The sequence below is a fragment of the Balaenoptera acutorostrata genome, chromosome 3, assembly GCF_949987535.1.
Source record: "Balaenoptera acutorostrata chromosome 3, mBalAcu1.1, whole genome shotgun sequence".
NCBI lineage: Eukaryota > Metazoa > Chordata > Mammalia > Artiodactyla > Balaenopteridae > Balaenoptera > Balaenoptera acutorostrata.
The window spans coordinates 63,970,916-64,088,000 of record NC_080066.1 but is presented as its reverse complement, the minus strand read 5'-3'; the positions used below and the strand labels follow the sequence as shown (position 1 = coordinate 64,088,000).

Here is a 117,085-nt window from a genome sequence, read left to right as displayed (position 1 = left end):
AATTTGCAATTGCGATGGTCACATGCAAGAAATGCTCATTTCTTTCACTTCTTTAAATCAAATTTAATCCATTCTGAGCACCTTTCAGCCAAGATGACAAGAAATTCAATTTTGGTCATTATGAGCCTCCCTCCCTACTTCCCAGAGCAATATGAAATTCCTAGGGTTTTATGCAGTCCAGGACATTACTGGTTTTTTGGTCTGGCCTTTTTTTTTTTTTTTTAAGTTCACTCTGGTTGCCACTGGTGTGTGCGTGGCCCAGACCACATGATCCCTTGAAGGTGAATGGTTTGGTGCTTCCCACCACTTCCCTCACCAGCCTCACCCTACACCCCACTCCCCTTCTGCTCTTTGTGATTGCTGTGCTGCTTCTCACCTTGGAGCCTTTGCACATTCTGTTCTCTTTGCCTAGAATGCTCAACCCCCATCCTCTTTACCTGGTCTACTTCTCATCCTTCAGGCGTCAGCTTCAAATCGTCCCTCCTTAATATGAAAATTAAAACCATAATGAGATACCACTTCACGAACACATTCAATTTAATAATTAAAAAAAAAACCTGACAATACCAAATGTTGGTGGGGATGTAAAGCAACTGCAACCCGCATACACTGCTGGTATGCGTATAAAAATGGCAGAACTACTTTGGAGAACTATTTGACAGCTTCTCATAAAGTATATGTATCTAATCTGTGACCAAGAATTCTACTCTTGTATCCCCACTGCCCAAGAGAAATGAAAACATATTTCCACAAAATAATTTATACAGGAATGTGCATAGCAGCTTTATTCACAATACCCAGAACAGGAAACAATCCAAATATTCATCAACAGGTGAATGGATAAACAAACTATGGTATATTCATACAATGGAGTACCACTCAGCAATTTAAAAAAATGAACTACTGATACATGCAATAATATGGATGAATTCAGAAGCATAATGCTGGGAGAAAGAAGTGAGACGCCCCCAAAGAAGTATGTACTGTATGATTCTATTTATATAAACTTGTACAATAGGCAAAACTAATATATGTTGATAGAAATCAGATCAGTTTCAGTGTTTTCCTGGGAGACTGACTAGAAAGGGTCATGTGGGAATTTTCTAGTTATGGAAACTTTCTATGTGTTGATCTGGGTGATGGTTAACATTGGGTGTACATTTGTCAAAATTCATTGAAATTATACCTCAATTAAAAATGTGCAAAACAGGGGCTTCCCTGGTGGCGCAGTGGTTGAGAATCTGCCTGCCAATGCAGGGGGCACGGGTTCGAGCCCTGGTCTGGGAAGATCCCACATGCCGCGGAGCAACTAGGCCCGTGAGCCACAATTACTGAGTCTGCGCGTCTGGAGCCTGTGTTCTGCAACAAGAGAGGCTGCGATGGTGAGAGGCCCGCACACCGCGATGAAGAGTGGCCCCCACTTGCCACAACTAGAGAAAGCCCTCGCACAGAAACGAAGACCCAACGCAGCCATAAATAAAATTAATTAATTAATTAATTAATTTTTTAAAAAATGTGCAAAACAAAACCGTCCCATTGTCAAGGAAGACTTTTCTGGGCTCCATAACTCAATTAAGCCTTGCTATTGTATACACTCATTGCTCCATTTCCCTTTTGTTGATATCACTTGTCACAGTTGGGATTTTACTTTTATTTATGTGGTTATCTGACTCACATCTGGCTCCTTTTCTAGACCAGGAGGAGGAAACCATGACCGACTTGTTCACCACTGAATCTCCAGTGCCTAACACAGTATTTGGCATGCAGGGGGTATTTAGTGAATAGCTCCTGAGGGAATAAATGAGTCACACAGCTGGACCCAGAATCTGAGACTCCTGACTCTCAGTCCAGTGCTCCTTCCACTCTACCATCCCAAGGAGACTCTAGCAATTGCCAATGATGGATGACCAGCCCTCAGTGCTTCCTTTCTCTGTGCCATTAAAAATTGTTATCAAGCCTTATATGATGGGTTAATTTAACATATCTCCATGTCCAGTCTCCCCATCTAGAATAACCTCATTGTAACAACCTCTCCTCATTATAACAACCTCTTATATTTCACAGCTTTTCACAACTTACAAAGCGTTTCCACATTAGATATCCCATTATTTCACTTGATCACCAAAACTCCATTTCATAAACAAGATAATGGCGGCTCAGAAAGGAGAATGACTTATTCAAGATCCTCACTTGGCAGGTAATAAAACCAAATAGAATTTGAACCCAAGTCCTTTGGACTGCAAAGGGAAAATGCTGAGGGTGGCTGTCATCATCTTGAGGAAGACAGTCTCCTAAGATGACCCTCTTCAAACAGCATGAATCGTATCTGAGGATGAAGCAATCTCCTTGGGCAAGGTCTGCTGAGGTTGGTATAAGACTGGCTCATCTCCTGGCCAGGAGTTTGGGGTGCGCATCATTTCTTCAGAAAGCGCTTTGGGTACCATCTCTACTATGACAGCCAGTGCAGGGATAGGACAGGGCAAGTTAACAGCCAAGTCAAGCTTGTGTTAGAGTCAGGCTTGTGGGCTTTTAGGGGCTAATATCAATATATAACTGCCTTTTAATCCCTGCTCAAGTATAGACACAACTGAGACAGACATAAGGGTCTGTATCCCTCTTTATTTTATGCATATAAAATATATGTGTACATATTTATATATAATTATGTATATAATATATATGTATATAAAATCTCTGGGGCTGTATAATAGTATATATATATCTCCAGGACTCATCTTCAGAGATTTCGACTTAATTGATCTGTGGAGAGGCCCAGCATGTGTAGCAGTATAATGCATTCTAATGTGCTGTAATGCCCTGCTTCTCAAACTTTGATGCACATTAGGTCACCTGGGAACTTAAAAAAAATCCCAATCCCTAGACTGCACCAATTAATTCAGAATCTCTGGAGGGGAGACCCAAGCATCAGTATAGTTTTAAGACTCCCCAGGTGATTACAATATGCAGCTAAAATTAAGAACAGGTGCTCAAATGCAATCAAAAAAATTTTTGAGTATGCAGCAGAATGATAAAGAAGACTGTTAAAACACAGATTTCTGGGCCCTACTGTGTTGGGGGGGGGTGCTGTAGCTGGCTTATTAAATTAAGAAATGCAGATTATGACCTATGACTGAGGAGGCACAAGCCACCCACACAGGGGCAGCAGGCAGCTCCCTCAGCACCCGAGCTCCCACTACCCCGGGTAGTTTTGATTGAAGGCACAGTTTCAACATACTGACGCAAAGGAAGTAAAGTTACAAGGTTTAATACTCACAAATTCCAGAAACAGGGGGTGGGGGATACGATGAGCTGGAGGAAGGGCAGTCCTCCATCTCAGGTCACAAGGGAGCAGGAGATAGAGAGCACGGCAGCAAGCACCTATTACATATAAGGTAATTGGGGTAGAGGTCGCCAACTTTTCTTGGGCTCAAATCCAAGTGGTTATTTTTTTTCTTATTAGTTATTTATTTTATACATATTAGTGTATATATGTCAGTCCCAATCTCCCAATTCATTCCACCACCACCACCTCCCCCCTGCCACTTTCCCCGCTTGGTGTCCATATGTTTGTTCTCTACATCTGTGTCTCTGTTTCTGCCTTGCAAACCAGTTCATCCATACCATTTCTCTAGATTCCACATACATGCTTTAATATACGATATTTGTTTTTCTCTTTGACTTACTTCACTCTGTATGACAGTCTCTAGGTCTATCCACATCTCTACAAATGACCCAATTTCATTCCTTTTTACAGCTGAGTAATATTCCATTGTATATATGTACCACATTATTTTAAAAGGTGCCCTCGGAAAAGCAAAGTGGAAACTTGTGGCGGGCATCCTAAACTCAAGTCCTTATCTAAATGTCCAGACTCTGGGTGTGAACACAGTTGTTATACTGTAAAATGCTTAGATGACAATTCAAAATAGCTGTTTTCTCATCACACCCACCCTCAGAGTCAGTAGTGGGGGTGGGGCGCTGACAATTTGCATTTCTAACAAACTCGCAGGTGATGATGATTGATGCTCTTGGTTTGGAGACCACACTTTGAGACCAGTCCCTCCACAAGGCAAGGCAAAGAAATATTTCCTCCATCAGTTGACACAGTGATAAGGAAGGCCTGATGTGATAACTTTCATCCCTAAGGGTCCATGGGAAAATAATTATGCCCAAATCAGCCCAATTAGCCTACATGGTGTTTTAAAGAGGGTTATTAGGGCTTCCCTGGTGGTGCAGTGGTTAAGAATCCGCCTACCAATGCAGGGGACACAGGTTCGTGCCCTGGTCCGGGAAGATCCCACATGCCATGGAGCAACTAAGCCCATGTGCCACAACTACTGAGCCTGTGCTCTAGAGCCCGTGAGCCACAACTACTGAGCCCACGTGCTACAACTACTGAAGCCCGTGTGCCTAGAGCCCGTGCTCTGCAACAAGAGATGCCACTGCAATGAGAAGCCCGCGCACCATAACGAAGAGTTGCCCCTGCTCGCCGCAACTAGAGAAAGCCCGCACGCAGCAACAAAGACCCAATGCAGCCAAAAATAATAAAATAAATAAATTTATTTAAAAATATAGAGGGTTAATAGGTTCTGATTTTAAAAGGGATAGAGTCTGCAACACTGTATGTAGCTAGCATCAGAATGCCCAAGTTGCTTCTAGGTCGGTGATCTTCCCACCATTGGGAATGAGTTGGGAAATTCATTTCTGGTGTTTCCATGTTAATGATTAATTATAGTTGTAACAGTGGTGTCTTCTTGGTATTGTCCCTTTCTCCTGAGAAATGTTCTGATCCGCATGGCTCTAATCAGACCACTTTATTCTTGCGAGACCCTTTTCCCCTGTTTTGTTCAAGAGATGTCACCAGACTCCAGCCAGGCCACTCAGAAGCCCTGGGAAATTTTTTGGATTAAAAGTTAGGAAGGTCAGTCTCTCTCTCTTCAGTGATCTAAACTATGAGATATGAGACTTGAGGTGTCAGTGGCCAGAAGTCCTGCCATGTGCAAGAAACCAGTCTGCAGAGAGAGGATGAAGCTGACAAACAAGAAACAACGATGTTACCTTTCCACTGTGAGCTCCTCAAGGAGGGGCATTATTTACTGTTTTATTTCCCAATGTCTGGCATAGTATAAATGGCACAAAGAAGTGTGTCAGTAAATGTTGTAGACAGTTTTATTAAGGTATAATTAACAGACAACAAACTGCACATATTTAAACTGTACAATTTGATAACTTTTGACATATTTATACACCGGTGAAATCACCACCATTCGTCACCCCCGGAAGTTTCCATGTGCCCCTTTATAGTCCCTCCTCCCACCTCTCCCCACCTGCCCCCTAGCAACCACTGACCTCCTCTCTGTCACTGTGAGTTTGCTTCTTCTAGAGTTTTATATAAATGGAACCATATAATATGTATTATTCTTTGACAGCTACATAATTATTTCGAGATTCACCCATGTTGTTGTGTGTCAGTACTTCATTTTTTATTGTGAATAGTATTTCATTGTATAGATAAATCACAATTGGTTTATCCATTCACCTGTTGATGAACTTTTGGGTTGTTACCAGGTAATGCCTATTACAAATAAAGCTGCATGAACATTCCATGCAAGACTTTGTATGGACATATGCTTTCATTTCTCTTGGGTAAATGCCTAGGTGTGGAATGATTGGGTCACATGGTAGGCATGCAATTAACTTTTAAGAAACTGCCAAACTGCTTTCCAAAGTTGGTTATACCTCTACGTTCCCTGTGGCATTTGGAACTTCTGGTTCTTTCACACTAACACGTGGCAAGGTCAGTCTTTTACATTTTAGTCATTCTAATAGGTATATGATAAACCATGTGGTTTTAATTTGCATTTCCCTCATGATTAATGATAATGAACATCTTTTTATGTACTTATTGACAACCCATACATCTTCTTTGGTGAAATGTCTATTAACATCTTTTACCCATTTTTTATTTTTTATTTTTGGCTGCATTGGGTCTTCATTGCGGTGTGCGGGCTTTCTCTGGTGCGGCGAGCCGGGGCTACTCTTCGTTGCGGTGCGCAGGCTTCTCCTTGCGGTGGCTTCTCTTGTTGTGGAGCACGGGCTCTAGGCACGTGGGCTTCAGTAGTTGTGGCTCGCGGGCTCTAGAGCACATGCTCAGTAGTTGTGGCTCACAGGCTTAGTTGCTCTGCGGCACGTGGATCTTCCTGGACCAGGGCTCGAACCCATGGCCCCTGCATTGGCAGGCAGATTCTTAACCACTGAGCCACCAGGGAAGCCCCTTTTGCCCATTTTTCATTGAGTTGTCTTATTATTGAGTGGTAAGAGTTCTTTATATATTCTAAATATAAATCTTTTTTTAAAAATTTATTTATTCATTTATTTAATTTTTGGCTGCATTGGGTCTTCGCTGCTGCACACGGGCTTTCTCTAGTTGCAGTGAGCAGGGTCTACTCTTTGTTGCAGGGCCCAGGCTTCTCATTGTGGTGGCTTCTCTTGTTGCAGAGCACAGGCTCTAGGCACACGGGCTTCAGTAGTTGTGGCACACGGCCTTCAGTAGTTGTGGCTCGCAGGCTCTAGAGCGCAGGCTCAGTAGTTGTGGCGCACGGGCTTAGTTGCTCTGCGGCATGTGGGATCTTCCTGGACCAGGGCTCGAACCCGTGTCCCCTGCATTGGCAGGCGGATTCTTAACCACTGCGCCACAAGGAAAGCCCTAAATATAAATCTTTATCAGATATATGTTTTACAAGTATTTTCTTCCATTCTGTGCCCTGCTTTTCATTTTCACAATTGTGCCTTTTAAAGAGTAAAAGTTTTAATTTTGATCAAATCCATTTATCAACTTATTCTTTTAATGTTTGTTTTTGTGCCCTATCTAAGAAATCTTTGCCTAACCCAAAGTCATAAAGATTTTCTCCTATGTTTTGTTCTGGAAGCTTTAAGTTTTAGCTCTTGCATTTATGTCTATGATCCATTCAGAGTTAATTTTTGTATATAGTAGGAGGTGAGGGTCAAGATTTCTTCTTTTTTTTTTTTATGCCAGTTGTTGAAAATACTGTTGTATCCCCATTGAATTACCTTGGCAATTTTGTTGTGAATCAGTTGTCCATATATGTGTTGTCTATTTCTGGATTCTATTCTGTTCCATTGATCTATATGTCTAGCCTTCTACCAAACCACGTCTCAACTACTATAAATGTATTCCCCAAGTCTTAAAATAAGATAGAGAAAGTCCTTTGGAAATAATAAATATGTGAGTAAAGATTTAAAAAAACCTTTTCTCATTTGTAACTATCTTTAAAATGTAATTGGACTTCCCTGGTGGTGCAGTGGTTAAGAATCCGTCTGCCAATGCAGGGGACATGGGTTCAAGCCCTGGTCGGGGAAGATCCCACATGCCGCAGAGCAACTAAGCCCATGTGCCATAACTACGGAGCCTGTGCTCTAGAACCCGTGAGCCACAGCTACTGAGCCCATGTGCCACAACTACGGAAGCCTGCGTGCCTAGAGCCCGTGCTCCACAACAAAGAAAGACAAGCCACCGCAATGAGAAGCCCGCGCACCACAACGAAGAGTAACCCCGCTCGCTGCAACTAGAGAAAGCCCACGTACAGCAATGAAGACCCAACACAGCCATAAATAAATAAATAAATAAGACATAATTGACTGTTTAAAGCAAAAATAATAATGTATTATGGGGTTTATTACCTATGAAGAAGTGAAATGTATGACAACAATAGTATAAAGGGCATGAGTTGGGAATGAGGAGTATACTGATTTAAGGTTTTTACACTTTATATGTGAAGTGATATAATATTGTTTGGAGGAAATATGTGGTCAACTAAAGATTTCATAGAGTAACTACTAAAAGCAAAGAGGTAGAGTTAATAAACGAGAGTGAAAATAAAATGGAATCTTAAAATATACTCAATTCAAAAGAAGTCAAGAAAGAGGGAAAATTAACAAAAAAAAAATGGGTCAAAGATAAAACAAATAGTAATATGATAGATTAAAACCCAATCAAATTAACAGTTATATTAAAGGTAAATAGGTTATGCACTCCAATTAGAAGACAGAGATTATCAGATCAGATAAAACAAAAAACAAGACCCAACTATATGCTGTCCATAAGAAAGCCACTTCAGATATAAAGACACAGATAGGTTTAAAGTAAAAGAATTGAAAAAGTATACAATGCAGACGTGAATTAAAGGAAAACTAGAATGGCTATATTAATATCAGACAAAATAGATTTCAGAAGAATAAATATTATCAGGGAATAATGGAAACATTGCATAATGATAATGGGATCAATTCACCAAGAGCACATAATTTGAAATGGTATGTACGTGAAAACAGAGCTTTATAATACATGAAACAAAATCTGATAAAACTGAAAAGTGAAAGTCCACAATTATAGTTAGAGATTTTAACACTTCTCTTTCAGTGATTGATAGAACAATAGACAGAAAAATCTGTAAGGATATAGAAGACTTGCATAACCCTATCCATCTACTGGACCTAATGGTTTTCGTAGGACACTATACCTAATAATAGCAGAATATGCATTCTTTCCAAGTACACATGGAACATTCACTAAGATAGCCTATGTTTTGGGCTCTAAAACACATCTCAACAAATTTAAAAGTATTGAAATCATACAAAGTATGTTCTCTGACCACAAAGGAATATACTACAAATCAATGAGAGAAAGATATCTGGAAAATTCTCCAAATAATTGCAAATTGAACACCATACTTCTAAAATAACACAAGAAGAAAGTAAAATGGAAGTTTAAAATATTATGTTTGGGCTTCCCTGGTGGCGCAGTGGTTGAGAATCCGCCTGCCAATGCAGGGGATACGGGTTCGAGCCCTGGTCTGGGAGGATCCCACATGCCGCGGAGCAGCTAGGCCCGTGAGTCACAGTTACTGAGCCTGCGTGTCTGGAGCCTGTGCTCTGCAACGGGAGAGGCCGTGGTAATGAGAGGCCCACGCACCGCGATGAAGAGTGGCCCCCACTTGCCGCAACTAGAGAAAGCCCTCGCACAGAAACGAAGACCCAACACAGCCATAAAAAAATAAATTAAATAAATTAAAAAAAAAAAAGAATGAATGAAGAAAATATTATGTTTGAGTAGTCTATTACATTTTTAAAAGGTTTAAAAATAAGAAAAAGTATTTATTATATTTATACTCACATATTTACCACTTCTAGAAATCTTCATTCTTACGTATAAATCCAAATTTCCATCTGGTATCATTTTCTTTCTGCCTAATAAATTTCTTTATCATTTGTTACAGTGCTGGTTTGCTGGTGATGAATTTTCTAGGCTTTTGTTTGTCTCCTTTGGAAGGTATTTTTGTCAGGTACAAAATTCCAAATTGACAGATTTTTTTCCAATTAATGAAAGATGTCATTGCATACGTTCTAGTTTGCATAGTTTCTGATGAGAAATCTGTAATTCTTGCTATTTTCCCTCTAAACATAATGTGTCTTTTTGTTTCTGGATACTATTAAATTTTCTCTTTATCACTGTTTTTTCCAGCAATTCAATTATAATCTGTGTTGCTGTTTGTGGCTTTGTTTCTTATACTTGGAGATCATTGAGCTTCTTGGATCTGTAGGTTTATAGTTTCATCAAATTTGGAAAATAAGCCATTATTTCTTCTAATAAGTTTCTGTCCCTCTCCTCTGTGCAGCTCAAATTATACCTATTTTAGATCACTTATAGTGTCTCATAGGATTACTAGGCTCTGTTTATTTTTTTTCCCAGTCTTTTCTTTTCTCTATATGCTTCATTTTGGATAGCTTTTGTTGATTTCTCTTCACATTTGCTGATCTCTTTTTTTTTTCTGCAGTGTTTAATCTGCTCTTAATCCAATCCTGGACAGATTTCATTTCAGATCATTGTGTTTTTCATCTCCAGAAGTTTCATTTGGATCTTTTTATATTTTTCATTTGTCTCTTTATTTTTGTATTTTCCTTTCCACGTTGAACATATTTATAAGATTTAGAATAGCTATTTTAAGGTCCTTGCCTGCTAATTCCATCATCTCTGTCTTTTCTGGGTTTGTTTCCACTGATCAATTTTTCTCCTGGCTTTGTGTCATGTTTTCCTGCTAATTTGCATGCCCGATCATTTTCATTGCATGCTTTACATGGTAACTTGTTGTATGTTGCATTTTGTTGTATTTCTTTAAAGAGCGTTGGGCTTTGTTTTGGCATGCAGTTAAATTATTGTGGATCAATTTGATCATTTCGAGGCTTGCTTTTCTGTGCTGTCATAGCATAAGAGCAGCTGATTTCTCAGGTTTATTTAAACCTTTTATTAAGGTGTTCTCCTTCTGAATATGCCCCTCATATTACAGTCTTTTCACTCTGGCTGGTGGGAACAAGAACTAGTCCCAGCTGTGTGTGAGCTCCAGGAACTATTCAGCCTACTGCTTTCCAGTGGTTCTTTCCCCAACCTCCTGGAGTTTCACCCCAATCATGTGCAGATTAGACTCAGCCAAAGACTAGATCCTTCTGCTGATCTCTAGAGCTTTCTGTTTGCACAGCTTCCTCCTTTCCGTATAGTGCCCCACAAATGCTATAGCCATGACAGCCTCTCCAAATTCCAATCTCTGTCTCCTCAACTTAGCAATACAAATTCTGGTTGAGTTCTCCCTCCCTGCACCCAGAAAACTTCCTCAAGGCAGTAAGCTGGGGCAATTTTAGAACTCACAATGTTTGTTTCCCTTCTCTCGGTCCTGTGCTGTGTGTTCAACTCACATTTCCTTCTTTACAAGATCAATGATATGACCCTGAGATGCTTGAAAGAGTCCAGGTCAAATAGATTATCTTTTGCTTCCTATTTGGACCATGGCTTTCTTATACAGATTCTTTCCTAGAATTTCTAACTACCTTCCTCTCTTGTTGAGAAAACAAATATGGCCATCTTGTTGAGAAAACAAATATGGCCATAGCACTGAGCTCTTCCAGCTTCTTACCTACCATTTTTGCTTGGAATCTATTCTACTTTTCTTGTGGAATACATTCTATCCTCTTGATCTGTTATTCTAGTATGCAGTGGTTGGCTTCTAGATCTGTTCACCATGTGGTCTTAGTAAGACTCCTCTACCCTGGTGAACACTATAGGAAGTATTGTAGTGAACACTGGTAGATGCCCCAAATCACATGCCACCCAGATAATCAGTCTAGGTCAACAATGATAATCCCATTCACTTTGCTAGTGATTGGCTCCGAAATGTGACTCAGTTCTGGGTAATGAGACACAAGATAAATTAGCAAAGGGCTTCTGGTAAAGGTTTTCTTGTTCGTAAGAGGGAAGAAACACAGAAAACACAGCCCTTTTTCTTCTTTTGGACATTGTCATATGTAGATATTACACCTAAAATTGTAGGAGCCATCTTGCTATCAGCTTGAGGCTGAAGCCAATACTAAGAGATGACAGAAGACAGATATGGAAAGAACCTGGGCTCCAGATGGTGTCACAGAGTTAATGAATCAACTAATTCTGGAACCCTTACATCTGGACTTTCCGTTTCCTTATTGCTTAAGCCAGTTTCTGTTTCTTAGAGACAAAATAATATTTTATATGGAAAACACTGTTGGATGCCTGTCCAATATTTTTTCTCCTTTTTTAATAAATGTCAATATTTGTTTTGTTCTCCTATTGCTACCTTTTCATAGCAGCATATTCTTACTTTATAGATGCAGTTTGCTTGATTATCTTCAGGAACACTAATTCACTTGAGATTTTTTAAGTCCTGTTTCCTGAATTAACTTTGTTTCCTCTAGGGTTGAATGTCCTATTTGTTCATCTTGGTTCTCCCATGCTGTTGGTTTTCCTAATGTCTGATGATTCTTAATTGCCCATTTATATTTTGTAATGCAAGACTAGGTTGATATATAGCTTATATTCATTCTCTTAATACTTAAAACTCCATTTCCACGACTGATTTCTTTATTGCAGGATTGATGAAAGGCTTTAGATCAGGAACAGTCAGAAAAGCTCATACAGTGGCTAAAAAAAGGAAGACTTTAAAGGTGAGTGCTTTATTTTACTCATGAGTGGGCTGCATTTTAAATTTTCTTTCTTCTTTTCCTGCATTTATGTTGTGAATTTAAAGAATTGTCTTTGACCTAACCTGATTCTCTGATCCCAAGACCTGACTGAGTGTCCCCCTCAGGCAGATTTTCCAATTCGATTAGAGTGGTAATCATGGCTTTATCCTGGGGCCAAACATTGCAGCCAGCTGCTCTATATATAGAGGAGATGATGACTGGCTCGGTCCTCCAGGGCAGACCTTTAATTAGTTATCCATGGTCCACTCATGCTCCCTGCCCTTGTTAACTCCTTGAAGCTCTTCGAGAAAAAGCATCTCTAATATATGTTTCAAATCTCTGCTATATTTGTTTAGGATGCAATTTGCTCTGCTGTGCTTTCTCCATCAGTTGCATGTCATCTTCATTAATTGATCTTTGCTTTTGTGGACCTCTGGTGCATTGGATTGAATTAATCCTCAGTTCACAGTAATCGGTTATCATCAGTCTACAATGCTCCATCGTCATTATCGTCATCATTATTGGTACTACTATTACTATTATTTATTTTGGTCTTCACGCACCATTTCAACTCATTCTTCTTTTTTTTTTTTTTTTTACATTCTTAGTTTTTTTTTTTTTCTCAAACATCTTTATTGAAGTATAATTGCCTTACAATAGTGTGTTAGCATCTGCTGTATAACAAAGTGAATCAGTTATACATATACAATATGTTCCCATTTCTCTTCCCTCTTGCATCTCCCTCCCTCCCACCCTCCCCATCCCACCCCTCTAGGTGGTCACAATGCATCTCCCTCCCTCCCACCCTCCCCATCCCACCCCTCTAGGTGGTCACAAAGCACCGAGCTGATCTCCCTGTGCTATGCCGCTGCTTCCCACTAGCTATCTATTTTACATTTGGTAGTGTATATATGTCCATGACACTCTCTTACCCTGTCACATCTCACCCCACCCCCTCCCCATATCCTCAAGTCCATTCTCTAGTAGGTCTGTGTCTTTATTCCTGTCTTGCCACTAGGTTCTTCATGGCCTTTTTTTTTTTTTTTTTTTCCCCTTAGATTCCATATATATGTGTTAGCATACTGTATTTGTTTTTCTCTTTCTGACTTACTTCACTCTGTATGACAGACTCTAACTCCATCCACCTCATTACAAATACCTCCATTTCATTTCTTTTTATGGCTGAGTAATATTCCATTGTATATATGGGCCACATCTTCTTTATCCATTCATCCGATGATGGACACTTAGGTTGCTTCCATGTCCTGGCTATTGTAAATAGAGCTGCAATGAACATTTTGGTACATGACTCTTTTTGACCTATGGTTTTCTCAGGGTATATGCCCAGTAGTGGGATTGCTGGGTCGTATGGTAGTTCTATTTTTAGTTTTTGAAGGAACCTCCATACTGTTCTCCATAGTGGCTGTATCAATTTACATTCCCACCAACAGTGCAAGAGGGTTCCCTTTCCTCCACACCCTCTCCAGCATTTACTGTTTCTAGATTTTTTGATGATGGCCATTCTGACCGGTGTGAGATGATATCTCATTGTAGTTTTGATTTGCATTTCTCTAATGATTAATGATGTTGAGCATTCTTTCATGTGTCTGTAGGCCATCTGTATATCTTCTTTGGAGAAATGTCTATTTAGATCTTCTGCCCATTTTTGGATTGGGTTGTTCGTTTTTTTGTTATTGAGCTGCATGAGCTGCTTGTAAATCTTGGAGATTAATCCTTTGTCAGTTGCTTCATTTGCAAATATTTTCTCCCATTCTGAGGGTTGTCTTTTGGTCTTGTTTATGGTTTCCTTTGCTGTGCAAAAGCTTTTCAGTTTCATTAGGTCCCATTTGTTTATTTGTGTTCTTATTTCCATTTCTCTGGGAGCTGGGTCAAAAAGAATCTTGCTGTGATGTATGTCATAGAGTGTTCTGCCTATGTTTTCCTCTAAGAGTTTGATAGTGTCTGCCCTTACACTTAGGTCTTTAATCCATTTTGAGTTTATTTTTGTGCATGGTGTCAGGGAGTGTTCTAATTTCATACTTTTACATGTTCCTGTCCAATTTTCCCAGCACCACTTATTGAAGAGGCTGTCTTTTCTCCACTGTATATGCTTGCCTCCTTTATCAAAGATAAGTTGACCATATGTGTGTGGGTTTATCTCTGGGCTTTCTATCCTGTTCCATTGATCTATATTTCTGTTTTTGTGCCAATACCAAACTGTCTTGATTACTGAAGCTTTGTAATATAGTCTGAAGTCAGGGAGCCTGATTCCCCCAGCTCCATTTTTCGTTCTCAAGATTGCTTTGGCTATTCGGGGTCTTTTGTGTTTCCATACAAATTGTGAAATTTTTTGTTCTAGTTCTGTGAAAAATGCCAGTGGTAGTTTGATAGGGATTGCATTGAATCTGTAGATTGCTTTGGGTAGTAGAGACATTTTCACAATGTTCATTCTTCCAATCCAGGAACATGGTATATCTCTCCATCTATTTGTATCATCTTTAATTTCTTTCATCAGTGTCTTATAATTTTCTGCATACAGGTCTTTTGTCTCCTTAGGTAGGTTTATTCCTAGATATTTTATTCTTTTTGTTGCAATGGTAAATGGGAGTGTTTTCTTAATTTCACTTTCAGATTTTTCGTCATTAGTGTATAGAAATGCAAGAGATTTCTGTGCATTAATTTTGTATCCTGCTACTTTACCAAATTCATTGATTAGCTCTAGGAGTTTTCTGGTAGCCTCTTTAGGATTCTCTATGTATAGTATCATGTCGTCTGCAAATAGTGACAGCTTTACTTCTTCTTTTCCGATTTGGATTCCTTTTATTTCTTTGTCTTCTCTGATTGCTGTGGCTAACACTTCCAAAACTATGTTGAATAATAGTGGTGAGAGTGGGCAACCTTGTCTTGTTCCTGATCTTAGTGGAAATGGTTTCAGTTTTTCACCATTGAGGACAATGTTGGCTGTGGGTTTGTCATATATGGCCTTTATTATGTTGAGGAAAGTTCCCTCTATGCCTACTTTCTGCAGGGCTTTTATCATAAATGGGTGTTGAATTTTGTCAAAAGCTTTCTCTGCATCTATTGAGATGATCATATGGTTTTTCTCCTTCAATTTGTTAATATGGTGTATCACATTGATTGATTTGCGTATATTGAAGAATCCTTGCATTCCTGGGATAAACCCCACTTGATCATGGTGTATGATCCTTTTAATGTGCTGTTGGATTCTGTTTGCTAGTATTTTGTTGAGGATTTTTGCATCTATGTTCATCAGTGATATTGGCCTGTAGTTTTCTTTCTTTGTGACATCTTTGTCTGGTTTTGGTATCAGGGTGATGGGGGCCTCGTAGAATGAGTTTGGGAGTGTTCCTCCCTCTGCAATATTTTGGAAGAGTTTGAGAAGGATAGGTGTTAGCTCTTCTCTAAATGTTTGATAGAATTCGCCTGTGAAGCCATCTGGTCCTGGGCTTTTGTTTGTTGGAAGGTTTTTAATCACAGTTTCAATTTCAGTGCTTGTGATTGGTCTGTTCATATTTTCTATTTCTTCCTGGTTCAGTCTCGGCAGTTTGTGCATTTCTAAGAATCTGTCCATTTCTTCCAGGTTGTCCATTTTATTGGCATAGAGTTGCTTGTAGTAATCTCTCATGATCTTTTGTATTTCTGCAGTGTCAGTGGTTACTTCTCCTTTTTCATTTCTAATTCTATTGATCTGAGTCTTCTCCCTTTTTCTCTTGATGAGTCTGGCTAATGGTTTATCAATTTTGTTTATCTTCTCAAAGAACCAGCTTTTAGTTTCATTGATTTTTGCTATTGTTTCCTTCATTTCTTTTTCATTTATTTCTGACCTGATCTTTATAATTTCTTTCCTTCTGCTGGCTTTGGGGTTTTTTTGTTCTTCTTTCTCTAATTGCTTTAGGTGCAAGGTTAGGTTGTTTCTTCGAGATGTTTCCTGTTTCTTGAGGTAGGCTTGTATTGCTATAAACTTCCCTCTTAGCACTGCTTTTGCTGTGTCCCATAGGTTTTGGGTCGTCGTGTCTCCATTGTCATTTGTTTCTAGGTATTTTTTGATTTCCCCTTTGATTTCTTCAGTAATCACTTCGTTATTAAGTAATGTATTGTGTAGCCTCCATGTGTTTGTATTTTTTACAGATCTTTTCCTGTAATTGATATCTAGTCTCATAGCGTTGTGGTCGGAAAAGATACTTGATACGATTTCAATTTTCTTAAATTGACCTAGGCTTGATTTGTGACCCAAGATATGATCTATCCTGGAGAATGTTCCATGAGCACTTGAGAAAAATGTGTATTCTGTTGTTTTTGGGTGGAATGTCCTATAAATATCAATTAAGTCCATATTGTTTAATGTATCATTTAAAGCTTGTGTTTCCTTATTTATCTTCGTTTTGGATGATCTGTCCATTGGTGAAAGTGGGGTGTTAAAGTCCCCTACTATGATTGTGTTGCTGTCAATTTCCCCTTTTATGGCTGTTAGTATTTGCCTTATGTATTGAGGTGCTCCTATGTTGGGTGCATAAATATTTACAATTGTTATACCTTCCTCTTGGATCGATCCCTTGATCATTATATAGTGTCCTTCTTTGTCTCTTGTAATAGTCTTTATTTTAAAGTCTATTTTGTCTGATATGAGAATTGCTACTCCAGCTTTCTTTTGATTTCCATTTGCATGGAATATCTTTTTCCATCCCCTCACTTTCAGTCTGTATGTGTCCCTAGGTCTGAAGTGGGTCTCTTGTAGACAGCATATGTATGGGTCTTGTTTTTGTATCCATTCAGCCAGCCTGTGTCTTTTGGTGGGAGCATTTAATCCATTTACATTCAAGGTAATTATCGATATGTATGTTCCTATTCCCATTTTCTTAAATGTATTGGGTTTGTTATTGTAGGTGTTTTCCTTCTCTTGTGTTTCTTGCCTAGAGAATTTCCTTTAGCATTTGTTGTAAAGCTGGTTTGGTGGTGCTGAACTCTCTCAGCTTTTGCTTGTCTGTAAAGGTTTTAATTTCTCCATCGAATCTGAATGAGATCCTTGCTGGGTAGAGTAATCTTGGTTGTAGGTTTTTCTCCTTCATGACTTTAAGTATATCCTGCCACTCCCTTCTGGCTTGCAGAGTTTCTGCTGAGAGATCAGATGTTAACCTTATGGGGATTCCCTTGTGTGTTATTTGTTTTTTTTCCCTTGCTGCCTTTAATATGTTTTCCTTATATTTAATTTTTGACAGTTTGATTAATATGTGTCTTGGCGTGTTCCTCCTTGGGTTTATCCTGTATGGGACTCTCTGTGCTTCCAGGACTTGATTAACTATTTCCTTTCCCATATTAGGGAAGTTTTCAACTATAATCTCTTCAAAAATTTTCTCAGTCCCTTTCTTTTTCTCTTCTTCTTCTGGTACCCCTATAATTCGAATGTTGGCGCGTTTAATGTTGTCCCAGAGGTCCCTGAGACTGTCCTCAGTTCTTTTCATTCTTTTTTCTTTATCCTGCTCTGTAGTAGTTATTTCCACCATTTTATCTTCCAGGTCACTTATCCTTTCTTCTGCCTCAGTTATTCTACTATTGATCCCATCTAGAGTATTTTTAATTTCATTTATTGTGTTTTTCATCATTGCTTGGTTCCTCTTTAGTTCTTCTACATCCTTGTTAAATGTTTCTTGCATTTTGTCTATTCTATTTCCAAGATTTTGGATCATCCTTACTATCATTATTCTGAATTCTTTTTCAGGTAGACTACCTATTTCCTCTTCATTTGTTAAGTCCAGTGTGTTTTGAGCCTGCTCCTTCATCTGCTGTGTGTTTTTCTGTCGTCTCATTTTGCCTATCTTACTGTGTTTGGGGTCTCCTTTTCACAGGCTGCAGGTTCGTAGTTCCCGTTGTTTTTGGTATCTGTCCCCAGTGGGTAAGGTTGGTTCAGTGGGTTGTGTAGGCTTCCTGGTGGAGGGAACTAGTGCCTGAGTTCTGGTGGATGAGGCTAGATCTTGTCTTTCTGGTGGGCACGTCCACGTCTGGTGGTGTATTTTGGGGTGTCTGTGGCCTTATTTTGATTTTAGGCAGCCTCTCTGCTAATGGATGGGGTTGTGTTCCTGTCTAGCTAGTTGTTTGGCATAGGGTGTCCAGCACTGTAGCTTGCTGGTCGTTGAGTGAAGCTGGGTCTTGATGTTGAGATGGAGATCTCTGGGAGATTTTTGCCGTTTGGTATTACGTGGAGCTGGGAGCTCTCTTGTGGACCAGTGTTCTGAAGTTGGCTCTCCCACCTCAGAGGCACGGCCCTGATGCCTGGCTGGAGCACCAAGAGCCTTTCGTCCACACGGCTCAGAGTAAAAGGGAGAAAAAATAGAAAGAAAGAAAGAAAGAGGCTATAATATAGTGAAGTAAAATAAAGCTATTGTAAAGCAAAGCTATACAGACAAAATCTCACCCAGAAGCATATACATATACACTCACTAAAAAAAGGAAAAGGGGAAAAATTAATATCTCCTGCTCCCAGAGTCCCCCTCCTGAATTTGGGCTGATTCGTTGTCTATTCAGGTCTTCAGCAGATGCAGGCACATCACGTTGTTTGTGGAGCTTTAATCCGCTGCTTCTGAGGCTGCTGGGAGAGATTTCCCCTTCTCTTCCCTGTTCGCACAGCTCCTGGGGTTCAGCTTTGGATTTGGACCCGCCTCTGCGTGTAGGTCGCCTGAGGGCGTCTGTTCCCCGCCCAGACAGGACGGGGTTAAAGGAGCAGCTGCTTCGGGGGCTCTGGCTCACCCAGGCCGCGGGGAGGGAGCGGTACGGATGAGGCGGAGCGAGCCTGCGGCGGCCGAGGCCGGCGTGACGTTGCACCAGCTCGAGGCGCGCAGTGCGTTCTCCCGGGGATGTTGTCCCCGGATCCCGGGACCCCGGCAGTGGCGGGCTGCACAGGCTCCCGGGAGGGGAGGTGTGGAGAGTGACCTGTGCTCACACACAGGCTTTTTGGAGGCGGCAGCAGCAGCCCCAGCGTCTCACGCCCGTCTCTGGGGTCCGCGCTGATCGCCGTGGCTCGCGCCCTTCTCTGGAGCTCGTTTAGGCGGCGCTCTGAATCCCCTCTCCTTGCGCGCAGCGAAACAAAGAGGCAAGAAAAAGTCTCTTGCCTCTTCGGCAGCTGCAGACCTTTTCCCGGTCTCCCTCCCGGCTAGCTGTGGTGCGCCAACCCCTTCAGGCTGTGTTCACACCGCCAGCCCCAGTCCTCTCCCTGCGATCCGACCGAAGCCGAGCCTCAGCTCCCAGCCCCGCCCGCCCCGGCGGGGGAGCAGACAAGCCTCTCGGGCTGGTGAGCGCCACTCGGCGCCGAGCCTCTGTGCGGGAGTCTCTCCGATTTTCCCTCTGCGCCCCTGTTGCTGTGGGATCCGCGCTGATAGCCGCGGCTCGCGCCCTTCTCTGGAGTTCGTTTAGGCGGCGCTCTGAATCCCCTCTCCTTGCCCGCTGCGAAACAAAGAGGCAAGAAAAAGTCTCTTGCCTCTTCGGCAGCCGCAGACTTTTTCCCGGACTCCCTCCCGGCTAGCTGTGGTGCGCTAACCCCTTCAGGCTGTGTTCACGCCGCCAGCCCCAGTCCTCTCCCTGCGATCCGACCGAAGCCCGAGCCTCAGCTCCCAGCCCCGCCCGCCCCGGCGGCTAAGCAGACAAGCCTCTCGGGCTGGTGAGTGCTGCTCGGCACCGAGCCTCTGTGCGGGAACCTCTCCGCTTTGCCCTCCGCACCTCTGTGGCTGCGCTCTCCTCCGTGGCTCTGAAGCTTCCCCCCTCTGCCCCCCGCAGTCTCCGCCCGCGAAAGGGCTCCTAGTGCGTGGAAACCTTTCCTCCTTCACGGCTCCCTCCCACTGGTGCAGGTGCCGTCCCTATTCTTTTGTCTCTGTTATTTCTTTGTTCTTTTGCCCTACCCAAGTACGGGGGGAGTTTCTTGCCTTTTTGGAGGTCGGACGTTTTCTGCCAGCGTTCAGTGGGTGTTCTGTAGGAGCAGTTCCACGTGTAGATGTATTTCTACTGTATCTGTGGGAAGGAATGTGATCTCCGCGTCTTACTCTTCCGCCATCTTCTCCAATCCCCAACTCATTCTTCTTTATAGGAAGAATGTATTTTTACTTCATGTATGTTTGTATTTTTAACTTATATAAATGGTACTAAAAGATTTGTTTCTTTTTTTCAGTCAACACTGTGTTTTAAATATATATCCACAATATTCTATAAATAATATACAATTAATACTTTAGAATGGAATCTGGTAGTCCATGACGATCCTCCACTACATTTATTTATTTATTTATTCTCTGGTGTTGGATACCTAGCTTACCTCCAACTCTATACTCCCACAAACACTTCATAGGGATTCTTATTTCCCCATATATTTCAACACTTGCTGTTTTTCTGCTTTCTAATTTTTGCCCATCTGAGGGACATGAAGTAGTATTTCATTGTTGTTTTAATTTATATTTCCTGAACATCTCTTCCTAGCTACATGTTAACCACTTGGATTTCCCCATCTGCAAATTGCCTGTTGGGATGTACTAGATTATGCTACTTTAACAACCAAAAAATTTTGTTGCCTTAAAAAAAGAAATGTTTACCTTTTGTTCTTGCTACATGTCCATAGTGGCTTGTCAGAGGGGCTCTAGTCTTTAGCCACTCAGGGACCCAGGATGATGAAGCAGCCATAATCTTGGACACTGCCAGTCATTATCCCAGAGGAAAAAAGAACATGCTGAATCATGCATTGGCTCTGGAGCTTCCACCCAGAAATGACACAAATCATTTCCACTCACATTTCATTGCCATAGCTAGTTACATGGCCACATTTAACTTCAAGAATATGGGAAAGTACAATCCTACTGTCCAGAAGGAGGAGAACTGAAAATATTTGGTGAACAACCATCATCTGTCCTTCTAGTCAATAAATATTCAGTTGGTTTTTTTCCCCTCATAAAAAAAATACACCCCAGGATTTCCCTGGTGGTCCAGTGGTAAAGAATCTGCCTTCCAATGCAGGGGATGCAGGTTCGATCCCTGGTAGGGAAACTAAGATCCCACATGCTGCAGGGCAACTAAACCCGTGAGCCATAACTGTTGAGCTTGTGCGCCACAACTACAGAGCCCACGCACCCTGAAGCCTGCATGCCACAACTAGAGAGAGAAAGCCCTCAGGCCACAGCTAGAGAGAAACCCAAGCAGACTGCATGCCTTAACAAAAATATCCCACATGCCTCAACAAAGGTCCCGTGTGCCACAACTAAGTCCCGATGCAGCCAAAAAAAAAAAGGAAAATAAATAAATATTATTTTTATTTATTTTTTTTAAATTTATTATTTATTTTATTATTTATTTTATTTATTTATTAAGACAACTTCCTACCTAAGGGAGTTGTCTAAACATTGTAGGGGAAGGAAATTTTTTCCTTTTACTCTTCTAGGTTCTCTGCTGGGGCCCCTATAACAAAAGACAGATTAACAAGAGAAAAAAAACAGAAGGTTATTCACATGAATATTTCATATATACCTGGAAGAAACTCAGGGAAGAGTAACTGAAGGAGGGTGCTTAGAACTCTGGTTTATATAGCATCTTCAACAAAGGACAATAAATTCATAGAGAAATGACAGGACAAAGGAAATATTTTTTTAGGCTTCCATGGGCAAACTGTGGGAAGGTAAATATATAGGGAACTAATGGTAGATAGAGGCTAGTTAGTAAATTTGTTATGTAGATTCCTCTGGTGTTTCCAGGCTGATAGGGTCTAAAGTTACCTCTGGTGATTAACTTTTGTCCTTTCTAGTAGAGAAGGGAAGGGGGACACCTTTGAAAATTTATGTCCTGCTTTAAGGCAAATAGGAAGAGAGCAGGGAGCTTTTCTTGTATTTGCTGCTTCTCAATTGACTTCAGCTCAATATAGTCCTTATGCCAAAGTGTCATATTTTGGGGTAACATATTTTGGTTTTCTGTATATTCCATATTGTCACCCCCACCTTCTATCCCAGGGATGCATATATTCCTTGCTTTGACCCTGATTTCCTTCCCTGGGAGTAGCTACCTTGTCCTTTATCCTTTGCAACCCCTGGCTCTACTTTCCGGAAGATTGTTTACTCTCCATCATCCTCTTTGGCCTTATCTGATGTAGGCATTACCATATTTCCTGCCCATTGATGGTTGGGGACCCTAGAGTCCTTTAAAAGCTCAAAGGGTCACAGACTTTTAAAGTTTACACTTAAAATTTCTTTGGCAACATAATGCTCTTCAAAAACTTACTAGTCTTCTTATTTATTTGATTCCAGTCAGTTCCATATGACAGAGCTCATCCATAGTTATTTTCTAAATGAACTTCTTGGATTTGCTACATTTCTTTCTCATCCTATTCCCCACCCCTTCCCTTTCACTTAGTTGCAGGTAAGGTATTCAGCTTTTGTGGAAGAGCAGCACATTTAGACTCTATCCCAAGATGTCTTTTGTCAAATTAAAAGGAATTACTGAATACCTCACCTTCAGCTGGACCCTCACTTTGAGACATCTTAATCCATTCAAAAGTTTTTATCACTGGATGAAATAGCCACAAACTTGACTTGATCCTTGAAAAAAGGCTGAGATTTTAATTGACCTTTGATCTTTCAAGTCCTTCTCATTTTCCCTTTCACTTGTTAGGGTCGAGAAGCAGTTATCACTTCCAACTGTGCAAGACCCCAGTTTTCTGGTCCCTCTCAATTTCCTTCCATTCCTGCTTGGAAATGTGCCAGTTATTTTCTGAACTTATTTCAAATGCAGTCAACAGAAACTAATGCTCGCTACTATCTTCTTCTCCCCTAGGGTTATTGCAGGTGGCAATTTTATCCAATATTTTGCCACTACATAACATGAATTGCTGTCCTTCCAACAACTGCTCACAGTTTTCTCACCACCTGATGACCAGCTCCTAATCACTGCCACAAATTTTAGATCATATTGTTTGGTAGGACTCCACTTCTCTATCAGTCAGGATAGACTAAATTATGCTAGAGTGACAGATGACCATGAAATCTTAACAGCTCAAACCTACAAAGGAGTATTTCTGGGTCACTGCGAGTCAGCAGGAGTCTCCACTTATCAGAGCCACTCAGAAACCCAGGCTAATGGAGTCACCACCATCACTAACATTGCTTGTCACTACACCAAAGGGAAAAAAATGTGGTAAGCTGCACAATGGCGCTGCTTCTGCAGAACCATTTAAGAACTTTAAGCTTCTGCTTAGAAGTGTCACTTGTCGCTTCCACTGAAATTTCACCGACTAAGCAAGTTATATGGCACTCTAACTTCATGGAGACAGGAAGGTGTAATCCTACCACATATCCAGGAGGAGAATCAGAGATATTGGGGGAATGGAACTAATGACTACCAGTCTCACATACTCTGTCCATTTTTATTGTGGCTCCTGTCATTTTCTTGTTACTTGTTAGAGTTCCTTGTAGGGTCTAGAAGGTATTGCTCCCTCAACAATTTTCAGTGTTGAAATTATCTTCTCTCTGCCACTGATCTGTTAACTTTGTCTATGGTGTCCTTCACTGAGCAGAAATCCTTTATGTTGATGTAGATTAGGTCATCAATTTTTTCCAGATGAAATTTTCTGCGTTGGGGGTCTTGTTTAAGAAATCCTTTCCCATCCCAAGGTCACAAGATGTGATCATATACTTTCTTCTGTTAACTCCATATTATACTTTTCACATTTAGATTTTATATATATCTAGAGTTCACATTTATTTATTTGTTTATTTATTTATTTATTTATGGCTGCATTGGGTCTTCGTCGCGGTGTGTGGGCTTTCTCTAGTTGCGGCGAGCGGGGGCTACTCTTTGTTGCGGTGCATGGGCTTCTCATTGCGGTGGCTTCTCTTGTTGCTAAGCACGGGCTCTAGGCACATGGGCTTCAGTAGCTGTGGCACGCGGGCTCAGTAGTTGTGGCTCATGGGCTCTATAGCGCAGGCTCAGTAATTGTGGTGCACGGGCTTAGTTGCTCTGCGGCATGTGGGATCTTCCTGGATCAGGGCTTGAACCCATGTCTCCTTCGTTGGCAGGCGGATTCTCAACCACTGCGCCACCAGGGAAGTCCAAGAGTTTACTTTTTAAAAGGTGTAGAGATCTTTTATTGTAGTCCTTACAATGAGCCAATATTCTCAATATCATCAACTATAAAATTCATTATTTTTCCACTGATTTCTGATTCCATGTTTATCATATTTCAAGTTCATTAACATCTGTTTCTGTTCCATTGACCTATTTATTTGTTTCAACTCCAGTTCTACACTAGTTTTAGCATTATGGTTTTGTAGAATGTGTTAATATATATTAGGGAGAATCTTTGTTTTTCTTCGAAGTTTTTTTAGTGATCAGTGATCTTCTATCCTTCCCTGTACATTTCAGAATCAATTTGTAAAGTTTCTAGATTATTTTTGATAGAAATTCTACTAAAAGTATCAGTTAATTTGAAGGATAATTTACATCTTTGTGATGTTAAAATTTCCCATTCTTTAACATGGTATATCTTTCCATATATCCTGGTCTTCATTTATGTCTTTTATTAGATATTTAAAGCTTTTCTAGTATATTCTTTGATAGGTTAATTTCTATATATTATATAGTTTTTTATTGCTACTGTGAATGGTATCTGAGTTTATATTACATTTTCTGGTTGTTAATAAATGATGTAGAGGAAGGCCATTGATTTTTAAATTTTGTTAATATTGCAACTGGGCTTACTAATCTAAAAAATTATCTGATATTCTCTTGAGTTTTCTATTCATATGATCACATTTATCATTTGAAAATAATTACATTTTCTTCTCTTCTTCTCCAAACCTTAAATCTCTTTCCTCACTTTTTAATTTGTATTATTATAATGCTAAGGTTGAATAGTGGTGGGGATATTATTTATCCTTGGCTTGTTCATAATTTTAATACCTTCATTAAGCATGATGTTTTTCGAGGTGTAAGTTATATTCAGTGAAAATCATAGATCTTCAATGAACTATTTAATCAGTTTTGGTGCACACAGACATTTGCTTCACCTCAGAATGCCCCCTTGTGCTCCTTTACAACCTCTCCCCTCTCCAGAAGCAACTACTATTCTACTTTTTATAATTATGTTAATTTTGCCTATTCTAGAATTTCATGTGAATGGAATTATAGCAGAATGTATTTTTTTTTTTAATTAATTAATTTATTTATTTTTGGCTGTGTTGGGTCTTCGTTTCTGTGCAAGGGCTTTCTCTAGTTGCGGCGAGCGGGGGCCACTCTTCATCGCGGTGCGCGGGCCTCTCACTGTCACGGCCTCTCCCGTTGCGGAGCACAGGCTCCAGACGCGCAGGCTCAGTAGCCGTGGCTCACGGGCTTAGTTACTCCGTGGCATGTGGGATCTTCCCAGACCAGGGCTCGAACCCGTGTCCCCTGCATTGGCAGGCAGATTCTTAACCACTGCACCACCAGGGAAGCCCAGAATGTATTTTTATATGCCTGGTTTCTTTCAATCAGGATAATATTTTAGAGATTCATCTATGTTGTCACTTGTATCGGTAGTGTGTTCCTTTTTACTGCTTAGTAGTATTTCATTGTATGACTATACCACATTTTGTTTATTCTCCTTTTGATGGGCATCTGGGTTATTTCCAGTTTGGAACTATTATGAATAAAACTGCTATGAACATTCTTACACAAGGCTCTTTGTGGACATATGTTTTTATTTCTCTAGGAGTGGAATTGTTGAGTCATAGTGTGGTTGCATATATAACTTTTTAAGAAACCACCAGTTTTCCAGTGTGATTGATTCATTTTATACTTCCACCAGCAACATGTGAGAGATCCAGTTGCTCCACATCTTATACAACATTTAGTATTGTAAATTGTTGTAAATCATTCCATTTTACTCGTTATGTCAGGTATGTATTGTCCTTATTGTCCTTACTGTAATGGTGCCTAATTGTTTTAATTAGCATTTCCATGATGACTAACCTTTTGAGCCCCTTTTTTTTCATCTATGTATTGACCATTTGTATATCTTCTATTGTGAAATGTTTGAGTTTTTTGCCCATTTAAAATTTTTTGTTGTTGTTTTTATTTTTATCATTGTGTTGCAAGAGTTTTTTATATATTGTGGATACAAGCCCTTCATCAGATAGATGTGTTGTGAATATTACTCTCAATCTGGCTTGCCTATTTTCTTGATGGTGTTTTCTGATGAATAGAAATTTTTAATTTTGATGAAGTCCAACTAATTAGTCTTTTTTTTATGGTTTATACCTTCTGAATCCTCCCTGAGAAATCTTTGCCTACTTAGAGGTCACAAAAATATTCTCCTAGTACTTCTAATAGCTTTATTATTTTAGCTCTTATGTTTCAGCCTGTGATCCTTCTCAAATTGGTTTTTGTGTATATTGTGAGGTAGGGGTTGAGGTCCTTTATTTCTCATATAGATATTCAATTTTTCCAACACCATTAATTGAGGATATTTTCCTTTCTCCATTGAATTTCTTTGACATTTTAATCAAAAAATCATTTGACTGTATATATGTGGGTCTATATCTGGACTCTCTATTTGATTTTGTTGGTTTATTTGACTATCCTTTCTCCAATAGTACATTATCTTGGCTGCAGTTTTGGTTTGGATTTTTTTGATCTGAAAAATGTCATTATTTTGCTTTCATATCTTGAAGAGATAGAATTGTGATAGAATTATTTTTGCTGGAGATAGAATTATGTTTGCGGTTTTTTTTTCTTTCAGCACCTTAAAATATCATTCAATTTCCACAGCTTCCAAAATTTTGATGCAAAATTATCAAATCTTATTGTTGCTCTTTTGAAAGTACATATGTGTCCCTATTCTCAGGCTGCTTTTTGCTTCTTAGCTTTGGTGTTCAGCTTTTTGCTTATTAAGTGTTTAGGCATTATTTTCTTCGTATCTATCCAATTTGTATGTATGCTTTCACCAAGCATCTTGAATTTGTACATTGATATCTTTGATCAGTTTTGGAAAGTTCTTAATCTTTCTCTCTTCCAACTTTGCTTCTATCTCATTCTCTCTGTCCTCTCTGCTTGGACTCCAATTGCACATAAACCTTTGATCGTGTCTCACATGTCTTTTGTGCTCTCTTCTTTCCATTCTTTTTTCTCTGTGGGCTTCAGCTTGGATAATTTACTCTTTTATTTTAAAAAAAATATATATATATTTATTTATTTATTTGGTTGGGCCAGGTCTTAGTTGCAGCATATGGGATCTTCACTGTGGCATGTGGGATCTTTAGTTGTGGCATGCGGGCTCTAGTTCCCTGACCAGGGATTGAACCTGGGCCCCCTGCATTGGGAGCACAGAGTCTTAACCACTGGACCACCAGGGAAGTCCCAGTTTGGATAATTTATATTGACCTTTGTGTTTACCAATTCTGTCTGTTGCTTTTAAACCCATCCAGTGAATTTGTAATTTCAGATATTGTACTTTGCAGTTCCAGAAAATCCATTTGATATTTTTATAGATTACAATTATCTGCTCAAGTATTCTTTTTAACAATATTGTCATATTTTCCACTTTCCTCTTTAACATACTTGTAATAGGTATTTAAAATGCCTTGTCTGAGGCAATAGAAATAAAAGCAAAAATAAAGAAATGAGACCTAATCAAACTTACAAGCTTTTGCACAGTAAAGGAAACCATAAAATAAAAAATAAAAAAAAAAACACAAAAAGCCTATGGAATGGGACAAAATATTTACAAATGACGTGACTGACAAGGGCTTAATCTCCAAAATATACAAACACCTCATACTACTCAATAACAAAAAAACAAACAACCCAATCAAAAGATGAGCAGAAGACCTAAATAGACATTTCTCCAACAGGCACCTGAAAAGATGCTCAACGTCGCTAATTATTAGAGAAATGGAAATCAAAACTACAGTGAAGTAACACCTCACACCGGTCAGAATGGCCATCATTAAAAAAGTTTACAAATAATAAATGCTGGAGAGGGTGTGGAGAAAAGGGAACCCTCCTACACTATTGGTGAGAATGTAAATTGGTACAGCCACTATGGAAAACAGTATAGAGGTTCTTAAAAAAACTAAAAATAGAGTTGCCATATGATCCAACAATCCCACTCCTGGGCATAAATCCAGACAAAACTATAATTCAAAAATATATATGCACCCTTATGTTCATAGCAGCACTATTCACAATAGCCAAGACATGGAAACAAGCTAAATGTCCATCAACAGATGAATGGATATATACAATAGAATACTACTCAGCCATAAAAAAGAATGAAATAATGCCATTTGCAGCAACATGGATGCAACTAGAGATTATTCTAAGTGAAGTAAGTCAGAAAGAGAAAGACAAATGCCATATATGATATCACTTATATGTAGAATTTGAAATATGACATAAATGAACTTATCTACAAAACAGACTTACAGACATACAGAACAGACTTGTGGTTGCCAAGAGGGAGAGAGGGTGGGGGAGGGATGGATTGGGAGTTTGGGATTAGCAGATGCAAACTATTACATATAGAATGGATAAACAACAAGGTCCTACTGTATAGCACAGGGAACTATATTCAATATCCTGTGAGAAACCATAATGGAAAAGAATATGAAAAAGAATACACATATGTATAACTGAACCACTTTGCTGTACAGCAGAAATTAACACATTGTAAATCTACTATATTTCAATAAAATAAACATTTTTTTTAATGTTAAAAAAAAAACACCTTGTCTGGCAAGATGGCAGCAGTGGTGACCTTCCTCCAGCTGTTGGCCCAGGGCGGCTTGGTGGTGTGGAGCCTGCCCAGGGGCGCCAGGTGCTTCGGGGTGCGGTCCTTGCCAACTAGTGAGAAGGTCACGCACACTGGCCAGGCCTATGACCATAAAGACTACAGGAAATTTCAATTTGTAGGTTGTCAGAAAGAGGTGAATGAAAACTTCACTGTCGATCTGATAGCAGAGTAGCCTGTGAGCAAAGTTGGGAGTCAAGTGATATCATGTGACAGGGGTGGCGGGGTCCAAGGCCACCTCAAAGTGTACATAAACTAGGACAAAGAAACAAAGATGGCGACATGTGGCTACTGTGGACTACAGTTCAGACAGCACCATCCCTAGGGGGATACATGGGAGCATTTCAGTGATGGAGTGAAAATCAGGAGACCCTGGTGCTGTATGTATTGCATCACTAGTGCTGAATAAAGGGTGTTCTCAAGGAAAAAAAGTAATAATAAAATAAAAACTCCTGTCTGCTAACTGGAAAATATGGGTCAACTGTGGGTCTTCTATTTTTTTCTGAGAATATATGATCACATTTTCCTCCCTTTTCACATGCCTTATAATTCTTTATTGTACACTGGAGATAGTATATACATGAACTGAGACTGAAGAATTTTCCCTAGATAGGTTTTACCCTTCCTATACTAGGCAGGTAAAATACAGGGCCAGTCACAACAATGTGATTAGAAAATGATCTAGATTGAGGTTGGGTTGTAGTTCTTTTTGACTCAGTCTCCCTCTGGTTTGGTTGAGAGCTAGTCAAGTCTCTACTTCCTTAACCATAAGGCACCGTGGGAAATTCATTTATGCCTTTCAGATGTTTGAACTTAGCTCTTTAGCCTCCCAACCAATACAGCTTCAAAATTAGGCAAATATCATGAGAGGGAGACCAGCTATGTGTTTGACACAAACCTTCCTCCCTCTAGCAGGACTTTGTCTCCTAAGTACTGAGTCTGTGGGAAATTTCACTTTGTTATTCTGCACCCTCCCTATTACACACACCTCCCCCCAGCCTCCTGTGCCACTCAAGCATATAACAAATGTTCTGTGAAAGAAGACTGCCTATGCTTGAGGGTTCTTTTCAATCAAAGGTCCCGTATCTTTAACTATGGAAAATAATTGGACATTGTATTTTAAAATACTTTATCTTCTGTTTCTTTTTCTTTTTCTGAGACTCCAGTTAAATTCAAATCATCCACTCCACTTTTATCATCCATACCTCTTAACTTTCGTTTATCTTTTCCATCTCTATATACTTCCTGATATTTTTTATGTTGGTTTTTGTCCTCTGCCTAATCTTCCAACTCTCTCATCTGTTCTTGGACTGAAATACATTCTGCTATTTACCCCCATCTACCGAGTTACTTGTTTCAATGATTATATTTGTCATTCCCAACATTTCTAGTATTTTTTTAATAATTGTCTTTCTTGCTTTATATTTACAATGTCCTCCCTTATGTCTTGAAGGGATACATGTATTGTCCTTAATGTAAATTCTTCTTCTACCCAGTCTGTTCACTTCACTTCTGCTATAGTCATTCTTTTGTTGGTTATTTTTGGCTCTGAGCTCATGTTCCCTTGGAAGTGTCAGCTCTCTTGGCCAATAATGTGTACTTTGGGAGGAGGAGTGAGATTAAAGACCGGGTTCCAGCCTTGGCTCTTCCTGGTGAAGTTATGAGGGGAGTGCCTCAGGGTGTAGAGCCTCTGAGCATCTGTTCCCTGTTTGTCAATGACCGCAGAGAAGCCAGATAACCCTGCCTTCCAGGGAACATCTCTGAGCTTTGCCCTAGTCGCTCCTCTTTTCTAAGAGCTGCCTCGCTCTGTGTGGTCATTTATCCCAATCAAGGTGTGGAAGAAGGAGAGACTGCTCAGTGGCTGGCTGCCTGCCTGCCTTTGTTTGTTGAATCTATTTCTCATCCTAGCTGGCTCCAAAACTGCCTTGAGGTTACCTTGCCATTTCCAGCTGGTGCTATGTTGATGTTTTCTGCCCACAGACGTGAAAGGGCAGGCTACCATATATCTGGAGAATTGTGGAGGAGAGAAAATCCACAACCAGAAAGCCTTCCCCCAGATTCTCATCCATCCATGATATCTGACTTTCTCCACCTCTGATCTGCAGTATTCTGCCAGACTGGGATCCGTCTGGCTTCTGTTTCTCCAGAGTTAGGTTCTGGGATACATCACCCGTCTCTCACTAATACAGTGTCTTCGGGGTTGAGTTTGGGGGAGGGAATCTTCAGTCTACTTAATTCAGCATCAAGATGGGACTCTGAAATCTCCATCTGCTTTCCATTATCTAGAAATTTCCCAGTATTTCTGGCCTGCCAATGGCTCTTCATCTTATTTCCTATTTCTGTTGTGTATTGGTTATTTTAAAAATTGATGATCTATCTGTTCTGTCATTTCAAATGCAAGACCATGTTCTGAAAGCCTTCCTCCTCTTCTTTTGAAGGATCTCCTACTTGGTAAGAAGCTGGGGTCTCATCTTCTTTCTCCCTAGCTTTCCCATCTGTAACACGGGAGCAAACGGACTAGATGGTGTTTGAGGGCCTTCCTCCTCTCATGTGCTGTGACTCCAGGGATCAGGCCCAGCTGTTGTTTGGCTCATTTTCTTCTTTGCATTCCACATTAGTTCAAACATGTGGGTGGAGGTGCCACATTCTCCCTGACCTCATTCTGGTCATGAGTAGTCAGAGAACAAAATGGAGAGCCGAGAAATGAATACAGTTTCCTGTTAGAAGAAAAACATAAACCATCTACAAAAACAATTCCCAAAATGAGCAGCTGAGCTAGGTGAACAGAGGACTATCCTGAGAAATGTAAACCTGGTGGCAGGGGCTGGGGTGTATGGAGCGGGGGATAATTTAAGGATTCCTTATCATTCCCAAATCAAAAGCAGACTTCCAAATTACTTTTATCTTGTCCTCTGCTCTTTCAAAGGCCCTGTCACCCCCAGGAGTTGCTAATGACTAATGTGAGATCATAACCCCCTAGGAGATAGGGGTGTCTCTGTGTGGCCTATGATGACAGAAAACAGGGTGGTAACCTGAATGACCTCCAAGTATCTCACCTATCAAATACTCTGTGGTGTCTCTTTGTAGGGGCAGAGACCATGAATACTTCTGGGAAGAGCTAAAATCCACTTTCACTCTGAGAAGGCTTGGGGGAGCTGGAAAGAGCACCAGGATGCTCACTGTCTCCTAAATCTAACCTTGGACTTGTATTTGATATTCAGCCTGTGGTCCCTGCCCATAAAGACCTGAGTCTGACAGCTCTAGAAGTGAGAGGGATAGGGTGGTGGTATGGCCTTTGAGGTCCAAGAATGAGGCATAGGCACTGTGCCATCCAAGGCACTCCTTGCCATCCATGATTTTAGGCATCATAAGGCCATAGACTATTGACCAAGGACCTCAGCTCAAGCCTCATATACATATGGGAAACTCAGGCTAAGAGAGGTCAGAGACTTGCCTGATGTCACATAGTGAGTCAACAGCTGACTTAGAATTAGAACCCAAGGCCTCGAGGTTTCCCTGGTGGTGCAGTGGTTGAGAGTCTGCCTGCCAATGCAGGGGACACGGGTTCGAGCCCTGGTCTGGGAAGATCCCACATGCCGCGGAGCAACTAGGCCTGTGAGCCACAATTACTGAGCCTGCGCGTCTGGAGCCTGTGCTCCGCAACGAGAGAGGCCGCGATAGTGAGAGGCCCGCGCACCGCAATGAAGAGTGGCCCCCACCTGCCGCAACTAGAGAAAGCCCTCGCACAGAAACGAAGACCCAACACAGCCATAAATAAATAAATAAATAAATAAATAAATAAATAAATAAATTAAAAAAAAAAAGAACCCAAGGCCTCTTATTTCCATTCAGGAGTCTAGTACCTGTACCCAGGTTCCTCAGGTAAGTTCCTGAAACTTCTCAGACCCCACTGAGTTTGAGGAATACCCTGGGTCAGGCATAGAGCAAGGGCTAATTAAACATGTATTACTACCAATAGTACGGTGGATGCTGTGGTGTGCTGCTAGGATCCCCCTTCGTGACTAAAGAACTTGTTCCCCCAGCTTCTAGCAGTACTGCAGGAAGATGGCTCTCAGCTGTAAGTCTTCTTTGGAAACTACTTCTGCCAAAGAAAGTAACCTGGATCAGGCCGTTCCCCCTTCCCAGGAGACCCACATCCAATGGTGGAACAGTGCTTGGGTACAAAAGGCCAGCCCTGACTCTAACACAGGACAATGCTAAAGTGGTCATCCCAGCTTCAGAGTGCCCCATGGGGTTGGCTCAGGCCATTCCTGCCACTGTATTGTGGCCCGAAGTCTCTCTCTGCCCAGTTCTTTTCTTCCTAAGTCGTTGAGCCCAAGAGTATCCCTAATAAACTTCCTGCATGCTAATCTCCATCTTCAAGTCTGCTTCCCAGTAACCTGTCCTGCCACACTTGGGTTGAATTACAGTCATGAGGAAGCTAGACCTTGGGAAGGAGCTGGAGTCAGGTAGCTTCATTCATGGAGGGGAAGCCCTGAAAAGAGATGGCTCAGGGGGTAGGGCACAGACTGAACCTGGAGACCTAGATTCCTGCCTCCACAGAGCAGCTATCTGCCCTATTGTGATCTTGCCTGCAACCCCCCAAACAGATGGGGGGAAGAGGACATGCGATTATTGCTGTTCCAAACTGTGATCTTTCATGACTACTTAAAAACCATGCTGTGTGTCCCAGAGGATCAATCTCTCTCATTCTCATTACCGCTAACCCAAATCTTTACCCTTTTCTCAGCCTCCATCCACTTACTTCCCTTGCTCTTAATAGATGATCCTGCCTTCTACTTCACAGGAAAAAAAATGAAGCCTTTGGTGGGGCCTCCATTGGTTTCCCATCTCTCATCCTTATCACCCCATCATCAGCTCCTTCCCTCCAGCCCAAGGAAGGAGAGGGTCTCCTAGGCTCCGAATCCTGTGTCTTTCTGCCTTCTCAGAGATCGTTATGTGCCAAGTATCATACCTCTTCTCCCTCATGGGACTTCTCTCTTGGTACCTTCCCACAGGCACATAAACATGCTCAGGTCTCTCATGTCTTGAAAAAACTGCAATCTTTTCTCATCCATGTGTTCTTCAACTACTGGTCCTTCCATTCACCCATCAATTCACTCAACAAACTTTATTTGAACACCTACTGTGTGCCTGGCACTATTCTGGGTGCAGGAATACAGCAGCGAACAAAAGAAAATCCTGATTCTCATGGAAATTATATTCTATGGGGGGAGATAGAAAATAAATGTGTAAATGAGTAATATTATAATATTGTCAGAAGGTAAATAAACGCTAAGTGGAAAAAAATCAAGCAGAGTAAAGGAATTAAAGAATGACTGGGGATGGGGGATTGGTGGGTATCATTTTATATAGGGTGGTCAAGGAAGGCCTCCCTGGTAAGGTAACATTTGAACAGAGACCTGGAGAAAGTAAGGGAATGAGTTATATGGACATCTGGGGGAAGAATGTCCCAGTCAGGGGGAATAGTAAATGCAAAGGTTCTGAGGCAAACATACCTTGTGTGTTCAAGGAACAGCAAGGAAATGATGATGGAGTAAAGGATGCAACAGGGAACATGGTAGGAAATGAGATCAGAAGGATAGCAGGGAGCCAGGTCATGTAGGACTTTGTAGGCCAACACAAAGACTCAGCTTTTACCCTGGAGAATTCTAAGCAGAGGAATGACTTAATTTGCCTGTGCTTAAAAGGATTACTCTAGCTTCTGTACAGAAAATAAACTACAGAGAGAAAGATAGAAGCAAAGAGACCAATTAGGAGGCTATTGCAATACAGGCAAGTGATGGAGATGGATGGTAGCAGTGGAGATGGAGAGAGTTCATCTGGTTTGAAGGTAGATCCAGTAGGATTGGTGATATGGGGTATGCAAGAAAGAGAAACATTAAGGGTGACTGCAAGATTTTTAGCCCAAGCTACTGGAAGAATTGCCATCACCTGAGGTGCAGACGGCTGCAGGAGAAATGGTTTGTTTTTGTTTTGTTTTCTTTTGTTTCACTGGCAGTGGGGAGGGGGGGAATGGAAATCATGATTCTTATTGCAGACAAATGGAGATATCAAGTAGGCAGGTGGAAATATAGAATTCAAAACACAGTCCAAGCTGGAGATTTTCTTTGGAGAGTTATTGGCACATAGATGATATTTAAAGTGATGAGATGACCAAGGGTGTGGCTGTAGACCCAGAAGAAAAGAGTTCTGAGTACCAAGTCCTGGGGTTCCCCAACATTCAGGGGTTGGGGAGAAGAGAAGGACCCAGCATAAGAGACTAGAAGGAGCGACAAGTCAGGTGAGAAGAAAAGCAAGAGAGGGGAGTGTTCTAGAAGCTGGAAGTGTTACAAGAAAGAGAGGGAATGAATCAGGGGAGAGAGTGAACAGATTGATGATCAGGAGAGAGGCAGAATGACTGGAGTGTGATGCCCTTGAGTAGGAGAGAGAGCACAAGAGGAGGGCCAGCCTCAACACCCACCTTTCACCCAGAGCACTGGCAGGGGGGCAGGGTGTGTGGCAGGCAGAGTATGTGGGCCCAGGTGCTCTGTCTCCCCTCCCAGCTCTGCTCTTCTCAAGGGTTTCCCCCTTCTGCCTCCATCACCTGACCCCTTTCCTCCTCTCAGATCCATGAGGCACACAACTGGGGTAATCAGATCAAGGTCTTCCCAGCCTGTGCATTGTCTTAGACAAGTGCTAGACCTGGGCAGGACCCTGATGCTGTTCACTTGTCAAATTAGTCCCTTCCCTCAAGGTCAGCTAGAAGCCCACCTCCCCTGGGAACCCTTCCCTGACCTCCAGAGCCCCAGTCCACTCTGCTTTCCCCCCTTCTCTCCTCCCACTTCCTCCTCCAGCTCCAAGCATTGAGGAGCATCCTTGTGGCCCTAGGGTGAGGTGGGGATGGAAGCCCTATTCAGCTGCCTTTCCACTTATCACCAGGAGGGGGCTCAGGGCAGCAAGTGCTTATGTCAACCATGGAAGGAAGGAACTTGGGGAAAACAAGCATGGAATTTGGAGGCAAATTTACTCCCTTCCTGGCTTTGCAGACCACTTGTCCGTGGTGGTAGTTTGCTTCATTAGTCCTGCCTGCTACAGGGCCGAGGGGGAAATCCTTCTGGTGCTCTCAGTGAGAAATGGCTGGCTGCAGGAGAGCGTGGGGTGGATTCTTTTGGAGGAAAAGGAGGCAGAGACCCTGAACGGCTGACCCACTTCCCCCCCACCACATGGCCAGTCCTTGGCAGGGCTGGGAGGTGAGCCCTAGTGGCTTCCAGTCTACTGTACTGTCTATACCGCAGTCCCACCAGCCAGGGTTAAGGCGTTCCCTCCAGAGTTCAAGTTTTCTTTCAGTTACAACATGTGGGAAGCATGGGTGAGGAACCTGGAGGAGAATGAGCCTGGGTTCCTGCCCCAAGGGAGCTCTCAAAATGCCTATGGAGATAAGGCATGAGACAAGCAGAGAACACGGTGGACAGCACATGTCAGATCAGATCAGGGTTGAAGTAGGCACCTGCACCCTGAGGGCGACTTAGGGAAGGAAGTAACCGATTTGTCCAGTTTGAGAGAATCACTTCTGATAGACTCCCTTTCCCTGAGGGGAGGGGATGGAGAATATCCCCTGTGTGAATATCTACCGAGGGCAGAGGGTGTGGAGTGATGGAGAGGAACCACATTTTGACAGCAATGCTGACCCCAACAGAATGGTGAAGGGCTGATGGGGAAATTTCTAGGGTGAAGGGAGAAACTTGGTGGCGGGGGTCATTCCTCAGAGGTGGCCACACATCTCTCTGAGTGGACAGTCATTGCTACTGCTAAGGTTCCCTCTCAGAAACCCGAGGCCCATCACCATTTGTCTGTGGAGGTGTCGGGTTTCCTCGGAAAGTCTGGTTGTAGAGATTTCTTTAGAAGTTGTGTTTGTGATGATCTCATCATGGGAAATGAGGAAAGGAGGAGAGGTGCCAAATATGTTATTGTGCTGAAAGTCCTGTTTTAAGAAAACAAATGCAAGATTGTATTCATTAGCAACTGCCAGCCACAAACGTGGAAAAAGCAGTTAAGCCAATGAGGCATAATACCCCACATCTGATGCGGGAACCTTGGGTGAAGTGGGCCAGTGGGAAGAAAGCCTGGTTTCCAGCTGGTGGGAAGAAGCAGGGAGGGAGGTGTCCTGTAAGAGGACTGAACCTTTGGTCACTGACTGGAGATGCTGCAGCTCACACAGCTTGTCTCGGGTCGTCTTCCCCAGCAGCAGGGACCCAAGTGGAGACCTGGCAGTGGTCAAGACATGGTCCGAGAGAGGTGACTGCCATCACACTGTATTTCTTCCAAAGAGAGGGCCAGTGGGCTGAGAGAAGACAGGGAGGGAAAGGGGGCCAGGACTGGCAATTGGTGGCCCTGCCCCAGAAATTAGAGATTGACATAAAGAACTGGCAGGTTAAGAATGACCCATAAGGGAGGATTGAATAAATTGTTCTCAGCACTGGGGCAGTGAAGCCTTCCCTTGTGTCCCTACCAAGACTGGGACTATGGTAAGATGTCCTGAAGACGCCCAGGCACACTTTCTCAAGCCCAACTAAAACCAAATGACCATACTGAGAACATGTGACTGAAAACAGCAATATTAGTACTTAAGACTTAGCACCCGGATTGAGATTGGGATGTCTGGATTTCAAGAGGTTTATCCACTGTCTTCCTTACAAGGATCTCCACTGCCGACTTCAGATGCTGGACCCTTTGTTGTCCGTGCCTTATTCTTCTAGCTGGAACTCTTTGTCATCCTGTTATGTGCTCTCTTCTCTGAGTCTGTCATAGGCCAAACCTAAGAGCAGGACTAGGGTGAGGGTGCCCTAAATGAGGCATCTATGATGCAAACTTGAAGGAGGTGCTCACTCTCAGGGCCCTGCAAGTGCTAATAACTCAACTACTTTCACGTGATTAGAAGTCATTAGAAAAAACCCAACTCCCATCGTGATGACAGATTTTTTCCCTTGGCATTATGGTGCAGTTTTTATGTTCTCATTTTGTTCTTTAATTCTGGCCCAACCCTCCTATTGCGAGGAGGACCCTGACCCTCCAGCAGCAGGATACAGGCCCTGAGATGGATTCCTAGGACTGGGAACATTGTAAGCCTGGGTTATGGAGAAGGAGGAGGCAAGGGGGAGGGGGCTGAATGGCTCCACCTGGGACAGATAATGAAGAAGGGATGGTGGGTCGGATAGAGGTAGCTAGTTATACAAGCCTGGTTAGGGGTTAGGGGGTGTTTTGTTATTTTGGTGTGTGTGTGTGTGTGTGTGTGTGTGTGTGTGTGTGTGCTGGGGGTGAAGTGTTCCCAGATGATCCTCCCAGATTATTATTTTAATAATCATTTAATAATAAATGTTATTATTTTATTTTGCCAGCCAGAAGCTTCCAGCTGGAAGTATTTGGATTTGGACACCTGAAGTCTACTCCAACACTCAAGTGCCAGAAATAAGAAACTTTCTAGCAGGAACCTGCAGTAGTCACTCTACACCATATTCAACTCTACACTGGATCCATTCACTCAGGGAAACGGAGTTGACATAGACAGTCTGGGCTGGCTGGGAGTGAGCGGGGCAGGTTGGGGGATGTGACCTTTGCCAAGACATCAAGGACTTGAGGCCTGAAAATGCAGACAACTCAGGAGGTGATTTGCAGCAACCAGCCTGAGTGGAGGTAGGCCAATGCCAAGATACTGGTGTCACAGGGATCCTCGGAAAAAATGCTCAAATTGGACCGTAAACCCCAGTGCTACCAAGAATTGATTTTTCTTTCTTACAGACATGAAAGATTTTGAGTATTGTCCTTAGGTGAGGCATGTCAATGTCTCTAAGCTGCTTTCTGAAAGATGGACTGCTTAGCTGTTCTATAGAGCCGAAAACATCTGTATAGCGCCCACTTTAAAGCTAGGTTAAGGAATCCAGTTGCTGGATTTAAGAGTATTCAAACAGACGAGGGAGACACTTGTCCTTTTGTATGTCAAAGGAGGCCAAAGGAAATTGTCTTTGAATTTCACCATGAACTCAGAATTTCTGTCCTGGGGAGAGTAATAAGAGGGTCAGAACACCCCTTCCCTTTGCCAGAATGGTGGTCTGATGTTCCTTATAGGTAGCCTGGGGAGGACAAGACTATGAAGGGTCACCGTTCCTCCCTCATCAATCCTGAGTGAGCAATGGCAATTCGAGGGCCAGGCCAAGGGCTGGAAGCAATCCGGGGCCAGGGTGGCAGCTCCACAATGCCTTCAGGAACCAGGTTCCTTCTGACTTTCTCTTCTGCCACCCATACTTAGCTTTTGTCCTAATGGTTGCAAGATGGCTGCTTTACTGTCTGGTTTTGTGCCTGCACTTCAGGCACAAAGAGAAAAGGGAGCGAAAGGCAAAAGGCAAGGCTCATGCCAGCTAAGCCTGCTCTTTTCTATTTTTTTAATTGTGGAAAAATAAACACAACATAAAATTTATCTTAGCCACTTTTAAGTGTATAGTTCAGTAGTAAGTGCACTCACATTGTTGTGCTATCAATCTCCAGTCTCCTTTCAGCAAAACCGAAACTCTGTACCCATTAAACAATAACTCCCCATTCTCCCTCTCCCAGTCCCTGGCAACCACCATTCTACTTTCTCTCTCTATGAATTTGACTACATTAGTACCTCATATAAGTGGAATCATACAATATTTGTCTTTCTGTGGCTGGCTTTCTTCACTTAGCATAATGTCCTCAAGGTTCATCCATGTTCTATCATGTGTCAGAATTTCCTTCCTTTTTAAGGCTGAATAATATTCCATTTTATTGATGGACACTTGCGTTGCTTCCACCTTTTGGCTATTGTGAATAATGTTGCTATGAATATGGATGTACAAATATCTCTGAGACCCTAATTTCAATTCTTTTGGATACACCCAGAAGTAGAATTGTTGGATCCTATGGTAGTTCTATCTTTAGTTTTTTGAGGAACCACCATGATGTTTTCTATAGTGTCAACAATCTCCTTTAACAAAGGGCTTTCCCTGAAGCCCCAACCAGTGAATTTCACTTCCATCTCATTGGCCACATTAGTTCATGTGACTGCCTCTAGCTGCAGGGGAGTCTGAGGAAGACTGTATTTTCAACTAGGCATAGAACAAACATTCCCTGACCTGAGGAGATTCCTGTGTGCTGGGATGGTCTAGATGTTTGTGTCCAGGGCCAAATGTCTGAGTCGCAGCTGAGCCTGTCCTACAGACACTCTGCCTATCCCCTGCCCACAGTGTTTGCCCTTTCTGGGGGGTATCAGCACCTTCTTAAGCCACTGCTTCCAGGAATGACAGCCAGTACTCATTTCCTTCCCTCCTGACCTGATCTCTCTAGCAATTATGATAAAAGTCTTCCCCCAGCCTCTGCCATAAACTATATACTATATAGTTTATGCTATAAACTACCCTGTGCTGTTCCTTCACTGTCCATCACAGCTGAATTGTGCCTTCCCTGCTAGACTGTTAGTCCTCTGGGACAGGACCTGTGTCACCACCTTGGGGCACAAAGCACAGGACTGACTCCTGGTCGAGGAAAGGAAAGCAAACTCCTCTAGATTAGTTCTAAGTCCTGCTGTGGGGCTCCTGGATCTCTCAGCTCAGGGGCACCTCTCCCTGGGATGCTTCCCCCCCAGGTCCTGAGGCCTATTCGGGGCTACTCATCCTGAGAACTGTGAGGCCAGGCCCAGGCTGGACAGGGCTGGACAGAGCAGAGAGAAGCAGTGTGGATTGGAGGGAAGGCTGATGACCTGCAAGAACTCTGGACCAGATGGCCTGGCCTTGATCCCTCCACTCTCTGCCCCATCCCTAGGAGCAGTCACACAGACACAGCCGCTATCAAACTTACATTCAGAAACACATGTGCACTTAGATGCAGAGAGTTACTCACAGGTGTTCACAAATACACACACCCATGCCTCACTGCCACACACAAACACACTACAATTAAGTTTGAATTCAGCACTTACATTCAAGGGGGCAAATCTTGGTTCCTCCACTTAATGGTTGGATATCCTTAAGTAAGTTACCTATCTCCTTGTGTCTTAATTTCCTTATTTGTGAAAATGAGGATAATAATAGCAGTTACCTCATTGCATTGCTGGAAAGATGAAATGAGATAAAATGGTAAAGAGCTTAAAACAGTGGCTGACACACAGAGATGAACATGTATCCATGCATGTTTCCTAAGCCCTCTCCCATATTGCTGCTGGCACTTGGTGGTGGGTCTGGCCGTAAGATAAATTGGAGTCCCTTTATCTCTCTGAGCCTCAGTTTTCTCACCTGTAAAATGGGGATAATATTATCTACATGGTCCAGCTGTTGTGAGGATTTAAAGAGGCCCCACATGGAAAGCTCCTAGCCTCTACCCTGGCCCACAGAAGCCTGCTACACTTTAGCTGTTGCTGTCTGTAACTAATGGAGAACAGGTCAGAGAACAGGTGCAGGGGCCGCATGTGCCGAGGCAGAGGCCTGACCCCCATCTCTCCCCAGGTTGGAGGTTCAAGCCTGACCCCCCTATCTCCTCCCAGGCTGGAACTGGTTCCTATAAAGACAGAGCCCCAGGTCATGGGGAGGGGGTTGGGGGCGTGTCAGAGCTGCTCCCCCTTTGGGGGCCTGGGGTGGCCACTAGCCTGGCATGGGGCTGGGAGCAGGGCTGGCCGGGTGGCCGGGGGTGGAAGGAAAAGGGGAAAACCAGCTAGGTGGAAATTACCCTGCGGTTGGCTCAGGCGCCCACGACACACTGTATTTATAGAGAGCTCCCAGCAGCTCTCAATGCCTCATAGTCGAATTAACCCTTTCCAGGCCACGGTACCAGCCTGGTGGCGGAGAACACTGGGCTGGGGGTCAGACAGCCAGATCCGAGCTCCGGCTCTGCTGCCAGCGGCCTGGAGGGGGAGCCGGGGTGGTCAGTGACCATTCACCTGTCCCCCTAGCAGAAAATAAACTTCGGATCTTGGGAGGGTGGGACAGGGTGGGAGATGGGCAGAGATCAGACCAGCGCCCCTTTACTAGGGCCCCCGCGTGGGTCTGGACCCGGGTCAGGGGCGGGTCCCGGCCGAGTGCCCTGCCCAGCGGGCGGGCTCAGGCCTCTGCCCCAAACCTTCGCCGCGGGGCCAATCCTGCCTCTGGGGCGCACCCGGGCCGCCTTTCCGGGCCTGCAGCTTCCTCCAGCCCGCCCCGCCCCTCGGACTCCCGGGGCCGCCCCCGGACCCCTTTCGCGCCCGGCCTCGCGGCGGCGGCGGCGGCGGCGACTCGGCAGCGCTCCGCCGCGTCCCCGAGTCCCGGGAGTCAGGCGCGGCGCGGTGAGTGCTTGCGTGGCGGGCTCGGCGCGCGTCCGGGCGGCCTTTGTTTGCGGCCGAGTCCTGCCCCGGGCTGCCGGGCAGCGTGCCTGCTGCAGGGCTGCTAGAGCGGGCGGTGAGCCCCGTCTCTCGCAGGGCGCCCCCACCCCAGCCCTCTCCCCGGGCCCGGGCTGGCCTCCGCGCGGGGAGCACGGTGAACCCCGGTTCTGGGTCCCGGAGGTGGCAGGGGGCTACCAGAGTCCAGCCCCGCCCCCAACCTTGCCTACCCTCCCTGGCCGGCGGGGCCTGGGGCAGTGTGGGACCTGCCCTCCCTCGGGAAACCGCCGGAGGAGGCTGGGTGGGTGGCTGTGATCGCGGAGGCCCTGGGTGTGCAGGGGGAATAGAGGCAGATCTGTCACTGTGTTGATGATTCTGGAAAGCTTCACGAAGCCGCTAGCTGGAGCTAGGAGGGAAGTAGAGTCTCCCGGAGTCCCTGCAGAGGAAAACACCCTGACCTGACCACTAGTTCTGAGGAGGGGGAGGTGCCAGGGAGAGGAGGGCGAGGGGCTGGATCGGGGAGTGGGGGTCCATTCTGCCTGGCCCAGAAGGATGAAGGAGTGGGCGACTGGAGGGCTTCCACGGGCAGTGGGCACGAGGGGACAGATTCTGAGAAGGATGGGCAGGGACAGCTGGCCTGGGTGAAGGGATGCATAGGTGTTGGGGGCTGGGAGGCAGAGCATGAGGGAGCAGGGGTGGGGCCATTTGGGCTTGGGAAGTCTCAGGGAGATGGTGGGTGGGGTAGGATGGAGAGGGGGTGGAGGAAAGGTAGGGACCCAGGGTGGGGACACACTAGAGGGGAGGGGATTGAATCCCAGTGTCCCAGGTCCTCTATTGCTGCTTAGCTAACGAATTGGCAGGTTTGGGGGCCTAAGGCAGTGAAACGCCAGAAAAGGGGATTTCTTTCTAAGCCAAACCTGCCCTAATGAGAAATGTGTGATGGATGACTCAGATATGGGATCTATCATCGAGGAAAACATTAAGCAAATAGGAAGGCAAAAACCATTGGGGAGTCGGGAGGGTTTGTTTGACTTAATTGAGAAAAACTACCTTCAAATTGGATGTGGATAATTGTAAATAAGTCTGATTTCATCATTAAATGAAGGCCCTAGGTCCTTCTCTTACATGCTTGTCTTTAGCAGTTAGCTTCTATATTAGAAAGTAATGAAGCTGTTCTGTTTTTAAGAGAGTTCTTTATTTAGTTCAGCCTCCTCTCTGACTCCCTCTCGCCTCCCAGAAGTCCCTAGGAAATCTGATGCTGTGCAGCCTTCCTTATAGTTTGGGGGCCTGCACACAGGTGGGTGCTTTTGGAGGCTGAGAGAAATTGAAGTCTTAACTTGAATTTTAACTCTAAACATGTCCAATGGATTGGGCTGATCTGAGTGGCAGGGCTCTGAGGCTGTGGGTATGAGTGGTGGCTCATATTTCCAGCTCTTTTGGAAATGGGAATATTTTGGGTGAGTATATTCCCTGATACCTGGAGTTCCTGAGATTAAGCATTAACACTTACGTTAACCATTAAGCATGGAAATCTTTCTCCGCTGTATTACACATATCACAGTCTGACATCAGGACACTCCTGATGTCAGTGAAATTTTCCTTCATGACTTCAGATCAGCACTGTGAACATCAGTTTTTGCACTAAGGACTTGTATAGCAAGGGGACTCTTGAGGGAGTGAGCTTTGCACTAAGTGGCTTCAGTTGATGCTTGTATTGGTCCCATGACTGACTTTGGAATTCTTTTCTCTCTTCAATGACATCACTGGTGGTTTCTCCTGCCTGCTTTCAGTGAGCTTTCCAATTCATTCCAGACTCCTGTGTTCCAAGAAATCAGGCAATCCAGCTTGTTAGAGATGGGAAGCCTACATTAAAGCAAGCCCTAGGATGAGAAGGGGTTCTGGGATTTGAGGACCACTTTTCCTTCCTGTCCTCAGCCCTCTGCACCTCTGTCTGGGCACCCGATGGAAGCAGGCTGGCTGAATGTCTGAGATACTCAGATGCCTGATAGCTGGGTCAGGTGCATGAATATTTGTGGAAAGGACAGTTATAGAAGTGTTGTCCCTTCTGTAGAGCCTGTGTCCTTATTCTGCTGAGGTTGACTTCTGAAAGTTCCGGTGGGAATTCCTCTATCCTTTTACTGTAACCTTCTACGGAGTCGTCAATCTTCATTCTTTGGAGTAGGATTTGGGTTTGATGCTGAGCTGAGCAATACTGTTTGGGGTCAGAGACTGAGTGTGATCATAGAGCTGTAAATTGGGATTCCACAGCACCCAAAGAGACTCCTAGAAAGTGTTGTAGAACAAGTGTCTGGCTTATTGCAGGCTGCTTCTTGGTTGGACATACAGGGCTTGTGCTATGTGAAGAAAAATGACCCAAATCCAAGCAGCCTCTGAGATTAACAGAGCCTGAACCCGTGGCCCTGAGTCACGGGGTCAGGGGAGGAGGAAGAAGGGCAGGCAGGATGATGTCACTGCCCATGAGCTTATCCTCTGAGTGGGTGGCCACTTCCATTGCTGTCCTTTTCCCACACCCCCAGGGCAGGAATGACAGGGAGGTCCACTGGCAAAAGAGGGAAGGCATAGTCAGGGCCTGGGGGAGGGCAAAGAGAGTGGGAACCGGTCCATGTGATCTTTGAGAGATTTCTTTTGGTCTCGTTGGCTCAGAATGGATCAAACATCTGGGAGAGGGCCACGTGTGCTTTATGTATCCCTTGCCTGCCAACCCCAGTTCTGCCACCCCTGCAGTAAGAGATTCCAGATAGGCGCATTGAGTTTTCAGGTTTGGGGGCGTGGGACTGTGCTGGATGCAGTCCTATGAGGTAGGGTATCATTAGCTCCATTGTATAGATGGGTAAACTGAGGCCCAGAAAGAAGTCCTGTGCCCAAAGACATGCAGTTGGCAAATTCTGGGGCTGGGATGCTGTCTCCCTCCAGAACTAGCTCTTTCTGCCACTCTGGAGGCAGACACAGTCTTTACCCCTCATTCTGGAGCCTGATAAGATGTGCTAAGGGTCTCCACAGCAAGGCAGAGGATTCATGTGGGGAGCTGGGGAGAGGGCAGGCCTGACCTGGGTATCCCAGAGTAGTTGTCCTTGCAGCCCAGTTGGAACCATTGCTAAGAGTTCTTACTCTTTGAGAGGTCTGGTCCTCAGCACACTTGTGCCTTTCAGGAGTCCCTCTCACACCCTCCAGTTCTGCCCAGTGCTCCCAGCCAGCTGCCCCATTCTTCCTCATTCTCTTTGTGGTCCAGAGAATGAAAGCCTCCTCCACACCCCTAATGCCTTTGGACCTTTGGCCTTCCTGAGGCTTAGGGAGGGTATGTTGGAGGGAACTCGCTGGGAGTGGAGTTTGAGAAACATCTTTTGTTGGGAACCTTGGAGCAAGGAGAGATACTACCTCTGGGAGGCAGGGCTCCCAGGTCACCCTAAGTCAGTGTAGGCTCCCAGGAACTGGGCCTCCCATGGGGGAGACACTGGAATGTGTGCTTATGGGGGAGGCCCTGTACTGGGGGATGTGGTGGCAGCAGGGGCAGTAGGGGCTTGAGCCCACTGGGAAGAGGAAGGGAGAGAGGACCACCAGGAATGAGCCAGACACAGAGATGGAGCCGAATTGTGATTTGCTGCTTTGGAGCTTGGGTGCTGATGGGGTCCTAGGAGCAAAGGGGGTCAGAGAAAGAGTACTGTTCCCAGGGACCTAGATGTATAGATGTATAGCCTGTCAGAGGAGGCTCAGTGCAGAGGATCCCAGGAGGCCTTTTCCCCATGCCCATGGCAATAATAACAAAAGTAGTAATAATCGTTACCACTGTTTGAGTGCTAGGGGCTTTAAGTCCTCTGTGTATGTTATTTTATTCTTACAGTAGTTCTGTGGGGTAGGATTGTTACCCGCTTTTTAGGGATGTGGAATCAAATCTCAAAGAGGTTAAGTCATTTAAACTTGATCATGTGTCTAGCAAGGCTTCCGAGTTAGAATCTGAACCTAGGCCTGTCTGCTGTACCTGAGCTCAGACTGTACCCTGGGGCAGGCAAGGCAACCTGATGATGCCATTTAACAGGTGAGGAATTGAGGCCCAGGGCCACTTGTGAGCAGGCCCTTAGTCACCTCTCATGGTGACTGATGACTGAGCGTGGCAGCCTACACTCGTTTCTCTAGGCTCAGATTCCCATGTCTACGATGGGCATGGAAGTGGGCACTGGACAGGTGAACTCCAAGGAGCCTTCAAGCTCTGAGGACCGGTGGCGCCTGCTACACTCACGAGGAGGAATCCCTGGAGATCCAGGGGGGCTGGTGCTTAGGTGGAGAGGGGCCTGCAGCATTGTTCTGCCAGGGTGAACCTCTTTCAGGGTAGAAACCTAAAGAATGTGAAGGCAGGGAGGTGTTTAGGTAGAACACATCTGGAGTTAGTGGACCCTTCCTTGAGTGAAGTCTGGAAAGGCTTCTGGAAGGGATGGGGTTTCCAGACATATCTAGGTAGGCACTTACCAGGACTCCGCAGAAGTTGAGTGAATGCAGATATGTGTGCCGCAGGCCTGCCAGGGCTTGACCTGGGATCCGCCCTCTGATTTGGTCTTATGCTCTCTCATGCCTTCCCTTCCTCTCTCCGCTCCCCTCCTTTGAATCCTTTTTTTCTGGCCAGACCTCTTCTGAGCTAAGTGTAGCTTTCACTTTTTTTCAGGGCTCTGTGTTTCTGATGGGGTGTGTGTGTGTGTGTGTGTGTGTGTGTGTACCTCCCGTGTGCACCCACGTGCGTATATAGCCTCTGCACGCACTTCCAGTTCTGAGATGGTGTCACACTGCCTTGTCAAGTGGCTGTTGAACCCTGGAAGATGCAAACTCATTTTGTGGTGGCCCCTTAGCCAGAAGAGGGTGTGAGAGGCAGGCCAGCTGCTGTAGCAAAAGTCACCATGTTCTCAGATCTACTGAGCTGTCTACATTCTCTCTGGTTTTGCCTCCTCCGATTCTGATGCCCTGACTTCAGTGTGGAGAGGGTGCCTCGGTGGGGATGGTCTGGCTTGGGGAGGCCAGGGGCTCTGCTCTGTCCTGTTCTCCCTCTTCCTTGTTCTTCCTATAAGCCATAAGGGAAGCAAGCTGTGGATGCCAGCCCCACTCTGCCGGGCTGGCGCTGATGACACACTGCCGTCTTGACTCACACAGAAATCACTTTGAGAGGAAGAATTGATTTCTTCTCTTGGGTGGGATCACGGGGCTGGGGAGCAGTGCCCAGTGGACAGCCTTGAACTCCAAAGGCCCAAACTGACTCATTATCAGGAAAAAGGAAGGCCAACAGGATTCCCAGGGAACTCTGGAGATCCCCCCGACTCTTTCCCCAGACTCCATTTACAGAGCACATATACTAACTAGGACAGTTTAGATAATTTTGCTCAGTTGAGTCCTATAATCATCCTATGAGGGTAGAGTTTAAATTCCTATTGCACAAATGAGCAAACTGAGACTCAGAGAGGATGTTTTCCCAAAGTCGCATGGCTAGGAAGTGGCAGAGTCTGGATTTGAGCCTATATCTCCGACTCCAGAGTCATCTTCTAAAACACCAGGGCTCACTCCTTCCATGAAGCTTCTCGTGACCACACCAGCCCAGCATGTGATCGTGGTCATAGCACAGGAAGGAGGCCAGGACCTTCCTTTGAGGGGTAAGGAGATGAAGACCCTGAGAGGCAATGGGCTTGCTCTAGGGAGCCTAGCAAGTCAGTGATAGAGCCTGGTCTAAAACCCACGTAAATCTTTATGGTGCTCTTTTCCTTTTTCGTTTGTTAATACAAAAGAATTACATGCTCGTTGTCAAAGTTATAGAAGTACATCAACTAGAAGGTGGAAGTAGACCTTTACCTTCATCCCCATGCCCCAGAGTTGGGTTCACTATCACACTTCCAGACCCATTTTCTATATACAAACATTCATCCATCCATCTCTCTATCTATCTAAACATACAGGCATTCATTCATTCATTCATTCATTGAACAGTGCTTTGAACACTCATTATGTGCCAAGCCTTTGGTAGAACTAAGGATCCAATAGTAAATAAAGCAGACGTGGTTCCTGCTCAGGGAGGTCCCAGTATGACACGAGGTAAACAAACTGCAACGCAGAACAGGGACATCCTTAGAGTGGCAGACCTCCAACCCAGCTTTTCTGCCAAGGTGACCCTCAGGATGTCATTCAGGAAGAAGGAACTGTGTTTGCAAAAACCCTGTGAGGTAGGGAAGAGGGTCTCATTGTAAGAGACCCTGATGAGAGGTCAGTGGGAGGAGCTGAGGGTGGGGAGGTGGGCAGGGCTGGACCAGGCAGGGCCCTGTATGCCATGGAGGAGCTGATTAGATATTGAAAGTGATGACATGATGCACTTTTGTTTTTACAGCAGTTTTTCTGGTTGCTGTGTGGAGTCTAGATGGGAGTATAGAACTGGGTTGGGGGACAAGAGAGAAAGTGGGGGACCGGTGAGGAGGCTTTTGTAGTCTTGCAGGCAAGAGATGATGGCGACTTGGCAGACCAAATAGAGAAGCAGAGGTGGAGGGGAATAGAGAGAGTAAAGATATATCGGGTTGCCAAACTTTTTCTGTAAAGGGCCAGAAAGTAAATAGTTTAGGCTTTGTGACTATTGCAACTACTCAGTTCTACTGTTGTAGTGGAAAAGCAGCCACAGACAATATGTGAATGAACGAAGTGTGGCTGTGTGCCGATGAAACTTTATTTACGGATACTGAAATTTGAATTTCATGTGATTTCCATGTGTCATGAAATAGTCTTCTTCTTTTGGTTTTCTAACCATTTAAAAAGGTAAACCTTGTCTTAACTGGTGAACTGAACAAAAGCAGGTGGTGAGCTGGATTTGGTGCTGGGGCTGTAGCTTGCAGACCCTTGAGATATATTTTGGGCTCAGGGATGGCTGTTCTTGGTGACGGATTGTAAGGGTGTGAGAAATCAGGTTTCTGGCTTGATCAGAGGGGGTGGAAGATGGTGCCTTTACGAAGTGGGAAGGGCTGGGGAGGAACAGGTTTGGGGAAGAAATCAAGAGTTTGAAGAGGGACATGTTAAGAGGGAGATGCCTGTGAGTCATTGGAACACAGATATTTAGGAGACAGTTGGGTTTAAGTTTGGAGCTCAGATGAGAGGTGTGGACTTGGAGAAGTAAATCTGGGAGTTGCCAGCATATAAATGATATTTAAAGCCATGGGAGTGGATGAAATCATCTAGGAAAAAATAGTAGAGAGAATTAAGGAGAGGGCCTAGGAGCAAGTTCCAGGGGGTTCAGTGCCAGAGAAGGAAGGGCCTGCACTGAAATATAGGAGATGGAGCGAGAGGTAGGTGACTAGATCTGGGACCATGGGACCATTTATTAATATAGAAATTAGGTCATATAACTCACAATATTCTTTATTCACGTGACCTATGTCATGGGCTTATTTCCATGTAAGTACACCTTCTTTTGAAAGGCGGTATGCTATTCCATTATATAGATACACCATAATTAATGTACCAGTTCCCTGTTGTTTTCCATTTTTGCTGCTGCCTGGGTATCTTTGAGAATGGAGCTAGTGTTTCTGTAAACCAGTCCCTGCCAACTATGGCCCCTGGGCCAAATCTTTTGCCGCTTGTTTTTGTATAGCCCAGAAGCTAAGAATGGTTTTTACATTTCTAATGGTTGAAAAAAAAATCATGTGATTCATGAAAATTATATGCAATTCAGTTCCGAGCGTCCATAAATAAAGTTCTATTGGAACACAGCTCTGCTCATGCATTTATGCACTGTCTCTGGCTGCTTTCCTGCTGTAAGGGCAGAGTCGAGCACTTGTGACAGATATGGGAGGGCCTGCAAAGCCTAAAACATTTGCTATCTGGACCTTCACAGAAGAAATTTGTTGACCCCTGCCTGACTCGATTCTACATCCAGAACTGGCAGTAGGTCCTACACACAGGCTGAGCAGGGTATTTTGAGCATCTCTGGGAGGACATGATCTAGAGAAAAAATTCTTTGATGCCCAAAATTCTGCCATCAGCTCTTATTTTGAGTAAACCATTGCCCTTTTAAAATGTCATCCTTTAAAATTCAAACCTCCTCTGCAAGGTTAACATTACATATGCATCAGTTAATCAAAGGTTGGGCCTACCTATGGCAACAATATTACTCCTCTACTTAAAACCCTTTCTTTCTTATCACCTACAAGCTAAATCCAAACATGACCTCCTGTTCCAGCCCTGGCTTGCCCTTTAGCTTCTCCTCCTCCTGTGACCACCATCTTACATCTCCTGTCTGCCCACATGGAAGAGCCTGCATTCCTCCAGCCTCCCATGCTGCTTCCTACCTCACTGCCTTTGCCTGGGTTTCTCCCAGTGCCTGGAATGGCCTTTCCCAGCCTGACCACCTGGGGAGCTTCAGGTCAATCTTAAGGGTTCACCTTTAGGGTTATCATGTCTCTGAGGTACCTCCAAGTGGTCCTCACTGTATCTTATTTATTTATTTGTTTATTTATTTATGGCTGTGTTGGGTCTTCGTTTCTGTGCGAGGGCTTTCCCCAGTTGTGGCAAGCGGGGACCACTCTTCATCGCGGTGCACGGGCCTCTCACTATCGCGGCCTCTCTTGTTGCGGAGCACAGGCTCCAGACGCGCAGGCTCAGTAATTGTGGCTCACGGGTCCAGTCGCTCCGCGGCATGCGGGATCTTCCCAGACCAGGGCTCGAACCCATGTCCCCTGCATCGGCAGGCAGACGGCAGACCCTCAACCACTGCGCCACCAGGGAAGCCCCTCACTGTATCTTAAATAGTACACTGTACTGAACTGCAGTGATTTCTTGCACTCCCCTATTGTAATGCAGGCTCCTTGAGGACAGAGACTGGCTTAGTCCTCTCTCTGTCCCCATTGCCTGCCTAACAGGCCCTCAGTGAAGTGAATATCTAAATACACGAATTAATGTATATTCAAGGACTCCTTCGGCTGTAGATAATAGAAACCTGGCTCAAACTGGCTTAAGGAAAAAAATAAAGATTACTCATGTATCTGGGCAGTCTAGTCTAGCAGCTTGCTTCAGGCCTAGGGGCTGAAATGTTTTCGGGACTCAATATCCCTCCTGCCTTCACCTCTGCCTCTGTATTTGTTTGGATCAATTCCTTAGGTTATTGCTAGCTGATAGATTCATTGCCAACAGCCCCAGACCACATCCTGCTTAGCAACCTCAGCAAGAAAGAGTGTTTTCTGAGAGGGCGAGCAGCAGAGCCCTGGGAGGTCTCTGATTGGGTGTGGCTTGGCTCACAGGCTCATTCCCAAGCAGATCACTGAGTGGGGGCAGGGCAGGCATTCTCCAGTAAGCTGGGTCTGGTCACACGCTGAGGCCTGAGGCTGGGGATGAGCCCCACCAGCACCAGCTGGAAGGAGTTCCCTGCAGGAAAGTGGAGCCCAGTTATCACCAGGAGCCAGCCTAGAACGAGGGAGGGGCACTCTAGAAGAAAGGATGAGGAACAAAATAAGAGTATCAAGACTGACTAGTGAAGGCAGAGAAGGTCTGCGCAGCATCTGTTTTGCTTCTGTATCAAGGAAAGAAGAGACAGAGCTGTTAAGAAGGATCTGAAGTTCAGGCCAGGAGTGGAGGTGATAATCTGCTTTAAATGGATTTGTCTTCTGGCCCCTAGGATTGCGGAGTGAATTTGGAGATAAGATCTCTGAGAAGCTATCAGGGATATTTCAGGACAACTGGGGTAGATGGGGTGGGGGGAGCGAGAAGGTGTGGGTCGCAGCATTCCAGTTTCCCACTGTGTACAGAATCAATCCAGGGTCCCTAACCGACCCCTGAGCACTTCCCTTGCCTCTCATCTCCTGACTGCCTCTCCTCGGAGTCCCCGTCTTCCCAGAATATGCTGTGCCTGCTTGCTCCTCCGTGACTTTGCTGGTGCTGCCCCCTGTGCCAGACAGCTGAAATGTCTCTTTCTCTATGAGGTCCAACTAAACCTCCCCACTCCTCCATGAAGTGCTTGACCCTCCATTCCCATAATGCCGGCTATAAACCTGCATCATGTTTGTTGTGTGAATGGATAAATGAATGCTGGAAGATCTAAGATGGGCAAATAACCAGTTTTATGGGGAATAAGGTAGATTATGGGAAGAACAGATTGGTGACCTTAATCCCTGACAAAACCCTGGAACTAATTGTCAATTGAGCACTTGAGGAAGAGTCCAGCTTCTTCAAATGAGCCTTTTTTCTGGTTCTTCTCCACTTGAGTGGTCCCCCGCCAGAAGCAGTGACACTTTGGGGATGAGACAGATGGGCAGCTGGGTGAGTGGCAGCACAAGTAGGAAAACTTGTAACCCCAAAGCCCTGAACAGTGGATGGACGTTGATCCTGGGGCAGACCCTAGTGCTGTAGGGCTTTCCTGTTCCTGTCCTCTCCCTGAGGACCTTGATGACACAAGAAACAAAGTGGGGAGAGGAGGGCAACCTTTTTAGATAAATTCATTTGTTCTCTTCTTCATCCACCAAAAAATTATTGAGCACCTTCTATGCACCAGGTACTGTCAAAACAGTACTGCAAAAACGGCATTGTTACATAACATCGTGGCATGGTTACATAACACTGTGACTGCACTTAATGCCACCAAACTGTACACTTAAAAATGGTTAAAATGGGAATTCCCTGGCGGTCAAGTTGTTAGGACTACACGCTTTCACTGCCGAGGGCCCAGGTTTGATACCTGGTTGGGGAACTAAGATCCCACAAGCCATGGGGTGAGGCAAAAAAGAAGAAAAAAAGGTTCAAATGGTAAACTTCATGTTGTGTGCATTTTGCCATAATTAAATAAAATATATCATGGCAGTTGGAGTGAGGGACTCAGCTTAACTGGATGAAATGTAATAGTAACAAATGAAACATCCTATAAAGCTCCACCCCTTCCCTGATGTTTTCGGAAGAGGATGGCAGAGATGTGGATCTGCAGCAATGTGAGCAAATGCCTGCTGGTGTTGGCCACAGATTTGACAGTCTATTATTTTGGGTTGTTTTGGTGAAAAATGTGGCATGGCTGCCCAGTATGACCTCTACCAGGGAGAGGAAGATCTACTACTTGCAGGGCTGTTATAAGGGAGGGGGCAGACTTGTTCTGCATGCTCCAAGGGATCGAATGAGGAATGATATGGGCTGACAGACTTTGGCTCAGTAAAAGGTAGAGCTTTCCACCAATGAGAGCTGCTCAAAAGCCAGTGGATTTCTTTGGGAGGTAGTGGGTGCCCGTCACTAGAGGGAGCACACAGAGGTTGTGGGAGTGGCCAGAGAAAGGTTCCCCGTTCTGCGACCTGACCATTAACTTCTGCATCTTCTTCAGGATTTGTTGGCGGGGGGGGGGGGGGGGGGGGGGCTCTTCTCATTCCATGAGCTCCCTCAGTGATCCCAACTTTGGCTTCCATGAACAGCTCCCCCGTCCTGTTCTGAGTTCCAGCTCTGTGTGTCCAGGAATCCATCAGACATTTTGTCATGGATGATCGATTCCAAGCCCAATCAGAATTGTTCTTCCCCCTCATTTCCAGGTCTCCCCATCTTCTATGTGTGACACACGCACCCATTGGTTGAAGCCTTCGGTACATCCTTGGCTCTTTCAGCCCCTCGCATACAAACAATCCCTAAGACCAGTCATGTCTACCCTTGAAATCTCTCCTAAGCTGTGCCCAGGTATCATTAAGTGACTCTGATGAGATAGTGTTCAGTTCATGTTTTGAAACACCTATTTTAGATGTGGTTTCCTTTTGCTGCTCTGAGCAGTAGCAATTTTCACGGGGTGGGAAGAGGGGGAAGAGAAGGCGGGAGAGGAAGGGAGGGATGAGTCCCTAAATTAGTCACTTCAGATGCTGTAAGAAAGATCCAAAATAATGGTGATGCTAGAATAGATGCTTATTCTCACCCAAGTGACAGTCCGGGTATGTCCAGGGCTGATACTGCAGCCACTCAGGGGCCTTCTGTCCTGCTGTTCTGCAGTCCCCAGGGTGTTGCCTTTGGCAGCATGGTCCTAGATTGCTCACCACGTCTGTGTTCCAGCCAGTGGGAAGGGGGAGGAGAAGAGAGAGGGTATGCTCCTTCTCTTTAAAGGCATGCCCCAGAAGTTGTACACATCAGTTCCTCCCACATCCTATTAACCAGAAAATGATCACATGGCCATACCCTGCTGCAAGGCAGGCTGGGATCTGTAGTCTTTAGCCAAGAGGCCCTGTGCCTAACAAAGTATTCTACAGACGAGGAAGAGAATAGATGTAAGGGGAACACTAGTGGTTTCTACCACAGTCATTTTGTACATTTCAGTGTGACCTGCATGGCAGTTAATTGGCTAGACCTTAAGGATAGAGTACATGAAGGCTTAACGTACTAATGACGTTCCATTAGCATCCAGTAAAGCGTTTTTTCTTTTATCGATGGGAACATTGAGCTCAGAGAGGGGAAGTCACCTATTAAGACTGCACAGCAAAGTGTCAGAACTGGGACTAGAACCCAAACTTTGGGCTCACTTTTTACTGTTTCAAAGAGATCTGGCTGAGAGGCAGACAAGCAGTGCCAGGAGGACAGGTCTCCTGGGGCTGGGGAGAGACCACCTTTCCCAGCCTGTCTGCCTGGGGAGCTGCTCATCATTTGTCAGCACTCACCTTTAGGGTTATCATATCTCTGAGGTGCCTCCAAATAGCCCTCACTGTATCTTAAACAGCACTCTGTACGGAGCTGCGGTGATTTCTGTGCACTTCCCTATTGATGCAGGACAGACGCAGCTTAGTCCTCTCTGTTCCCAGTGCCTGCCTACCAGGCACTTGGTGAATAGTTAAGTGAATAACTAAATACACAAATGAATGTATATTCAAGGACTCCTTCAATTGCAGGTAATAAAAACTTAGCTCAAACTGGCCTGAGGGGGGAAAAAATGATTGGCTCAAGTATCTGGGCAGTCTAGGTGTGCAACTTGCTTCAGGCATAGCTGGATCCAGGGGCTTAACTGCTGTTTTCAGAAGCTGTGCTTCTATCCTATGCTGGCTAGCAAAGATTGACACTGGTTATGTGGCTTGACCCTTCTTGCCCTCTCTGTGGGAAATGTCCAAGCAGCCCCTGCAGGAATTGGGAAGAGGCAGGGGGTTAAGAGAATATGGGGTGTTACTGGTGGTCATGGTAGGGGCAAGGAGTTCCTCTTGGATATCCCCAGGTCCAGGGCATCTTGGTATAGAGCCCAGCCTCAGCCCTTGATTTTTGGTTTTGGCTTTATGGGGGGTACATCTTGGGTCATCTCTCGGGAGCTTCCCTGTGGCTCTACCTCTCCTGAGGTTGGATACACTTACTGTACCCTCAGGCCAAGGGTGGCCTGGCCCCCTCACTCCTGCTCCTCTGGGAAAGCCAAGGCACCCCGTGGTCTTTCCTGGCAGGGTTCCGTGGAGTTCCCACATTCGGCTGGAACTGGGGTTGATGAGGGGGAAGGAGGAGGAGGAGGAAGAACCGGCTGCTGACTCACTGGGAGGGGCGGTACATGCTGGCTCCAGGGCAGGTCCTGCCTGGGGATGACAATTCCCCTTTGTAGAAAAGGTGGGCAACGTGGTATGAAGGCAGCGTGAGGTCTGTGTGTCTCCATGGGGCTCTGTGTACCGGGCAGCCCATCTGTCCCACTGGTCACAGGCCATGCGCCCATTCCCTGGCAACATCGTGTCTCTGAGATGTGTTCCTCCCTCCTGCCCTCAGCTCTGGGAGCCCAGCTATCGGGGTGGGAGTCTCTTGGTGTCCTCGGTTCTGGTCTGTCAAGGGCCTCTCCCCAGGGAAAGCATGAGAGTGGGAACTTCCCTGAGTCCAGAGTCTAGGAAGGGAGTTGAAGGGAGCAAATCCAATGCCCACCCCTGGGAACCTCTCATCCTCCCTCTGGAGGGAAGGACAGCTTGGCCCTTGGGGAACCTGATAGGTCTGGTCGGAAGAGAGGTGCTCCCTGACCTCCCCACATTCGTGGAGGTGGCAGGCAGTCCCAAGCGACCCTGGCAAGTACAACCCAGTGGCAGGAATTAGCTTGATGGATGAAGGAGAAGTCATAAGAAAGGTCTCGAGTGCCAGGCAGAGGAGTGTGGGTTTACTCCTGCGGTAAATAGGGAACCATGAGAGGTCCCTGTGGGGGAAGGATGTGAGCAGATTCCTGCCTCAGGTCCTAAGAGGAGACATGTAAAGTGTGGGGTTGTCAGGGACGGACTGGAGGGTCCCAGGAGGATCACAGGAGTGCTGGTCGCACAGGTCAGGGTGGGAGACGGTGGGCATGGGCAGCAGTGGGAAGGGTGAGGGAGGCCCAGGAAGGACAGGCCTTGGTTCTGTCTGGGGGTGAAAGAAAGGAAGGGAGACTTGGAATCTGGGAGCTTCTTAACCTTAGTCCCTGTGATTCCTTCAGTGGGCAGGCAAGCATGGCAGGCCGCTGCCTGCCAGCACTTCCTCTGGGCCGTGGTGGCCCTTGTAGGCAGGATGTGGCGCCCGCCAAGGGTGACTTTATGAATGGAGCACGAAGGCTGCTGACTCAGCAGGCGGCAAGGCTTTGAGGCCGCCAGGTTTGGACCGGAAGTGTCTGGGAAGGAAGTGGCTGCTCAGGGCTTCCCCGCCGCGGACAGCTGGGGGTGGAGGATGGGCTGGGCAGGATGCACCCGGCTTGGCTAAGGGACTCCCTCAGCTCAGCTGCTGGGTGTGTGTGCGCGGGGTGGGGAGTGGGGTGCTAGGTGGGGATTGGGAGGGTTGAGGCTGGGTGCCTGTGACTGGAATTGATGCTAATGGCTGTTGATGACATTTGCTCCCTGGAAGGGCAGAGAGGTGTGTCAGGAGGTGGGGAACTCAAACCCTTCTCATCTGTGCTCGCTGGCAAATTACATCACATTAACGAAGTCCCCTCCCTTATCTGGGCTTTAATTTTTTTCTTCTTGCAGAATGGGACCAAGTCAGGCAGCCCGGCTCCCTGGGTGGTTTGGAGAATGTGAAACCTTTTATATTTTTGTGAAATCGTGTTGGATAGCATGAATCGACCCTGGTGACGTGGTTTGGTCAGGAGGTGGCACGAACAATCAGGCAGCAGCTGTGGGACACAGGGAGAAGGGGGACAGCTTGGTGGGGCTGGGGGCGGGCAGGAGGGCAGCCAGGACCAGGAGCAGGGCTGGACCCAGGGAGGTCTGGGCCTCCCTGGCTCAGGTCTGACATGTATCACAGAAATACCTCACTCGGTCCTTACTCCGCTTGGGGGGTCAGCCCCAGTCCAGGCCTCGTCCATTTCTGATTGGTCTTGGGCACTCAACACACACAGGTTAAACTAGCCAGTGTCCTTTCCCTTCAGCCCCGTACTCATATACTAGGCTGCCTTCTAGAAGTCTCACCTGGAAGTTCCTGCACAAACACTGCTCACTGTACGTGCCCTACACTGAACCCTTCCACATTCTCTGTCTCCGTGAGTGCCCCACCTGGTCACTGGGCTCAAAACCACGGACACCCTGACTGCTCTCTCTCTCTCTCCCCTGTCCTACCATGCTGTCGCTTTCCCCCAGACCTGCTTTGTCTCTTCTGTCCAGCTCTTCTCATTTATCCTGCACATGCTGTCAGAGTAATCTTTAGCAACCACAGCTCTGACCATATCCTTTCCTCTATTCCAGAACCTTCAGTGGCTCCCAGCTGCCTTTAGGATAAACTTCCAACCTCTTAGCCAGTCTCTAAGTCTTATTCTCCCCGACTAGCTGTTGTCTTGAGCCAATCCGTGTACATCCTTGGCCTGAGCAGGCAGACTTGCCTTGCCGCCTTGCCTCTCCTTCCTTTTGTTTGCATACTAACATCTTAGAAGGGGTGGGTCCCAGCTGCCCCCTGCCCTGCTCCCCTGATCCAGCCTCCCCAGTGACTCACTTCCCTCCTGCCAGCATCTCTCAGACTATCCCTCAGCAGGGAGCCTTGTGCGGGTGTAGGAGGGAGGACCTCCCAGCGGGCAGTTGCAGCCTTCCACCAAGCTGGTCCAGGGGAGATGAGGTGAGAGAGGGCCTGGGGAGGACATTTTGTGACAAAGGCCTCACTTCCTCTTCCTCGCAGGCAGGGCAGCCTTCCACCACGGAGAGCCCAGCTGTCAGCTGCCTCACGGGAAGATGCTGTGTGGACCAGGCAGCACGGGTATGCGTGTGGCCACTGCCCTGGGAGTGCTGTGGCTCTGCCTCGCAGGTGAGGGGAGCAGAGTGGGGCCTGGAGGTGGGGGAGGAGGAGGGGACCACTCCCACCAAGTCTCTCTGTCTAGCAGGGCTGGGGAGGTTTTGGCTAACCTCCTCCCAATCTCCTCTCTGCCCTGTCCACCTCGTTCCTACCTCTGGGATCCAACAGGCAACTTACTTTACATTTTTAGCCTCTGTTTTCTCTTTGGTAAAATGGTAATGTGAGCACTAAATGTGATAACGCTGTTTCTCGAACAAACTGTATGTGTGCTTCCTCCCCAGGGCCTTTGCACATACTGTTCCCTCTGCCTGAAACTTTCTGCCCCTGAATGTCTGCATGACTTGATCCCTTATTTCATTCAAGCCTTTGCTCAAATGCCACCTTCCCCAGGCTTTCCTGGCTACCTTGTATAAAATAGCTCATCTTCCCTCCCTTTCCCCGACCTTACTTCATGCTTCTTCCCAACATTTATCTCCACCTGACATATATGTTTGCTTGCTTATTGCCTGCTCTGCTCAAAGAGCAGGATGTATCCCCAGGGCCAAGATTGATGCCAGCCACATAGCAGGTGTGTAAATCTTCCCACACAGTTCTTGGCACAGAGTTAGCATTCAATAATGGCAGCTACTTTAATAACAGCATCATCATAATTCAAATCCTTATCAGTTTCTCCTCTAAGGGAGAGTTTGCCTTCTCCCGCCAAGGGGGAAGACAAAGTTGAGTGTCTGGTGCCATCTGGTGGTCAGAAAGAGGAAGCACCGCTTTACCCAGAGCTATCGATCCTTTAATTTCTTTAGACAAAGGGCTTTGTCTGGGTGATTCCTCCGGTTTCATCTCCCAAATGCCCGACACAAGGGGCACCCTGTTGGTCTCCAACTGGAGAGCTGGCCTGTGGCACCTGGCATTGTGGCAAGAGATCCAATGCCCACTTAAGACCTTTAGAGATCACTACACACTGCAAAGATGATGATACCCACTCCCTGTATGTTATTCATGATGAAAATACTAACTATAAAATGCTATTTTTCTAAGTGTGAGAAACCTTTAATGAGTGCAGTATTCAGTTAGCTTTGTTTCGAGACTGTTTGATCTTCACATTTTTGAGTGTGCCTGCTTTGCTGGTGCCCAAAGCACACAATCTAACCATTACCCAAGAATGGCAGTGCCAGGCTGGGGGACACATCTCACCAAAAGAAAAGCTATCAGGAACCCCTACTTAACTTTCCAGGGCTCTAAAAGAAGAGCTGGACTGGAGGCAGAGGTGACTGGGTGGGAGGCTGAAGGGTAAATCCACAGGATAGAGGGCAGGGGTAGGAGCGGGGGAACCTGCCCCACCGGGCTTTTCTCTGGTTATGTCATACTCTTTTTTCATTCCCTTTCAATCTCAGCTTAATATCTCTTTATGGAGAAAGTGGCTCACCACCATATTTAAATGCATGGGTATTCTTTCCTTCTTGCATAAAAACTAATCATGTGTATTTAGGAAAAGAAAAATGAAAAAGCACTTGTGATTCTTTCTCATCCAGAGAAAACCAGTAATAACAGTTTGGTGCATACTTTTTTAAGACTCCCTTTTTACAATTTATAAAGATAATATATACTTGGGAAATGCAACCAGCACAGACAGGTGTAAAATACCTGCCAGAGTTTTGAAAAGCTACCTCCTTGCTTTTTATCCATTGGCTTGCTTTCTTCCTTCATACCCCTAATCACATACTAATAAGAATTTGTGTGCTAGTTTGTCCCTCTCTCCCACTAAAACGTCAGCTCTGTAGGGGTGTGACCTTGGTATTGTTCTCCGTGGCATTCCTAACTCTTAACCCTGGTGCTTACTATATTCCTGCTGATTGAATTAGAACCAAAGGTAATAAACTCTTAGGCCTTAAAAAAAAGGGGGGTGGACAGGGCCTGAAGTTAACCCGGAAGGGGAGGGGGACTAGGGAGGCCCGGAGTGTCCCGGACCCTCCTCACCGTCCCACCCACCAACCCCATCCCCAGGCGCCGCAGTGGAAGTCCGGATCCCTGAAGACCCCGTGGTGGCCCTCCTGGGCACTGACGCCACCCTGCGCTGCTCCTTCTCGCCCGAACCCGGCTTCAGCCTGGCACAGCTCAACCTCATCTGGCAGCTGACAGACACCAAACAGCTGGTGCACAGCTTCGCCGAGGGCCGCGACCAGGGTAGCGCCTATGCCAATCGCACTGCGCTCTTCCCAGACCTGCTGGCTCAGGGCAACGCGTCCCTGAGGCTGCAGCGCGTGCGCGTGGCTGATGAGGGCAGCTTCACCTGCTTCGTGAGCATCCGGGACTTTGGCAGCGGCAGCGCTGCGGTCAGCCTGCAGGTGGCAGGTGAGAGCCGCGAAGGGGGGGCGCCCTCCCTTTTGCACACCCCTCATACTTCCCGCAGCCCCTTTACCCACTGCCCCAGGGCTGACCCGTGTCCTCACAGCCCCAGGCACCCTTCCCTTACACTGTGTCCCGCTGCCCTTGCCTTACCTTGACCTCTGCCCTCTACCCTCTACTCCCCTCCAGCCCCCTACTCAAAGCCCAGCATGACCCTGGAGCCCAACAAGGACCTGCGGCCCGGGGACACGGTGACCATCACGTGCTCCAGCTACCGGGGCTACCCCGAGGCCGAAGTGTTCTGGCAGGATGGGCAGGGTGCGCCCTTGACCGGCAACGTAACCACGTCGCAGATGGCTAAGGAGCAGGGCTTGTTCGATGTGCGCAGTGTCCTGAGGGTGGTGTTGGGCGCTAATGGCACCTACAGCTGCCTGGTGCGCAACCCCGTGCTGCAGCAGGACGCTCATGGCTCTGTCACCATTACACCGCATAGAAGCCCCACAGGTTTTTGTTTTGTTTTCTTAAATGTCCCCCTGGGGTGGTGGTGGTCCTGTGTGCAGGGGTCACGGTATCTGAATCTAGCTCCATACCTTCAGTCTCCCGGAAGAGTGAGATGCCTAATAATAATAACGGAAAAGATAAACAGGGTGCATAGGCGGCAATCTAACCGTGGTGGGAGTGGGTGAGGGTGATGATTACAGGTCCTCTCAGCTCTCTGGGTCCCCTGACTCCAGGGCCCTGGAAACCTCTGGAGAGAATGGAGAAGCATTCAGATCTCAGAAGAGAGCGGAAGGATAGGAGAGGGAAATGGATCCTGGCGGAAAGGGGAGTTTTGCTAGGGCTGGAGGCTGCTCCAGGCCGGGTACCACCCCCCCTCCCGGGGATGGACCTTCTCAGGCCAAGGCCAAACTGCTGTGATTCTTGTCAGAAGATTAGGGAGACTCCACGTCTGGAAGTGCTGAGACTTAATCTGTTTTTAGGTCTGGGGAGAAAATGGGAAGATGGAACGGGGCCTGGGGGTTGATGGAGGAGGAGCAGGGTGCTGTGGGGTGGTAGCCCAGAGTGTTGGCGCCCCTCCTCACTGCCTGCCGCTCCAACCTCGCCCTCAGGCGCTGTGGAAGTCCAGGTTCCCGAAGACCCCGTGGTGGCCCTCGTGGGCACTGACGCCACCCTGCACTGCTCCTTCTCGCCCGAGCCCGGCTTCAGCCTGGCACAGCTCAACCTCATCTGGCAGCTGACAGACACCAAACAGCTGGTGCACAGCTTCGCCGAGGGCCGCGACCAGGGTAGCGCCTATGCCAATCGCACTGCGCTCTTCCCAGACCTGCTGGCTCAGGGCAACGCGTCCCTGAGGCTGCAGCGCGTGCGCGTGGCTGATGAGGGCAGCTTCACCTGCTTCGTGAGCATCCGGGACTTCGGCAGCGCCGCGGTCAGCCTGCAGGTGGCAGGTGAGAGCCGCGAAGGGGGGCACCCTCCCTTTGGCACACCCCTCATACAGTTCCTTTACCCACTGCCCAGTGCTAACCCGTGTCCTCACAGCTCCAGGCACCTTTCCCCTCCACTGTGTCCCGCTGCCCTTGCCTTACCTTGACCTCTGCCCTCTACCCTCTGCTCTCCTCCAGCCCCCTACTCAAAGCCCAGCATGACCCTGGAGCCCAACAAGGACCTGCGGCCCGGGGACACGGTGACCATCACGTGCTCCAGCTACCGGGGCTACCCCGAGGCCGAAGTGTTCTGGCAGGATGGGCAGGGTGCGCCCTTGACTGGCAACGTAACCACGTCGCAGATGGCTAACGAGCAGGGCTTGTTCGACGTGCGCAGTGTCCTGAGGGTGGTGTTGGGCGCTAATGGCACCTACAGCTGCCTGGTGCGCAACCCCGTGCTGCAGCAGGATGCTCATGGCTCTGTCACCATCACAGGTAGGGGCAGATGAACAGCTGGGGAAGGATAGAGGGGGCCATTGCCTTTTATCTCGACCCTGAGCTGGAATTTAGGTAGGCTTGGGTGGTCAGAAGACTTAAAACATTTTCATACATTTCAGGTGTTTCAAACTCTCCCCCAAGAAGTCCTTAAGGGACTTGCTTTATCGAGCTGATAGGAATCATTTGTAGTGTTTGCCCTTCTAAGAGTGTCTTAGGTGGTACTTGTGCTTCTTGTACAGGGGACTGAGTACCTGCCTGGATCTGGAGGTGTGGGCGGGAGTACTGGAGCCTCCACAAGGCATAGCTCTGGAGTGCTTTCCTACGGTAACCTCTCCAAGTGCTGGGAAGGTGTTGCTACATCACCATCTGATGCTGGGCACCATCTGACTGCGAGGCCCTGAGAGACAGCTGGGCCTCTCTAGGTGGCCATACCCCTCACCCCATCAATGTCAGCTCTCCTGATGGAGTTGAGCGGGACCCAGGCAGCCTTTGGAACAGCCGGGCTCTCTCTGCTGCCCCCATGTGGTCAAACACTAGATCAACACCGCCCCTTTGGCAGTTGCCTCAATCTCTGGTTTTGGGGTCCTAGCCCAGACACACTTCCCTTCCTTTAGTGCCCACCTGAGTGGGCACCCCTCTGTGAAGAGGGCTCAGGCCCACACTCAGGCCAGGGGAGGCAGTCTTCATCCTTGTTTGGACCTCATTCTGGCTCCTCTGTCCCTCCTCATGGGCCAACTAAGCTTTCCCAGGGGTCTCCCTGCATTCTCTGGGGTCAGGACAGCAGGTTCTGTCCATCTGGTTCTCCTATTTTCTCTTCCATGACTTCCACCCGACCCGCAGCCCATGCAAGTCCCGATCCCCCTGGTGGCCAGTTTCTGCATAAGCCTCAGGATTCACAGACTTATTCCTATCTTCCTTGTTCCCCCCACTTACATGGACATTACGTGGCCTTCACTTCTGCAAGCTCAGAGGCAGTGCCCATCACACTTGCCTTCTAGGAATTCAGGCTCATTCCTCCTTCTCTTTTAGGGTTTTCCTTCTGGCAAGGCTGTGTTCCCTCTGCCCACCCCCTCCCCAAGATTGATCCCACCCTCTTTCTGGAGACCCTCAGGTGTGTACTTTGTGGAGGAGTCACTGCCCTGGGCTGTTGGATGTCCCGAGGGGTCTCTTTGACCTTTTAGAGAACAGTATATGGTCTGATGTATCCACAGGAGAGAATCAGAAATATTAGATAGAGCAGGATTGACAGAGAATGTGAAGCTTTCAGAGAAGGGGGGGGTGGTCAGAATGGGCTGGAGTTTCAGGAGAAGTCTCTAGGGACAGGTGGGAGTTGAGGGGACCTTGAAGGATTGGTGAACTCTGTGATAATTTGCACACAGAACTGTATTGGATATTCGCCACACTGTGTAGAAAGGGCTTGTGAATATAAATGTGGTTATACTCGTGTACGTGAAGATGCAGGTCTGAGCCCTACTCTGTCCTTGACTGGTGGGATGAGGGAAAGGCTGACTTGTGCTCCAGGCACCAACAACAGCCTAGGGGGGGACATAGCAAGAGCCCCTCCTCCCGGGTACTTCTGTGGCTCTGCTCCATGCTTTGTTGCAGGAGTCCCACCCCGGGATCCCCAGGGGTTTCTTCAGTGTGCTTCATGGACCAACCCCTCATGTCAGCTGCCATCCTCCTTTCCTGCTCCTGCTCACTGGGGACATTTACCCCACCTAAGAGAAGAATCTTTATTGAAAATTTTAGTAGCTGACATTTAAAGTGCTTTCATTTCACAGGTGAGGAAACTGAAGCCCAGAAAGAAGAGAGAACTTTCCCAAGGCCACAGGCTAGCACAGTGGCTCTGACTCTTTTGGTGATTAGATACCTCTTTGAAAATTGGATACATGATAAATGCAGTCATTTGCATTTAAGTTTTGAGGGTTTGTGGCCCCTCTAAACTCAAACACGGGGGTCTGTGGACCTTGGCTCCAGCAGCCTGCAGTGAGCAGATGAACCGGACCAGAATCCAGCTTTTAGCCTCTCAGCCTCATTTCCTCTCCTCCCCACCACCCAGCCTCCTGTTTTTGTGAGAGCAGGTCTGGCCTACTTTGGAGCCCTTGGCCTGTATTTTGCTTCAGGCAGCTTTGAGCCTTGTTAAACACTCTGGGATTCAGACTTTCAGTCCTCCAGCCTGGTCTCTCCCGCACCTGCAGGTGCTGTATGTGGAGGGGACTTTATGGAGCAAACACTGGACATGGAGCCTGGAGATGCAGGTCTGAGCCCCGCTCTGTCCTTGACTGGTGGGATGAGGGCAAGTCTGACCTGTGCTCCAGGCACCAACACCAGCCTGAGGGTGGACATAGCAAGAGCCCCTCCTCCTGGGTGTTTCCGTGGCTCTGCTTTCCTGCAGGAGCCCCACCCTGGGATTCCCAGGGGTCCCTTCCATGAGCTTCAGGGACTGACCCTCCAGGCCCCTCGTATCAGCTCCTGTCCTCCTCCCCTGCTCCTGCTCGCCAGGGTGATGGGTCCCTTTGCTGCCAATATCCAGAGCGGCAGCGTTGCCAGCTATGCCCGTTGAAAGTGACGTCGGCGGCAAATCCCTGCATCTGTGTCACGGTCTCCACTGCCCAAGGGTTCATGGCACTGCTGTCTGCCCAGACAGCACCTTCTGCAGGAGCTGCCTTCCCCCTGGCTTTTGTTAGATTCGTTGTCTCCAGGGCCTCTGCTCAGGACCCCGCGTGGGTCCTGGGACTGGGCTGGAGGATGGTGTGCTCAGAACAGCTGCTGGCCCTGACCCAGTCGAGGGTGGCTCAGCTCCTTCCCTCTGCCCTGAGATAGCTAACAGGAGGGCCCTCAGTGTTTCATAGAAACATTCCCCTGGCAAGTCTCCTCCTCTTGGGTAAACCCAGAACCTTCACTCTGGCACCCTCAGTGTCCGCCCTCATCTTTACACGGGAATCTGCAAACATCTTCTGTCAAGGGCTGGATAATGTATATTTTAGGTTTCGTGGGCCACATACCGTCTTTGTTGCTGCTGCTGCTGCTTTTCCTTTTTTTGGTAACCCTTTACAAATGTAAAACTATCATTAACTCAAGGGTGTACAAAAACAGGCCACCGGCCAGATTTGGCCCACGGGCTGTAGTTTGCCAACTCCTGATCTATAAGATGGGGGGTATCACCAGGTGGGACTGGGGTAATCAGGGAGGGCCTCCCGAGGAGGAATCGTAAGCTAGATGGAGAGTTAGGGAGCAGCTTTTAGGTAGAGGAAACTGACAGCAATGGTGAGGAGGCTGGAAGGAGCCTCTGCAGAGAATGGTTAGGACACCAGTTTGGCTGGAGCAGTGGAATTACAAAGAAGAAGACTGAGGCACTATTCTCATGTCAGTAGGGAGCCATGGAAGGTTCTTGAGCATCATCAACCACAGACTCTTCAGCCCTCCCAGGTTGAGGCATGTCCACGGCAGCCACGGCTGTCAGGGTTTAGAGGGTGTACGGATGGGCAGGGAAGGGGCACAGGAACTTAAGTAAGCTCTCTTCATGGTGTTGGGGCCCAGTGAGGGTAGGAGCCCCTGTTCACACCTTGGAGGCAGAGGGGCTGTCCTCAGGGCCACTGGGGGCCAGGCATGACAGTCTCTCCATTCTCCCCACCTCCCCTCCCAGGGCAGCCCATGACATTCCCCCCTGAGGCCCTGTGGGTGACCGTGGGGCTCTCTGTCTGTCTTGTCGCACTGTTGGTGGCCCTGGCCTTCGTGTGCTGGAGGAAGATCAAACAGAGCTGTGAGGAGGAGAATGCAGGTGAGTGAGAGGGGGGGGGGGGTGTGCGTGTGTGCGTGCGTGTGTCTCTGGGTATGTTAGTGTGTCTGTGACATCAACACGAGTGTCACTCTCCAGTGACAGAATGAGTGTGGGTGTGCAAATGCAGCTAGACTGTGTGTGTGTATGTGATCTTGAGGCTGAACATGTGTTGTAAACAAGTGTGAGCCTGCCCGTGAGTGTGCAGACATGGCAGGATGAGTGTGGATATGAGTGTGACTGGGAGTGAGTGGTGGATGTGTGACAAGGGGATGGATGTGTCTGTGCAAACAAGCGTGACTGTGAGAGCCTATGTCACATGAGTGTGTCTGTGAGTGAAAGCACATGGAACTCGAGTAGCACAAGCGTGAATGCTTCGTGGGTTTGCGTGTCACCGTGAGAGGGTGTGTCTGCCTCCAAGTGGGCGGAGTCTGAAGCAGCTGCTGGTTGCTTGGGCTGGGGGGTCAGTAGGAGTTGACTTTGGTGATTGGTAGGTGGTGAGTTGACATCCATAGGTAGGTGGTTTGACCTTGACAGGTAAGTTGACTCCAGTGAGTGGTGGGTGAGTGAGTGGACATTGGCGAGTGGGTGAGTTGACCCTGGTGGGTGGTATGTGGGTGAACATGGAAGCAGATGGTGAGGGGTGGGAGATGACTGGGTGTCAGGAAGGAGAGCGTATGTGAAGGGAGAGGAGACTGGTCAGTTGGAACAGGTGGGTGGCTGCCTGTGTGGCAGGTGGCTGGGCAGGCTGCGGAAGGATGGGGAGCCATGGACGGGTGGGTATGCACGTTGGAGGTGGTGGTTGACTGGGTTGGTGAGTGAGTGGACGGTGGGTGATGGGGCTGGTGGATGGTGCAGGGGCAAGTAGATGGTCCTTGGCCAGGTGAGTGGTGGGCTCCAGGCTGGGGTCCCTTTCGTCCTGCCACAGCGCTCTGCTCTGTGCTGGTCTCAGGCTCTGACCCTGTGTCCAGCATTTGGACCATAGACCAGGCCTGCTCAGCCCCATTTACCTGCTTTCGCGCTCCCAGGAGCAGAAGTTCAATGATGAAAGTGGGGCTGAGGAAGTTTTGTTTCACTCTTCCAGGCGCTGAGGACCAGGATGGGGACGGAGAAGGATCCAAGACGGGTAAGTCTGAGCTAAGAGCTGGAACAGGGGAGAGGACTCCAGAGTCTGGGGGGGCCATGTTCACTTGAAGGTTTGAATGAAGTGTGTCCCGGGGACTGAGGCCTCCCAACCTGGGTGCGTCTGTCTTTGCTCAGCGTTAGACCTCAGGCAGGTCTCCCGGGTGCTGCTTCGTTTCTCCTGCCTCTGCCTTTACCCGCCTACCAGGCCACTCCGCCCTGAGGGACCTGCGCTGTGGAGTCTGGTGGCTTCCTAGGGGGTGGAGTGAGGGCTCAGGAGACAGGGCAGCCTGGGTTTTAGTTCCAGCTCCAGCTCATATAAGCTGAGTGGCCTTGAGCAAGTCACGTTGCCTCTCTGGGTCTCAGTTTCCTCCTAACTGCTCCCTTCATAGGTTGTGTGGGTTAAATTAAATGAGATCGTGTATCTAAAGGGCCTAGTGTCATACCTGGCGCCTATAAGGGCTCCATACTTTGCAGTCCTGTTATTAGGACTGTATTATCAGCCTGACACAGTCCCACTCTGGTCAGAGGCTGTGTGACTTTGGTCAAAGTGCTTTGTTCCTCTGGGCTTCAGTTTCTCATCTGTAAAATGTCATCCTGCCCTGATAGCACCAGAGGGCCATTTTGAAGCTATCTCGAGTGACTTTGCACAGGGCATGGCACGAGCCTGGAGCCCAGTGGGGGCTGGGTGCCAAGGTACTGGTGCCCCACGGTCACTGGAGGCCTCACTGCCGTCTCTTCCCTGGGCTTCTTGGCTGGGGGAGGCAGGTTCCCACTGAGCCATTTGGGATGGTGCCAGTTGACACAGGTTCCCCCCAACACCCGCAGAAGGAAGGGCAGGAAATTGATCCCTGGGGACTGCTGTAAATTATGTCAATTAATTCTCTGCCTTTGGTGTCCCCGGGTGTGGCCAGTGTGGAGACAGCCCTGGGATCAGGCCTCATTTTTCATGCTCGGAGGCAGGTATAATTGGCAGAAGGGAGGGAGTGGGGAGAAGAGGGAGGCTTAGAGAGCACTGGGTCTCAGTTCTGCACAATCCCGGGCCCACGGGGGACACTTGCAGCCTCTTTTAGTGCCTCACTTCACCCTATTTGTAGAGCCAGCTCAGCGTACTCTCACATCTCCAGCTCGTAGGAGGGCCGGGGAGTTGTTCCCATTATAGAGATGCAGAAAACTGAGGCCCGGGGGAGGAGTGACAAGCCACAGAGTGGAGCTGGGACTTGGGATAGCAGCCGAGGGCCCCTTTTCTGGTGCTGTGATGTTGCCCTCACCCTCTCAACTCTCCCTCCTGCCTTCTCCTCCCAGTTCTTCTAGCCTTTATTTCTTGCTTGGCTCCTGTGCCTCTGCCCAACACCCTACCCCACCACTTTTCACGGTGCCCCCCTCACTGTGTACTCCTTCCTTTTTTTTGCAGCCCTGCGGCCTCTGAAACACTCTGAAAGCAAAGAAGGTAAAGACATGTGGTGTTTGAGATTGTGTATCTGTGTGTTTGTGCACCTGTGTGTAGGAGGCTGGGGAGGGTTGTTGGTGGTGGGGGTGATTATTACCCTTCACTGTTGCCCTGAACCTCCCTCCCCAGAAGAGCAGCCTCGATTCCCCCCTGTTGAAATGGCAGAGAAACCAAGGTCCCCGCTGCTCTAACAGGACGCAAATATGACAGAGGCTTAACCAGGACAGGAGTCGAGGTTGTCTTAAGGCCACTGGTGCCCTGGAACCAACTTCCACTTACCTGGTTTCTGTCTTCTTCCACTCAAAGCTTCCAGCCCCAGGTCCAGAGTAGCTGCTCCAGCTCCCACACCCCCTCCAGAAGTAAGGGGGAAAGAGGAGAGGGAGGGGACATTTTCTTCTAGGGCTTGACTAGAAATAGCTCCTGTCACTACCATTTATATCCATTTGTCAAAACCTAGTCACATGACTCCTAACTCAAGTGAGGCTAGGAAATGTGGTTTTCAGCTAGACAGCCACGTTCCTGGTCCATAGTCAGTGGTTAGTAAGTGTTAGCAATCATTATTATTTAGATTACTGTAACATCAGCAGTTACATTAGCAAGTGGTTGGTTGGAGGTTAGTTTAGTTTGAGATTCTTCCTTATTAAAAGTAACCGAGAGCCACACCTACGTATGTGTGTTTGTGTATAAATATATGTGTATCTCTGTGTGTGTGTGTCTGTGTGCGTGTGTATTTTGAACAAACTATTCCTTGATGCAGACTTGTCATTAAATATGAGTGGCTTCCAGCTAGAAAATCAAAGGTTTTGGGACCTTAAGTTTTGGCCAGGGGTTATGGAGCCTTAAATAATTTTCAGGTTGCCTTGTTGTCCCTGTTAGGAAATAAACTTTCACCAAGTCCCTGGAGGCTCATCCCTGCATTTAGCTTTTCTTTGGGAAGAAAGGAAGGAAGGACATAGGCCCTGTGCTCAGGAAACTCCCAGAGGTGGGGGGCAGTGGGGCCCTCAGAAACCTGTGCAGAATTCATGATAAAAGCTGGGTGAGAGGTCTTCAGAAAGGCAGCATCGTGCAGGAGAAAGAGCCCCCTAGGGGAGACCTCGCTTTAAGTCTCTGCCCATAACCTTCCAGGGGGTTTCCTCATCTGTGGAATAGAGTGAAATCCTGTCACACCTCCCTTACGAGATGCCAAGGTGCCAAATGCAGAAGTGCTCTGTAAAGCAAGTCCTTCAAAATGCTGTAGAACGTTTCATGGCAGGAGTGGAGGCCTGTGTTGGGGTCTGGAGGGGTGGAGATAAATTATCCGCCTCCCCGTTGTCCTGAACCAAATGAGGCATAGCAGGATCGAGCAGATGGAGATGGAAACGTCGGCCTGGGTGTGTGGAGCAGTGGGCCTCCTGATCCTGCGCCCCAGTGTGGCAGCCTGGCCCCCTGGCCTCTGGCCAGGCCAGACAAGCACAGAGGCAGTCCCCGGAAGGGAGAGCTACTTCTTCAGGGACAGACGGAGCCCAAAGGATGGGAGAGGGAGGAGCAGGGTCGCACATGCCCCGGTCCGTCTTCTAAACTCTCCGTTCAGGTCAGGGAGTGGAGTGAGGCCAGGGGTGTGAATCTATGGGGTGAAGAAGATGGATCAAAGGACAGGGAGGGTGTGGGGGCAGGGTTGGGAAGGGAAGAGTGTGCCAGACAGAGGGGAGGGTTGTGTGCAGGGTGGGTGAACCCCTGGGGATTGAGAAGGAGGCTGGCGAGGACTGGGCAGTCTCCCCCAGTCTCCCCCAGACAGTGGTCTGTCTGATGCCCAGCTGCTGTGTGTGTGTGTGTGTGTGTGTGTGTGTGTGTGTCTGAGCCTCGAAGGCGGTGCTTGATGCAGGGGGCTGCTAGTCAGACTGCTGGGGCCTGTCACACATACTCTTCCCCTTGAGTATATGACCGCATCCCTGGGGTTCTGGCATGCTCCCGACTAGAACTCCTGCATTTAATGCTCTCCCCCCTTTTTCTCCTTCCCATCATGAAATGCAGATGATGGACCAGAAATAGCCTGACCATGAGGACCAGGGAGCTGCTGCCCTGCCCTGGGGCTCCCACCTCTGGCTGCATTGGGGCCTCAGTGTGAGCCTTGGGCTGGGGGCTTCTCTGCCCTTAACAGATGGCTTCTACTCTAGCGGGTCTACTCATTCTGCAAAGGACACGATACATAGACCACCCCGCAGCCTTATTTCTCCGATGGACATGATTCCCAAGTCATCCTGCTGCCTTATTTCTCCAGTGACACGATACATAAATCATCCTGCCGCCTTATTTCTCCAATGGATATGCTACATGGACCAGCTGGCTGCCTTTTTCCTTCAAAGATGTGATACACAGTCACCCATTATCCCTTCTCAGCCTTTTCTCCCACCTGCCCGTAATTCTGTCTCCTCTGACAGGGCCACTGCAGCCTTAGCATTTCCTCGAGTCTAGAGGCTTCTCCTTCTGCTCTGTCCCTAAAGTTGGCCTTTCCCCTGTCCTACTAAGTGAAGACAGGGCCCCTCCCCCAGGCATGCAGACATGCAGGTGCACGTGCTGGAACACGTGAGGACCTCCCCTGGCCCCGTCTCTTCCGTGGCGCCCTGGGCTGTGCCCCGTGAGCCCCACCTTCTGCCCGCCCTCCCCACGGGAAGCACGTGCTGGTCACACTGGGTCTCTGGGCGGCTGTGTGGGCCCCCTTGGGGTCAGCTTCTGTCCCTCTGCTTTTCCTGACTTTCCTTTCGTTTATCCACTCAAGTAATGTTCACTGAGCATCTATGGGGTGTCAGCACTGCGTTAGGTGCTGGGGACCCTGCGTGAGAAGACAAGCCCCTCCCTAAGGAGCTTGCCCTTCAGCTGGGAAGCCCGTGAGGGAAGAGTGGTTGTGAGGGGGCTCCTGCCTCGCTCCCTACTGCACTCCTCTTCTGTACCGCATTTCCCTGGATACCTCACTCCCATCCCGTCCCTAATCCTTACCCAGAACAGAGGGTGGGGGCAGAAACGTGGAGAGAGGGACATAAGCCTCTCACCACGACTGGAGAATCGGATGGTTTCCTAAGTGTCTTTCCAGGCATGAGCAGGGGGGCAGGCAGCCAAGGCCTGACAGACCCCGGGAAGCTGAGAGCCGCAGCATAGGGGAAGCCTGGGGCCTCTCCTCACTGGCTGGAGCCTGGGGGCAGGGACAGCCCCCTCTCCCACCATGGTGCTATTCTGGGGCTGGGCAGCCACTTCCTGGCTTGTCTCTGGCTGGTCCCCAGCCTCCAGTGGAGTAAACTTCTGATGATCTGATGTCCTCCTGTTGACATCCCTCCCTTCACCAGGAATAAAAGATGTGGGGATTTCTAATTTAAATGTGGGACTCTGAGGAATTTTGTTAACTGGGGGTGTATTTTGGGAAAAATAAATGCCTTTGTAGAAAGCGTTTTCTCTGCAAAATGTGTGGCAGTAGGGCGGGCAGCAGGACTTGGCAGGAAGGATTCCCTCCTGGACGTTTGAAGCCAGAGTAGGGATACCTGGATCTTCTTACTGCCACTGTCCTTAAGTCACTGGGTCTCCATGACCCCCTCTCTAGCCTCAGTTTCCCCCTTGGTAAAGTGATGTTGGCTGTCCAGAAAGCCAGGCCCTTTGGTCACTTTTTGGGGCTCCACCCGAAAATAGCTTTATCTCAGAAGACTAATAGCTTTGTCTCAGAGACTCAGACCTCAGGCTTGTTTAAGGGCTAATGCTCCCATTTCATGGATGGGGAAGCTGAGACCCAATAAGAAGCTGACACAGGAAAGGAACTCTTTGTGCTGTTCTTGGCTGACCCAGTGGAATGGGCACCAGGCCCGAGTCAGAGGTCCAGGTCCAGGACCTAGTTCTACCCTGTGATCCTGAGCTGGGCATTTAGCTTCTCTGGGCCTTAGTTTACTTATATGAAAAATGGGCCTGAGGTTTTCACCACCTTCCAGCGCCAAAGACTGGGAAGAGGGGTTGAATGTGGCAGGCAAACAGCTTCCAGAGAACCGGGTTCAGGGACGTGGGAGCCTGCAGTGCACAGTGCTCATTTGCCCCTGGGTGCCAGGGTCTCAGAACTGGCCAGCCAGTCAGTCCCCGAGCTCCGCAGGCCCTGGGGCAGCTGGAGGAGACCGGGCTGGGGGTCAGGACACTTGACTTTTTTTTTCCCAGCTCTGCTACTAACTTGTGACCAAGTCCTTCATCCCTCTAAACCTTCATTTCCTTATCTATTAAGAAGGGGTGATGAGTCCTCTTCTGAAAAGTATGTGGCATTCTTTACAAACTGGGGTGCTTCTTCTAAAGTCGATGACCCTGGGAATGAGACCGGTCACCTTGCTAGAAGTCCCACCCCTGGTCCTCTGGGTGGGTTTTAGAATCAAAAGCCTTGTGCTGAGGCTCTGCCTTTGCCCCTTATCTCCCCCTGTGCCCTTGAGCGTGTTCTCACCTCACCAGGCATCAACCCCACCTGTAATGTGGGGACAATAGTAGTTCTTTTTTCATAGGATCGTTGCGAGGGTTGGACAAAGCAGGAAGAAGGCACTACAAACTGTAAAGTGCTGGGCACGCGTGACGGCTTATCTTCCCCCCCCCCCCAAGTCGGGCTGCACACTCCTGCGCCCTCCGTGATTTTGTAGATGGAGCACAGTGACCCAGAGTAAGCTGTCTGAACCTCAGTTTGCCCGTCAGTAAAACAGGCACGGTAACCTGTGCTTTTTCTCTCTGACAGGGCTGGCATATGGCTCAGACATGATGCTGTATCAAATGCTCAAGGGAGGGACCCGGTAGGTGTGGGACTTCCCTGGGGGCTGAAGAGTGAGGAAGGTGGCCACTAAGTCCCCTGGTGACTGATGCCCCAGAGAGCAGTACTTTTAGCTGCCTTCCTGGGCAAAACTCCAACTCCTGCGTTTTAATGGAGAAATAATTCTCACAGTGTGACAAGCTGTAGCCTGCAGGTGTCACATCCATATTAAAGAGGGGACAGAGCAAGGGTTCATTTTCCTGGCGTGAGGCGTGACCAGAATTCACCTCCAGGACCATATGTAACCAAGGCTGTGAAGACCAATTAGTGACCCTGACTACTCAGGAGGAGGGGACTGGGTGTGTGTGGGGGGTGCCCTACCTTTCTCTACCTGCCTGCTTCCTCTTCAGAGCGCTCTGCTTCCGCTCACAGGTAGGGACGGCTCCTTCCATGGGGCCCATTCGGGGAGAGGCACCTGACCTTGCTCATCCCGGGAGGCAGTTGCTAAGTGGGATGCTGGTACATGCGGGCCAATGAGCAGAGACCCTGGCAGATTCTGAGCTGGGCAATGGCCAAAGATCTTGATGCAAAGCCCAAGTCTTAAACTGAGACATGAAGCCAAAGTTTGCTCCGAGGAGTCCAAAACCCAGGCCTCCAAGTGCAGGGCACTCACAAAGGAGCAGGAGCGGAGCTGCCGTGAAGTGAGCAGCCGGAACGTAGAGAGTGTGGGGGGCAGAGGCTTCGAACACCACAAACGCAAACAATACAGACATGTAGAGAGTGGTTGTCTTCACCTCCAGTCCCCCCCACTCAGAGGGAAGCACTGCTAAGGGTTCGATATCCTTCCAGACTTTTCCCCAGGCTTACACATTTATAAAAATGAAATCGTACATACAGTTCTGCAACTTTTTTTCTGTTTTCTTTACCATTTTCTCAAGTCAGTTCTCTTTACTTTTTATATGGAGGTGTATCACACATCTAGTGTGTAAAAGATGCTAGTCCTCGGGGTATGGCTCTGTGAATTTTTACAGAAGTATTTACCCATGTAAACATCACCCAGATCAAGATATAGAACATTTTCAGAATCCAGAAAGTTCCCTCCTGCCCCTGCCCAGTCAATGGCCCCACCCAGAGGTACTACTCTGGTTGCCCTCACCATGGATTGGTTTTGCTTGTTCCTGAACTTCATGTAAGTGGAGTCCTACTGTATATACTATTTTGTGTCTAGCTCCTAGCAAGAGACTTCCCTCATTCTTTTAAAATGGCTGCATAGTATCTCATGGCACTGCTGTTCTAGTATATGTTTTGCCAGTTTCTATAGTTTGGAAACAAATAATGCAGCCTCGTGCTCCAGTTTCTACAGAATGGAGCCCCAGAAGTGGGATCATGGGGTCATAAGCCTGTGGATTTTAAATGTTGGTAGAGCTGCCAATTGTTTGGGCTGCTTTTTTTTTTTTTTAATAAATTTATTTATTTATTTATTTTTGGCTGCTCTGGGTCTTTGTTGCTGCGCGTGGGCTTTTCTCTAGTTGCAGCGAGCGGGGGCTACTCTTCGTTGCGGTGCTTTGGCTTCTCATTGCAGTGGCCTCTCTTGTTGCGGAGCACGGGCTCTAGGCGCGCAGGCTCAGTAGTTGTGGCGCGCGAGCTTAGTTGCTCCGCGGCATGTGGGATCTTCCCGGACCAGGGCTCAAACCCATGTCCCCTGCACTGGCAGGCGGATTCTTAACCACTGTGCCACCAGGGAAGCCCCTGGGTTGCCTTTGTGGCCAGTCCCTGTGGCAGCAAGAACTTACAAATGAAGAACACTTAGGGCCACTAGCAAAATGGATTCTAGACAGGGCAAAAATGGTGCTGGGAACTGCTGCCCCAGCCAGGCTCTCAGGGACTCGGCCGCGGAGCCCGACTCAGCAGCAGACGGGGCCTGTGGGCCGCTCTTTCTCCCCCACCCGCCCTGCACCACCTTCCCCTTCATCACCTACCTTGTGGTGGCCCTGCCTCCGTTCCCCAGGAGCTAGCGGTCTTCGTGGTTCTGGGACCCCTGTCTTGGAGGTGAGTGCGTCTGCCTCTTGCTGGGTGGGGTGGGAGCAGCCGTCTGAGTGTGTGCTGGGCCTTGGGCTTAGCCCTGCATCCTGTACCTACCACACCTGACCACAGGAATAGGGCCACGTTCATCAGCATCTCACTGGATGCAGGTGCCTCAGGGCAAGTTAAATTCCCTGCACTTGTGTCTGAGGGTGTTCATGACCTGGCCGTTTGGCTCCACCAGCTCCAGGTAATTATGGTGACACTATTTCACCACTAATGAGGTGGTGCTCGTTAGGAAGCACTGGGTCTCATGGAGGGTGCACATCCCAGCCCTCAGAGACAGAGGGTCTGTGACCTTTGTCCCCAGCCTTTCCCCAGCACCTGAGAAGCAAAAGAACCCCCTCCCCTCAACTTCCCTCAGCTGATATGATTTCTTCACCCCTATTGCCCTCCTCTGGACATGTTCCATTATTGTCCCTTTCAGATGGAGGCCCTGCCATGGATCAAAATGTTTCAGCTCACAGTAGATCAGCCTCTCACCTCCTTGATCCTTAAGCACTATGCTCCTAGCGATACAGCTCCGGATCACATTCGTCCGGTGGTTCTCAACCCTGGCTGCACCTTAGAATCACTTAAGAAAGTTTTATTAATAGTAGTGCCTGGGCCCCACCCCTAGAAGTTCTGATGCAGCTGGTTGAGATCATTGCTAAATATTTGATGTGCGTACCCCAGGGGCTCCTGCCTAGCTTACAAGTTAATGCGAAATAGGATTCAGAGAGACAGCCCTGAGCTGAGGCTTTGGAGACCAGGCACATGAGACAAGCCAGCTGTTCTCAGTGATGACTGAATCAGACCAAAGGGTATTTGTTTTCTCACTAAAGGAATCACAGACAATACAGGTGCAAGGAAGGTTAAAGGAAGTGATCTTGTTTAGTGTGGAGAAGAGCGGGACCCTATTCCCTGTGTTGTGGGACCCGGAGGAGAGCAGGAGCCCTGAGTTCCTACCCTTGGTCAGACCAGGCACCCAGGCTCCAGGGAAGTGAGAAAAGATGGGGTGTCAGGGATGATGACTCAGCCCCCTTCACCTGAGGACAGGAGAAAGGGGGGTCCCTCCTTTTCCTCCCACTGCCTCCCCTTCTCCCTCTGTCTCTCTCCCTTGTCGCCCCCAGGCCTCCAGATGTGCACAGTCACATGGCAGGTTCTGGCTCCCTCCCTCCCTCCAGCACCACGAAGGGAAGGACCATCTGTCCTGCTTGCTGCAGCCCAGCAGTCTGTGCGCGTGTGCCAGGCTCAAGGAAGCACCCTTCACGTTCTTCTTGTTTCTTTTCTCCCTGTCTCAAACTTGCTTCTGCCCCAGGATATTCTTTGGCCTCCATGGTTCTGCAGACCTGCTCTATCCAGAGTGACAAGAGTATAGCATCTTTCCTCCTCCACTGCCTTCCACCACCCTCCTGCAAGGTCTCTGGCCTCTAGTCCTTCCTCAGTCTCAAAACTTACCTATCTGGAGTCTACCTGTCTAGTCCCATGATTCACAGACTGTCAGGCTCCCAGGGTCCTAGTCTGCACCCTATCCCTTTCCCTTCCTGCCTCTTGTGTTTCAATATCCTCTCCTAAGCGGTTCCTGCAGAATGTGACCCCATTCTCAGGGCGCTGGGAGTAAGGACCAACATGTGTCTCTGCCAGCCACTGAGCTGACATTTTTGCCTTATTTGCTAGGATAATTTCATGTAATTTGCTGCTAATGAATGAACGCATTACTTCTTGTTCCTATAGCTTTCATAATTACTTTGAAGTCCACGTGCTCACTGGTGACAGCTTCAGCAAACATTCTGAGAACCTGAAGCTGGCCAGGTGGCAGAGCAAGCTCAGCCTCCTTGGGTGACCACGCTGAGGGCTTTGGTGACCGGGAAGTCATGGCCAGGGTGCTGATTTCCTTGGTGTCTCCATCCAGGTTGCCCTTCTGAGTGTCCGCCCATCCACTGCAGCTGGAAGGATCTGGGTCAGCCCTACAAGACAATGTGCTGGTGGCCAGGGACTCCAGACCTGGGGCATTTGTGGAGTGGGCTTGGCAATACTGGGAGAGGAGTCCATTTTGCTCTGTCTGGAGGACGGGTGATGAGGGAGAAGGGGACAGAGGTGACTGACGGAGCGGAAGAAGTTGTATGGATCATATTCAATCCTGTTTATAAAAGCCTTTGCTCAAGCTCTTCCTCCACTGGGTCTGCCCTCTCTCTTCTCTGCCTATGGAAATCCTATGTACTCCCTCCTGTGTATCCCCCTGGATCCCTGACTGCATCTCAGTGTTTCACAGCCATAATAAAGCACTGGCTCCTTCGCTGCTCTCTGGGAGTTCATATCCTCCCTAGAGCAGGTCTGGATTTCCCCCACCCAGCCCAGGGCACAGAGCAGCCCCTGTCCTCTGGTACACTGCAGGCAGCGAAGTACCCAAACCACATTAATCCAGTCTCTGAATGGAATTCAGACTGAGGCTGAAGTTTATTTCTGCACCATCCCGGAAAAAAGGATTTCCCAGCAAATGAATAATGTAAATGAGGCTGCCAAAGGGTGCTTAACCTATTTAAAGGACCAATCTATTTAAAAAATCTCTTAGCACCTATTTACCCAGAAACAATTGATATGGTAATTGCAAGTCATTCTCCTTTTTTATTTACCGGAGAAGGTTCCCTAAGCTCCATGTTCACCCACTCCCACGCTCTGTGTGGGGAATGCTACCTGCTAACCCTTGGGGTGCTGGGTACTCTGTGTCCTTGCAGGTCACAACTGCAAACTGAGGTCAAGAGCAGTAGCCCCCTTCCCTGGTTGACTGAGATGAAGAGAGATCGCCCAAAGGACAGAGGCTTCATGGCATCACCTCACCTGCACTTATGTGATGTGAATGAATAGGTCTGAACAGATGGCCTCAGGCTCAGCCCAGACCAACAGAGAGGGGATAGGCAGTCGGACAGGGTGTGGCAGGGGTGGAGGGGTGCGGGAGGATAGAGATGCGAAGGGGGAGGATTGCTCATTGCTCAGCTGAAGATGGCAGTAGAAGGAGCTCCAGGCTCGAGGGGGAGGCAGCCATGGCCCCCTGGGTACCAGCACTGCAGATCAATGTAATCCCTTGGCCTGCAGATCGATTCTGCTTTCTCAGGGTTTAATTGGCTTGTTGGCTTTGGCTTGGGGAACAGAAAGAGGCTCTTACCCAAGGAGAGGAGCTGTGTCAGAGGCAGCCGTGGCACCTCCATCCCTGCCCCACCCCCACAGAGGGATAATGGGGCAGGAGACACCATTCTTACCCCTTCCCCAGGTCCCTGAGCTGGGCTCTCCCTGCCCACTGGAGTGGGACAAGGCTGGGCTGAGATGCCTGGGCTGAGGGCCTCCCGGGGATGGTTGTCTGGCTCTGTGCACCTGCTCCGGCTCTTGTTGCTCCTGGTCTGATGTGGCTCTGGATGGGTACGTGCATGGGGAGAAGGGAGTAGATGAAGGAGTGGGGGGGTGGAGAGTGAAGGACAGCATCCACAAATCTGGGTACCTCAGCCTGCCCAGGAAGGGACCTCCCAGCTCTTTCCCCTGTACCACTGAGTCAGAGAAGGGGAGCAGTTGCCCAGCAACTCAGAGCAGCATTCAGAGGAGGGCTCTTGCCCCAGCTCGGCGCTGGGTCCATAGGAGTCTGTTATATTGCCTTCTGGGGTTCAATCTGAGGACAGGAACACGGCATCAGAGCAGCCAGCTTCACAAGGGGGGGAGGGCAGCCCAACAAAGTGGGCTTCTCCTCTTTGCAGGCCCCACAGGGTCGGCCCCTCTGAGGGAGTAGATGTTTCATTGGTGGTGGTGGCAGTGGCGGCTGAGACCTCACAAGTCATCTCTCCTCCCAGCCTCAGCAGCCTCTTCTCTGCTCCTGTGGTTTTCCTAATAAACACATTTAAAATATTTATGAAGGCAACTTCAATGAAGCAACACAACATTAAAATGATTTGCTTCTTCTAATAGGTAGCTTTGGCATGAGCGCTGATTGCCAAGCTCCTAAGGGCATCCCCATCAGGGTGAAGCCCCAGGGTTGGCACTCACGGCTCTCCCTGAATGAGCTAAGCGGTGGTGGTCCCTTCCCTCTCTTGGGGGGCCAGACCTGGTGGCAGGTGAGGAGGTAGGACGGTTTGATAGGGCTAGGGACTGGACTCTGGAGGAAGGAGTTGACTGGATGAGGCTCTGGGAGAACTCCTGATAGGGGAAGAGCCTGAAAACTGGAAGTTTCTCTGGAACCATGGACAGCCCCTCCAAGCTTTGCTTCTGGGGGGCTGAGAAGCCCAGGGGCTGGGAGCTAGGACTCCTGGGTCCATGCCCCACTTTGTTGATAGGAAGGGCTCTGCTCTAGAAGGAAGTGATGGCTGCCATGGGTTGGTGGGGAGGGGCCTGGGCTGCTTTGACCACTGAAGAGTTGGTGGCTGAGCTCAGCTACTCTCCAGCAGTCCTGGGAAGACAGGATATGATAGCAATACCTTGTATACACAGGTTGGGGTGGCATTCGGGATTTGCAGCTGGCCCCAGATTCTTCTGTCTGGCCTTTGAAAGTCCAAGGAGTCCCCGCCTGCCCTCCTTGCACAGACCTCCGCGCTGTCCTCTCATGTCAGCTAGATGCACCTTGTCCAACCCCCCCTGGTGCAGGCAGATGGGGAAATGGATGCTCCTCTCACACCTCCACCCCTCCCCAGGCTGGAAGGAAAACCCCTGTCTATATCTATCTGGAATGCAGATGGAGGGAGGACGTGCTGGCAAAATCTGGGGAGGAGGGTTCTATCCTCCCCCAGCTCATCCCCAGAAAAGCCTCTTTCTAACAAGAACTGTTTTCATCACCATTGCCTAAAGCCTGGAGCTGCTCTAATTATGTGTCAGGCTGGAATCTGACAGGAAGCATTTTAATTATTAATTTGAAGTGTGCCTAGTGTCAGAATGGAGGAGGGCTGGTTCCTTAAGCTCACTCATGCCCAGCCCTATCTGCTGGGACCTCATTAGTGACACCCCAGGCCTCCCAGACCTCCCTCCTCAGGCAGAGCCTCTTTCCTGCCATGGCGCAGAATCTGCATCTCCCACTCCTCTGCCCTTCCTAACCCCCTACTTTGCGCAGCGCTCTCTTGTTTTCCTTATTTCCCTAAACCCTTAGGCATGGAGTCAACCGTTCCCACTGTACAGATGGAAGAGATTGAGGCCCAGGGAGGGCATGGGGTCTGCCTGATGTCGCAGCACACAACAGCCACAGGCAAGACAGAACCTCTGCATTTTCTAGTTTGGACTCTTTAGTTCTTGCCTGCCAGTGGAGGGGGTCTTCTGCAGGGCTGTCTTTCCCTATTGTCCCATCTTCATATTCACGTCATCTAAGGTGGCATGCAGAGTCTTCTTTGATGCGTTACATGCATCTGACACTTTTAAGGAACAGTTTGCTTGCTCCATTTACACCCAGGCATGGGCATGCCCTTCTGGGTTCTGGGGCCAGACTGCTTGCCCTGTCCCAGGTGAGGTAGGGTCAGGGCCTGCCATAGACTGAGGACATCATTTGGCCTGTTTCCTTTTCTGCCTCGTCAAGGGAGATTCAGCTTCTGCTTATTGGTTGTTTTCTAGATTTGACCCTCCACATTCTCCTGTGGATCAGGAGATCCACTGTGGATCAGTCCCTTCTGTCACATGCCATTGTTTCTGCATTTCTGGATTCAGGGCCATGAAGCCCCAGATTGGACAGCAGCCCTGGAGCTGAAAAATGTACTGTTTCACGTGTGTGCAGCTGCTGGCTTGCTTCTGTATCTGAAGATTCCTTTTGCTTTTTCTCTGAGCCCCGGGAGCTTTGCAAGGTTGAGGTGGCGTTCCTATCCCAGGCTTCCCTCCTTGTGTTGCTAGATTCCCAGGTAGCCTGGCTCCACCCTGGCTGATCCCAGTCCCTCCCAGGCCATGCCTGCCTCAGTCCACATCCAAGGCTTAATGCTTAGGAAGTTGCTCTCAGCTGATGGCCTCTGGTTCACTTCTTTATGCAGCCTTCCTTTATGTTTGAGCCCGTGCTGTAGCTGGATAGAGAGGTCATGATCCACTAGGGAGGTTTGATCTAAGAGGATCTGTGGGGTCCAGAGTAGGGAGAAGGAACCTTGGAGGAATTGGGGGAGGCTTACCAAAGATGGTGACATTTGAACTGAGACTTGAAGGATAATTGGTATTTTAGTCTTGGTTGGGTGTAGGAAACAGAAGCTACTGTATTTTAAGCAGAAAGAGGTTGAACGCAGGGTCCTGGGTGTTTACAAAATCATTGGAAGGGCTGAAGGAGCAGGCTTGAGGCTGGGTCTCCAGGAATGACTCCCAGAATACTACAGAACTGACCAGCCAGGAGGCTGCTACCTTGGCCACTTTAGAAAGGCATTGTGGTAGGCTGAATAATGCACCGCCCCCAATATCCCCATCCTAATTTCTGGAACCTGTGAATATTATCTTACAATGGTAAAGGAGACTTTGCCGATGTAAGTTAAGAATCTTGATCTCACCAAAGTGGGTATAGAAGGATCATATCTCAACATAATAAAAGCCATTTACAACAAACCCACAACCAACATAATACTCAACAGTGAAAAACTGAAAGCCTTCCTACTAAATTCAGGAACAAGACAAGGATGCCCACTCTCACCACTTCTGTTCAACATAGTATTGGAAGTCCTAGCCAGAGCAATCAGACAGGATAAAGAAATAAAAGTATCCAGATCAGAAGGGAAGAAGTAAAACTGTCACTATATGCAGATGATATAATACTTCTATATAGAGAACAGTTTCCACACAAAAACTATTAGAACTAATCAATGAATTCAGCAAGGTAGCAGGATATAAGATTAATATACAGAAATCTTTTGCATTTCTTTACACTAATAATGAAATATCAGAAAGAAAAAGTAAGGAAACAATCCCGTTTAAAATTGCATTAAAAAAATACCTAGGAATAAACTTAACCAAGGAGGTGAAAGACCTATATGCTGAAAACTATAAAACATTGATAAAGGAAATTGAAGATGACTCAAAGAAATGGAAAGATATCCATTTGCTATTGGGTTGGAAGAATTAATATTAAAATGGCCATACTACCCAAAGCCATCTACAAATTTAATGCAAGCCCTATCAAAATACCCATGACATTTTTCACAGAACTAGAACAAATAATCTTAAAATTTATATGAAACCACAAAAGGCCCAGAATTGTCAAAGTAATCCTGAAGGAAAAGAACAAAGCTGGAGGCACTGCTTCAGACTATGCTACAAAGCAACAGTGATCAAAACAGCATGGTATAAGCAAGAGGGAAGAGATATGGGAACATATGTATATGTATAACTGATTCACTTTGTTATAAAGCAGAAACTAACACACCATTGTAAAGCAATTATACTCCAATAAAGATGTTAAAAAAAAAAGTAAAAACTGAAAAAAAAAAAAACCCAGCATGGTACTGGCACAAAAACAGACATATAGCTCAGTGGAACAGAATAGAGAGCCCAGAAATAAACACATGCACCTATGGTCAATTAACCTATGGCAAATGAGGCAAGAGTATACAGTGGAGAAAAGACAGTCTCTTCAACAGATGGTGTTGGGAAAGCCAGACAGCCTCATGTTAATCATTGAAATTAGAACACTCCCTCACACTGTATACCAAAATAAACTCAAAATGGTCTAAAGACCTAAATATAAGACATGACACCTTAAAACTCCTAGAAGAGAATATAGGCCAAACATCTCTGACATAAATGGTAGCAATATTTTCTTAGGTCAGTCTCCCAAGGCAAAAGAGATAAAATCAAAGATAAACCAACAGGGCCTAATCAAACTTAAAGGCTTTTGCACAGCAAAGGAAACCATCAACAAAATGAAAAAACAACCTACGGAATGGGAGAAAATATCTGCAAATAATGTGACTGATAAGGGGTTAATATCCAAAATATACAAACAGCTCATGCAACTTAATATTGAAAAAGCAAACAACCCAATCAAAAAATGGACAGAAGACAAACAGACATTTTTCCAAAGAAGACATATAGATGGCCAAGAGGCACTTGAAAAGATGCTCAACATGGCTAATTTTTAGAGAAATGCAAATCAAAACCACAAGGAGGTATCACCTCACACCTGTCAGAATGACTCTCATCAAAAAATCTGCAAACAACAAATGTTGGCAAGGATGTGGAGAAAAGGGAACCCTCGTAAACTCTTGGTGGGAATGCAAATTGGTACAGCCACTATGGAAAACAGTATGGAGTTTTCTTAAAAAACTAAAAATAGAGCTAACATATGATCCAGCAATCCTACTCCTGGCTATACATCTGGAAAAAACAAAAACTCTGATTTGAAAAGATACATGCACCCCAATGTTCATAGCAGCACTATTTACAATAGCCAAGACATGGAAACAACCCAAGTGCCCATCAACAGACAACTGGCTTAAGAAGATGTGGTGTGTATATATATATATATATATATATATATACACACACACACACGTATATGTATATAGTGGAGTATTACTCAGCCATAAAAAGAATGAAATATTGCCATTTGCAGCAACATGGATAGACCTAGAGAATATTATACTTAGTGAAGTAAGTCAGAGAAAGACAAATACTATATGATATCACTTATATGTGGAATCTAAAAACATCAGTAATACAAATGAACCTATATACAAAACAGAAACAGACTCACAGACATAGAAAACAAACTTATGGTTACCAAAGGGGAGAGGGAGGGAGGGAGGGAGGGACAAATTAGGAGTGTGGGATTAACAGATGCAAACAACTATACGTGAAATAGATAAGCAACAAAGATTTACTGTATAGCACGGGGAATTATATTCAACATCTTGTAATAACCTGTAATGGAATACAATCTGAAAAAAAAAACACCTGAATCACTTTGCCATACACCTGAAACTAACACAATATTATAAATCAACTATACTTCGCTTATTTATTTATTTATTTATTTATTTTTGGCCTTGCCACACGGCTTGTGGGATCTTAGTTCCCTGACCAGGGATCAAACTCTTGCCCCCTGCAGTGGAAGCTCGGAGTCCTAACCACTGGACCACCAGGGAATTCCCAACTATACTTCACTTAAAAAAAAAAAGGGGAATCTTGAGATGGGGAGAGTATCCTGGATTATCCAGGTGGGCCCAATATAACCACGAGGGAGGTTATATAAGAGGGAGGCGGGAGAGCAGAGCCAGAAAACAAAGAAAGAAAAAGAAAGAAATTGGATGACAGAAGCAAGAGCTGACTTGAAAATGGAGGAAGGGGCCCTGACCCAAGGAATGCAAGCATCCTCTAGAAACTGGAAAAGGCAAGGAAATGGATTCTCCTCTAGAGCCTCCAGGTGGGACCCAGGCCTGCTGACCTTGATTTTAGTCCAGTGAGATTGATTTTGGACTTCTGACCTCCAGCCTTAAGAGAACAGATTTGTGTTGTTTTAAGCCTCTAAGTTCGGCGCACCTGGTTATGGCAGCAAAAAGAATATGGGAGGTAGGGGAGGAATCACTGGGTTCAGGACCTTGCTGCCGTAGCTGGGCCGGGGAGCAGGGATCGTGCTATTGCCTCCCCACACCCATGAGTCGGAAGACTCAACCCTGAACTGCTGCTGCCTTTCCACACCCAGGCTTGCTGGCCCCAAACAGCCCAAAGCAGCCATAGATAGCCTCCAAATCTGCCATCGCAGTCTTGTCAAAGTGCCTCTAACTTCTGGAATGCAGCGTTCACACACAGCTTCAGCTGTAAGAGGGCCTGGGGAGTGTCCTTTCTACCCTTCCAGTCACAGCAGTCTAGCAAGGCCACTAGGAAGGGGTAGGACTGGGATGCCAAGTGTTAGTCAGACATAAACACAACAGGGAACAACGAATGATTCAAATGAGTCATATGTGTTAAAACCCTGTCTGGGGACACACCCTGAAAGCCTCACCCTGGCTCATGCACGGCTGCCTCTGTGCTTGAATGAGGCTAAGCTATTTGCCCCAAGTCCCACAGCCAGCAGGTGATAAAGCAGGGATCAAACCCAACTTTGTTCAGTTCTACAGCTGGAGCTTCTAGGCCCTACAGAGGGGGAAGCAGGGTCAGTCCCACGAAGGCAAATGGCCTTGAGAACACAGAGGCAAGAGGGGAGCAGGCACTTCAGGGACTTCAAGCGGCTCATCTGCCTTGAACTGAAAGCTATGTGGATGGGAGTGGCAAGGAGGGCAGGGACCAGCAGACACCAAGCTAGGAGGGTCTTAAATGTCCTGCTTTGTTTTTTTGTTTGTTTGTTGTTGTTGTCATTTGGCCATGTGGCATGTGGGATCTTAGTTCCCTAACCAGGGATCGAACCAGTGCCCCCTGCAGTGGAAGCACGGGAGTCTTAACCACTAAACCACCAGGAAAGTCCCTTAAATGTCCTGCTTTGCGATCCTAAAGGCCACGAGGAACCACTGAAATTTTTTTCTTTTTTCTTTCTTTCATAGGAGGTTTTAAGGCAGGGGAGTGACAAGTCGTTTCGCATTTTGTATGTGAAGTACGGTTTACACTAGAGATCAGGGAGCTGAGTCAGGGAGAGCAGACTGAGCCCTGACCCTGCTCACACACGGAGCCCCTCCCTTGCCCTGACTGATCCTATCCTTGGCCTCTCCCTGAGCCCTAATTCTTAATGTAGACTCAGCCTGTCCAGCAACTGAGCCTTTATCTCATCCAGCCATCCCAGGAATGCCACTGATCACAGGGGTAATCGGGTGAAAGAGTGATTCACTCAACACAGCCGTTCTCTATCGCTATGTCTGCAGCCCAGAGCTCACACCTTAAAAAAGCAGAGAAGTATCAACTTCCTCGTGAAGGATGACTGGACAGTGCTTGCCTTGCACCTGTGAATCGAGGAGGACCAGGAAGAGTAGGAGGTGGGGGAGGAGAGGAAGGTGTCCTAGAACATTAAGCTCCCTTTTCCATAATGAAGGGGGCTCTCATTACAAACCTGGAGCTTCCTAGCAACCAGATGGGGGTGGGGGAGCACGTAATGATAACCTGGAGCTACGTGTGCTCTGCTGGGCCTCCAGGAGAGAGATCTGACCCCAGGCCCTCCCACAGTCACATCCCAGCGGGGTCTTACTTAGGAGAGGGATAAGGAGACCTGGTAAGCAGGGCTAGCCAAGTCTATCCCTCACTGATATCCTCTGGGCTTTCAGAATGTACAAGCCTTATGGGGAAAAGGCACTTGATTAAGCAAAAATTCACTTAAGTGACATCTCACAGTGTCCCATCCCACACTTGAACGATGGCAATTACCTAGTGAATGAGTTGTCTCTGTGGCTGGTGCTCCAGTGGATTGATGGAATAGCTACAAGGGCTATTTGAAGATTCCTTTATTAAAAAGTATGAATTCATCCCTCGGTCTTGCAATGATGCCTCTAAATAAAAAAAACAAAGCAAAACAAAACTGAGTGGATGCTTCAGCACTTCCAGCAGAGGTCAGCGCCTTAAAGAGGAGCAGGGTCAGGCAAAGTGCCCTTCTTGCCCCTTTGCTCCCCCCAAGACCCAGAATGACATCCCCTCCTTCTGGGAAGACTTTGGGACTCATGGCCTCCACTGTGGATCTGGAGAGGGGTTTAAGTCCTGAGGGCAAAGGAGGGCTATTGAGGGCCTGAGCGAGAGGCATGTTCATTCAATGTATATTCACTGAGAACCTACTATGTGCCAACCCTGTGCCAGCTCCTGGAAGCACAGCGATTGTTCCTGCCCTCAAGGGGCTTGTGATCCACTGGAGGAGAAGCTGTGTGGGGAAAATCAATCTCAGTTCAGTAATGAGGGTGGAAGGAAGGTATGTTTAAGACATGCAGGGGCAGAAGGACGGCAATGGCACGATGAAAGATGAATTGGGGGCAGGTCCTACCCGCAGAGGAATCAGCCTGCCTGCAGGAGGCACTGTAAGTGCATGAGGGCCACTGGGCAGAAGGGGGGAGGGCCATCCTGGGGGTTGTGGGTGATGCCCACTCCACTTGCAGGGGTCCTGCTGCTGAATTTCTGCTGATTGTTTCCGTGTGGAATACCAGCCCAGCATTGTCAGATCTACTGATATTTTTTTTCTTTTCTTTTCTTTTTTGGCCACGCTGTGCGGCTTGTGGGACCTTAGTTCCCTGACTGAGTATAGCACCTGGGCCCCAGGTGGAAGCGTGGAGTCCTAACCAGTGGACCAACAGGGAATTCCCTACTAGTTTTTTTTTAAGACAATTTTTCAGAACAAAATTGAGGGGATTCTCTTCCCAAGAAACCTGAAATCTGTTTTCATGTAACATCCTCTTTGAAACAAAACTATGTGTGGGAAGCAAACAAGTGTGCAGGCCACCAGTTTGCAACCTCTGGATGCAACAAAGAGAAACACCCAGGGAACTGGAGGGTGAGTAGGGTCAGCGTGGCCTGAGAGGGATGTCACTGGGCTAGAGAAGTTCTCAGAATGCCGCCCCCCTCCCCGGGGCAGGAGGACCACCTGCAGTTTCCTGGACAAGCTCCCAGTCTCTGGCCTGAGCACAAAGAGCCCTTCTATGAGGAAGCCAGAGGGAAGGGCCTGGATTCCTCCTTCCTTTGAGAGATGCAGGACCCTGTGGGAGACCCACATGCTGAGTGGGCAGGACTGGACTCCATGTCTGGGGCCCACGCTGAATGGCCTCTCCTCTTGCCTTCACCAGGCCTGGAGTGAAATCCATCCTGAGAGAGTGGCACCCCATTCTCAGGCACCAGGGACACTGCAGTGTGCCCTGCCCATGAAAGGGGTGGTAGGCTGAGCGCCCTGGGCCTTGTCAGGCTGGTCTCCTGCCTCATGCCCCTGGCTCCTCTGCCAGGCACTTCCTGCCCATCCCCCTTGGTGCCTCTGGGATCACAGGCTGCCCCCAGCCATCCTCACCCCAACACTGGGCTCATCACTCCTGGGACTCATCCTCTCTTGTTGGTTTTATGGATTTAACTCTCCACACTTGCCCTGGGTCCCTGGGGCAAATGTGCCACCCCCCAACACTGTCCTCCCAGGGAGCGGTCAGTCTTGGGGGCAAAGGGGAGAGATGGTGCCAGGGTTCTGCCCCTCTCCCTGCACTCTGGGGTCACCAGTAAACTCTTTTCCTTCCCCACCTCTCCAAAGTGGACGTAACCATCACTACCTCCTTTGGGAAGCCTCTCACAGTCTACTACTTGGCTCAGGGAAAATTCTCCATCCCTACCAAGATCTCCTGGAAAAGTCCTACCACTGGCCACAAGGAAACCACAGAAAAATCAGGGCCCCCAGGCCTCTTTCCACAGTTCCTCCACAGGCTGTGCCCTGTAGTGACCCCTGCCATGTCCTACCTTCCTGGGGGTGGAGGCTGGGTCAGGTAGAGTGAAGGGCAGGTGAGCTGGTGTCTGCGGTGCTTCTAAGATGGCAGCAGCGGCGGTGGGAAGGGAAGGACGCCCTGTTGGTGCTGCACCACGGTATTGTTGCCCACAGGGGGAAGCGTCCATCCTCTGCGGGGATCAGGGAGGGAGCAGCCTGAACAGGGAACTGAGAGCCGCAGGCAGGTGTGTGAGCTTGAGCGTTCCTGGCAGGGAGTCAGATATGATCAGGCACAGTGCCTGGGTGTGGACAGCATGGGCCTGAGGTCACCCACCTCGGTCTCCTTGGCTGACATGGCTGGGGACAGGAAAGTGGGAGAGCTGGGTGGTGATGGTGGCTTCGCAAACTTCTGTAGTCAGGGTTCAGGGCAGGAAGGTGGGCAGAGTCAGCTCTCATCAGGATCTTGGCTAGCTCACCTCTAATGGGGCCAGTGAGGTCCAAGCATCCCCTCACCCCACCCCCACCCCCTGCCCCACAGAGGAAAGAAAGGTTCAGTGAGAATGCGTTGCAGGAGGGGTGTTTAATCTAGTTGTGAGATACTTTGGGGAGTTAGCATATCTATTTTACTTACCATTGTGCTAATCATGTGATGTTCTTACCTATTCATTACAGTGGGTCCCTATCACGATACGGTCTTCTGGATAATGCATTACCGAGCTCCCTTCTCCCAGTCTCAGACTAGACAGGAAACCTTGATTCCTCTTCCCACGGTCAAGAAAATGGAGTGGCTCTGAGGAGGCTGTGGGACTCTCAAGTCCCTCGCTGCAGGTGCTCTCATCTTTCCCATCTTGCACCAACATGCATCCTCTGCTTCAGCAAGGCTTTTCTCTGCTGTCCCCCGAATGGACACCCCAGCCATCTTTGTAAAGTTCTACCTACCCCAGATGTCCTTCATTCCCACTTCCAAGTGTCCAAGTTCTACTCCATTGCAAATGAATTCCATTTCAAATCCTCCTCCTTCCAGCCTCCTTTCCTAGATATTCCGGCCCCTAACTAATGCCAGCTCAGCCCAGACCAGAAAAGGGCTGGAAATTTCTTGGGCTGAGGACAGCCTAGTCTTCCTGGCTCTGCTGGAGACATGAGAAGGGGAGGAGGACGATTTGGACCTGGGGCTGTTTTCTGCTGATCCCTAGTCCATGCCCCAGACCCACGGGGAACCAAGGGCAGGTTCTAGGAGTCTCGTTCCCAAGGGCCTGAGCCCTGGTGAGCACTGGTTAGTTGTGCCGAGGGAAATCCCTGCTCTGGCACCATCTCTACTTGCAGGGGTTCCTGGTACCCTGAAGCTAGGAATGTGGGAAGCATGGGGAAGTCTAGATCCAGATCCTATTTCTGCATTTAGGAGCTGGCTGTTTTGGGAAGGATACTACACTTCTCTGGGTCTCAGTTTTCTCATTTGTAAAATGGCAAGAGTCTCAGTTATGTGCAGGGTTGCTGTAAAGTAGGTAAGATAATTTATGTAAAGCGACCAATGCATCAAATAATAGGTATTCCATAAATAGTAGCTCTTATATAGTGTAAATAATAACAGCAATGGTAAATCCCCCGCTCCACCAATTTCCTACTGTGCAACTTTGAACAAATTCCTTATTTGTTCATCAGCTCCCTCACCTGTAAAATAAGGATCGTGGTTCATCCGTTTATTTAATAAATAATTATTGAGCAACCTATTATGCGCCAGGCACAACTAAATCTGTCATTTAGTGTTAGTTAAGAGATGCAGCACAGTGCCCAGCATGTACTAGGTGGTTGATAAATGTCAGGTTTCTTACACAAGCCGCAGCTGGAGGATGGGAGGTAGGTGGGGGGAGGGAGGGGTTGGGACAGAGAAAGGGAACTCAGGAGGGGCAGAGGTGGAAGGCTGGGCCTGCCTTGAATTCCCAGCTTCCTCCCTGCCCTTTTTTCCTTCTCTTGACAGAGCCTCGCTTTGTCTCTAAGGGCGGGGGATGGTGCTGGGGCCTCTGAATAGTTTGCCCCTCTTTCTGCCCCTTGGTTTCGTCAGACTACTTCTGTAGACTAGATCCTCTGTCCCTTGCCTGTAAAATAGAGACAGTGTCTTATTCTCAGACATTGGGGCACTGCAATGTGCCCGCCGCATTAAAGTGGCATCAGGCTGAGGACCCCTGCCCCCACAAGGACATGTCCCAGAGCTGTCTCCTCACTAAGCTGGTCTCCTGCCTCAAGCTTCAGGTTCCTTTCTCAGGGATCACAGGCTGGACCCAACGCCTGTGGGCCTCTCAGCACTGAAACCCCACACCCTTCCGTTTTGACTTTGCCCAACCCCCAGCCACACCAGACCAGACCCTCACAGAGCGTTGTGTGTATGTGTGTGCACAAGCAACATGAGATCTGGTATGTAGGAAGTCTGCAATAAAAGCTGATTGAATGAATGCACAATGGATCCCCTCTGCAAATGGGGCTCATTCATTCATTCAACAAACATTTATTGAACTCATAATCCGTTTGGTTCCAGGCTCTGTGTCAAGGGCTGTGACATTCAGGTTAACAGTAGCCAAGCTCTCCAAAGACTGAATGGCATTCACAGGTTTCCTGCTCCTAACAGCCCCAGGCCCACCTGGCTCTTAGAGCACCAGGCCCCTCCCTCACCCCCAGAGACCAGAGCACTGACTCCACCACGGATTTTGACTGCAGCAGATGTTCGAGTGCTGAGTCATTGACTTCGAGGTTGAATCCCAGTGCCATAACCCATCCTGTGCCCTTAGGCAAATTATTTAACTTCTCAGAGCCTCAGTTGCCTCATCTGGAAAACAGGCATAAATAAAAGTGCTTATCTCATATTTGCTGTGAGGAATAAATGAGATGAGGCACATGTTTAGAGCAACACCCAGTGCATAGCATGTGCTCGATGAACGTGAGCTGTAACTACGACTCTTGTCTCACTCTTGTGTCACAAGTGCTTACCTCCCTCTGTCTCCTCCACAGCACCGGCCAGCACAAGCCCGAGCGCACAGGAGGTGGTCAGTGAAATAAGACCTCTTGGAAACAGGGAGATCTGATGGGACATTCTGGGTAAGGAAACCCAGAAACCAGCAAAGGCGCGGAGGTGGGGAAGAGCAGGGAGGGTCTGTGCCCGGAGAAGCAGGAAGATCGAGGGGAAGGCCTCAGGGATGGCAGCGTCTGCTCAAGAACGGGAAGCTCACTACTCAGAAGCAGCAGGTTCAGTGGCTCAACAACGCTGACTGTCCTAGTTCTTTCCCTAGGTGGCCACGTTCTGCATTTCAAGTCATAAGAAAGCCACGGGGGTCACACTCCACTTTCAGCGAGGCCTGGACTGGATGTGGCATAATTATGAAGGAAGACCAGTAATTTGGGGGGCCTTCCAGAACAAATACCCACTTTCCCCTCTTCCAGGACGCCCTCACACCTCTGCCCTATTTGGGGCAAGTAGTCAGGTGGTGGACCAGGGAACAGGTCTGGCTAACTGATGGATGTTAGCCACGACCACATGCAATCACAGAGAGCCAGAGTGGGGGGTGGAGAGGGGGCTACCAGGAAAGGACAATGCCTTACCCAGGGCTCTGTCAGAGATCCCTGGCCCTGGGTCTGTTTCTTCCTTGGTGAAATGGATACTATTCTGTAGGTTTCTTTTCCCTGTTGTAAAGATGAAAAACTGTAAGGCTGAAACCAATCTTGCCATTGGAAAAGAAAATCAAGGGTTGGAGGTAGAACTGGATGTCTTCCTTCAGAGCTAGGTGTGCCCATGTCTGGGGTGGGGTGGGGCTGCCCTGGATTGCTCCCTCCTCACTGTCAGATAGGGCAGAACCCAGCTGGCCCTGGGCCCCTGGCATTCATCCTGTGAGCCAGGGTCCCATCATTGATCAGCCCCAACTGCCTGAGAACTTCCTGGGGCTGATAAAGGAGCTCAGACCCCTGGCTCTCAAGCCTGGGCTGGAGAGAGCTAGCCACGGTCCACCACACCCCTGGATTTCCACCCTGGAGGCTGCACCTTGGCTCACATCTTTAGGGCTTTGACTTTAACCCCTAGGCTGAGGGGAGATTCCAACACTGCAAAGCATGCGCCCTAGGCCTGGCCCATCTCATCCTGATAACATCCCCAGCATCTGCTCGACTGGCCTGCACAATCTCTAGCTCCTGCACTGCTGCGACTGAACAGCGCCTCCTCTGGCCCCTCAGGCAGGGGCAGTAGGTGCTGCCATGTTGCCGGTCAGGCCCTCCTGGGCCCCCATGTGCAGCAGGGGGGTCCCCAAGGAGTGGCGTCCTTACCTCCCTGATCTGAGCGAGGCGCAGTGAAGCGAGCTGCCGCGATCTCCGGAACTCAAGCTGCTGTGGGGGACAAAGTGAAGCAGTGACCCAGGGACAGCTCCCATTCGATGGGAGTGGCTTCTTTGCCCACTCCATTCAGGACTCCCCACCTGGAAAACACTGGAATCTGGGTTGGGTTGCACTGACCACAATGCATGTCCAGTGCCTTGGTGCTTACCAACTGCTTTCACATTCCGCATTTTGTCAAAGCCCCATAGCCCCCAATGAGGTAGGCGAAGACTATCAGACCTATTTTATAGATGAGGTAGATAGGCTCAGAGAGGCAAATGGATTTGCTCAGGGTCACACTGCTGCTAGATAGAAGAGCCAGGTATAACCTGGAAACCACATGCTCATGGTGGGCAGAGTGGCACAGGCTCTGTGACTTTGGACCAGTTACCTAACCTCTCTGAACCTCAGTCTTCTCGTGAAAAATGGGGATAGTGATAGTTCCTATCTTGTTGGGTTATCGTGAAGATTAAATGAGATAATGCTGTAAAACGACCTCGGCATAGTAGTCGCATAGGGACCTGCTCAATAAATGTGAGCAATGACTGTGGTTATTATCCCAAGAATACTCAGATGCTGTCCCTGTGTCGGCCACGGCCCGGATGAAGCCCTGTTGTTACCTCTAGGCTCCCATCTTGTCTCTGTTGGTGTCATTCAAGACCTGCTAAGCTGGGCTCAGGGTCCCAGTGTGGAGAGGCAGGGACAGAGTAGGGCCACTGGACTCCTCTCCAGGGCTGCCTGCCTGGTGAAGGGGGCCGGGAGCCTGTCTACGGCTCTGGTTCACAGCCCCACGGCGGTGGCTGCCTGCTTTCTCATGTGGACCTCAGGTCTGCTCAGGGCTAAGCAGGGGCTGACTGAGATTCTGCCCTGAGTCTTTGATCCCTAGAGGTCAAGGCTGAGCATGGGAGCTGAAAGGATCAGGAGTGGTCTAGGCTCTCCAAACAGATCTCGGCCCAGTCCAGCCTGGCCCTCCAGGGTCTGTGGAAGCCCAGCTTCCCAGCATGGAGGCCCGCGCCTGGGAAGAGCTTGTTCCTTCTCTATGTGCTGGGCAACCCTGAGATGGGAGGAGGGTGGGACTGTATATATCCAGGTAAGTTTGCCTTTGGGAAGCAGAGGCAAAAGTCAGCCTCAGAGTAAAAGGCACGGGGATGTGAGTGATCCTGGGCCCAGCTGGAGTGATGCTACCCCCAGGCCCTCGGTCCTGCAGTCTCCTCCAAATTACACCAACCGTTAGCCCTGGGTTTGGACACTGCTCCTACTCACCTGCCTGCCTGCCTCCTACTCATGAATCCCCTCCAGGACAAGGCCCAGGCCGGCAGCCAGACTCCACCACCGTGCTCTGGGGTCTGCAAGAGGAGTCCCAGGTAAGACCTCCCCCGCCTCACCTACACACTTTTGGACACCCTCTTCAGGAGCCCTGCCATGAGAAGGAAGGGAGGGTAGCTCTGGCCACACTTCCTGAGACCTAAGACGTGAGTAGGCATCTCTGTGTCTACGATGAGCTCTGTGAAAGCTTTGGGGCCTGTGGGGCCGGATCCTTAGCATTTTAAAATTTTATTATGACTGTGTTTGTTTAAATATATATATATATTTATAGCTCTATGTGCCCACCGCCCCCCAGCTCCCTCCCCGGCCCCTAGTTTTTCCCCTTGGCTTTCTGTCTGGTGGCCATGTAGGGCAGCACCGTCTGAGTGCTCTTGTCTGACACCGTTTGGGTGCTGCTGTTTCTTGTGACCCTTCGGGTCTGCTCGGGGGCCAAGGTGGGGCCTGAGCGGCGGCCAGTCAGTGGAGAGCGCCTCGGCTTGTAGGGAGCCGGGGAGGGCTTGAGGGGGCCCGCGTGGGCCTCTGTGTGGGGAGGCTCCGGGGAGAGGCCCACCTCCTCCTCGCCGTCCCCCTCCTCGTCGTCACAGCACAGAGCATGGTAGAGCACTTTGTCGCTGAACCGCACCCTCTCCCGCGTGCCCGGGGTCCGCTGGGGCAGCTGGCCCTTCACAGGGCCAGCGCTGAAGGCCTCCTCGCTGGAGGAGTCCGGGGTCTCCACCCGGGGCCCGTTGGGGATGGGCATGCCGCCATTCATGAGCCGGTAGTCAGGGCCAGCCCCCGGCCGGGTCGACTCGGGGCCGTCCACGGAGTCTGAGGGGGTGGAGACGTCCAGGAAGGAGCAGAACTCCCAGCTATCCGAGAGGATGTCAGCTGTCATAAAGTCCAGGTGGCCCAGGTCAAAGGGGCCGCCCACGCCCGCCTTGTCGCTGCTGGAGGTGCTGCTCACGGTGGCTGTGGTCCAGTCATCTGGCTCCAGTTCGAAGTCGAAGTCCGAGGTTAGCTTATCGATCTGGCTCACCACCTGGCCGGGGAAGGGGAGAGGAGTGAGAGGGCCCAGGCAGCGGCCAGCTTCACCTAGGTGTGAGTGTGCCCCATCCCACCCTACTACACCCCCCCGGCTGATGACCCTACAGGACACGACTGGACTTGAGGTCACAGGTTTGTTTGCCCTGTTGAGGGCCCAAACCGGACCAGGGTGGACAGAGCTGGTTCCGGCCCTTCCCCTGGTTCCACTCCTCAGTGCCTTTGGGGGAAGGGGGATGCCTTCCAGCCCTGCACCCCATCCATTCACACGCCCCTCTGCCCCAAAGCCAGCTGCTGTTCTGGGGGGCAGCCCTGGTGCTCAGAGCTTGATCTTCCTTTGGTTGACAGGGGGCCATTTAAAAAGGGCTGAGAGACTCCAGCAAGGCCACTCAGTGGTAGGATGAGCAGCCCACCCACCCTTGGAGAGGAAATGATACATGGCAACTGCAAAGAAGACCCTGCCCAGGCTTTCTGAAGCATCCTGGACCAGCTCCTGCAGTGGGTCAGCAAGTGCCCCCCATGGGTCTCCACTACCCCACCCCTACATAGCCCTGCAGCCTCTTCCTTCCTCCCCTTCCCTGCCTCTTGATGAGTGAAGATCGATCCTGGTTTGATGGGGAAGGGATAAAGCAAGCATTATTTGGTAAGCAATAAGAAAACCATCCATCCTGGGCCCAGAACTGCTGGTTAAGTGCCCTCAGGGGCTACAGAGGTCACTGCACCCACCTGCCCCGCATGAGGTGAAGCCCTGTTTCATGCAGGAGGCCCTGCCTCAGGACAACCCTTGCCTAGGCCACTGTCAGCACAGACATCGGCAATGAAGACGGTGAGGGAGAAAGCGAGACCCAGTCAGACATAGGGAGAGGACAGAGCAAGGGGAGGAGAGGAGATTCAGGCCAAAATCCAAACCAGTAGAACAACAACAACAAAAGCAAAGCGGAGGGACCAAGAGACCCAGAGACAAAGACATAGGCAGTGAGTCATCAGGCCCAGGAGCTAGGTCCCAGCCCTCTCCAGTGCTCTTTTCCTGGGGTCAGAGAGGTCAGTTAATTCATTAACTAATGAAGTCCTTAATTCAACAAACATTTACTGAAGATGACTGCTGTCCAGGGATGTGCTAGGTGTTCAGCAAGGAGTGGGGGTGGCGAGTGCCTCAAAGTGCAAGTGGAAAGCAAGGGCAAAGATGATGGGTCAGGAGGAGTCTGGCTCAGTGAGACGTCTACTGCGTCAGGAGTCAGGAGCTCTGACGCTGGCAACCTGGTCAGTCGTTTTCCCTCTCTAGGTCTCAGTTTCTCAATCTGTAAATGGGGAGTTGGGTGACTAGTTTATCTCCAAGCTTCCTTCCATCTCTGAGATTCTAGGACTCTGTATTTAGAGGAGTGACTTGAGAAGCTGTTTTGGGGTGTCAATGCCTAGGGATGCCCACTTCCCCCAGCCCCAGACCAGGGATGGAAGGAACACTCGGCTGAGGCCTATGGAAGAGCTGGGGGAGTCAAGACACCCGGGTTCCTGATTCGGCTTAGACGTCAAATGTTCTGTGTGGGGGCTTCCCTGGTGGCGCAGTGGCTGAGAGTCTGCCTGCCAATGCAGGGGACACGGGTTCGAGCCCCGGTCTGGGAAGATCCCACATGCCGTGGAGCAACTGGGCCCGTGAGCCACAACTACTGAGCCTGCGCGTCTGGAGCCTGTGCCCCGCAACGGGAGGGGCCGCGATAGTGAAAGGCCCGCGCACCGCGATGAAGAGTGGCCCCCACTTGCCGCAACTAGAGAAAGCCCTCACACGAAAACTAAGAGACCCAACACAGTCATAAATAAATAAATAAATAAAGTATTAAAAACTATTAAAAAAAAAATGTTCTGTGTGTCTTTGAGTAACTCACATAATCTCTCTGGACTTCAACTTCACTCACCACCAAGTGGGTATGATAATCTCAGGCCTGCCAACCTCACCAGAGCTTCCTGAGGAACAATGAGAAGGCAGTAAAAGGGCTTCGTGGGGGCACTGGTGATAAAAGTGACATCATCTCCCATCTCTGAGCACCTACTATGTGTCAGGCTTTCCACCCACGAGATCATCTCCTGAGTTTATGGATGATGGGCCAGAGGCACCAGTCACCGGGGACCTGAGATTCCCACCTCCGCCGGCCCTGAAACACTGCACATGGCTGAGGTGCTGCCGTGATCTCTGGGCTTGGACAGGCAATGGGGATAGGGCTCTACCCTCCAGTCTGACCACCCCAGTCCCACACCCTAGAATGACTCCCCCACTTCAGAGAAGCTCGCATCCCCCTGAAACCCTTGCTTAACTCAAGCCCCACCTGAGAACTGGAGGGAGCTCTGGCCTAGAGTAGGGGCTCTCAAACCCGGGTGCGCATCAACTCCCCAGAGTCTCCGATTCAGTAGGTCCCAGTGGGGCTCAAGAGGTGCATGTCTAACAAGCTTCCAGGTGATGCTGTTGCTGCCGCTGTTGGTGCAGAAACAGACTTTGAGGCCCACTGGCCTAGGGGACAGGGGATTTAAGCCGGTGAAAAATAGCACCCCAGGGCATGGCCGCCCTGGGGAGAGGCCCTGTGCCCCTGGGACAGCCACACACGCTAATTAGACTCCGCTGATCAAGCAAAGCTGCCGAGAGTCTGCTGCTGTCTGAGGGTGGGAGGATGATGGTAGGAATCTGGAGTTAAATGACTCAGCTGTGAACTCACAGCGTCGCCTGTGGCCAGGCCAGGCCCCGAAGCTGGGCTCCTAATCCCCTGTGAGGAAGATGCAGGGTCCACAGAGCAGGAACCCTAGAGCCTCAGGCCTGGACACTCTTCCCGCCCAAGAAGCCCTTGCCGGCCATCTGCTCAGGAGGCCTTCACGTTCAGGTCCTTCCCCTTCTCCATTAGAATGCCCCTCTCTGTTTCCATCCTGGGAGAGTGGAGGGAAGGAAGGGAGGGAGGTCTGGGCTCAAGTCCCAAGTCTGCCCCATCTTGGCTAAGAGGCTTGAGAGGCAGGTGATTTCCCTCTCCATGTCTCATTTCCTCCCCTGTAAAATAGGAGGACACACCTCTACTCGCCAGACGTTGGGGATTCAATAGATAGGAATGTGCTTTAAACTGCAGAGTCTGCACAGCCAAGCACTTAAGAACCTGGGCTCTGCAACCGGGCCTGGGGACCCAGATTATATGCAGGGCCTGGGTCAGTCCACAGACCCTGCTGCCCATCCCTGGTGCCTCATTTCATGGGGCCAGTTAGGAGGGCAGGAATAGGGCAGGCCCCAGGCTACCTACCTCCCTGCTTTGGCTGTCTTGAAATCTATGATTTCTCTCTGAGATTTAATAATCATTTTGCCTACATGTAATTTGGGATTGTCTTGGAGTGCAGGGAAATAATTATATACACAAGAGGAAAGAGAGGGGGAGAGAGAGAATGGAACCACAGAAATCACAGAACCACAGAACCTTGAAGCCAGGAGGGACTGGAGACACCGCTGAGACCACCCTTCTCCTTGTGCTTGCTCACGGGGACTAGGAGCTGAGCTGAGACTGCAAGTCAGGGGTTAAGAACGGGAATCACCTGCTCTACAGGGAGCAAGAGTGAACACTAGAGAGGAGGGGCAGGGCTAAGGGCTGGGACAAAACCTGCTGGGGGCCCCAGGCCCTGTCCCAAGGGTGTCTACAACCTCCGTCCTGGTCACAGCCTCAGCTGTCCCCCCTGAACACTGCACCCATCCAGTCTCCCCACTGACAGCAGCTTCCTGACCAGCTCCTGCTGCATCCAGGGAACTTCCTAATCAGCCAGCAGGAACACATCCCCTCTCTGCTTCCAGCACTTCACGGCTCCCCAAACTCCTGAGCCTCCCAAACACAGCCCCATAGCAAATCTGGTCACAGGTCCTGTTCTCTCCAGCAAGCAGCCTCCTCCCTGCCAGGCCTGCCCCCTCACCTGCCCAATTCACTCCACCGAGCTCACTTGTGCCTCTGGGCCTCACCTGGAATGTCTCCTTTCTTTCCCACTCATTCCCTCTCACTTCCATAAGGAAGTCTTCCCTGACCCCCAGCTGAGGACAGGTTCCCTGTAAAAGGCTCTGAAAGTACCCTGCACCTCTCCTTATTTTCCAATAGTTATCACTGCTACCCATTTTGTGTGCAGATGTTATAAGGTGGTTGATGTCTCTCTCCTCACTAGACAGGAAGCCCCATGAAGGGCAGGACTGGATCTGTCTTGCCCACCATTGCATCCCCAGTTTGGCACAGGGATTGGCACATTCTCTACAAATATAGCTTTTGAATGAGTGGATGAGTTGAGACAGAGGGCTTAATAAAACCACTTGGGGCTTCTTTTTTGAGAAAAAGTTCCACAGGCCAGGACACCCCAACACTGCCCGCCCTAGCTGGCCCTCCAGCCGTGGGTAAACCCCTCTCCAAAGAAAGCACGTCTGTGTTCCCTAAGGCCCCAGGACTGAGGACCCAGGGAGCCCCAGAACGTGTTTATCTCCTCCCCCTTCACCTCTGGCCCCTTCAACTCCCTTGACAAGCTGCTACCTCCTTCCCTCCCTCCCAGCTCCCCGGGCAGCTGGTTACATAACTGGGGATTCTGCATTATTTATGACCACTGATTATTTTTTAATTCTTGATTACGTTATTTATTGTCTTCCTGGAGGGCTGTGGAGTTGGGGAAGGGGTGGCAGGGAGCGAGTTGACCGTGATTCATGATTTTCATTCTGCAAGTTGGCATAATTGGCCGGGGAGCTTCTTGAATCTGTCTGGAGGAGGAGAACGCAAAGGGAAAAGGGAGGAAAGGAAGGTGAGAAAAAAAAAATAATAGGAAAAAATCTGCACAATTCTTGCTGAGCTGCGGGTGATGGAGCTGACCCACTTTGGCACAGCTCTGTGGTCCCCAGCCTCTCCTGCTCCAGCTGCTTCCTGGCTGGGCCACATTTATTTCATGCCTGAACGGCCCTTGGCTTTCCTTGCCACCTCATACGCAGCGCCTTGCTGAGGTGACCGCACAATCACCACCGGGCCTGCTCCCTATGAAAATTGGGTGGGGGGATCCTCCACCACCACCCCTGGCTGTGAAATGTTTGTGCCCACCCCTCCATCCTCCTGAGGTGTTCGGACCTAGGTGGGCAACTGTGCCCTTAAGTTATGTCCTACCCAAGAGTCAGTGATGATGTGAGAGACACCGGCGATCAACACAAGAGACAGTTTTGAGCCCCCATGCTGAGCGATATCTTGGGGAGGGGGCAACCAAGGAGGAAGAGGCCAAGTAACCTGCTCAAGGTAAGCTCAACATCCAAGAGGCCAAAGGCAAGCCCCTTATCCCTGGCCTTGGGGGCTCCCAGTTGATAGGAAACAGGGAGAGCAGCGGGGAGGCAGACTCCCACCCCGAAACACAACCAGGAGATTCCTGGAGAGCATGTGGGATTCTCACTGAGGACAAAATCCAAATTCCATACCGTGGCCTGCAAGGGCTCTGTGTAATCTGATTCCCTGCACCCTCTTTGACTTCCTGCTTTTCTCCTCCTAGTTCACTCCACTTCAGCTGCACTGGCTTCCTTGCTGATCCTGAACACGCGGAGCCCATTTCTTCCCCAGGATCTTTGCACAGGCTGTTTCCACCGCCAGGAAGGCTCATCCCCTAAATACCACCCTCACTTCCTTTGGTTCTCTGTTCAGAAGCCATCTTATTGGAAACCCCCTTCATATCCCCATATCACTGTCACTCTCTATTCCCTTTCCTTGCTGCAAGAGGATGGGACTGCCTACTGCAGGAGGTACTAAATGGTGCCAGCCAGGAGGTCAGGGTCCTGGCTTTGACCTCCCTGATGATGGCTAAGAAGCTGATGTGACTCCAAAAGAACAAAGCCATACATGGAGTGAGGAGCTGGCCAGTGCTAGAATATTTCATTAATAATATCTAACAGATATGGAGTGAGTTTTGTGCCCATCACTGTGCTAAGTACTTTATATCTAATATCACATTTAATTCTCACAACAACCCTGGGGCTGGGGGGTGGGGTGGGGAGTGTAAAATTTGTTATCCTCATTTACATGGGAAAACAGAAGCACAGAAAGGTAAAGAAATTTTCCCAAGTTCACACAGCTAGGTAGGGGGCAGATCTTGGATTTGAACCAGAGACATCTGGCTGTGGAGCCCATGCTCTTAGCCCGTAGGCTGTGCTGTGTCTCCAAATTAAGATCCACAGAAATCTGAGGAGCTTAGAGAGCCTGCTGGGATTGGCCTGGCATTCTGGGGTGTTGGGGAACCTAGGAGAGATGAGGGCTAATTAATGATTGACCGTCATATCCCTCTGCAGCACAATTTTAGCTTTCAAAGCATTTACATTCCTCACCTCGCTTAGTCCATTAAACTACTTTTCCCATTCATGGGACAGAACTTGTTCCTCATCGCCTGGGAGGCCAATGGCAGAGATACAGCAGGGGTCTGGAAGGGTAGGGGAGGTATGGGACAGGAAACTCCAAATCCTTTAGGGGTGTGAGTAGGTGTTGGCCCCCGTACCGCATGCCAAACCCTGATGAAACCCTAAGATCACACTGAGGTGAGAATGATCATATCCCCATCTCAGAGATGAGCAGACTGAGGCTCAGGGGCCTGGGAAGGGCGTGCACTGGTGTCCCTTGTCTTTCTACGAACTTCAGGCTGTGTGCTCAAGAGGGTGAGGAGAGCCTGCCATGATCAGTGGTGTCTGGGGCTGGGGAAGGGAGCAGCAGAGAGAGGAGAATTACAGAAGGGGACACAGCTAAGCCCTTCCTCTCTGCTGGCCTTGCTCCTTCATCAAGCATCCTGTGCTGCTCCCCAGCAGTCTTGCATGTGAATCTTGTCTTCACATCCAAGTGCTCTGCCCCCCTGGCATGAGAACCCCATTGGTGAGCCCTGAGCTGGTACTGCCTGGGGAGTGGGGTGTGATGAGGGAAAAGTGTCTGCCACCCTCTCGACCTTGGGCCCATCCACACCCCCAAGGGAAAATGCCATACTAAGCTACTGAGAAGGAGCGCCTGACAGATCCAGCTTTACGGCCCCCGCGGAGGACCAAGATCGCAGGTTCCAGGGAGCAGGGGGACTGAAACCCTTTACTCCAAACCAGAGTTTGGCGTCCCCCACTCAGTAACCGCATTCCTGACAAATCCCATCCAACAGGAAGTCAGTTATGGCATCTATTCTTCTGTCTGGGCTTCCCAGAGCCTCACCTGCCTTCTACAACACTTCCTCTGCCCATCACCCCATGTCCAGACCCTGCCTGGGGGATGGGGGAGCTCTGAGGCCTGGTGCCCCCTCCCAGCTGGGTGCCATTGGCAGCGGGCAGGCAGTGGCATACGGGGTAGACTCTGGTTGCCGTAGCAACCTGCCAAAGTCTTGGGTGGAGGCACATGGCCTACAGGGTGTGTGGGGGGAGGGGACTCATCTCTCCCTGTCCTAGCTCAGGTCTCTAGGCTGCAAATCCTGGGAATCTGAAGCTCTGCTGTTCGAGACATGGGAGTAGGTGAGTGTGTGTGCTGGGAAGGGACATGTAAAAGATCTGCCAATGAATCCGAGCACTTCTGAGCTCCCTGCCTCACCCCTAAAGGGTGCTCCTCAGAGCATCACAGCATGAGCATAAGCTATCACCTCTAGAAGACCCCTGTCAACATGCAAAGATATCAATTAGCCCACCTGCTGAAGCCCCAAAGTAGGCAGCAGGAACCTGAGTTCTAGGCTTAGTTCTGCCACTGGTAGGCTGTGTGACCTTGGACAAGTCCCTATTCCTCTCTGGCCTCATTTTCTTCAACAGCAGACAAACAGGGATGGTCTGGATGACCTGTGAGATGCCTTCAAGCTCTGGATGGCTATTCGGGGAGGGGTGGCAGGTGCCTGGAAGATGCTCAGTTGGGAGTAGGCTCTGAGCTTATTGAAGCTGCCTCCCAGGCTTAGAGTCAATCCTGGCTCTTTCTGGGCAGGCTTGCTGGGGCATAGGTCCCATGCCCCTGCCCGAGACTGAGACTCTGGACAGTTCCCATGGTCCTGATAGAACCACAGAGCATCTGAAATAAGATGGGGGTGGGGAGAGTCAAAGAGGGGACTGTAGTCCTCTGGACCAAAGAGGTTGGGAGAGGAGGGGTTGCTCAGGGGCATCTGCCTTTTGACCTCCAAACTGTATTCTCAAAGATGTTCAGTCCAGACCATGGCCAGCCTAGTCCATGGGAAGAAGCACCACACTTCTCTTTACCTGCAGCAATAGCCATTCCCACCTCCTGAGAAAGGACTTCCTAGTACGCTCCTCCATGAGGCTGCCTCTGGGCAGAGGGGCTGCCCTGCCCAACCCCTGCTTCTGTCCCAGCATTTCCACAACCCCCTCTACTCCGAACATGACTCCCTTCCAACACCCTCTGCTCCTTGGCTCTCAGGCCAGGCTAGAATGCCACTTTCCCAGTCAGGATTTGGTCCACCATCACCCCCTTTCCCCAGCCTTCCTAGCGCCCCCATCTTCCCCATACAGCTGGCTGGGGAGAGCTCAAGCCCATAACTCCAGTTCAGTCACTCTTCCTGCCATCTCTGCAGGGACCCTGGTTACAAGGAGTTGAAATTTGGCTAAAGCCCACCTGGCTGGCATAATGGCACCCAGCAGGCAAATTTAGGCCAGCGGCTCAGAACGCTGGTCATGCATTTTGGGCTCGAACACAGCCCAGTGGGCAGGGCTGAGGACATGTGTACCTCATTACCCTGGTGATGTGGGAAGCAGTAATTAAACCGGGCTCCGCTTAGAGAGACAGAGAGGGACACATATCCCAGGATCTCTCGCTGACTTTTCAGCCTTGGCAAAAAACATTCAGAACTGTGGGACGGGGATGCATCCCTTCAGAGGAGATTCCTGCCCCTGCCAATGTACTGATACCCACTAGCAGCGCCCTAGACCCATTCCCACCTCAGGGCAGGGAAGACATAGCTGGCTTTAATTTTTCCAGGATCAAGGGTTCTAAGTATCTGTGTGATCTCTGGGGAACGCTCTGAGCTGGGCCTTGAGCAGCAGGGACTGCCTCAGTAGAGCCATCCACACTCTCCCAGGGCCACTTATAAGCCAGTCAGAGTCTGGGAGGCAGATGGTGGGGTCAAAGGTCAGCTTGGGTCCCAGAAGAATGTCTTCCACTAAGAGGATGTTGTGGGATTCAGTCCTTACTGGCCACCTTGCAGCTCTGAACCATGGGCCCACAGCATGCTGCCCAAGCAGTCTCAGGATCACTGAGGCCCCTCCAGCCCTGGGGTACAGTGAGATCATCAGCGAAGCAGATTTGGGGAAAGAAGAACAAGGAGAAGGAAGTACCCAGCAGAGTGACCCAGGTGCGCACAGCTTTGAGCGTGCACACACACACACACACACACACACACACACACACACACACTTAAACACATACATGTGAGTACGTTTCCTGGGCCAGGCCCAGGAAAACCGGTCTAGGGGCTGCCTGGCCCCTTACTTACCTCCCTTAGCTCCTTGGCCACCTCCTTGAGCTCCCGCAGTATGTCCTCCAGCTGCCCAATGACCATCTTCATGCGCTGTCGAATCCGCTCCCGCTCACCACCACTGCTGGGGTCGTCACTGGGCTGCCCGAGGTCCGGGGTGCCCCGAATGTTCATCCTTTACCACGTGGCCGCAGGCCTGCCCATACTCCCCCCAGCCGGGCACACGCTGCGTCTGCCTCCACGGAGCCCCCCTCAGCCGGGCAGAGCTCCACATCTTAACGGCCCCCTAGCCCACCCTGGCCCTGGGTGGCCCTCACCCAGCCCCTGCCCCCTGCCACCCCGCCTCCTCTACCTCTGGGTGGGGAATGGGACACCCAGAGGGAGACAGAGTCTGACCAAGGGGGTCAAGGTGAGGACACAGGAGAGCAGGGGGAGGGGCCTTGGGTCTCAGGAGTGGCCTCTAGGACTTGAAGTGCCTGTGGGTATGCTGAGCTGGACACAGAGGCAGGGGGATGACTCTGCAGGGACTAAGGGTAAGAGATGCCCTTGGGATGGGCGGAAGGCAGCAGTAATCCCCTCACAACTCCTAGGAAATTGCAAAGGCAGAGGTCTCGAGATGCAACTGACACCTGCAGAGGGATGGTGGCTGGGGTCTTCCAGATGTGAAGGGGGCTCCAGATGTGGGTGGCTCTGGGAAGGGAGCTGGATTGGAGGAGGGCAGCCCCCTGCAGAGAGAGCGAGCCTGGCGTCAGCCCTCCCAGGTTGCAGCACCCGCCGGCAATGCTACTGCCTTCCTCCTCACCCCAGCCTGAACCTTTCCTCGCTGGGGATTTGGTTTTATTTATTTATTTTTTTGTAGGGAGGGATGATGGAGGCAGATGCTCTATAGCACAGCCCCTCCACTAAAGGGAAAACAGAAGCCCCTGCTTTAGAAGCTGAAGTCCTCAGCCTGCGATGGGGCACCCTGCCCTGGCTCTCCCCAACGCCCCCCCACCCCAGTCAGGCCTGGCCCCGCTGGTTCACTGGAGGGCCTCTCCAGACATCCATCCTCCCTCCCAGTGCCCCCGGGGTGCCCTCGTTCCCGGCTGGACCTTCCCTTCCCCTGCCCCGCCTTCTGTGAGAACCCCCGCTCTGCTCCCGGACTCACCAAGGAGGGCAGTGGGGGCACCGGCCTTCCTTCCGCGCAGCGTCGGGGGCCAAGTCCCAAGGCGAGGTTGGGGGGCCCCCAAGGCTCCCTAGGGCGGGCTTCTCTCTCTGGACCCTTCGGCCCTTGGCCTCAAGGAGGTCCTCAGAGCCGCCACTGGAGACATCTGGACGGTGGGAGGGGGCGGGGCCTCCACGCTCCAAAGAAGAGGCCAGGAAAAATCTCTCCCAACCCCCGCCGGGCTCTGGTGGGGAATGAGCAAGGGTCCGGCGGGTCCGGGGCTCTGAGGCCACAGGTGAACCGGGCACAGGGCGACCGAGGCGACGCCGGTCCGGTCCCAGCACGCAAGCCAAAGTCTGAGGGATCGGAGGGCGCCGGGATCCCTTCAGCCCACGCCCGGCATTCCCGGGGCTCGGCACCGTCCTGAATTCGCTCTGTCCAGTCCAGATCGGCCGGCTCCGGGCTCCGCCGGGGTCTGCCCTGCCCTGCCCGGAGTGAGCTGGCACCCGTGGGCGCCCGGGGCGCGCTCAGCCCGGACCCCGAATGACCGCGCTCCGGCACCTGCGGCGTCCGGAGCGGCCGCGAGGGTCTGCTCAGCCTAGCCCCGGGGTCCTCCGGGGGCGACAACACTCCCGCGGCTCAGTCCACGGTCGGAAAGGTCCGGAATCGCCGGGCCCCGGGGGGAGGGGCGGTGTTGGCCGCGGGGACCAGGTCCCCGCCGGGCCGGGCCGAGGGAGCGCGGGGCAGGGGGCCCGGCCGGGCTGGGTCTGGCGGCCGGGCGAGGGCGGGAGCGGCGCCGGGCGGAGGAGAGGAGGCGAGAAGAGCAAGAGGAGGAGGCGAGGCGAGGAGAGACGAGGGGAGGGAGCGCGCGGCGGGCCCGGCGGGCCGGGGCGCACGGGGCTCGCAGCCTCCGCTCCGCTCCGCCGCCTCCCGCCCGCTGGCCCTCGGCTAGCAGCCTGGCCAGCCCCCGGGCGCCCGGTTGTGCCGGTGGGGCCACCGGGCGCCGGGTCGGGCTGGGCCTCCCTCGGCCGCCTCGCCCCGCCCTGCCCCTCCGGGCTCCGCGGGCCTGGGCCCGCTTCCCGAGCGCCGCGCCGCCCGCGCCCCGGCCGCCCCCTGCCCGCCCCACCGCCCCACGCCGGACTGGCCGCCCGGGCGGGCGCTAGCTCCCTCAAAGGCCGCCCAGCTTGCTCGGCTCCTCTCGCCTCGGTGCTGTCAGGGAAGGGGCCGGCCCCGCGCGCCGGGAGGGAGCTTTTAAAGCGACACACACGCCTCCCAGCGCCGAGCACCGACCGCGCGAGCCGGGGGGTCTCGCCACCCCGGGGGCTGGGAAACGTCCAGCGCTTGCGGGGCTGGAGGCGGGCTCACCCGGGCGCACTCCTGTTGACCTCGGGGCGCGGAGGGGCAGCGGGTTAGGGGCTTACTCAGTTCCTTCCTACCTTTCCAAAAGCCCCTTCCCCCACTGCGGTGCGCCCCGGGCTTCCCTTTTGGCTAAATTGCCCGCATCCAGGCCCTCCCCCTTCCCCCATCATACCTCAAACTACTCCCAGACGTTGCCTTAAGTCAGATTCATTAAGAAAATAGAATACTGACAGCCTTTACTGAGCACCTACTGTGTGCCAGGCTCTGGGCTGGATGGGGCTGGAGTTGGAGATTCTGCAGATGACAGGAATGCATTAGACACAGGTCACTTTGTTCAGTTATTCATCCATTTACTCAACATTTATTCAGCACCTTCCGTGTACCAGACCCCACGCTAGACTCTGGCGTCTCAAGAAGGAAAAGCAACACTTCAGGAAGCTCACAGCTTGTGAGGACACTCCTGAGTAAACTCAGGGGCGGTAAATGCAGGGCAAAGGCAAGTTCCAGAAGCAATGGTAGGGGAGGGGGAGGGTGGGAGCAACCCAGGCCAGGGGCTGGCAAGCTCTCCTTGAGACAAGCCCTGAGCTGAATCTCAAAGGAGAAGTAGGAGTTACCCAGGTGACTGTCAGTGTGGGGGACGTGTCGGTGAGCATTCCAGGCAGGGAGGAGGGTGAGAGCAGAGGCTCAGAAGCAGAAGTGAGGGGGAGCCGGGGGTTGAACCAACTGTGGCCTTTTAGAGATAACCATTTTGACAGATCTGTGGAAAGTGGATTTGAGGAAGACCAGATCCTGAGAGACCCAGAGGCCATGGTTAGAAGCTTGGATTTTATCCTGAGGTAAAGGGAAGCTATGGTGTTAGGGAGGAACCCGGTCCTGCTCACCTCTCAGGAGATCCCTCTGGGGCTTTGAGGATGATGGATCTGGGGGCAAGGACACTGGCAGGAGACCAGTTAGGAGGCTATTACAAAAATCGAGCTGAGAGAGGAGGGGCCTGCATGGCAGTAGGGATGGAGAGGAGGCAATGTTTTGAGAAATAATTTAGTAGAACATGGGAGGACTTGGAGACTGGTTGAACTTGGAGAGCGAGTGGGAGTCCAGGATGCCTCTGCTTATAGCTTGAGAGACTAGGTAGATGGTTGTGCTACCCACTGACTTAGAAGAACAGGTCTGGGGTGAAGATGAGGCATCTAATCTGGGACAGGTGGAGATATTCTGAAGACAGTTGAGTATACGATCTATGCCTGGGCTTGAGAGTTTTTTTTTTTTTTAATCATCATTAGAGGGGGCTGAAATTAACCAGGAAGCCTGTGTAGACCAGTAACAAAAGCAGTAGGTCAGGCTGGAGCCTTGGAAAATAGTCCCTGAGAAAGATGGAGCTGGAGTGGTCAGGGAAGTAGAAGAACCAGGAGAGTGGGCATCATGCAGACTCAGGAGGAGAGGATTTGGAGGAAGCAAGTGCTCCACAGTGTCAAAGGCTGCAGAGAGCAGCTGTGAGAGAAGGAATGGAAAGTATCTATTGTCCTGGTATTAGGAAGCCAGTGGTGGTGTAGCAGGGGCAGGGTTTTTTGTTTTTTGTTTTTTTTGGTTTTGGGGGTTTTTTTTGGTGGGGAGAAGGTGGGAGGAGGCAGGTTGTTGGGCACTGAGGGCTGAGTGGTTGGTGAGAAATAGGAATTAGTGAGTATAGGTGACATTGTCAAAAGTTCAGATGACAAGGGAGTAAAGATCTTGAACTAGAGGCAGATGAAGGGTCAAGGGAGGTGGGGCTGGATGGTGGTTTGAGGCTGACCCACAGGGGGCTTGAATTTCAGGGATGGTGATGTGTCATGGGTACTAACGGTTTTACTTGTTCTCCTAGTTCTCTCAGAGGTGTGTTCACAGGGGTCCTCTGGAGGCACTGGGTCCTCCAGAAGCTGTGAAGGTGTGAATTCAGCTGCCTGGGGTGGGGGAGATGTTCTCCTGGGAAGGTGGATCCAGAGGGCCCACAAATCACTTCGTTTAAAATTTGTGGTAAAATACATATTACAAAAATTTTACCATCTTAATGATTTTTAAGTGTACAGTTCAGTGGCATTAAGTGCATTCATGTTGTTAGGCAACCATCACCACCATCCATCTCCAGAACTCTTTTCATCTTGCAAAACTGAAATTCTGTACCCATTAAACATTAACTCTCCATCCCCCTCCCCCCACCCCCTGGCAACTAGTACCATTCTACTTTTTGTCTCTATGAGTTTGACCAGTTTAGATACCTCATATAAGTGGAATCATACAGTCCCACCAATCACTTTCACAGAAGCTATGATGTTAATAGATTGCCAAAATAAAAAATGGACTGTGCCTGAGAAAACAAAATGAGTTTCTTATCTTAGGTCCATGGAACCATCTGCCCACGTCCAGGATGGGGGAGGTATATTTCAACTTGGGAGTGTTAGGAGACAGTGAACTCAGTTTGAAAGGATGGGATGTGACTACTTAATACCTAATTGATCTTGGGTTGCGTTAATAGAAGTATGGTGTTTAGAAGAAGAGAGGTGACATTTCTTCTGTCCTCTGTGTGGATCAAACTATGTCTAGGACCCCATTTCACTGGGTATGTCCACAGGAGGGCAGCCACAATGGAGGAGGTATGTGTGGGGAAAGGGAGGACTGGTGTGTATGTCCTGTGAAGAAGAGTTAAGCTGGTCAGGGAAGGCTGGAGAAGAGGAGTCTCAGGAGAAGGGGTCTGTCTGTAAATCCTCAAAGGCTGCCACAGGGAGAGGTGGTACTCGGGCTCACCTTCCTTAGTATTCACAGATTGACCCATTCTCCCTTCCCCCCAGCCTCCCTGGCCACCTGCCCAGATATCCCATCCTTCAGATCTCTGTTTAGATCTACCCCCCACCTCCAGACAGCCTTCCCTAGCCCTTCAGTCAATAAGGAGGAACAGAAGTACTCTTTTGGACCTTAACCAAATGTTTCCCAGGGTATTCATTTAATGTGCTAGCTGTGTGACCTTGGGCAAGTCACTTAACCTCTCTGAACAGGGATAAGGAGCCCATAAACATTTTTATTTTTTCCTGTTTTGGCTGTTTTGCCAAAAAGGAAAAAAAAAAGTTGTTTTCTACTGTCTCTTTGACTCAGAAAAATAGAGATGATAATAGTACCTACTTTCCAGGGTCTTGTGAGCACATGGAAGTACTTGGCCCAATGCCTGGGACCTGGTAGGTACTCCATAGATGGTAGCTGCTATAGACTCTTTTAAATGGCTTTGTGTCTGTAAGCCTTATTTCCTTGTGAGGCTGTGAACTCCCAGGGTGGTGTCTGCCCTTGTCTCTCACATGGACCAGTGGAGTGGAGTGGAGTGTGACAGCTAGTGACTTTTACTTTGGCCTGTTTTCCATCATCCCACTTCATGCATCCCTTTCCTTTGGGAAATTCCTCCCTGTTGTCACATAGTCCTGGTGGGCTGTCTGTTAAAGTACCCACTGTTCCCACCCATCCCTATCCCATTGCCAGCAGGTAGGCATGTGACCCAGACTTCACCAATCACAGAACCCCATTTTCCAGCACCAGTGATTGGCCCAAGGGGTGAGCACATTCCCAAGCAGGGCCAATCAGACTCTTTCCCTGGGATTGATATGTGGATGCGGAGAAAGAAGCCTTCTTTCCACTGGGACACAAAGCTTGATGCTGTAGTCCCAAGGCTGCAAACAAGTCATCTTTCCCACTAAAAGTTGGACCCAGGCAAGGCAACAGAGGGGAGGGGAATTTAGAGAGCATGATAGCAGCATTGCTGAGAGTCCCAATTTGGGCTCTCATGGCCTTTGTTCCTGCAGTCCTTCTTTTAGTCCTGGGAGCTGCAATAACATCCTATCCATCTGTAAGAGCCAATACGTTCCTTTATTGCTCCAGCTTGTTTGGTTGGGTTCTTGTCTCATGCAACAAATAGGAGCCTGACAAATACACTCAGAGACTACTAAATGAATAGATGATTGACTAAATGATTGGGTTCCCAGATGGGGTGGGATGTCCAAAGTTCCTGAAGCTAGAGGGTTGGGAGCTGCTGCCCTGTGGCCATGGAAGGGAGGTAGGGTATTTGGGAGGATACTGCATCAGGCAGGCTTGGATTTGTGTCCCAGCTCTGCCATTCACTAGCTGTGTGATCTTGGGCAAGTTACTTGCCCTCTCTGAATTTGAGGTTCCTTATCTGTAAAATAGGCAAAATAATAGTTACTTTACAGGGTTGCCTTGAGGATGGAATGAGATAAGGAACAAGAAGCACCAAACATAGTCCCCAAGGTGAGGGTAGGGGAGGCAGGAGCTAGTAGCTGTTTTTATTAGCCTGCACTCGATTGTGGAGGATTGGGCAGGACTGAGATTGGCATGCAGCTCAGGAGGGAACAAAGATTCAATCTGTAAGCTGGATTCTCTGAAGGAGTGGGTCCTGGCATGAGGGAGGCTGTGCCAGGGCCAGAGTGAGTGTGTTCAGGCTTGAGAGAGAGAGAAGACAGAGATAATAGAGCAGCTAGCACTTAGGCAGTGGAATTGGAAGGATCTGGCTCATAAGCTAGCTTTTCCGCTAACCGTGTGACTCACTAAATCTTCCAAGCCTCAGTTTCCCTTCTCTGTAAATCCCTTCCTGAGAATTGTCTTGAAGACTAAATAAAGCAGTCCATGTACCATGTTCAGCACAGGGCTTAGTAGGTGTTCAATAAAAATTAGCTATTATTATTGATATTTGTGGCTTCAGGAAATTTTCTGAACACAAAGGTGGGATGAGTGTATAACTCTATAGACAAACTTTTCATGAGGAAGTCCCCAAGTCAAGGAGAGTCCGTATCTGAGTCTCCCAGGAAAGGCCATTTCAGAACAACTAGGTGTCATAAGTCCTTCTGTGTCTGGATAATGGTGGGGCTCACAATGGGGAAGCCATGTCTGGGGACATTTCTACCATCATCCTGCCCACCGTAATCTCCTCAGCTCAGGAAAGGTTCTCAGAGCTTTCTACACTGGCTGCTTCCTCTTCCTCACGCCTCATCACCCTCAAACCTTGTAACCAGGTGGCGGTTGGCATTGCATGGCTGAAATCACCCTCACCGAGCAAGACCCTGATCTTGCTAAGACCAGCGGACACTTTTCCTCCTCTGCCAAAGGCGATGGCTTTGTGGTACTCGACCCTGTGGGGGCTCGTCCTACTTCCCGGTACCCTCTCCTCCATGGCATCATGTCTCATTTCTCCGGATTCTCTTCCTACTTCTCCGAGGCCTGCTTCTCAGTTGGCTTAGTGTCTTCTCCCTCTGGTCTCTTAAGTGTTGGTGATCCGTGGGATCCTCAGGCTCTCTTCTCACTCCATACACCTTCGCCAAGGGAACTCTTTCACACTCCCTAGAAGTTCTTGCCTTCCAGTTTGCTATTTCCATGTGAGACCTTTCCAAACCTTCAGCTCATATTGCCAACTGCCCATTGGACATTTCCATGAGGCCGTCCTGCATGCACCTCAAACTCAGTGCGCCCAAGTCAGAACCCACTGTTTTTCCCCCAGAATGTGTCCCCTTTTATCTTTCCCATCTCAGAGAATGACACCACCCTCCACCCGCCCCATGCAAGCCAGAGAGTTGAGATCACCGTAGACTGTCACTCTCCCACATCCAGTTAGTCACTAAGTCCTGTGGATTCTACCCTCATGTAGACGGGTTTCTTTGTCTCTCTATGGATGACCAGGTCCTTTCTTGCATCCATGGGCCCCTGCACCAGCTGACAGCCAACTAATGGATATGCCAACCCTTAGACTTACCCTGCGGAGTCCACTGTTGCTGGTACTGGCTTTTGGATCTACCTGTTTATGACCCTCCATGGCTCCTCATCCCTACAAGGCGAGTCCGGTCCCCTTAGTTTGGCATTCACGTCTTTTCACGAGCTTGCCCTTGTCTGTCTCTCCAAGCTCCTCTCTATCACCTCTTGCTCCTGATGCTTCTGCCAGGCTGAGCTACTTGCAGCTTTTGCCTCACTACCCTCCTTACACTTCCTCTCCTCTTTGCCTGGAATGCTTCCTTTCTCACCCTTCTCCTCCAGGCCAACTTCTACTCCCTCCTGAAATATTCTCCAGAGTGTGAGGTCCCCCCCTCTGTGCCACCAAAGAGCCCTCATCCCCAGCAAGTCCAGCACTTGCCACATTACTTTGTCATTGTGAGCCTGACTCCCTCCCACTAGACCATGAACTACTGGAGAGCAGACACCTCCGTGCCCTTGGTGTCCAGCAGAGTCTGCTATAGTCAGTTCTCAAGGTACGCTTTTGAATTTAAATCTCTAAAGTACTCAGTTGTTTTACATTTTTATTAAACAATATTTTAAGGTGACCTGAGATGGGAAAAGCTGGAGAGAGGGGGCATGGCACACAGCTCAGGCGGCCCCCCAACACACATGCTGAGCCTTCACACCCCTCCCCTGAACCTCTAACACTCCATCCTGCTCTCCTCAGGAAAGACCTGTAAGCTGCACCCTGCTGTGTGACTTAGACCAATCACATACCCTCTCTGTGCCTCTTCTTCCTCTTCTAAAAATGGGATGTTGGAGTATTCCAGGAAAATGATATTTTTCAGAGTACTTTCACACAAAAATCCCCAATTAGTCTGCCAACAGCATGGGAGAACGGTGGTGTTAGCACCCCTTCTGCCTTCTGGGGGTTCTTATGCTGGCCTTTATCCTTTACTCTTCACTCTCTGGTCAGGTCAATCCCCCCCCACCCTCCGGTTCCTTTCCATCAGTATTTGAACTTGCTCTCTAAACTCTCCCGTCTTAAAAGTGAGATCCCACTTCCCTCTCCAGGTGCTGTCTCATCTCTTCTCTTTCACAGCCAGACTGGCCCCAAGAGTTGCCCCCATTCCCCGCCTGTCGTCCTGTAGCTCTCACTCATTCCTCCTCCCTTTGCATTCTGGAGTCTACCTCCACTAGTCCCCTAACAAAACTTTAAATGCAGAGGTCACCAGTGACCTCCAAGATGCTCAGTCCGCAATCCGGATCTGACTTGTCTTCCCACTGCATTGGTTCAGTCACAACCTCTTTTCTCTTCCCTGGGCTGCAGGGACGCCGTGCCTTCCTGGATCTCTGCTGGCTGAATTTTCACCGCTAGCCCTCAGCTTCCTCTGCCTGCTTTCCACCCTGCCTGTCTTTGAACACTGGAGTTGCTCAGGGCTCAGTTCTGTGTCCTTTTCATTCTCACCCCTGTCTCTTCCCACTCTGTCGTACCCCCCTCTTGTGGTTGCAGTTACCACCTGTATAGCTCCCATTCCAAATAAGCATCTCCAGCTCGATTCTCTCCAAGTTCCAGACTTGTAGATCCTCCTGGCTCCTGGGCCATCAGTTGGCCATCAAATTCAAAACTGAACTCAGGATATTTCCTAAACAATTCTTCCCCCTGTGTCCACTAGCTTAGCTCTTCTTACAGAAACTCTGGGAATTATCCTTCATACCTTCTCCTCACCCTCCACGTCGAATCCACCTCTATTTTCTCATTCTGCCTCCTGAATATTTTCTGATATCTGAATATTCTCTGCCGCTACCCTCTTTGTCTGAAGCACCATCATCCATCATCTTTTCATCAGACAATGAAATCCACCTTCTACCACGTGCTCTCTGGTCCTCTCTAAGGTATTCGCTGCACAGCAGCCACAAGGATCTTAAAAAACTTTGAGTCTGACATATCATTCCCCGGCTTAAAATCCCTCACGTGTTTCACATTTTCCCAAAGTCCAAATTCTCACTACATCAGCAAGTCCCTGGGTGGTCTGGCCAGTAGCTCTCAGCTTCCCTCTCTCCCCACCTCCCATTACTCTCTTCCCTTCAGTTACACTGACCTCCTTTCAGTGTCTTGGACGCACAGTGCCTCTGGACTTTCACACATGCTGTTCCCTGTACCCTGGGGGTGCTCTTACCCCTTCTTCACCCAGCTAACTCCTGCTCACCCTCGAGGCCCTGGCTGAAATTTTACTCCTCAGGAAAGCCTTCCCAGAACCTTTCCTCAAATTAGCCCATACCCCCTGTTATTTGTAATTATGTCATACCTGCATTCCCTACTAGAACATAGGGAATGTTATTGACTATAATACAAATGCTCGGCAAATACTAACTGAGGAAGTTCAGGGTGGTTAAGCAACTTGCTTGAGGTCACACAGCTTATCAGTAGCAGGTCTCATCTTAAACCCTTTTAGACTAGTTTTGGTGCCTCTGCCATGGGGCCCAAAACACATACACACATTCCTTTTATCCAAGCAGTGATCACACCTTATCCTAGCTGCTTGTGCAATGACCCTTCTCCCTGCTAAGCCTCTGAAGCAGAGGCCATGCTGTCTTACGTGTTCCTGTGCCCCTGCCTTCTAGCTCAGCATCTGGCATGTGGTGGGGATGGAGTACTGTGTATACTTGTGGGTTTGACTCTCTGTTGATGAGTCCCCCAAATTCTTTTCTAGCTCTGCCTTTCTGCCAAGCACCAGTTTCATTCTTCAGCTCAGCTATGGATTGAGCCTCCTTTTCATTTTCATCCTAAGTTAAAGAAACCTAAACATTTAAAAGAAACTTTTACTTAAAAAAAAAGAATAAATGAGCCACTAATTGAGGGAAGCACAAAAGGAAATAAGACAAAAAGTATAAAATACAAGAAAAAGAGCCTAGAAATAGTTGAGGCAAAGAGGTTTGGCCACATATAGCCTGTGGGCTAAGCCATCCCAGATCACTGGCCCCCACATAATTCTGCCCTTTGGATCCTTGGGTCAGTTCCTCACCCACCCTCTTCTCCCTTTTCTGGACTCTATCCTGGTTAAGGGGGCACTTTCCTGAGCAGACTCAGACTGCTTATCCACACTCTGGCTGATAAATCTGGGGGAAACTCTTCGAAGGGGATTGGGGTCCCAGCAACAATGGGGAAACAAAGGTCCAGAGAGAGTTAGGAGAGGTGGACAGTGGGGTTCCATGTTCATTCCAGACCCAGATGATGACCGTGCTGGCTGAGCCGCTCTGCAGTCTCCCCAAGAGAGTTATGCAGCCTTGACTTGGCTATTGACCCCGTTCTGGATGTGCAAGGAGAGGAGCAGGGGCTTGGTGCTGGGCTGCTGGGGAATGAGGGCTGTGTGGGCAAAGCTGAGGCTGAACCCAGGAGGAAGGGCGGGGCCAACCAGGCTGGGGCAGGACAGAACAGCAGGTTCTTGTCAAACACACAGTTTAATTCTAAGGCTGTATTCCTTGTGCCTGGGAGATTTTCAGCTTGCAATAGTGTCATTTACAGATGGATTTGCTGTGGCAAATTACAAGTTTGTAAGCAACAGCTTCTCTGACGCCTCGAAGAAAAAAATGCCTTATCCCTGTGCAAATTATAAATTCATAACTAACAGTTTTATCC

At 48.9% G+C, this 117,085-nt stretch overlaps 2 protein-coding genes, 1 long non-coding RNA gene, 1 other non-coding gene and 1 pseudogene across 10 annotated transcripts; 2 read left to right on the top strand and 3 right to left on the bottom strand.

Moving 5' to 3' along the window:
• Nucleotides 1-27,355: 27,355 nt before the first annotated feature.
• TRNAG-CCC (transfer RNA glycine (anticodon CCC)) lies at nt 27,356-27,428 on the bottom strand. Its single transcript has one exon. It is a non-coding gene; the product is annotated as a tRNA-Gly (tRNA).
• A 1,386-nt stretch (nt 27,429-28,814) lies between these two features.
• On the top strand, nt 28,815-29,189 carry LOC103012310 (NADH dehydrogenase [ubiquinone] iron-sulfur protein 6, mitochondrial-like; annotated as a pseudogene).
• A 12,769-nt stretch (nt 29,190-41,958) lies between these two features.
• On the top strand, nt 41,959-72,345 carry CD276 (CD276 molecule). 4 transcript variants are annotated; one of them, XM_057543280.1, is made up of 12 exons: nt 41,995-42,191; nt 57,134-57,234; nt 58,272-58,397; nt 60,384-60,731; nt 60,915-61,229; nt 61,835-62,173; nt 62,348-62,644; nt 64,846-64,905; nt 66,294-66,428; nt 67,510-67,551; nt 68,962-68,997; nt 71,008-72,345. In XM_057543280.1, exons 3-12 carry the CDS (start codon nt 58,325-58,327, stop codon nt 71,028-71,030), a joined length of 1,668 nt encoding a protein of 555 aa, XP_057399263.1. In that variant the 5' UTR covers nt 41,995-42,191; nt 57,134-57,234; nt 58,272-58,324; the 3' UTR covers nt 71,031-72,345. The 4 variants fall into 4 exon arrangements, with proteins under 4 accessions (XP_057399262.1, XP_057399265.1, XP_057399263.1 ...); XM_057543281.1 differs by having other exon boundaries at nt 57,134-57,247; XM_057543279.1 differs by lacking the exon at nt 57,134-57,234 and having other exon boundaries at nt 41,959-42,191.
• Nucleotides 72,346-78,406: 6,061 nt separating this feature from the next.
• Nucleotides 78,407-89,543, bottom strand: LOC130707691 (uncharacterized). Its single transcript, XR_009007707.1, has 4 exons — nt 89,410-89,543; nt 89,111-89,303; nt 87,065-87,186; nt 78,407-79,663 (listed from the first exon to the last, which is right to left on the bottom strand). It is a non-coding gene; the product is annotated as an uncharacterized LOC130707691 (long non-coding RNA).
• Nucleotides 89,544-91,559: 2,016 nt separating this feature from the next.
• Nucleotides 91,560-107,465, bottom strand: INSYN1 (inhibitory synaptic factor 1). Of its 4 annotated transcripts, XM_057544394.1 has the most exons (4): nt 105,231-105,360; nt 100,391-100,515; nt 97,652-97,730; nt 91,560-95,769 (listed from the first exon to the last, which is right to left on the bottom strand). In XM_057544394.1, the coding sequence occupies exon 4, from the start codon at nt 95,623-95,625 to the stop codon at nt 95,062-95,064; it is 564 nt and encodes a 187-aa protein (XP_057400377.1). In that variant the 5' UTR covers nt 95,626-95,769; nt 97,652-97,730; nt 100,391-100,515; nt 105,231-105,360; the 3' UTR covers nt 91,560-95,061. The 4 variants fall into 4 exon arrangements, with proteins under 4 accessions (XP_057400377.1, XP_007197809.1, XP_057400375.1 ...); XM_007197747.2 differs by lacking the exons at nt 97,652-97,730; nt 100,391-100,515 and adding an exon at nt 106,360-107,465 and having other exon boundaries at nt 105,231-105,937; XM_057544392.1 differs by lacking the exon at nt 100,391-100,515 and having other exon boundaries at nt 105,231-105,356.
• Between the last annotated feature and the right edge of the window lie 9,620 nt (nt 107,466-117,085).

Bases quoted from the DNA above. Each gene is read 5' to 3' on its own strand.
- CD276 (XM_057543279.1), top strand. From the start codon at position 58,325: ATGCTGTGTGGACCAGGCAGCACGGGTATGCGTGTGGCCACTGCCCTG. The intron at 58,398-60,383 runs GTGAGGGGAGCA...CCCCATCCCCAG, and splicing joins GCTGTGGCTCTGCCTCGCAG to GCGCCGCAGTGGAAGTCCGG. The intron at 62,174-62,347 runs GTGAGAGCCGCG...GCTCTCCTCCAG, and splicing joins GGTCAGCCTGCAGGTGGCAG to CCCCCTACTCAAAGCCCAGC.
- INSYN1 (XM_007197747.2), bottom strand. From the start codon at position 105,386: ATGAACATTCGGGGCACCCCGGACCTCGGGCAGCCCAGTGACGACCCC. The intron at 95,770-105,230 runs GTAAGTAAGGGG...TTCCCCGGCCAG, and splicing joins TGGCCAAGGAGCTAAGGGAG to GTGGTGAGCCAGATCGATAA.